The sequence below is a fragment of the Acipenser ruthenus genome, chromosome 1 (genome assembly GCF_902713425.1).
Source record: "Acipenser ruthenus chromosome 1, fAciRut3.2 maternal haplotype, whole genome shotgun sequence".
NCBI classification, from domain to species: Eukaryota; Metazoa; Chordata; class Actinopteri; order Acipenseriformes; family Acipenseridae; genus Acipenser; species Acipenser ruthenus.
This window is the reverse complement of record NC_081189.1, coordinates 24544597-24663823: the sequence shown is the minus strand read 5'-3', so window position 1 is coordinate 24663823 and position 119227 is coordinate 24544597. Positions and strand designations below refer to the sequence as shown.

The window sequence follows — 119227 nt, the reverse complement described above, 5'->3', positions numbered from 1 at the left end:
GCTTTTTTGGACATTACGGCAAATAAATTCAACATACAGATTTATGTACAATCTGTTCTTTGTACAAATAATTATGTTTGTGAGAGAATTATGAGTTGCTATTCAAAACTATTAAATGGTTCTGACATTAATAGTATGGTCCCTTTTCTTATTTATTATAGTTCTCTTTAGTTTAGCCATTAATGTTACACAATCCATCAGTTTTAATGGGCATGCTTTCAATACCACATGCATTTTTGTTTAATTAATCTGAATTAGAAATAAATGGATTATGTTTGTTTGTTTAGTCAGTAAATGTTTTTGGTTGAGTAAAGCATATTTATCTACCACGACTTGTTTACATGTTTTAAATCTGTGCTTAAAACCTGTGATTATCTTTGTTCCATTTTCATAACTCTAAACTTCATCTGCACCCAGCTGACAAAATCTAAACTGAGTGAAATTATCATAGGGGATGTTAGTGATATTAAAACTAAAGGGAGGATTATATTAAAACTCAGATAAACATGTATAGTGGATACTTAGCATTTTGTTTTTGTGAGGTTTATATCGGTAAGTGTTTATCCCCTTGTATTTTCATTTCCTTGCTCTTGTAACAAGGTGGATGCTGGATGCAACCTAGCGCACTGAAAGCAAGTGCCTTAACCACAATGCAAAAGAGCCGGGCTTGTCTGTATTCATGGCATTAGAGCAACATAACACTGCCCATTACACGCTTTGAAAATGACTCCTTAAATTCTTCTGTTATTAAGAACATAAGAACATAAGAAAGTTTACAAACGAGAGGAGGCCATTCAGCCCATCTTGCTTGTTTGGTTGTTAGTAGCTTATTGATCCCAGAATCTCATCAAGCAGCTTCTTGAAGGATCCCAGGGTGTCAGCTTCAATAATATTACTGGGGAGTTGGTTCCAGACCCTCACAATTCTCTGTGTAAAAAAGGGCCTCCTATTTTCTGTTTTGAATGCCCCTTTATCTAATCTCCATTTGTGTCCCCTGGTCCTTGTTTCTTTTTTCAAGTCAAAGAAGTCCCCTGGGACGACATTGTCTATACCTTTTAGGATTTTGAATGCTTGAATCAGATCGCCGCGTAGTCTTCTTTGTTCAAGACTGAATAGATTCAATTCTTTTAGCCTGTCTGCATACAACATGCCTTTTAAAACCGGGATAATCCTGGTTGCTCTTCTCTGCACTCTTTCTAGAGCAGCAATATCCTTTTTGTAACAAGGTGACCAGAACTGAACGCAGTATTCTAGGTGAGGTCTTACTAATGCATTGTAAAGTTTTAACATTACTTCCCTTGAACAAATTCAACACTTCTCACAATATATCCGAGCATCTTGTTGGCCTTTTTTTATAGCTTCCCCACATTGTCTAGATGAAGACATTTCTGAGTCTGGACCTCATTGTTTCTGAGTTCTCGTCTGGATTTTGAATTTATTATTTCTTCTTCATTGTAGCAAGAGTGATAATGGTGGCGGTTTGTTTTTAAATGAAACTGATGAACAGAAAGCGTTATGATCTTTTGCATGTACCTACATATGTACAGTACGTGATGATTGAAAGGATATATTTTTTCTATGAATATAGTTATGAATTCAGCTAGTTATATATCATGTATATAGTATTCAGTTATGTATATATATAGGGCTTGATTCTGATGAAACGAGTGCAATTGCAGACGTAGTGTTTAAAGTCAAACGTGTCTGCCCCGTAGGGTGTGGCTTCTCCAAAAGTGTGATTCTGATCAAACTAAAAACCCAGCGCAAGTGCGTTTAGTAGTACACTGACTGCACCCAGCCAATCAATGCTGAGTAGGCTGGGAATCTGCTATCCAATCAGGGCCAAGCAACAATCTCTTTAAGAGACAGAATGTGCTCGCGTCACCGCAAGGGTGAGTTTTGAGTGTTGCCAGGTCCGCGGTTTTCCCCGAGGAGTCGCGGGTGGATAATGTAATTAGATTGGTAATTAGATTGGTGGTATAACTTTAAACGATTGAACAGTTTTCATGTTAGCAATATTGTTTGGGATACAATACCAGAATTAATATTTCAATAAAGGAATCATGTTGTTATCCGGTTGCTGGCCTGGTATGAATGTTGATTTGTCCCTTCAGAGCTTCCATACGAATTTGTTGATAGTGATGTGTGGATGAGCTTTACTGGGGCTTGTAGTTTTTATCAAATTTATACTAGGTATAATTTCTTATGAAAGCTTTTGATTGTTTTTTGATGTACAGGCCTATGTGTTAATAATAATAAGCTTGTTTTCAGTTAAAAAAAAATAATTAGGTTATTTTTGAAGTGACTTTGGGCTATAAACCCAGTAGAAATCGGGCAACCCTGGTTTTGAATGGAGAACTAAGTCTTAAGTGGGGTTCATGTCGAGCGGCATTAGCACAGACAGAGCATGAAAAACAGTGCAACTCAGAACAGCAAGTAGTAGGTCACTCGCCGAGAGAATAGTAAACCATGCTTCACGACACAGGAGATTGCTATATTAATAGAAGAGGTAGAGGCACATAGGGCAATCATTTATGATTTATAATAATTATACAAGGTACATTATGTCATGGCATTGACATCACTACATGTAAAGTGTAAAATACTTACTTACCTTTCCTGACCTGTCTACCTGTAGCAGAACCTCACTAATTTTCTAGCGGAATATGAAGTGCCGCATCACGTTCCCTCTGCGCTTGTAGGCCTAATTTTTTTTTTTTAATATAACCAGGGTTTTAATTCTCATGGAATATTTCCCGGAGCTTTTAAAAATGACACAAAAAAGGTCCGGCATTCACACAACTTCAACATGTCACCTAATTTTAAGCTATGGCTTATTTTTGGTTTGTTTGTTTGCTTTTATGATAAATAACGTTTTATTCACTAAATTGTTCTGTGGCACAATCTGTGACAAGAAGAATGTCTTTACATATGCATAAAGAGATTCACCAAACAAACAAAAACCTTATCGAGGTGCTACTACACTATACACTGTGAAAAACAGTCAGCAACACGTTTGTATTCTATGTGACACATCCCAGCATTACCAAGCTCAGAGTTTGATTATGAGCCATATCTGTTCACCGGACTGTTTTAAAAGGAAAAACTAAATACAGTTGCGTCTTGCCATGGCACACGACCTTGTTCTCTGTAATAAGGTCATTAAGTCAGAGACGGCTCAAACACTCACCCATGATCTGATGCGTCCGTTTTCAATAGCGTTTACGAGAAAGTAGAAAAATAGATTTGCAGAACGGCATCGGTAGTAATACAATAAGTTGTATATAAATGTATAACAATAAAATAATTTTGTTGAAAATATCAGTTCAACTATACTCCTATTGTACCAGGCTTCAAATCAGACTACTACTGGAACTGGTACCACGAAGAAAAAAATAATAATACTTCTACTACAACTGTACAATTACTATTAATATATGATAACAATAAAACTGTGGGATATATAGGGTTGTTCAATAACTGTGATCTATAGATTTTACAAGTCCAACCATTACTTTACAACAGAGTTGCTGGAGGTCAGGGTGGTAACCTTTTATCAAAACAAGACCTGTTTTGTAATGAGACAGCCCATCTCTAGTATGTCCAATAGGAATGCATGGGCAGGGTCATGTATTTACTTCCAGTCTTTTGGATGGTTTCCAAATCGCGTCTGGTGTGGAATGACATTCGGCGACTTTGCTCGCTCATGTCCAGTGTGGATGCAGCTTTAATCCTGATCGTGCTGTTTGTTCAGTAACTTGTTCACAGAGTGTATTCATAAAGTCAAAGCCTCCTCCGCTTGGCTTTAGAAGAGATGCGACGTGCCTGTGTTGTTACTGTGATATGCTTTGATTTCAACACGTCAATCAAAACGGAGTTGCGATAGTATTGTACAAATCTCAGTTAACGCAGGCAGGCGCATCACACAGAGCGAGGCAATCCACACACAGCCTAAGGGCAGGCGCGAACCCGGGACTTGTCACACTAAAGCATAGTGCCGATACCGCTGTACAAAAGAGCCGGCTCCTTTGCAAGGAGCGTATGTCTTCGTGTGTGATTACGTCACCTACCAGCCCTGCTGCTGCCCTCCCCTGTGCACGCTACGCTCTCCCCTGCCAGCCTCAAGTCCGCCCCGGACTTGCTTACCAGGCTACAGTCTGACGAGTGCGTGCCGGGTTACCTGCGTCCACTTCTGACACCAATGTAGTGATCTCGGTTAACGCAGGCAGATGCATCACACAGGGCGGAGAGGCAATCCACACACAGGCGGAAGGCGGGCGCAAACCCTGGACCTCTCACACTAAAGCATAATGCTGATACCGCTGTACAAAAGAGCCGGCCCGACCTCTGCATGTGTGTGGATTGCCTCGCCCTGTGTGATGCGCCTCCCTGCTTTAACCAAGATCACTGCAATACTGTTCTAATAATAGTGTATTTGTGTGAAGAAACCGTTGCAGAACAAGTACAACAAACCACAGCATTACCTGCAATAGCAAAACAATATATTTGGTACAGTACTGTTGCACCATTCTGCAGTATTAATGTCCAGTATCAGTTATAATATTATAATATTATTTTAATTTCACTGTAAGAAAGACCAGCATGTGCAAAATGTACCAGGGCTTGGAAAGAATATGCTTTGGGACAACTGCACTAAACAGAATTTACTGTATTGACTAATACATCAGCAGATTACTGGATGTTGTAAGCTATTATTATTATTTACAGATCTATCTTCTTGAACACACTTCTCGTATTTCTTAGCAGATGCCCTTATCCTGGGTGACTTACAATTGTTACAAGATATCACATTATTTTTACATACAATTACATTATTTTTTACATACAATTACTCATTTATACAGTTTTTACTGGAGCAATCTAGGTAAAGTACCTTGTTCAAGGGTACAGCAGCAGTGTCCCCCACCTGGGATTGAACCCACAACCCTCCGGTCAAGAGTCCAGAGCCCTAACCACTATCCAATATTTTGCCTGGAGCTTGTCCATACACTTCCATTATAAAATACAAATGTCTCTTACTTGATGATAGTCCAATTAGCTAAGTAGATTCCATTTACCAGCCTATTATATAGTGATTGTGTTTTGCTTTACTGTTATTACCTCTTCTTTGGAGTGGTGCATAATGTCTACCATATTCTGTGCAACCTTTAGATGCACAGTTTTCATAGGCTCGTATTCTATTCATTTGATTGAGGAAACCACTGTTTTTGCACAACTTGTCTGCTTTAAGTGTCTTTTCCTCAAAACTATTACAAACTTTACCTTGAACTTTAGAAAATTGTCCTGTCCCTTTTTTTGTTGCCATGAACAAGTGCTCACTATGTAATCATAATCTCATACCAATGAAATTGCCAGCCTTTGAGTGATTTAAAGAAATTATTCTCAAGGGAATTAAACAAATTTGTAAAACAAATATAGTTAAAATGTAAGACATCAATCTCATGTTGCTATACCATGGGAACAAGAGACCTGTGAAACATAATTTTACCCTGAGGCTTAACAAATGATCACATTCAAATATGTTTTTATCTTTACATGTGAATGTGGCCCAGAGGTTGAAAACTGTGTTATTTTGCTTTTCATGGAATTTCCTGTTCAGGAAAATATTAAACTGAAAAGGACACGCTTTCAAAAACAATTAGAGAGAGAGAAACATTTTTTTTTACTTCTTTGTAAAGGAGTAATTGAAAACATACAATGCAGAAAAAGTCTCAGAGAAGTATAAATATTTCTTTAACCTTGCTGAATCAAGTTTCATTAAATTTATCAATAATGAAACACTTATATCTGCTTTACACGGATAAGAAACTTTGAATGAAACATGCACAACTACACCCTAAAAAAAAACCAGAAACAAGCTAATGAAGTCATTGATTGATTCTGTAGATTAACGCAGATCCTTTATTTGTTAATTGCAAGTCTATTAATGCTAAAAACATACATTAACATTTGGAAGACAACTATAAAGGTATAGCCTTTCCTTATCATGCACAGTGTCAATGTTGCATAAGAACCAATAGTCTGTCTCATGAGAAATTAGAATGAGTTGATCTTTTGCCATCATATACAGTATATTCTAAAAAAAAAAAACTACATTTATATACCATTCAGTGCCTTGACCTATCTGTATAAATAGGGCAACAAATGTGAAATATTGCATAAGTGACAAAGGTAGCAAATATATACCCACTTCAGTCACTGCATGCATAATTGTGCCACATTAAGTTTCCTATCTAAGGATCTTTTTTTTGTTTTGTTTTAAAATTTCTAAAAATTAAAAAAAAAAAAAAGTGACCTAAGGGGATATGTACATTTTGACTAAAATATATATGATCTTGTCATTAGTCTTACTTACTGAATGTTACTGCAGTTACCACATTAAAAATTACACACAGAAACAGATAGCCTGTACTAATTATCAGGATGAAAATATGCTCCCACCCTTTTAAAATGCTGGATGCTGCTACTGTGTTGCTGTAGTGCACTACATTTCCCATAAATCACAGAGAAGCAATCGATATTGCCTGTAGGTTTACATAAGACTGGAACACAAGCAGAAACGTTTTCTTCCAAGTGATGAATGGCGGGAGTCATTTGCTTTGGAATGGAGTTGGCATCCATTTGTGTATACAAAAAGATTTTGGAGCATTTGGAACAGTGTGCCCCGGACTGGATGGTTTGACAGTTCATTCCAGGGTCAGTCAGAAGTCGGCCATCCAGGAAGAGGGCGGAGTCACAATACAAGAAGTCATCGCCTTAATGCAGTAAGCGATGTGTCAGTCATGGATTGGAGGATACGTAATTGCACTCACTACCGAAGGGGGCGGGACTGAAGGTATATCAGGGGATGTGGCCAAGCAATCTGTTACTTTGTTATGGTTACGGAAAGACCGCTGAAGGAAAATAAAAGTACAGTGAGTGCTTTGTATTGTTTTGTCAGTCTAGTAATTGTATTGTTTGTCACTGTTAGACGGCTAAACTATCCGGGAGCTGGACTACACTTCACCACTGTACACAAGTAATTGTATTTCAACAGTAACACTAAGAGCACTCACTGTGGACTTGTGATCGTGTTTGTGTTAAGTGTATTCGTGTTTATTATTTCGGGACTGAATCCCGTGTTTTTTAACTGAGCAATACACATTGTTGTGTAGAGCCAGTCACTATTATTTATAGTTGCCACCAGCAACGCAGCTGAATAAATAGCTGTTTGGATCGTGAACTGTGTTGTGTGAATCATTGCTGTGCACTGCACCACCTCTACACCTGTGCACTGCAAACCACTTTGCCAGACACATGCTAAATAATGTTAATATCAAGTTGTAGGACTTGGATAAGTAGTTTTCCAGACATATGGAGAAATCTGTGAAGTGTGCCATAAGTACGCAAATACTTAGGTACGAATGGACTATTGTCTCCACTATATATGTATAGTTTTTTTTTTCCTGATATATTCTGCAGACATTTCAATAATGCATTAAACATTTCTGTGAAGAAACCAAAAAAACAGTCTAGAACAGTTTCACGAAATCAAGTTGCATTAAATTGATCAAAACACTCTTTAAATGGCTTCCAGTCAGTTTAATACAGTGCCTTTTTATTGAAACAGATATTTAGATGATTATTATTTTCACTGAAAACTGATTAATCCCATGCCTATTGGAACTTTTATCTCTTCATATATATACTGTATATATATATATATATATATATATATATATATATATATATATGTATATACATACATACTATATATATAGTATATATATACACTATATATATATATATATATATATATATATATATATATATATACAGCTGCAAATATATAGTAGCATTTTCACACCGCTGTAAGATTTCACACCAAACTAAATTGCTAAGTTGTAAAAACTAAAATATGTATCATAATTGCTTTTTAGTTATCATTGTTCAATACATTTATTTCTTCCATTTAACAGCAGTTTTTAGACTAAATGTATTTCTGTGATAACTGTGCATTGTTCCGTTAAAATTGATCCTAAATAAAATGCCACAAAAAATGATTACAAAATCATTAAAGCTGACGCTGGATGGTTTGGAAACACACTTCTGCCACATTGATTGCATTTTACACACTGCTATGAATTCCATCAGTTACGACATGAAGTGTATTAGGAACAGCCACACAATTGTGAAAATCAAGCTTTTCTTTCACGTATTGAAAACAGGTATATGGATTTATTTTCTTGATCATTATATCCAGGGATTGTTTTAACTTAATTGACGTAGAAGGGCTGGATGAAATTAATGGTGGATGCTGCATATGACTGATAAAGTCCATTGGGACACTAACTATTTATTTAGACTTATGGGGCCATATTTTGAAGTACAAATGCAATAGAACTTCCTGCAACCTCACTAGTTTTATATCATGCATTTCTTTTTTCTCAAAACATGTGATTTGCTTCAAAATACCCACAGTGTGTTTTCACAGTAATGTTTCAGTTTTACCATGATTATGATATGCATTTACCACAGTTTGCCATAGTTTACCGTACTTCTCACTTCTTTATCATGCTTTCGCTAGGCTTTATTACACTTTGTTATACTTTTGTTATGGTAAACTTTTATAAGAGAGACCCCATAGTCTCTTATTAATTTGGTCACATATTTTTAAGGGTCACTTTTTCATCTTATTAACTGTTAACAACTAGCTTACTATCATGTTAACAAAATAATTTATAGTTAGTAAATATATTAACTTGTTTATGTTAATATAACTAATAAAAAGGTATAATAAAAATAAAACCAGATTTTCTTAACATTACTACTGTAATATCTTTAAAGGTGCCTTTGAACAAAGTTACCCCCATTTTGTGATGTTATCAATCTAGAGTTAATAACCCCAAAGTTGCGATATGGTACTTTCTTGCAGGAAATACATCTTTGCTCTTATCTAAATGTGTTAAGCTTTACTGTTGATCAATTGAAATGGTATACTGAGTGTTTTATTGTAAACAGCAATATCCAATTCTCAGTAATTTTTTAAAACATGTTTTCTTGTTCAAATCAACTTCTGGTATGACCCATTTACAGCTCCAGAAAATATACATTTAACACAAGCGCAATGTGTTATCTGCCTCGATTACAAAACATGTTATCCGCATAAAGTGTCTCTAGTGCTGGAGGTTGGCTCTACTTATCAAATCACTGAAACTCATAAATCAAACCTTTCGGGCAAAGCATGTGTGGGACTCTAGATGTTAGGATAACGTTTGTATATATCAGCTGCATAAGCTGTCTGTGACGGGCTGTTCTCTTAAGTGCTAAGGATTCAGCCGCGTAGCTTTGTACTGTCTAAACAAGCACTATGTCTCTTTCTTGTTGCTTGTTCAGATTTCAAGGATACCACAGCTAATATAAAACCAGTTTTCATGACTGGATTTTTTTTTGTTTTTGACAACACTTATTCATACTCTATCTTGATATTTAAAGCATCCCTGTAAGTGTTTTCACCGTCGGCAACACCACAGCTGCTAATACAGTATTATATGCGTAAACCATTTCAGCTTGAAGCTTCATTTTTTCAGTGTTGTGGAAGCTCATCTAGCTCATCTTGGACCTAAGATGGCTGCCATTTTTGGAGCAGGGGTAGAGTTATAAAAACATTTCATGCAAAAGGCATTGATGACATTTAGCCTAAACCTAATCCTAACCTTAAAGAATAAGTAGCGGGGTTCCGAAAATGTGTTTTATGTTTTAATGTACTCGTAATTTTTTTTTTCATTGTTAACATCCTGACAACTTTTTATACTTAGAACTTTAAAGTCTGTTTCAAAGCTATTTTCAAAATGGCTGCTTAGTGCACTGGGGTTTGAGATCCGTCCTCAGGAACAAACAAAAAAAAAAAAAACATGTGCTCTGGCTTTTCTTTTCCATACCACATCATTAATAGTTATTGCTGTGTTACCTGTTTGACAATGTGGGCAACCTTATACTATCAGTGCACTAGAGCAGCCACTTTGAAAAGAGCTTAGAAACATGCTTTAAATGTATAAGTGTAAATAGTTGTCAGGATATTAACAATGAAAAGAAAAATTACACGTACATTAATTTTACATAGTTGCAGCAACACCTGGGAACGTGTAACGTTATATTTTTCAGAACCCCGCTACTTATTACTCTTTAAAGTCACAATCAAACTGAAAAATTGCTATTCAGCACCAAAGCAGGACAAATAAAATAGTATTTTCTATACAATATAGCATATTCAATGTAGATATTCCTGGAGTATTTAGTACTGGGCAATTCGCCAACCTGCAGTTTGAACAGGGAGGGAATCCTTTTTCTACCACCTAGCCATATCAACTGGAAATCCTGCAGGAATACTAGCTGTGATTTTGCCTAAATTATTTCACAGCCAGGTGTTATATAGCCTTTAAATTGCATTGCGGTTTCACCACTATTCTTTGAATGGGTAAAAACAGCCCTGATTGGCAGGTGTCCTTTGGATATATACAGCACTGTGCAATACTTCTGTAAAGGATGGAAACTTAAAGTCTCATGCTTTCTATTTTATGTTTTTCTTTACTTAAAGCAACTCAATCTCAGAAAAAAAATAAACTTAGAGCTGTATCGGAAGAAGAAAGCAGGTACAAAGAATGTTTAAAATGGATGTTGACAAGTGGTAACCAGCCTCTGGATTCTTTTCACCCTGTTCTGGTCTTTCCAAATTATTTATTTGTCTTGTTCCATATAAGGTTCTTTCCAGGGCCCTATATCTCAATTGCTGTGAAATATGAACAATATCAGTGCCACGTATGCAACTATTTGCTAATGTTTGCTTTAGAGTTTGTGGGAATTAGATGGTAGATTGTGTACCTCTGTTATTTTCCACAATGGTACCAAATTACATGATTTCTGGCAATACTGTGTTTTTTACAGAATAACTAAAAAGAAACTTAGTTATACATTATAACAAATGTTTGATGAGTGCCTAGCCAAAAACGCTTGTCTACTTGACTTTGTTTTTATAGTTTTTACCTTACAATATGGGATTGAGTGATTTGAAGTTATGGATGAAGTCAATTAGATAAACGTTGTCTGATCTCTGTTAATGTCTTGTTACAATTTTTTTTTTTTTTTTTACTAAGCATATAAACTGACTGAAAGCCTCTGCTGAGTTCTTCCCACACCGGGATTCTGGCTTTGGGCTAAAAAGACATATGTCAGCAGTTACACGCCCAGGTGTTTTGACTGCACGTCCTGTGTTACATCGTATCTGGTACTCCTCATGGATTTGAATCTGAGTTCCAGTGGGACTCTACTGTACTGTAAGCAAAATGAGCTATCTCACAGAGGCTATCCTTACTAAACAATCTGATTACAGAGCACATTACAAAGACATCTGTTAGAAAGGGTATTGAGTTCTAGTGGTTTGCATATCACTCTAATTTGGAATGCAATTAAGAAACAAAGGCAGTGCCTCTCTCTTAGGGCTCAGTTCAATTAACTAGAAAAAATATATATATAATTTAATACAACAAATGGAGAGAATGCCAAGCAACATTGTGTTAATTGAGTTACAATAAACATTCACACTTGCTTTGTTTATTCCATGAATTTAAAATGTCCTAGTTTGAACGTTAATTGAAATGGGTTCTTAGTGCAATGTTGTGCAGAGACGTGGTGATGTATGATTCTGTAACTTTCTTTTCTCCCTCGGCAATATTTATAGTGATGTTAGTTTTAATTCCAAGGCAAGCCACCATGCTCTTGACTGTTTACTGTATGTTAATCCTTGGTTCTTTGCAATACAATATATCTTGTTTGTTTTAAAGCCCTCTTGGGAAAGAAGACAAGCAGCACAAATAGAGCTTGATAGTCGTTGAAGCTGAAAGATTTGAGTTTTCAGTTTAAAGGAGCTAACTCGGGGGAGGTAGGTACCAGCTCCAAAGGCATACAGGCAGTGACATTCCTCCTAATAGCAGAATGATGGGTTTATCATTGAACTTTTCACCAGATTTGAGAAAAGTATTGTAACTCATGTCTAGACCTTGCTAATACAGTATAAACATTTATGTTTCTTTTTGCACAAATATGATGACATCATCCATTACTGTTACCATTCTAAGAGCATCTCTGATACAGTTTATCTTGGGTGTTAGACGCAAAGGATGGTCAAAGGACAATTTAATCAAAACTCTAAACTAAAACATCTGTGCTGCAGTATAGTGGACACTGTAGTAGAATGACACAGTCCTTTTTCATGGTGGTGTCAATATAACTGTTTAGATGCTTACTATCTAGTATCTTACCTGTTGTCATGCAAAATAATAATAATAATAATAATAATAAAAAACTATCAATAAAAGACTATAAATGTTAATCAACAATTCTGGTACTTTTTCTGGCATTTGTAATTTGCAAACAATTCTGTAATAACATGTTCCCTTCTTTAAAGTTCAGGTTTTTAATTTGGGACTGTCAGTCAATGTTATTGACTTCTGCTAACAGATGCAGTGCATTACAGCACAAGTGCCCAAGAACAGTCTGCTTAGCTTTGCTTTCAGTTATTTAAATGCAATAACTGGTCAACTACGAGCATTTTCATGTGCAGTAATAGAAAGTGAATGCATTAAGTTGTGTTTTATTGTGACAGGATGACTTTCTCCCTGACACATACATATGTGTGAGGGCTGTGTAAATAAATGTGTAAATAACTGCTTTTTTATTTTTGTACTGGTACCTTTTTTTACATTCACACTCAATTCCTACAGTCTAAATGTGATAATTGTTCCAACTACATCAAATAACAGTATATATTTTTTTATTTTTCTTATTCAATGTGTGTGTGTGTAATATTTATGTATAAATGTACTTGTGAATATTCCACTTTAAATGTAAGTTTGGCATGTGTGCACGATGAGTTATTTTTGTTTCTGATTTATATATTATACACTTCTATGTGGTGCACTTTTATGGGGCAGCAGTGTGGAGTAGTGGTTAGGGCTCTGGACTCTTGACCGGACGGTCGTGGGTTCAATCCCAGATGGCAGACGCTGCAGTTGTACCCTTGAGCAAGGTACTTTACTTAGATTGCTCCAGTAAAAATTGTACATAAAAATAATGTGTAATATATATATATATATATATATATATATAATTGTATGTAAAAAATAATTTGATATCTTGTAACAATTGTAAGTTGCCCTGGATAAGGGTGTCTGCTAAGAAATACATAAAAAGGAAAAGCATGGTCTCCACAAACAGGGGAAAAAAACCCACTTTGTTTTAAATCCTAGGAGGCTGTGTATAACAAACAGAAGTAGCAGCAAACTCTATTACTACTGGTATTGTTATTTAGATTGCTGTTTTTTTTCCTTTGAGTTAAAAGGTGTTTTCTTTTAAGCTCATCTACGTGCAAGCAGTGAAGCAGTGGGACCAGTTACAACAAAAACTTAATAAAGCCTATTTAAAAAAATAAATAAAAGAAAGAATACATGTATCAATCCTTACATTTATATAAATGCATTTAGTTGTCTGTTCAGTTCTGCCTTTCTGTTGACTGCGCCTCACTATGGTCTCTGGTTTCTTTCAAGCAATGCCCTGATGTGGTTAAATTGTTTACAAAGTAGCAGTGAAAGACACATAAAGCCTATTTTGTTTATTACACAGCAGAGCTAAATACAGAGTTTATGAATACCTTTGGAGACAGTTGCAGTTGCAACGTCAGTGTAAGAAGTTGCAAAAACAAAGGGTATATCAGGAAGTGTGTTGAGAGTTTAATAGATGTTTAAGTGTAATTCCACAAATGAACTGTAAACAAAAAATAATTAAAAGCAACCTGATGGCATAAAAGTTTGATATGAATGTGAATTATTGTATTCAAATATGTTGTTGGCGAGTCATTTGTAAGTCTTCTTGTCATTTTTAGCTTTTCCTCATTTTCATGTTTACTTAACACCAGCAATGTGAAAGATGACTTCTAGAGCAAATGTCTTTGGAAATCAGTTCCTGAACTGCAAAAAAACTTACTGGGTTCCTATATGTCCAAGAATTGTTAAGCAAATGAATTTGTAACTCAGACAATGGCCATTTCTTTCCACTTTTAAAATCAGGGTGCCTTTGCTTTAACTTATGTTCTCAATGAGCATGTTTCATTACTTGAACATTCAATCCATCTGCCTTTCAAATACAATTATATTAAAATAACTGTAAAACGCAAATACACATCTGTTAAAATTAACAGGAAATGCACTGTATTACACTAGTAATTATGGAGCATTTACAGTATTTATGCACAAACTCACAAAAGTAATTCTAAGCATATATATAAAATAACAACTCTTCCCCCACCCCCCCACCACAAGTACTTATTGCCTTTGTTGACTTTGATCTGATAAATCAATGAGCCATGCACTAGGAAGGCAAACCACTCTGAGTTGATTCAATTCATTTACTGGAAAGTTGCCTGCAACCTGCACATAATTTTGTAGCACTATGTTTGTAATATAGTGTGAAAGTCTGATAGCATGATTGCACTGAAAACATTATTGTTGATAATGCCATTTGTGCTTCTTTGTGATAAGCTGCATTGTATCCTGAAAGAAATTTAAAATCTTGTGAAATTTAAAATTAGTGAGGATTCTTAGAATGTTAAAATTAGGAAATCCTATCCAACCGATTCTTTGTGTGTAAAAATGCATATTTTTTTATGTCTGTTAATGGGATTTCTGTTGTAGAGTTTTATATGTGGTTATGAAGTATGAAGTCGATTCTATAGCTCACAGGATATCGCAGGCTAATGACCAATCTACTTTCCATTTTTCCATCTGCATTTTATATACCTTTCCCACAAATCACATCACACTCATAACTCAGACAACTTTGCTGCATTTTTTAAATTAATGGAATGTGTTTTTTGTTTATTCTTATACTGTATATACACCAGCAGTCTGTGCTGGGAATTAAGAACAGCATGTAAAATGTTTCATAACTTGCCTTGCAGTGGAACCACAATTTCTCAACATTGGGGCCACTGTGCAGAGACTATTGTCCAATAATGAAATACCAAGTCTATATATTTTTATTTCTGTAAAACAAATCTTAAGAACAATAAACAGTAACTTTTTTTTTTTTTTAACTTTGTAAGCCAAACCCCTCACAGCTTCTGCACTGACCAGGCTTCATGTCTGCTTAGCAAACATCTGTCTAAATATTTCTAAAGAAAACATTTTATATATAGCTAACAAAAAGGGTAATAAATGATGTGTTATAATAATTTTTAAAAAAGCTAGTTAGCATCAAAGAATTACAATTTAATTTATGTGAAGAGAACACTAGGTTTACAATTGAAAACGTGTTCAGGCAGAAGCGTTCCAAAAGGCAGGATTATTTATTTTGTATAACTATAAAACAGACTGAAATAAACACAATAGAGAGATATTATACTGTAATATCAAGCTTAATTTCAGAAAAACTGCCCTCCAAATGTTTATTTCCTAAAGTACTTTGAGCATGATTCTCCAGAGAAAATAATAACAAATCTAAATCTTCTGGCATTAGTTTTATGATTTTTTTTTTTTTTTTTTTTTTTAAACGTTTTTTGGAAGCTCAAACTTCATTGTGCCAATTTAAACCTCACACATATATATTCTCCTTGGAATAAAATTCAGTATTAAAAGAAATGCGATTAAATTGACCTGCTGGATTGTGGTTAATTGCAAACCCCTCCACCCCCAAAAAACACACCTTGAATAGCACTGTACCTTTAGTGCTTGATTAATATAAATGTTTATTAGTCCAACTAGAAAAAAACAATTAAATACACTGTGTAAGGGCACCTGTTTTTCTACACTGTCAAATATGTTGTTACTTAAAGCACCTAACAGTCCTAAACAGGTACATTTACAAAATACAGACTTAAAACAACAGACACTCAAATCTTATTTAATACAGTTTCAGAATACTATACAGCACAACACATAAATACATTAATCCAGAAAAGTATGTTATTCTGTAAAAGCCTTTTTTATTTTTTACATTAGGGCCCCCCCTTCTGTTCACAAACAGAATAAAGACACTAAATCACCACCTGGAATTCCTGTTAAAAAAAAAAAAAGCCACTTTTGTACACACAGTATATAGTGTATTGAAAAATGACAAAGTCACAGGTCTACAAACAAGCAACTGTTACAGGGTTTATTTTTAAAAGACAACACAATTTCCATTGTAATACTTTGCAGTCTGCCAATTCAATTTGTGGAGTATTTTAAAATATACATTTTTTTCCATTTTCTAAAATATAAATGCTTTTTGAAAATACTTTCAGAATTAAAAATAACATTATTAAATGTAGTAAAAATGTACACTATTTAAATATACACAATTGTTAGGGTGGGAGACTATTGGCCCTCATGTATTTACAATGTATAATACATATATTTCCTGCTGCAGGATGATTACAGAGATTCAAACAGCATTTAGTTTATTTATTTGCTGCTTCGGTTTGCAATAGCTTCTCGTATTTGCTTATCCAGCTCACTGATAATACGGTCTTCGTGAGTATACACCCCTGTCCTTAGAAGTGTGTCCCTTTCCTCTATTAGCCTGCTTAGATAGTCATCCAGGCTTTCGTTCAGAAGCTGGATGTGGTGTCCATCTGTTCTCCCTGTTGCAGTATCTCTCTCGTCCCGTGACTGTTTTTTGTCTTCCTGCTGCTTTAACCTGACAAACAAAAGAGCAACAATTTACCACCCAGAAGCTTGGCCAACATGAGCTTGATGCATTCTTTGCTAGGAATAAGCTTTTATTATGGTATGGTCATCTGTGTGATGAACAAATACTTAAAATGTAATGTTTTATTACTGCCTCTTGTTTGTTAAGTATAATATTAGTGCATGACTGATTGTAGATTATTCATTATTAACTGTTCTTTCACCAGTCCAGCACCATGGCTGCAAATTTTGGATACCATTAGTCGTAAGCTGTGTGCATTGCACTAAGAATGAATTGAAGGCAATTCTGTTGAAACACATTTACCTACATTTTCTCTCTCTCTTTTAAAAAAAAATATTATTGGACTGTATGATTGATGTTATGGAATACAAAGTTATTATTCTTGGTATAGTAGATGACATAGTACAGCACGCTTCTGAATGATAAACACATAAATACGATGGCTGGTACCAGTCTATGACGTATGGTGTTAAACTAAACTTGTTGCTTTGCATGTTGCAAGTTACAGGCTCAGACAGGCTCAAAAAGTCATGGTGTCTAAATCACCAGTACGTGCTGCCTTAATTTATTTTTAAAAAGCCTTATTACTGTAGGGAAGATTTTAATGCTTTTCACTTTGACGTCATTTATATATATATATATATATATATATATATATATATATATATATATATAGACACACACACACTGAACAGCTGACGTGACGCTGCCAGCAATGGGAGCGCACAGACACATACAACACAATGTATGAAATATTTGGTAGGATCTACAATCTCTGAACTAATCTTCTCTATTCAATAATAAACTAACGTAGCTGAAAAGATTGATCGTGGCGGATAAGCGGTTAGGGCGGATATGCGACGGATTACTGTACATAAGAACTTTTTTACCGATTGCCTTTCATTGATTGTACCTGTTCAGTTCATTTCTGATCTCCTCCAGTTCCTGCCTCTCTGTTTTAACAACATCCTTCTCCTCAGCTGCCAGGTACCGAAGTCTCATGTGCTCAAGCTCCTGCTGCTGCTTCTTCAGACGAGCCATGGCATTTTCCTGCTCTCTCTGGGACACAAAAAGAAGTCAAAGACCAACTATGAAAATTACATTAAAAAAAGCTTAGTGGGCCTACCACAGATTTGGCATCATTCTGGAAATGTTAACTGCAGACTATTGTTATATCAGTTACATCTATTACTGCAAATTGCCGTTGTTGAAATATAATTACTGTATGATGTGAGCAAGAATTATAGAGTCCATTAAATTGTCAGGCAAAATTTGGCAGACATTATTTCAGAAAAAAATGAAAACAGGAGGAATTTAGCATTTGTATTTAGCAGTGTGTTTAGAAACTTTCACAGTGCTTAATAATATGTTATACATTCGAGGGAATGTCTGTGTTTATAAAGTATTTGAAAAAATATATTTGAGATATATATTTTTTAAACCTTTCTTCAAAATGCCCATGTACTGTACTTGTACACTGGTGCTGCAGTTTATATTTCTCTTTTGCATTAGAACTGCTACGATTAAATCGGAAATCAATTTTTCGATCGATTCAAGTCCGCATTATATACATCGATACAAATACTGGATAATCAATTCAATAATCACATTATTTACGTATATCAACGAAAGTGCACTGAAAGCCCTGCCTTGCTATTTACAGTATTTCTGCCAGACAAGCAGTGGGCACGCTCTTATTTACCTGCTTGTGTTAACTAGCATCTGATTTGCTGGTCCCATCCTACCAGCGAATCAGTTTTGAAACTGTTTTCTAAGTAAGCCCCTCTTTGTACTCGATGTAAAAAAAAAAAAAAAAAAAAAAAAAAGCGTGCCGTCTTGAATCCATAAAAGGGCGACAGGCTTGTATTCCTAGGAAACAACCTGTAAATGAATTTTGCACATTGAAGAAAAATGACTGTATACAGTTTGCGCTTCTTTGGCATTTCAAAATGAACTGTTATATAATGAATTTTTAACAATATTCAGTAACAATCAGCTTGACCTATAGCAGGTATGCATGTTGTGGTAAGTAAATCCATTATTATTATTATTATTATTACTATTATTATTATTAGGCAAGGATTTCCACATTGTGTGTTTCACAGATAGTGAAGGTTAGGTGGTACAGTATTAACAAGATGTAATGTGTGATGCTGCAGCTGTCACTCAATAACAAAAAGACGCATGTCATAAACGCATGTCTGGTCTATACAGATAACATTCCAAAGTACTGTAATCTGTTTGGAATAAATATTTTAGTAACACCGCTGTAGTTTGTTAAACTTGCTTTAGGCTTGCTGCGAATGTTGTTGTGTGTGTTTTTTTTTTTTGTCCTGACGCTACCAAGGTGTAATTACCCCTCGCATTCAATTGTTGTGCACAAGCTTTTACTTAACTGCAACGATATTAAAATCATCACGTCAAGGGGGGAATTGAGCGAAATGTATATGGGGGTACAATTATCGATACTACTGCTATTTTGAGGCTTAACTGACAGCCCTATTTTGCATTAACTGAGAAATAGTCTTCCTTGTATAATGCAGTAAAACAGAGCATTAACCCCATAGGTGAAACAACTAAGATAGCACTCTGTTAAGTGAATAAGTGTCTGTTAGTGACTGCAGTCTATAAATTTAGAGGAGAGCTGTAAACATGCACACATTAAACTAAACAGAGGCTAAACATGAACCACAAACACACTCTCCCACTCTCACTGAACTGTGGGAAGAACTGGAGACTGAACTCAAATACAGTTTTCTGAAAAGAACTGAAGACCGACAGGTCAGCAGGAGGGTCTGGAAGATTTCAAGACACACTTTTCACCCAGGAGAAAAAAAAAAAAAAACACACACATTCTTGTAGAAGGCCAAATTAGCTGCAAATGAATCAGTTTAATTATGTCTAGTGGTTTACAACAGGCCTGACAAGACAGCACGACTGTTAGCCAGGAACATCTGCATTGTTTAGAATGTAGTGAAACAACCTCTGTAGTCTTCATTGGAATGGTACTGTACAAAGTTATGGTTTATGTACCGATATCATGTACTGTATCCCCTCCTGCACTTGCCACATGCCATAAAAGTTGTGTACCGCTTTAACCAGAAAATGTATGTTAGTAATATACATACCCCACAAAGAACATAAATAATGAATGAGCAAGCCTGGACTATTTTCTGAAGTATCATCTGCATATATAAATCACATATTGTCCATGAAATGTTTTATTAAACTCAAATAACCTTAAATCAAAAGCCAAAAACCATGCAGAAGTAGGTCAGTCACCAATTTTTAAAACTTCAATAATTTGCGGTAAAGAATCTGGATGTAAAGTACTATCACAAAACAGAACTTGTGAATAAGTATGCCATCTAGAATTGCAGTAGATTCAAGTACTTGTATGTCCATACTGTAACAAGACTTGCATATAAAAATTACTGGACCTTGACATCTCTATCAAACATACAGCGCAAAAGTGATTTTAAATGTTGCAGAACTCAGACATCCTTTAAGTTTTTTTTACAGAAACTCAGGAAGGACCAATCCATCCTGGGCGATTCTTGAGATACCACAGATCAGGATACCCTTTACTTAGGTATGTTTAAGCCAAGGGGTTGTATTTTTGTAAGTTACTGACTTAATAATCCTATTTTGCATAATTCAACAATAAAATAGAAGAGGCATTTTGCTATTGTTATGTGGTGGGTGGGTGGGTGGGGGGTTCTTCTAGGTAATACTGTAACAATAAAAGACAGACAATTAACTCTCAAGAAAAAAAAACACTAAATTTTGGATTATCCTGTATGAAACCAAGAATGATTTGCATTAAATCAAACTATTGCATCTGTCCTTCACCTTTGACTTTGAGACGAATGTGAATTTATTAGTAGAGACTGACTATGTATCTTGGGGTATGGATTTATTCTTGTTAGAATGAGAACATTGATCTATTAGTACAGAAGGTCAATTGTAGGTTACAAGTGCTTTTTAAAACTAGGGCTTGTCAACACGTCTTCCGTCAGGATTGTGTAGATACATACTCTACAGCTTATTAAGCATAAATAAAAACATAATTAACGAAGCACACTAGGGGAAGTAAGACTTAATGCCACCCTAGACCCCCAGATTGTCATACTTATCAATTATGTGTGCTACTGTATATCCTTAGTATGCTTCATCACATTTGAATAAGTAGAATAAGAGCGTGACATATGTACGTACAGTGATCCCCCTTTATACTGTGGAACAGGTTATAAGTGGTATGGGCATGGCTCCCATTTGCCACATGCCATGAAACTAGTATTCTTGTTATAAGGCAGAACACACACAGCACGGTCTCTTAACTATGGCTCCCAACTACATTGTTATAAAGGGGGAGCACTGTACATGCAGACATTGTAAATGAGGTCCCATTGTCTATCAGACAGCATTTGTAAACATTACAACTCTCGACCATGCTGGACTATATGGCACCCATTTGTACCAATACTTGCATCAGCTTGTACTTGCACTGAACTGCTCCATACCTTGCTGCATTCAACTACTACAAATAACTACTTACCATATCTTGTATTTGATTTTACTGTAAGTATCTGTACTCACATTTTCTGTAATTGCTCTTATTTGAAATCATTCTCATCCATTTATCATACTTACTACGTGTTCTTACTGGACTTTACTCATATAAGCAAATAGTTACTATAAGGTTTAACTGCTCTTAGTCAAATTCGCTGTTACTTATAAGTTACTGTATGCTTTATTTTGCTCTTACTTGAATTGATTTTATTGTACTTTCATATCTGCTCTTATCTGTATTATGATATTCTGTAATGTGATATTTTATAATGCGATACTTTGTACTGTGATAACTTGTAACAATTGTAAGTTGCCCTGGATAAGGACGTCTGCTAAGAAATATAAAATAATAATAATAATAATAATAATAATAATAATAATAATAATAATAATAATAATAATAATAATAATTAGATTAGCAATGTAACTACTACTATTCCTGAAATTCATTACTGTTACCATTCAATTGATCTGAACCAGACACAAAGAGTGCCAGTGGAATGTACAATGCAGGCAATAAAAGTGCATCAACGGGTCACATGCTTTGGTGCAGAAAGTATTTTCCACAAGAAAAAGCTCCTATATAGTAAAAACCCATTCTGAAGCTGAACTGAAAACACTTATGTTCATGTCTACTCCTGGAGATGTGTTGTATAAATATGTTACAGATTTATAACCCTACTTCACCTTTAGTTATGGACACCTCTGTTTAACAAATAAAAATACTTTGGCACATATGCTAAAACATTAAGTTCTTAGGCTTTCCAGCTGGATTTTGTCATTAACAGTTATTAACAAACTTTGATGAAGCTTTCAGTGTTTAATCCTCAAATGTTGCCAGTCCTCCAGTAGGATTTAAAAGTGACAAATTGCTAGAAGAGATTACAGACCTACAGCTATTAAACACAAACAGCTCATACCCACACCCTGTTAATCAAGGAATATGCATCAAAATGTACTTTACAGAAAAATACATTGTTATGCTGGTGTGGAACCTAAAACAGATGACTATTTACAAAGAAGCTTATCCTAAGAATGTTCTAAAATGTTTTTTTAAACAGTTCAGTACTTTAAAATCATCAGGTATGTGTGTGTGTGTATGTGTGTGTGCGTACGAGAGTATGTATACCAACTCCAAAGTTGGTAGAAAAAAGAAAGAGAATCAATTTATCTAAACTAAATAAAATGTTGTGCTACAATATTTGAACTAGAATTTTTTTATAAATTATAATACAAGTAGAAATATGTCAACTTTTAAGTTAGTTTTTTGCTTTGTGTCAAAATAATATCCACATTGTAGTTTACAATACCTGTTTTAGTCTTGCAAGTTCCTTCAAAGCTCGTCCCCACTGTTGCTTATAATGTAGCTTAGACTTTGTTGAAGATTCCAACTTTCTTTCCAGTTCCACCTTAAAAAGCAAATACATCAAATAAATGAAAAGTAGTAATAGCATCTCAGTGCTCACAGTTATTGAAAGATGATATATACAAAAAGTCTGGCTCAGACAAAGTTTATCTGTTCTAAAGCACAATATGGTTTCAAGCTGTTATGTCACTCCATGTAAATATTATGGCAGATGAACATTTTCTTTCTTAAAATATGACCTTATTTTGTATTACCTAGATGTCTACCCACAGACAAGTCTTAAACTTTGGACATCCAAAATAAATTAATTTTCCTCCAAAAATCTTCATTCTTTCAAACTAATTTGTCAGTGACAATACAGTAAATGCTTTTTAAAGTCTGTTTAAATATAAATTAGTCTTAATAAAAGCCAGCCTCGGCTATTTTAAGAACGAAGGGTGATAGCAACAATGAAACAGTTTTTGTTCACTGGTTGGGATTCTGCAACTTGCTTTCTGGTTTTTTGTTTTTGTACACCACCTCCATCAGGGAGGATTGATAACTCTAACTTCAAGCACTTGGTACACTATACTTTATATGAGATTTGAACCATTAAAAGTAAATAAGGGACTGGGATCAAAATGAACTGTAGCCTGAAGACCACATGGGTGGCTGGGGGGTTGCTCTCTCCAGTGAGTCGGAATGGTGTTCTCCGTGAAGAGTAACTGACAATAACAGTATTGACCATGGAGCCAGCTGTTAGAGCAGCCATCCAACAGCAACACAAACCTGACATAGGAGGAAATGATGGTGACGGGAAATCTATAAGTCCAAGTGGTTTACAGGGTTAAACAAAATCCTGAAGCCTTATCACTGCACAAAACCCAATTCTCATTGATAATATGATCTACATATGGGACTGATATCTCTCTCTCTACTAAGTAGGTGTTTTGTGAAACACAAAATAAAAAAAATAAAAAATAAAAAGTTAGCACCTAACCTAAATATAAAAAACAGTATCAACTCTTTAAATCAATTATGATGCTTGTTGAACTATTTTAATAAAATCACTAATAGCTGATTGGCCTGGTCTGTTTGGAAATGTCTTGCATTTAGTCTGGGAAAGTGGAAACATGTCCTGGTATGATTGCTTTTAAATTAATCACTAATGGAAATTTAGCATACCTTTAAAATGACAGAAAAATATTAGGTAGATGTAGACCAGCCAAATTCTGCACTAATGCAAGGCAAGGGAAGAATGAGCACAATAATTATTTAAACTTAAAAATCTGCAACAATAAGCCAAGAACTGCAATTTCCTTCCTTTAGTAAAGCTCAGATATTGTACACAAAAGTTGCATTTACACTTCCCATTCATAAATGTACCAGTACAACTACTGACTATTTATAATGGGAAGTCAATGGAGTCTGACTGAACTGAAGCTTGGAAAAAAGCTTAAAATAAAGTTTTATTTAAATTCTATTTACTTTACTTTATATATATATATAGTTTTATTTAAATTCTATAACTTTCTCAACCCTGCAGACCTGGATACAACCCTACAGTAATGAAAGGCTTGGTATATTGCTTGGTATGGGCTGCAAGTTGGAAGAACATTTATTTTTATTTTTTGTGAAAAGATTAATTTCTCTTTGACAACAACAACGACAACAACGACGACAACAACAACTCAAAGAAAACTGTCTCCTACTTTTTCCAGATTGAGCAGATTAATTTCAGATTGAAGTCGGATTTCTGGTTTGGTGCTCTGCTGGTCCCTGAACTGAAGGAAGTCCTTCTCCAACAGCCTGTACTTGTGTTCTGCATCTTGAAGCTAGATGACAAAAAAAAGAGAATACAAATTATACAACGATGAAAAACAAATAACATGCAAATGCATTTTAAAATAACCATCAAGTTATAAAAATCTAATTCCCAGTGTCTTGTGGTAGGTTACTAGAGTATCATATGTTCAGCAAGTGGTGTATTTAAATAAATACATAAATACAATAAAATAAAATAAGGGGATTAACTAGATCAGTAAAAAGACAACAACCATACTACCTGCCCTTAATTAAATTAATTTCACCGACTTAAATACAGTAAACAGGGCTACCAGTATACCAATGAATATATGTTCTGTTCACTAGAGAAATAAGTGCGACAGTCAAATTTCTAAGCAGCATTACATATCTTGGCTATTTTTTTTGGCAACCCCTATAGATAAACAATGCTGTAAATCTCCCTTGACAGAGTGACAGAAAGATAAATACAATAGATAGGTACAGAAACTCAAATTATACATTTTTTATAGGAAATGGCTTAATGTGGCCACTGCTGTACACTGGCATGTCCTTTAGAAAGGTTTTTCAGGCTATTATCTGACATTAAGCAGATGCTGTAAAAATCCTGCAAACAAGAAATGGGAATCTAGGGCACGGAGGGAGTGCACAGAGTACATCATTGAGAGTACAGAGAGATTGGGCTCTGCTTAGCAAATGGAAGAAAAATGTCTCTGTTTACATGTTCCTGACACGAGGAGTAACGATATAAAGCAGTATAGCATCTTGTCTCTAGTTTTCCTCAGCGCAGTCCATTATTTAACCTTCTCAAGACTTGTCCAAATACGACAAGAGCGATTTATACTGCGCACTAATTCAGATTAAAAAAAAAAAAAGGTTTAACATGATATCCATTAAGGATATATTAGTAAGTGTATTGTAAACATGTGGCCTTTCTTCTGTATTGTCTAGTCAAGGAAATGGATAATGATTTGTTATTTTACGTAAAATGCATTAATGATTTAAAAGGGTTAATTCCTGCAAGTAAGTTAATTAATGCTAGTAACATTTGAACTGAATTATACAATATGGATATTGCAGAAAAAAAAGAAGACAGGAACATTAAACATCTACAATACAGCAGCATAGTAAACACATATTAACATAGAACTTACTCTTAGTGTCCAAAAAAAAGCAGCATAAGAACTATGTTACACATTCCTAAAGAAAAAAAAACCTTACTAATGCATTCTCTCAGTACGAATTTTATACTGTGGGCTGTGGCAATTCTGAAATTCCCACACTACGGCCAGAGAATCATTCACTGATGAACCAGAGAACAAACACCAAACAACCTTGGATATGAATCTTGTGTAAATTTGTGTTTGTTGCATTTACTTTCGCAGACGATTCTAAGGCTGGAATGTAATTGGAAAAGCAAATTTAACATCTAACAGTACAGTCACTTCAGATTAAGGATTTGTTCGGGACACTGTTAAAAAAAATATATATATCAGTCCCATACTAAAAATGCCTTCTCTACATTAATAGTCTGAAGGTTTTTAGATATCAAGATCTGGAAAAACAAAAGCTCTAAAACTTCTTTCAATTTAGATCATGGTTTGTCTGTCAAACCCATTTAGTCAAACAGCACACATCCAAGTCACTGTTTTACAACAAGTTCAATGCGTATAGTAAACCAGGTGTTAACATAAGCTTCCATATCTTCTTATTACATTATACTCTGAAGCATGTTTTAGTAGAACTGTCAGCTGATCAATGAAAAGTTAACGCATGCAAATGATGAAAGCAGAAGGGTATAATTAAATATTGATGTGAAGAGAATCATCTGATCCCTGGCAATGGATAAATAAAAAAGGTGTGTGTGTTTTTTGGGGGGGTAAATACAGATTATTTTACTAGTGTTCATATAAATGAAGAAGATATTTGAACTATTTTAAAACAGCAATACAGTGGTATATTTGTTTGAATGGCGTATGTATTTATCATAATGACTTTGTCATACGCTTTTCTTTCCCATTCTATGTGTGTTTTTTTAAATGGACAGTTTCACATAAATTACTTTAACCTTACATTGAAGATTCCTAATTGAAGGCTACTTTTCAATAAAATGGCCATTTGAGTTCAATACTATTAACTTTGTCAAACAAAGCCTTTGACTGATCAATTGCCATATTAAAACAAAAAAGTACTGAAATCGCTGATAATTAACCCACTGAAAACAATCAAAGTCATGCCCCACCCCCTCACAAATGAATCTGATGCTGTCCTAACCCCAGAGACAATAGTTCACCTCATGGACTTTCACATATTGACCCAGTGTGAAGGCAATGCAGTGCCATCATCACCTACCTGCTGTTGTAGGCGATGCCTGTCCTCTTCCAGCTGTTTGACCTTTAACCTCTCAAGCTCCACTTGGTGGACACAGTCTTCTCGGACACGGCGGCTGTTGTCCTGCAGCTCTCGCAGGCTACGCTCATGGTCAGCCTGCATCTCCTTTCTCAGTCTCTGTAGCTTCAGTCACAAACAAGGGGTTTTCAATGGTCACTCTACTGCATAAACCACACACACTGCACAGTATGCCACACCAGTTCCAGCACAGATTTACACTACAGTTATTTAACCAGCTTCTATTTTTCTTCCCACTAAAAACACAAAACTTAAATATAAATTTTAAACAATGATTGCCATCAACCAATTCCATTTTGAGCAAATTATTATGGTCAGCAAAAGCATTTATCACAGAGATAAGACCTCATTTACTCCCTCTATTACAAAAGGAGTTGCAATAGTATACTACATATTTCAGTGGTGGTGTTTTAGTTTGAACAATTTGAACTTAAATTTTCCAAGTACCAAAGTAGGAATCCTGGTGGTCCCATTAAAATAAAGAAACCTATATAATCCGGTAAAATATTTCAAATATATTTAGGTAGTATAAGTATTTGACTTTCTTTTGTTTCTAAAAAGCTTTTTAAAAAGGACAAACACGTTTCGATGGGTACACATTGCAATGCACGTTAAGCATGGTAAAAGGAAACTGTTAGTTTCTCTCTACTTAAAATCGCTCCACCTAACCCTTTGAAAAAATATATTTAAAAATACTAAAAACAGACCAACAATGTTGTTATATATAAAATCACAACAATCCCTGATTTGACACTGAATAATTCATTCTTGTTTATTTCAGAATAATCTAAATATTAAGAAATGCATTCAGCCTTTTCAGCCCTGTAAACAATGAGGCCCCCATATTCAGAAGGTCAGATCTGCAACACATGATGACGTATTACTGCAGGCAGAGCAAGTTGCCTGGATAGGAAAGGAGAGTCATTCCTTTTTAAAAAACACAAATGAAATCAAACTCACTTCCATCTCAGAAAAGGCCAGTTGCTTTTCTCTCTTTTCGAGATCTGCCAGGGTTTTTTGAAGCTGCTCCTCCAGTATAGAATACTCAGATACCTGCCACAAACAATTGTGTTTAAAACTCACCTTTACAGATCAGTACAGTTAGATCAGCAAAAAGAGTCTATGATAATACACATGTTAAAAAACAGTAACACAGCAGCAAATTGCTACATTTGTTTTCTCAACTTAATACAAAAGAATATATTAAAGTTATTCACAACACATACTTACTTGTACCGTGGTGAAAATTACAATTATATTAGATTCAGAACACAGAACTGGAGCTTACACTTTACAAACATTTTTAAGATACTAGTAATTGAAAATCTTTTTATAAGATTTAAATCTTTTTTTCACCAAAAGACTTTGCTGGGTTTGACCGGGGATAAATAAAAATATACTTCTCACCAGTCTTCGCCAATACTTACTTTTTTCTTCACAAGAGCTTCCCTTTCCTTATCCCTTTTCTTCCACTCCTCTGCCAGGGCTTGCATGTGTGCGAGTTCCTTCTGTTTTAACTGTTAAAGAATGCAACCACTTATACTTAGCTGTGCCATAAAGGTCTTGACAGATCATGTACTGCAAGACCATATTACAGGTCCACTAATATGAATCAGAATACCTGTACCCTAATAAGCCACAAATATATATTGTACAAAAAATACATATTGTTCATCTTACTATATGATAAACTAAACGTATTGTAATGGTCCCCTAATCATTTTTTATTTTTTTACTTAATATGATAACTATAATCTTGTCAGTTTAGGAATGTGCCTACGAAACAACAACAATGTAACATGAAATAAATACCGCAAATTACCAGTATAAAGTTACTTTATATATACCGCTTTAGAATGGACGGTATAAACTCCCACACAATAACCTGACATTCAGAATGTCCCCCAATCACCAGTACAGTAATGAAAACAAACAAGAATGTATGCAGTTAAAAATCTTTATTAAAAGGACACTCATTACACTAATAAAAAAGATGTATTAAAACCAGGGGTGGGAGCAGAGTAAAGTAGCCAAGACGGAAAACGTATGGTGCGGAGTGAAGCAAGGCGAACATTTTTAGCAGTTTATATTTTAACAGTAGTTGCACGTAGCCTATACACTACAAATACAAAGCAAATATGTGTATACAACCTACAGAAACAAACACACTGTGCAGCATTTCACAAACTGTTTCATTTTACAAAATAAGGTGCAAACAGAAACCAAAAAAAACCTAACAAAAAAAGCTGTATTGCTTGTTTCTTAGCTTATTGTAATAACTTGTTACCTCTAAGGTCGCTGTGCATTAGGGCGTCTGTCAAGCAAATACAAAAAACCCCAAAAAAACACATGCTATGCTCCTGCTGCCTTTAAACCAAAACTATAAGCTTATTACTGTGCTGAGAATACCTCATTTCCAGCTAAATATGGCTGCTTGTTTTCACTGCATTCTCAGGTACAGCTAACCAAAGACATTCTATTTATTTCTGTTCTATTAAATACAGTATATTTGAGCTAACCTTGGAAGTATTTGCGCTACGTCAAAGGTCAAACGGCATTGAAACATTGAAACAATCTTTATAAATGTATCAAGGTTCTATAAATGTGTTGGCTGCAAAAAAACGTAACAAAGCAGACAAATTGATTTTTTTTTTTAAACAGTCTTGAGTGACAAATTCAGCGACATTTTCAAGTTTTGCAAACTAGTTTTAAAATGACGTTAACATACTATTGACAAGGAATGTGCAATTTCCATATTCTGCTGCCTTTAAATCAATAAATTGTATACACGGCAAACCTTAAATGACAGTTTTTGTATTTTTCTTTACATTTCTAATACTACGTAGAAATAATCATGAATTTTTAAAACCACAGATGCCTTCAAATTATTAGTAAATTGTAACATCATATATGCCACTGACTCGCTAGGTCAATGTACTAACTTGTAGAAGTATAACTCGAACACCAAATCATAGTAACCAAATGCAAGGTTCTGATAAAAGTATGACTTTACAGTGTAATACTGTAAGGAAAATAAAATGCACATTTTTCACAGTAAACTGCAAGAAGCTGAATACAACTTTTCGTTTTTGCTTACAAAATCAGCTCTTGGCTCACCAACGCCCGTCATTGCTACAGTACACATTCCAAACACACACTCATTTTTCACAGTTCCCAAAATATTTAAGACGGAAAATTGTCTATAGACGGAACACTCCCACCCCTGTAAAACCTATGAACGTAATAAAAAGTACAGTTATCCGTCACGTATCCGACTGCGATGGGACCAGAGTACGGGCGGATATGTAAACACCATTATACACAGCTGTAACAATTACTCTACAATATTACTATTGTTTTGAGATTCAGCTTTTATTAGTGCACTCCCCTAAATCCCTTGTTAGAATGATAGAGGGTATTAACGTTTGTGACGGAGTAGCTGTCTGTCGTGTGTATGCGTGCATGCATTCGCTGCTGAGTGACAGGCAGGAGATCCAGACGCAGGTTGAAGTTGATATGCCCCGCATGCGAACAGGATTTATTTACATATTGTAGCGCTGAGCTGCAGGGTTTCCAGGATATAATGAGACAGACAACAGTTGTGGTTCAAAGCAGTAGGAAACCGCTGTAATTATTTTTTTTAGCTTTTAGTGAACACTGGCTCTCATTCTTAACTAAACCTCTCCACTCTCTCTCTCTCAATTCTCCCGCCGCCAGATCCCGCTTCTCTTTTAAACTGTCATCTCCTCTCCACACACACACCCAAGTCCCTCCCCCTTCCTCACTCATTGGTACAACACTCCCTATCACTGGTTGTGTCAGACCTGCTCCCCACCCCCCTCAGTGACGCACTCACACACAGGCAGTCTTTCAGCTCTAGTCACACAAGCACCAAAACAGAGAACGCTAACAGATATGAACAATAACACAGTTTACAAACACACATTATTTACAGAGTACTTCCATCCCCTTCCCCAGTCCATAATCAGGTTCATTCCCACATTGTCTTGCAAATCAGCTGTCCACACGTTACAATATCAACACACTGAACAGCTCACATGACACTACTAGCTCTGGTGTTGTCAATTTCAGTTTTGGTTGTATTTTCATCAGCATTCTCCTCCTCAACTACAGAAACCCCAGCTTTTTGAAGCAATGTTGCATTGTTTGCTGACTGACAAGAGTTCCAAGCATGCTTTAGCAAGCGCACAGCATCTAACAGAGACATTTTATTTACAGAGCCAAGGTACAGTACAGGGGTAATCGCTCAGTAATGAGGTGCAAACAGCTGATTGACTGATCTGTCAAGCTTTTACTACAGTAAAGTGCTGCCTTTTGTAATGAAATCTATGTGAATGGCAAGGTAACGAGGTGAAAAAAACTAATTGGTGGATTAGAAAGAGCCATTACTACAGTAGACGGAGAGCGTCTGTTATTTAAATCTATGTGAATGCCACATAATGAGATCCAAACAGCTGAGTTTGCCCAAAATATACAACGTGTTTAACACGGTATAAACAATGCCTTTGTTATTGAAATAAATGGGAATGGCAAACGGCAATCTATTTGCCCCACATAATCGGCTGCCTGAAATAACCCTGTACGGTGTATACTATATATACTGTATATAGACGGAACGTTGGGCAGCTGGATCTTTGAGCTAATTATATATATATATATTATATATATATATATATATATATATATATATATATATATATATATATATATATATATATATAAAATAAATACTAAAAAAATTGGTCTTAATATGTAGATATGGTCAAACCTGGTTCTCAAACAAGTCTTCTTGCATTTCCTTCCACATTTCCAGCTCCAGGGCTGCCTTATACTCCAGGGTCTCCCTTGGCTCAGGCTCCTGTTGTGGTACATGGTCCTGGGGTGGCTGAGATTGTGGCACTGGTTTTGGGTGCCCAGCACTGGCACTCTACATTTGGGAAACAATCATAAATTATAGGTTTCTATAAATAACTTGGCACACATGTGAAAGTGCTCAGGAAGTCTGAGCTTGCCCAGCAAGTCTGTCCATTTCAAATTAGTTAGATGGCATAGAACTTTATTGATTTGTTTTTAACATTACATTTCTCACTTCACTGGTGCCGGTAGACATACCAAATACTGTCAATTACTTTAAATCCAAAATGCTGAAATCCTTATTTTCTAAGATGTTGTTCTTTAATGGATGCAACAAAAAAGAAAATATTACCTGAGAAGAGTCAGATATGAAGATCTCCTGGGTTTTCACCAGACCAAAGTTCTCCAGGGTCATGAAATAGCACAGCTCAAAGACTTTGTTACTTGGTCTGTAGAGGGAGACAGATATAACAAGATGTTTTTTTAGAAATTCTGCTCAGTACATTTTGTTTGAATAACACATGGTCATTGTCTGCAGTATATGTATATATTATACAAAATGTGTACTGAATAAACGTACCTGATAACTTGTAAGTACTGTAGTATATTTGTAGTTGATTTAAAAATAAATCAAAACAAAAATTGCTTCTGATTTGTTGAAATGTGGATTCAAATGGTATATCAGATTAGCTCCACAACGGATATGAATGTGAAATCTAACACTGTTTTCTATTGATATTTTGTGAGGAATAATGCATTATTTGATGTTTTAATAACTTTAGTATTTACTACAATATTAATATAATCTCAGGCTATTGGTGAAATGTTTATTGTGCCGATGAAAAAAACAAAACAAAAAAAACCAACAAAAAACAGCCTATTGGAAAATAACAGCTCTACACTACTGCCATCTAGTGGACATTCCCCAACAAGGTTATTTTGGCAGTTGTCTAGAACAGAAGTTCCCAAAGCGGTCCTGGGGACCCCCTGTGTCTGCTGGTTTTCACTCCAACTGAGCTCTCAATTACTTAACTAGACCCTTAATTGAATTTGCTGAATTAGACCTTTTTAAATTGCTTTCAGCTCTTAAAAGCCGCACATTTCAAGTTAGCTATACGGTACCATTTTATAAGTAACTTGAACTCTGCAGCTGTTTAAGAGCCAAAATAAATTTAAAAAGGTCTAATTAAGTAAATTATCAGTTAAATTGAGGGTCTAGTTAAGTAATTGAGAGCTTAGTTGGAATGAAAACCAGCAGACACGCTACGTCAAGGGTCAAACGTAGGTCCCCAGGACTGGGGTTGGGAACTACTGGTCTAGAACAAATTGTAATTATCAATGCAGAATACTACTGGTCACACCTCACTCCAGCTGGAGTCAAGAGGTCTAGTGGTCAGCATGGCGATTGTTCTCATGGCAGGTTTATTCAACATCAATAGAGAACATACAGGTAACGCCACAACCCAAGTGGCTCATTTTAGAGCATATCCACCGTTTAGTCAAAAACACAAAAGCTCCTGTACAGGCAACTAAGATAACCACACTCAAATACATGAGGATTCATGAATGCTACTCGTTAGCAATGACTGCTACTTACCCTTTGGCTGCTGTAACTGTGACTCTCTCACTGTAGGTCTGCCTCCAGCACTGCTCGCCTGAATGGCCTAAAAACCTTGTTTTCTCAGACGTCAGGACGTTTGACAGCTGCAGTCTCGCTACTCCCAAGAGAATGTCTTTGGCTGTTTTATCTCTGTGCCATACCTCCACTAACAGAGGTAACCTGAAATAAGGCGAATTAAAGACTGTTCAGACTAGAAGTTAATTGCAAAATAATACACGTTATGCTACAGATGGAAACAAGACAGCAAGCAGCTATAATTCCTGCATTTATAATTTTAGAAAAAGCACGTCAGCATATAGAAGATCTTCTCTATGATTTCTTAAATTTTTGGTAATGCAAATAAAAATCTTCTCAGCAGACAAGTATCAGTCAAATACAGATTAGAAACATTTGATATCTAGCATGCTTTGAAAAGGGTATGGTTTGGGCATTAGACTTATTGGCATGCAATTTTATTACAGTTTATACTATCTTTGACATCTTTCAAACCTCAAGGGAAAGGTATCAGCGAGGATCACTCGCCTAGGATGTTCATCTTGGAGGATGTAGGAAATTAAGCACAATTTTAGACATGACAGAAATAGAAGACTGAGAACCTAAAGAAAGTGTCCTGTAGCTGATGAGGCACGGCAGCAAAATCAAATGCGCAGTATGACTGAGGCAGGAAAACTTCCATATTCTTTCGAATTTCCACAGGAGGGTTGGTCATGATGGGTGCTGCACTGCCGAAGAATGGGTATGAATACCTAGAAAAGTATAAAAAAAAAGAAATGATCTATCTATCTATATATACACATACATACATACATACATACATAGAGTTTAGGAGAATGCTAGTCTGTTGTTCAGTAGACAACAAATACCACCCACCCTTATCTGATACCTAAGATCAGAAGTTAAAAACTTGCTAGAGGAATAACCTTCACATACAACAAAAGCATGGCCTACAGATAAACTATGCTGCAAGAACTGTTTTCACATTTAAAGAGGTTATACAACTTTGCTTTGTGTGAATACAAGATACCAGATCTTGCACTTTATCACAATAGTGTGGGAAATCATTATTTGAAATACACCAATATAGGGATGATGCCATTCAGCTATATATACGTTTATTACCTTAGCATGCAATTTACAGGAAAGCCTACATCCATGTCTTTAATGCTTCTTAAATCCAGTGCAAAACAGAAATGGTGTGCCGACGCTGGGATAGCAATCTTTGGTGCAGAGGTAGAAATTGAGGCACTTGAGACCGCTTCAGACTGGTGCCTTGGCTCGGTAGCAATGGAGGGTCCTGAGCATGCAAAAGAAAGACATTGTCTGAACTAAATACCCAGAAGCAACCATAAACATACAACTGTTAATATCTGGCAACATTTCTTTTCTGGCAACATTTCTTTTCTGTTTGTTGGCAACTGGTAAATGTAAATAAATAGGTAATTGTAGATATCTCTGGCAAGTGGGAAAGAGTTGGAAAAACAAAAACAAACAAAAAAAATGTACTGCAAACAGACTCTGTATATTTTTCTGTGTGAACTGGAAAAAAAACAAAAAACAAAAAACAGCAATATTCCTCTGTAGCATATTGCTACAAACACAAAGGTTAAATTCATTTGAGAGGACTGAGTCACTACTTTTGTTCCTTCTCCCACAACCACTCTACATTATCAAAAGGCAGTAATATATGTGTGATCTAACTTCTGCTTGCCTGATCTGCTTAAAAAGTCATTGAATGCAGATAATATGAATGCAGATCAGGTAGAAAACATTTTTTAAAGTGTTGATATACATGTCCTGTGATGTACAAACACAAGCTGCCAAGACCTCAAAAGTCTCTTCTTCAGGTGTAGTGAAAGTTTAAAGAAAAATGAAGAGCCTTTTGAATTCTTGAAAGTGTTTGTAGATCATAATAAACAGTATCAAGTCTTTTTTTCTAATTTCATTATTACCTGTTGATTAACCAGCAAACACTGTAACAATGTAGATTCAAAAGAGCCACATAAAATCAGTATAGTTTGTATATGTAATGTTCTTCCAGAACAAAACAAAAAAAATGGTCATAACAGCTATGCTATAGAAAATGGACACACAAACTATGCATCACCACTACTACAGCACTACCAAACAGAGAATCAAAATGTTTACGTTGCTCTGAAGGATTTGAAAGCAGAGGAGACTTTGGACTGCTGTGAGATTCTGAAGCAATTTGTTCGGGGTGTTTACTAACCCCATCGGATGCTGCTAAACCAGAAAGACAATAACCAATTACACTACATAGTATTGCACCCTGTGCGCCAACTGTTTAAAATACTAAGAATGGCCTCTTTCAACCAGGAAGACCATGGTATTAAAGGAATTACTGCCAGTATACAGTATAGACTAAAATAAATACACAGTATACTCAAATCAAAAGTAAAACAAGTTAGGGATGAGACTATTGCAATCCTCTCAGATCTGTTATTGCTATAGCCCTTCCAACAATTTCAGCCCAAAGTAAATTCTGATGTACTGTATTACTGGCCCCACTTAAATTGTCCACAACCGGCGCATAACTTGTTCCACACAAAGTTGACTACTGCATTTTATGTATGGGGTGTTATCGAGTGAGCTTTGCTGTCAATGTCATCTTACTGCATTATTAAATATAATAGCATTCCCCGTAAATTACATTTGCAATCTAATAACGGTTGATAAACGGATACATTGTTACTGCGTTTGTAGTTTGCTACAATTGTCAAAATTCAGAGAGTGCTGGTTTAATTGCTGTCAGAAGACAGACGCAAAGTCTTGACTCTCGAAAGTGAAAGTGACTCGAACAAGAATCTATTGAATGCTCTGTGGATGCTTCTTTACCTCAAACCAGTGTGGCAACACATTAATAAAACTTGTCTCCGAGCCTTTTTTTAAAAATGAACCTGTCTGCTCAAGACTGCCGACTTCAAGCTGATTCTGAGCTACGGCACAATGGACAATTTAACTTGGGATGATGATAATGTGTTACATTCATTGCAATAGTCCTCTCCCCACTCCATGCATTAAAAACAAACAAAAAACACACATAAAAAAACCTATTATTACGCTGAATAGAAGGCTGTGAAAGCAGAGGGGACTTTGCTCTGCTTTGTGATTTTGATACAGGCGGTTCTTCAGGTGGTTCACTAGCCTTCCCATTAGACTCTGCCAAACCAGAAAACAAGACATTTAAACTAATGTATACTTTTTCAATAAAAATATAGAGTTGAATATGTATTTATCGCAGATACAGACAATTAAGGTGACTTGTTCATTTTGTAACAATTCCAGTGGAATCCTAAAGTTTTAGAAATTACTTTCTTTGTATGCTGCTGATTAAGTTTGAACCAGACATATTTTTATTGAGTTTGTATGTTGCGATTATTATTATTTAGTATTGTTTTCCAGCCCCCTCTGTAAATGAGGCCTCAGTCTCAAAGGGTAGATACATACATACATACATACATACATACATACATAAATAAATAAATAAATAAATAAATCTTTTAGTTTGACATTAAGAGATTAAATTCAAGGGGCACCTGCTGAACAATTACAGACTATAGAATTACACCATGTACTGCATTTTAATTAAAGGAACTTCTGCTCAATGCCTACATGTTAGAACTATAGACTAAGCAGCATGAAAGTGACATTTTAATCTGGTAACTGTACATCATTTTGGAATCATTTTTGGCCTTCTCTGGTTTTGTTTATTCAGGTATTTAAGAAAAAAAAAAACCCAAAAAACACAGGAGTTTGTTCAATTAAGTTAGGGTTCACAGGGTTACTTAAGTCTTCTTCCTGGCCATCCCTCAATAGGTGAAGCTTTTCCACTTACCATGTGGGAACTGCCTGGCCTGCCTGTGGTCCTCCTGCAGGCTATCCACTTCACTCTCAGTCGCTGGGTCATTGTTGAGAGGGGATGGGGGGCTCTCAGGGGAGGGGCTGTTGGGAGAGGGGGCCGTACTGGCTCTCTGAACTGGAGCTGGGGACTTGGGGAAAGTAGGAGACACAACTCTCTTCTTCACAGGCGTCTGAGCTACAGCTTGGCCTTTGTCAGGGCTGGAAGGCTAAGCAAAAGGAAGTACACAGAAACCTTACTTAGAATCCATATCTCTAGTAATATACAGGATGTCAAGATAAACCCCACCTCAATAATATTAATACATAGAAATGCAGTGGATATGTCAATGTTTAAATTTTGTGTTTATTCTAAAGTGTTAACAGTACCTGTGAATTAACTCCCTCTTTCCTTAATGTCACCGACACCCCGACAGTTGGCTGCAGCTCAAGAGGAACAGATGGCAGCTTTTGTTTAGCTCTGTTTGGTGGTATCAGGGTGAAAGCCCCTTCTACTGCAACAGGCTGCTTTTCAATATCAACGCTGGATTTCTTCAACAGACCTGCTATTGAAATATCTGTACTGCCAAGGGATTGGTCTCCACAGCAAAGGTGTATCTGTAAAAATAAAACAAAAGCAAGCATGAAAATCTAAAATGGTTAGACAGTTTGATGGTATGCAGGTAAAATTCGGAGTACAATATGCAATGTAAACATCGCTTTCCTTGTATATTGCTATGACCAAATATTATTGGGTTTCTGTATTAAATGAAACAACAACTAGCTCTTCATTCCTTTCACATCAGACTTAGGTAGGAGGCTGTGTGGTCCGGTGGTTAAAGAAAAGGGCTCGTAACCATGAGGTCCCCGGTTCAAATCCCGGCTCAGCCACTGACTCACTGTGTGACCCTGAGCAAGTCACTTAACCTCCTTGTCTTTCGGGTGAGACGTTGTTGTAAGTGACTCTGCAGCTGATAGATAGTTCACACACCCTAGTCTCTGTAAGCCGCCTTGGATAAAATGATAAAATGCTAAATGAACAAATAATACTACAAATTTGTCTCGGGTCTCAAGTGGACACAAAACCACAACACAATTTGTCACAATCGTCAAAGTTTTTCCAGGATTAAAGGGCAGAGATTGCTCAATTGCTGACTGAAGTGCAATCACAGTTCTAAAATGGGAACTTTCACGGCACCAGATTATACTGTGTCTTACAATATACTCATACTGGGCACTGTTGAAAAATCTGACATGTGCTTCAAACATGATCTGACACACACACAGACATAGCTTGTATTTACAAATGTATACTGGCCTGCAAGGCTTCCGCATAAACTCATGTACACATTTGAACCTGTGAATGGGAGCTATCATACAATTAAGGTAATGCATTATATATTTTCATACTTGTAAGTTTGGCTGTGCAGCGAGGAACACTCGGAGGACGTCAATACTACTGCGGATTTTCACAGATGCTCTTTCTGGTTCAAAGTTGGGGTTGATCAGGTCAGTGAAAGGCTCATTGGTCACATCATTTCCCAGTAATGTATAGTAGAAGAAAAACTCTGGCCTTTCCTCTGGAAGCTTCATTGTACAAGGAATCAACTGCAAATGATCAAATAATAAACAGTGTTTATGTGGATCAGTGGATTAATAACACAAAAAAGCTACCAATTTTGTTAGCCACTGCATTAAACAAGGTGCATTGTTAGGGCAGAAGCAAAGCTGCTGTTTGGTAACTTCACAGCAACACACCTTGTTTTATCATGATTATAAACGCCTGCTCCAGAAGAAAAACAGTATTGTAAGAAAACAAAAGCTCTTTCAATCTGATTCTTTGTTAAATGAAAGATTCAAAACACCCATTCTGTCTGAGGGGCGCACTACTAAAGGGCCAGAGTGCAGCAAAAAAAGGGTCTGGTTGTAGTCCTATTTTAACCTTCATAAAAACCTTTGGAAAATAAAAGTTGTGATCACCTGGGTAGTAAGGACAAGACTTACTGGCACTACACATCTTATACCTGCACTGCGGATTCAAAACAGGATTTTAGTCTCCAGTAAAATTACACTTTTGTTATTTATTTATTTTTGCAATAATAATAATAATAATAATAATAATAATAATAATAATAATAATAATCTATTTACCAAGTTTAAATAGCGTGTTCAGGGATTTCTACTGCACAGCAGTTTCACACTCCAGGTGTTACTATGAGCTTGATTAGCCACAGTGTATAGGTAACAAGCTCATGTGTGCCTTATTAAACTCAAATCCAGGAATGAATGAAACTGCTGTGCAATGGGAGCATTATTTCCATCTGTGGTGTTGAAGATTAACATCTCTCATAACTCTTTAAAGATCACGGTATATCCTTACGTGGGATTACATTTTTGGTAAGTGCATTTGCAACCCTTTCCACCTTCCGAGGGTTACAAAATATATACATTTCATACATGCCACAAGCACAGCTCCTGCTTATTAGCAGAATAGATTGTTGTGTTGTGGGAGAGCGGAGGGAGATGTAGCAATGGTGTCTCATTGCTAAAATTATTGATTTATCTCCAACTATATTTGTTTAGCCAATAATCATTTACATGAACCTATGCATCTATGTGTGTACACTACATCTTATTCCAGCACTGTATTTGATAACTGAATTATTTACAGTATGCTGCTTATTACCCGATATGAACAAATATGATTTTATTTTTTCCGATTTTTTTTTCCGTGCAAAAAAGGCATGTCTTCCATATATTTTATAGGCTACCATGTGCTGCTCCTGTTTACTTGCAGGATAGAGTGCTGAGAGTTGCAGGGGAGCTGGGATAGATGTAGAAAATAATAATATACAATTATTGATTTAGCCCTGCAGATGAATTTGTTTTAGTAGTATGTACTCAATTTTCTACATTAGAATAAGCGTCTATGTGTGTATAATTAGGGCTTCTGATTTTTAGTTTTAACTGATAAAAACCAATAAATACACCCTCCGATACAAACAAAATATCTAATAAACACCAAAAAACACTGCAAATGGTTACTCAATTGACGCTGGCTTGATCCCTTTCCTCATGAAAAAATAGAGCAATGTCCCGCCTTCCTGACTTGTATTTCGCATTGATTCGTTTTGAATATTTTAAACCCACCTGAGTGGCAGCAAATTCCTATATTTCTATTGGAGGATTGTAACACGCTTGCAAAATTTAAAACAAGATGTTCTTGCTCGAGAGACTTAAAGCTGTATTACAGTATGCTAGGGAGTATTTACACTCTCTTGGAATTTAAAACAGAATTACAAATTGTGGTGAAATGTAAAAAAAAGAAAAAACACACAAAAACCCTGAAGAATATGCCACTGATCATAAGGATTTCACTGTAGAAGACAGCAGAGGAAAGAAGGTATAACTGAAGTGTGCATGTACTGTGGAATTGCTATACATAGGAACTTTGATAATGGTTCTATGGACTGGCATTCTTTTTTTATGCATGCAAGTTCTTTGTGCATGTTTTTTTTTTTTTAATAAAAAAAGACTTAAGTTGCTTTATGCACAAATGTGACTTTATTTAAGCACAGGTATGTGTTGACAAATTGTTTATTTACTAGATTTTGTACATGTTAACTATGCAACATAACATTTATTTTTGTATTTATTAATGTTTGTCAATTTAAAAAACATGTACTGTTAACAGCACTGTTTTATTTTTGAAATAGTAAATTAAATATTTAAAAAATGCTTAGCACTTCAAAATAATGTTAATTCTACACAGAATTGTTAAAATAATAATATAAAACAGTTTTAGGTAATTATTTTGCTTTAAATAATAAGTTAACCGTGTATGTAAGTGGGGTGCATTTGCACCCCTTTACGCCTTCCGTGTAGAGCTCAATTATTGCTGCTTACAAAAGGGTTGAATATGGATTAAGAACCAAATATATCTGAAAGGGCACCCCCTTTTGAAGATCATGTCAAACAAGTATTGATTGATCATTACAGAAATTACAGTAAAATATTTCAGATTGTTGCTGCATACACGTAAGGTAGCACAATGTGAAAGAAATACAAAAATGTACCTGCTCCAACTGACTTGCAAAAGCTACTGTAACAGACAAGACAAAAAGCTCATTGCAGTATTCCGGTGGTCCAATTTGATGATATCCTTCCTCTTCATTCAGGACTGCAGTAATGTTTTTAGGATCCAGATTAGAGAACGCAGGAGTAACTTCAAAAAGATAAACACTTGGTTAACCAAACAGGACACCTGATACCGCCCTTTTCTTGCAGAACAATTGCAGGAAGAAACTATTAACTATGTTACTCTAACCTCAGTTACTCCTCAAACAAAATTACTTAATTTAAAAGGCAATACGTACATCTAGAGAGGGAAATGTTCACATTGTCTTGGTATTATTGTGTGTGTAGTACAGTAGTCTCTGTGTATAGGAGCACCTCCTAAGAGAACGCTTTGGCTAAGAGAATATCCTTGTGGCGAAACACTTTTCCCATTGTAAATGCTCCGGCTACAGGAACAGGAACTTTGCCTAGAAGAACACCTTTTTTTGCACCGTTAGCGATTCGTTCACAACTGATACGGTACTGTTTTGGAACCTGATAACTCATCAGCATCAAACAAATTCAAATGGTGACTTGTCATGGCGTGAGGCACACTAATTGGTTTATTAAATCTTTCCAGAACCGGCGTCATATCATTGCCTCGTTTTGTATTCTGATTTCCTCATCGCTACAAAATGACAGGTAAACAAATATCAAAATGTGCCGCTGTTTCTCTTGCTACATAAAGTTGGAACTTGTTGGATCTCCTGAAAGTCACAGAGCAAGTTGGTGTTTCCGTGCTGGTGAGTTGCTTCACCATTCTATTAAATAATTTTGTGCAGGTCTTGAATATTGCTCCTGTACAGGCATTCATAATTAATCTAGAACTGCATTTTTTATTGTGTGTAGGGGTGCTGTGTTAATTTAGTTTGACAGTTATGTTATTAATGTTAGTTTGTCTATTATTTTATTATTATTATAGTTTATTAACATACAATTGTCTATTGCTTTTTTCTTACTTATTCTATTCATATCATATGTTGATGCACATGCGTCAAGACAAGTAATAAATATTTATTTATTTATTGATGCATATTGGGTCTGATGTTCAATGTCTTAAAAGAACACCTTAGGTAAGAGAACCCTTCGTTTGCTTTCCAAGGGGTGTTCTCATAGCCGGAGACTACTGTAGTACGTAATTTAAGATCAATATGTGGTGTTAGCATAAACAGATCGGCAGACAACTGAAGAGCAAGCTGAGAAATACTCACCTAAATCTGAAAGCCATTTAGGTTGCTTTTTTTTGGTGTTGGTAAAATATTTACTTTTAGCTTTTTTGACAGAAAAATCAGAAGGAACATACAGAGAAAAGAGTAAGAGTGAAATTAAACAAAAGAAACCCCATCACCAGCTGAAATTGACCACTTCCAAAGTGTTACCCCAGCACAAAACAAATCAAACAAACAGAATGTTAAGCTTATTATGACAAATATTCAAAACGCATCTAGTATACAAGGAGATAACTGTCTTGAGATGAAGTTCAGGTTTTAATACTGGTGAGTGAGACAGTTGTCTCCAATTACACTTGTCGCATCTTCTAGTTATGTCATGTGCTGCTTCAGCCATGTCTGGCTGTCACGTGTGGCTTCAGCCAAACCAGTCACTCATCATGCGACAGGCTGCTGTCAATATGAGACCCTTTGAAACATTTGTTTATCCAAAAAGTACCGTGTTGTGTTAAATTGTCAGAAAACAGATTCTGGAATCCCATTGTAAGTGCATCGCAGAGAGATTCCACTCTAAACCTCAATTTCTACAAAACCCATCTAAAACAGAATTGCACAGGATCAAAGTGGGTATCCAGCTTTCATTTAACCTTACCTTCCCTCGGTGGTGCTTCTTTAGCTTTAAATCCATCAGTTAAAGGTTTGGCATCACTTTCAAGTGCCATACCAATCAGAATCTCAGGCTTCACTTTCGTGTACTTGCTGCTTAACAACGGATACCATTTAGGAGTCTATAAAAAGAAAGAAAGTTTGAATTTGCAATAAAATCTAAATTCAAAAGGTGTAGATTTTGAAAGTCATCTTGTCTTCCTAACAACATGGTGGCATGTATCCAGTATCTCTTTGCATCCCTTTGTGTCCTGTAGTAATCCAGAAATATTTAACTTTGTTTTTTAGACCTTGCTAAGTTTGTCATAACCCTCCCCCTAAAAAAAACTATAAAACAATAGTTTTAAGATTTTGGCAATACAGGTGCACTCCACTTATAATGGACTCCAAGGGACAATGGAAATCCGTACTTTATAAACTAAGTACTTAAAACACAATTCGAAATGCTGTATGTAACTGTGAACATAAATGCCTTCAATATAAACAATACAAGAAAGCTTAACTGCCAAAGAACGGGAGTTTATTATTTGTACAAAACACAATGCGAGCCGTACAATGTAATAAGTAGTACCATTTTACAAATTTATATTTTCGATAAATGTAATTAAAACTGTATACGTTTAAACTGTACAATGGCTGTGCCAACAAAAACATAGAACAATAAAAGTAAACAGCAATTTTTTCCTGCCCGACGTCACAAACGCTGCTGTGACTCACTGTGCCGGAGGTGCAAAATATCTACCTGTGGAACAGAAAAACTACATATTAATTGGAATTGTATGTATTAAACTGTACATATTACCAGTAAATTCAAAAGACCTGTTTGTGGAACAGGAAAACCGTACGTATTAAACAGTATATACGGTATAAATGAGTCATTTTTAACCAGAGTAATTCCCTATTAAAACCCATGTTGTTTGGCAGGGACATGCCTCCTCAATACATTGTAAATGGAACTCTGTTCTAACAGGATCCATTATAAGTGGAGTGCACCTGTATAACAACTTATATCATATATTTCATAAACATACTCCATTATTCTAGGTGGTCAGATTAATAGATGTAGGTAAAAAGAAGCTCATATAAGAATTATTGTTTTTTGTTTACTATTCTTTGAAAATACAAGGTTACAGTATCAAAATGCTAAAATAGATTAGGCAAGGTAAGACTCACCTGTTTCTTTTCTTGAACAGGTCTTAGGTCAAGAATAATATAGCCCACCGATTCCTTTGCAGATGATAACACATCTACTGCAAAACACTGTAGCTTAATGGGTGTCCTCTGTAATCTGAAAAAAAACAAAAACATTTGTTTGTTTTTTTCATTTCATAAGCCATATAATCTGCCAACAGGACCACGTGCCATTTTCAGGAAAATCCTGTCAAATTGTAAGTTTTGACCAAAAACAAGCAAATCAAGGATGCAATACAGGTATGAACAGTAAAATCAATGGCTTGATGCATTTAGGTGGTTATTTTTTTAACTGCAGATTTTGTCAAGCGCCACACTGCAACAAAGGGCAGTTTATACTTTTTGCATTAAGTTGCACAAGTAAGTATAGGGTTTTATTCTTTAAATATAAATCTCTTAAGCTTACAGCCCCTTTGAGTTGCAAGTTAAAGAATTTCAATTCTCTACAAGACTGGTTTGACGTGCACAGTAAATGCTGGTCTTTCTGCCTACCTGTGCTGATGGAGGGCCTTCCGGTCCAGCTCCCAGGCCAGCTCTGTAGAGAACTGTGGTTGGTCCTTGTGGTCTACGGGGTCTGTTGCTAACTGTTCTCCATCAAACTTGGTTTCCACCACAAGTAGGTGTCGAGGGCGTCTGGGGAAGCGCCGGCCTGAAAAGGGATAAACCGTACAAACATAATTAAGTAATTAAGTAAGTAAGTATACATTGGATGTACACAAAAGGTTTTTTTTTTTTTTAATGACAAAAGCACTTCTTCACTTTGTAGAAAGAAAATATATGCATTTTTTTGTTTTTTTATTATGATGCTAAAATTAGGTATACAGCTGACTTGCTCTGCGTTATTTATTATTGAATTCATCTGTTGCTAGAAACAGGTAGCACAGCAGTTTGAAATTGAGTAGACACCAGATGACAGTTTCAGGGCCGCGCTGACGACTACCAGGCACCTACTGAACAAATCAGCATAATGGATTTCTGTTGTAAAATGAGAAGGGAAAAAAAAAAACTTTTCACTAAGAAAATATTACAATGGATTCTGATTGAAGTGCAAACTCGTTAAAACAACACTCTACACATACGGTATCGTCATCCCTCAATATTTTGTTTATTAATAATACCTGATGTACAATATTTACCAAAAGAAAGAAGAGCAACAGTTAGATTCACTTTCTATCTAAAAAACAACAGCAAATTGAAGAGACTAATATGACACTCGAAACACAAGCCTGACTAGTAAGTCGTATGTACAGTAGTTGTACAGTGCCGATAGAACAAATTCACATGAATGCTGTGTCCGATTATAACGTTTGCACAAAACCAGAGCCATAAAATATATTACAGATTTACATTTGTACAGTACCTTCTAGAATGGAGACAACAATCAGCAACTGATCTGATTTGGATCCCATTTTCCTTCCACGGTGATTTTTTTTTTTTTAAATACTGTCCAATTTACGCTTCACTACCAGCTTCTCTTTTCTGTCACGCCCCTCTGAACCAGGCTGCCTGTTCCACTACCTCGGTAATTCAGTTAACAAACACATAATTAACCGTTTTCTACCCGCTCCACAATACACATTTACCGCCTCCCTTTTAAACAACATCAACTTCCGCCTGGTTACCTGAGAGAAAAAAGAAAACAATTGGGGATTTAAGGGTGAAAGGTCACACAACATCAACAACAATGGTAAAGAATGCTTATAGCGTCCTAAAAACGTAGAGCAGATATGTACAGCTCCATCTACCGACAAGGAGGAATAACTTAAAAAAACAGATTTCTATGAAAAATATCTTAATATGCATCCACGTGCATTTTTACTTTTAGGATTGTATCTATGTTTACTTATTTAAATAATAATAATAATAATAATAATAATAATAATAATAATAATAATAATAATAATGTATGGAAGCCTAGTCTACATAAAAACTGAAGACAAGTATAACCTGCATCTTTGATTTTCCATCTTCTAAGACTGCCATCTCCTTATGCAGGGAAAAACCTAATAATATAGACCTAATAATAGGTTAAATAATGGATTTCAAAATCGTAGTTAGCATTTCTTTAACTGGTTTCAACATTATACAGTACATGTAGTTGGTTAGTTGCTTATTTATGTAATATTGTACTGCTTTGTTAAATAACAATATATCAATAATTTATTTTGATAATTATTTATTTTTGTGTTATGAAGCCTCCACATGCAGTGAGCCACTGACTAGGAGAGAAAATGAGATGTTTTAAAAAAAATGACTGGACTTAACTAAGCCTGGCCTCATCTGAATAATACACCCACATACACCATTGTCAGTGCTGCTAGATGAGATACCTGTAATAACCCTTTATATTCTCATTACCCATGGATTTCAACTGTGAGCTTCATGGTGTTTGTACTTACTACCTGTACATTTTCACTTTAAATATTGATGTGGTTAATGTCAATGGTAATGTTTCATCATTCAGAGTGCCTATAGTGATTACTTGTTATTTCAAAATAAAGCTAACAATAGGCATCTGCTTTCACTTTTCAAAAGCATACAGTACCTTCTCTTTGTGAAATTTTATATTTGCGCACTTTAACAAGCTTTGAAAGCTTGTTCACGTGTAGTTTTCCATTTGTTTTCCATGTTGTTTGTGCTCATTACTGCATGTAAACAAACCCAATCATGATTTACCATACAACATGTAACTGTATTTTACCATGTGTTTTCAAATTGTGTTTAAAATGCTGATAGCCAGTTAAATTAATGTTACAATGTCACAAGCAAAGTATACACATTAATTACACCAGGATAAATCATTATTTACAAATACACTGTATTAGGTTATCGTAATCTATATATAAACGTTACTGTATACTTGATGGATTCTGGGGTGTAAAAGACACAATATTGCCAAAAGAAAATGGACAACTGGGGGAAAGGTTACATTGACAACGGTGATGGACGTGCTCTGGCAAAACAAGGTACCCATTGATTCAGGCATCCAGCTGAAATCAGTCCATAAAAACATTTTCTAATAATGGCAAGACATTGAAGAGATAAAAACTTTTTGGAAAAAAAAAACAAAAAACCCACCTGGGCTCGAAGTCTGGCTGACAAATTATGAACAAAAGCCTTAATGTACTTTTATTGCAAAACCATCCAAACAACCAATTTACCCCTTATCAAATATCTACTATAAGTGCTTTTTGGCTCTAATAGCTTTTCTTTGGGCAATCAGACTAGACCCTTTCCTAGACTGTACGAGCCAAGATGTGCAGACTCTCTTAACTATGTAAGTACTTCAGTATCTAACTATTGATGTGCAGAGATAACAGCACTTCAAATCACTGCAGTAGAAAAGAGGGTCATTCCGTGCCAAATCAATTAACTAAACTCTAACTCAGATATTTATTTTTTTTCCTGATGGTGCATTAAAGGGATGGTAGCAAATAAAATAATAAATTGTTCACGTTATGCAAATCCATTCACTATATATTCCTAAAATGTGTAGTTTTGAAAGAAGCCTTGCATTCAGATAGTCTTGCTCTTTCCTAGTCATTTCACCTGGAGTGACATTCTCCCCACCCATTCAGGGTCTTCTTCTCTGTCAGACTCCAACAAGCTGCTTCCCCTAATAAATGACTTGTTTTGCAGCCAGTAACATGCTCAGACCCAAAAGACACTGCTGAGGTCAAATGACCTAGGAAGGAAAGTCACATATTTCTGGAAGCAAGGCAAGCAAACAGAGAAATAATTGATCTGTGTAATACCAGATGTCATGTTTTTAAAAATGCATGTGATTCTTAAAAGAATTGCAGATTGCACACTTGAGACCTAAATAGTGAATAGAAATACTCGACAGGTGAGATTTAAGAAATAATTTTAATGAAAGTAATGTAAGAATACACATTTTAGAGGGATGGACTTCTTTTAGAGAGACGACATCAATTATTTTTGTCACTTGTGATTGATGTGAAACCCATGGGTTAAAGTATCAAAGTATTCAGTCTGAAGAAGGCACTAGCTGAAACACATGTTTCTTCTATGTTTTACTTTAGTCTTACTGACAACCATGATTATTTTACATAGTTTAGGAACTAGTCACAAATATTGAGAAAAGGTATCCAAGTGTTCTGAATCACATTGAGATTAAAACCTCTTTTGCAAGTGAGACCTAGCCAAGAAAGGTAGCAGCAGTACAATAAAACATATTGCAATATAAAAATTCAAATACAAAAATAAAATACAAGTCATACTCACTACAATAAACAATCAGTTAGTGACAATCAGTTTGTGACAGGTGTAATCAACTACTCAAAACAAGCACAACTCTCGATTGGATAATCATGCAGCTTACTCTTGAATTGTACTAAAGTTATTTGGGACTGCAACTTAAGTTTAGACTGTAATTCATTCCAAGACCATGGAGCAAAATAAGCAAATGATCTTTTATCAATCTCATTACACACTTTAGGAACCATAAAATACAAAAATGAGTGCGATCTAAGACTGTAGTTACTACAAACGACTGTAAAGTATTCATTTACAGACGTGCTCAAATTTGTTGGTACCCCTCCACAAAAAACGAAGAATGCACAATTTTCTCTGAAATAACTTGAAACTGACAAAAGTAATTGGCATCCACCATTGTTTATTCCATATTTAATAGAAATCAGGCTTTGCTTTTGATTTTTTATTCAACATAATATTGTAAATAATAAAACAAATGAAAATGGCATGGACAAAAATGATGGGACCGCTAACCTAATATTTTGTTGCACAACCTTTAGAGGCAATCACTGCAATTAAACATTTTCTGTAGCTCTCAATGAGACTTCTGCACCTGTTAACAGGTAGTTTGGCCCACTCTTCCTGAGCATACTGCTCCAGCTGTCTCAGGTTTGATGGGTGCCTTCTCCAGACTGCAAGTTTCATCTCTTTCCATAGATGTTCGATAGGATTCAGATCAGGACTCATAGAAGGCCACTTCAGAATAGTCCAATGTTTTGTTCTTATCCATTCTTGGGTGCTTTTAGCTGTGTGTTTTGGGTCATTATCCTGTTGGAGGACCCATAACCTGCGACTGAGACAGAGCTTTCTGACACTAGGCAGTACGTTTCGCTCCAGAATGCCTTGATAGTCTTGAGATTTCATTGTGCCCTGCACCGATTCAAGGCACCCTGTGCCAGGCGCAGCAAAGCAGCCCCAAAACATAACCGAGCCTCCTCCATGTTTCACTGTAGGTATAGTGTTCTTTTCTTTGGAAGCTTCATTTTTTCATCTGTGAACATAGAGCTGATGTGACTTGCCAAAAAGCTCCAGTTTTGACTCATCTGTCCAAAGGACATTCTCCCAGAAGGCTTGTGGCTTGTCAATATGCATTTTAGCAAATTCCAGTCTGGCTTTTTTATGTTTTTCTTTCAAAAGTGGAGTCCTCCTGGGTCTTCTTCCATGGAGCCCACTTTCGCTCAAAAAGCGACGGATGATGCGATCAGAAACTGACGTACCTTCACCTTGGAGTTCAGCTTGTATCTCTTTGGCAGTTATCCTTGGTTCTTTTTCTACCATTCGCACTATCCTTCTGTTCAATCTGGGGTCGATTTTCCTCTTGCGGCCGCGCCCAGGGAGGTTGGCTACAGTTCCATGGACCTTAAACTTCTTAATAATATTTGCAACTGTTGTCACAGGAACATCAAGCTGCTTGGAGGTGGTCTTGTAGCCTTTACCTTTACCATGCGTGTCTATTATGTTCTTTCTGATCTCCTCAGACAACTCTCTCCTTTGCTTTCTCTGGTCCATGTTCAGTGTGGTGCACACAATGATACCAAACAGCACAGTGACTACTTTTCTCCATTTAAATAGGCTGAATGACTGATTACAAGATTGGAGACATGTGTGATACTAATTAAAGAAACTCATTAGTTTGAAATATCACTATAATCCAATTATTTATTATCTATTCTAAGGGGTACCAACAAATGTGTCCAGGCCATTTTAGAATATCTTTGTAGAATAAGCAATAATTCATCTCTTTTCACAGCTTCTTTGCTTTATTCTATGACATACCAAAGGCATGCAAGTATACATGATAAAATAGCTTTTAATTTCATCACTTTTCAGGAGGAATGAAGCATTATTTCAATGAGCTGTAAGGGTACCAACAAATTTGAGCACGTCTGTATGTATGGAGGAAACTTGAGTCCAAAATGGAATCAGGATAATAGAAGTTACTAAAGCAATGTTATTATTTTTATGCCTTGCAGTGGGTAGAATTCCCAGTGGCTAGGATACAGTGGAGGTGGTCATACCTACATCTCTACTCTTTACATTGTTCCCTATATCTGGAAAACCACTTATCCAGTTATGATGAAACCCTGGTACATGATTATTAGATTCTGGGGTCTATTGGTGGGCCTGTTTGTCCATACGTTTGACCAATCAAATACTGTATACGTATATATATGAAACCTCTGAAGTATACTTTACAAAAACACTGAAACTCAGCAGCTATACCAAACAGTGTCTGAAATGAGTCCTGTTTGCTTCCATAGGCAACAGGCCGAGATCAAACCAGTTTAAATTCAGACTCTGTTTGGCCGAAATGATAGATGAAATAGGCCACAGGCCTACAAGTCTGCAAGGGTTCATGTCACTAAGGCAGTCATGTGCTCCCAGGCAAGCCAGTAAGTGTTCTCACACACAATCCCTATAACTGTTGAGGTAATTCTGCTTGTATAGCCTTACTTATCTATTTCATCTGCTTCAGTCCCCTTTTGTTTGGTCTTTGATTGTACTGTAGGTTAAATGACAAATACCAATTTGGTACCAATCTACATCCAATCAGAAGTTCAATTAGTTTTATTTCTGTAATACAAAATGTGACAGCTGTATAAGGTGTGATGTTATCCTGGCACATTAATACAGACAATAACCAAACCTGGAATTCACCACAGTTAATATAATAATAATTATATCTTTATTTTTATATAGTGTCTTTCATAGTGGACCAGCATCACAAAGAACTGTGCATTATATGCAGAGTCACTTACAATAGGACACTGATTTAACATCTCATCCACAGGACGGAGCACAAGGAGGTTAAGTGACTTGCTCAGGGTCACACAATTACAAGCCCTTGACTTTAACCACTGGACCACACTGCCTCCTCATGTTGGTAGTTTCTATGTATAATTGGCATGCTGAATCCTTCAGTGTTAACTGTGAATGTGTATCCTTGTATTGATTGAGTTTTACCAATCCCTTCTGAATATACTGATAGATTGTTTCATTTTTTTTTCATAATATAATTGGAAATCTCTGGTTTACAAAGGTTGAAAGCATTATGAAGTTAGCTGCTTCAAGACTTAAGAGGTTTTTTTAAATGTAAGCTATTTGTAAAATGTAATCCCTATCTTCAATTACAGAATGGCCAAAAATGGTACTGAATATATTGTTGAATCATGTCTGATTGAAAATAACTACTTTTCTTTTTAACAGTCACAGTATTATATATTAGGGGTTTATAAAAATGTACAATTATGAAGATTTATTCAGTAAAAACAAGTGGAAACAAAAGAATACCAATCTCTTAACTTATTTGTTGCCAATGAGTGTCATATGGGCAAAGTATAACTAATAGGGTATTCTTCCACGGCCCGGAAGGTGCCAGAGTTATAGATTGCAGGGATCAGAGTAGTGGGCATAGAAAGAAGCACTCAAGATCAAACACATTGGTCTGGGGAAGGCTACTCACTTTGAGTCAATTATAATGAACAAGCAACATAAGTCTTGTATCCCTGTGGGACAAAAGGGAGAAAGGATGGAACACATTGGATCAACAGTTGGATAGATGTATTTTAAAAACAACTGAAATATCACCATATTCCTCAAATGTGGAATCCATCTCTTATGGGAGTGATCGATCTCAAACTGAAATAGATTTAAGGGCAACCATTTCATGTATACCTCACTCTTTTATATAATCATTTAACCTTTCTGCAAATTGTAGTAACTGCTATTTGCTGCTGATATGTTTCATGTATTTACGTTGCGTTTCTATATTGCTTTATGTTGTAACATGCTGTCCCTCTTCCCTGGCTCTCCATCACTTGCATTCATTGGGTACATTGCCAAAAAATAAAACACGTAATTGTCTTAGCTTGGGCTTCTGGTTTGACAGTGGTATGACAACATTTAGGAATGCTAAGAAAATACAAAATATTGCAGTGTTCAAAATGTCACCTAATGAACCAACAGTAAGATGGTGTTACCTAGATTAAAACCATGTCATACACAATAATTAAAGCAAGTCCTATTATCATTTAATGAAAGCCTTTTTGTGTTTGTTTTAACCCCCTTACAGTACTACTGATAACATGATTGTATCATTTTGATTCCTGGATATGTATGTCAGTTTCAAGGTTTCAGTAAATGTTATTATATTTGCAGCCATTAGTCATTGTGCAGATTTGTCAGAACCAGACAAGTTAGAATAAAGGGATCAGCATCTATTTCAGTGTGATGAAAATGTTTTGGTACTTGGCTTATTCCAAAACTGGACACTTATATATGGAGACCTATATATAACGACTGAAAGTGCACAACAGGTAATGATAAGATACAGACCATCGGGAGCCAACAGCACAGACTGGAACCTACTACAGTGACTGAGGGCCTGTCGCCAATGAAGGCCTGTCGCCAATGAGGGGGAAGCGGGCCATAGAGATCCAGGTCGTGGGGATGATCATGAGCCATGAAGTCGGGTTGCAGCCATCCAGGATCCCTGCATATTGGGTCAAGAAAGGGGTCTTCCAGTTCCATGGGGGCCCGGGTCTGGCTCTGACTTTCCCAGGACAACCAGTCAACCCCCCTGGGGGGCTCAACCCAGCCTCCCAGCGTGCTACTGCCAGCTACCAACAGAACAACCAGCAACTCCCCGGGGCGACCCCACAGAGGCTTGTGAGCTCTACCGCCAGCCATCCTTGGCCCACGGTCAGGCCGACCTGTGCTAACAACTTGCCAGCTTACCAGCCACGACATCACTCCAGCGGCAGTAAATGCAGTTTGGTGCTGCAGCTGTGAGGGGCTTTGCAAGAACAGCAGAGCCATCTGCGGGAGCTGATGCTAGAGTTCCAGCATTGCATCACGACCCGGCCGGAGGGAGTGGGCCAGACCCACCTGGTGCAAAAGGTGCAACATCGAGACAGGGGACGAAGCGGAGAGGGTTCTGGGGGAAATGCGGGTGGCAAACCTGACTGAGCCATCTGACAGTCCATGGGCTGCGCCTGTTGTCATGGTCCTAAGGAACGACAGCTGAACAAAGTCACCTGCAAAGACTCCAACCCCTTGCCCTGCATTGACGAGTCCCTGGACATGGTAGCTGGCTTGTCATGGTTCAGCTCGCTGGATATGAAAAGCTGGTATTGGCAGGTGGAACTAGCACCTGCCAGTACCCATCAAATTATGGTATGTTCAATAAAGAGAATTGCCTAGGTATGACATTTGATTGTCAAAATGGCAGCCATACACTTTTGGCACATGCATACACAGAACTGACAAGTATGAACATTTGACAGTTGTTCTGCACCCATCACATTTCGGTACATTCAACAAATAATTGCCAAGGTATGACATTTTGACAATTCACAAGTAGCCATCAAATTTTGATGCCTTCATACATAGAACTGTTTGCACCTTTACTAAACGAAATATTTTTTTCTGTGAAGAAATATGGGTTTAGTATATAGTAAATTACATAAATACGTGTTCTGTTTTTTTTTCAAAAGAAAAATGTATTTGGTATTTAATGGGTTTAACATTCCTTGCTGAAGTTTCAGGGCAAAAAGAAGGAACAACAACGTTCCCACAGGGCGAATAGTGCAAGTCATACAGCTATGACCAAAAGTTTTGCATCACACTATTCTATAGAATTAACAAACGTTGCTTTATAAAGTCGAATGAAACCTGCTGAATAATGTTACGTTAACATATTGAATTACATACCGCGTTGTAGTTTTCCAAGAACGAAAAATAAATAAATAAATTGAAATCTAACATGAAATACTATTATGGCTTCTAGACTTATCATTCTTTGATTCCATGATGTTAAACAAAAGATTATGTTCAGATAGTTATTCCTAAAATTCTAGGTGATGCCAAACTTTTGGCCATAGCTGTAGATTTAACAAAATGTTGTAATGCCACACCCTACCATTGTGAACAACCGGAACACTAGTATTAAGTTTACAGCAGCAGTGAGCAGCAATTATCCTATTATATCTTACTGTCATTTATTAACGTTAGAGGCAACATTTTGCTCTCTATAAACATGTGAGTAAATGTAACCTTTTCATAATTATGAGATTTTTTTTTTTAAAAAACGACATCTTTAATTATGAAGATATATATTTGTGATTGTTATTGGCAATATTTTCCCTTTGGTCTTCTCTTTGACCTCTCCCAATAGACTAGCATTCTTCCCAAACCTACTAATGCTTTATGTCTGTTTTTTTATTGTCAAATGAGTCCCCCCTTGAAGCAAATCTATACACTGTATCCGTCCATGACTTCCTGGATGTGGAGGCAGGACGAGGTGGCGAGATGTTTTGTAGTTGCTGACATCATATCACTTCCTGGAGATCAGAGCCACAAGGGAGAGGAGGTCTCTGGAAGAAGCATTTTTAAATGTTTTATTCATTTAATCTCACAAAAACGGAGTAGAACAGTAACAAGGTCGCATGGTTCAACATCTTCAAACGCGAATTGCAAAGCATTTGAAGAAAAATCCCAGGACGTAAACGGTAAGACTAAAGACACCGCATATTTCTACTTGTGAAAGCGTGTTTGCTTTTTTTGTTCAGTCTAATCGAGTGTGGGAAAGTGGTTCCCTTGCGCAGATGTTATCCAATGCAAGGCGATTAACCGGATATGTACGTGCTGTAATGTACTAAATATGCAGCATTCTGTACTGTATGTGTATTGTATGTGCTAATGGTGAGTTTTCAGAGGTGTGATCACAGTATCACATTCACAGTAAGTTACAGTATGTAGAATATGTAGATGTTAATTACCTGATGTGATCATTACCTTATTCAAGTGTTTGACAGGTATCCCGGATTTGTGCTATATCATTAGAGACGATCAGTCTAATCTAAGACATTATGACATAACCTGGGGGCTGTGTTGTATCCGTGCAAAGAGACGTGGACAGATGGTAGACTGCTGTATTATATGTGACTTGCGAATCAAGGGTGTTATCCCAGCTGAATGTTTAATAATAAAGCTGCGAAACGAGTTATCGTTACATTGTCATTGGTGCAGCAGTGACGTCTTTGATAGGACGGTTGAGGGATGGGATGTTGCTCGTAAGAATATCCCACCCCAGAAAGAAGAATCTTTCTCTTACTTTCGGTTACACTGTAGCGACTGTGCCTACTGTAGCTAGGCTAGCACCGGAACCAGCTGTAACAAACAAGTTATGTATGTTCATGGTATTTACTTGCATCGTGTATCGTATTACCGTTATCATTATTTAATTATCTACCTAAGGAAATATAAAAGGATGATAGACTAGGGCAGAAAACCTTACTCAGAACAGGGCAGATAGAGCACAGTGGTGCTTTGGGCACCGTTTCAGCTTGCTGTATTCGGGCTGTGGTTTCCTTTAACGTCAGCTGAAGCAAGCTGGGTTTTTTTATACTTCACTTCCTAAAGAAGTCATTATAAACCCGTTAGACTGGAAATCACCTGTGCAACACTAACATTGTCATGTGCTTAGAACACAGTTTGCAATTTGTTTATTCCTTATTCTTTAACTGGGTTTGCTTTAGTTTAAGTACGTCTAGTCTATGTAATGTATATGTTTGCTGTTTTCTTTTAAGAGCCTCATTGGTGAAGTGATCTCAGTCGGCCATGCCCTGGATTAAAAAAAAAAAAGAATATTAAATAACAAATAAGATACGTTGTTGAAAATTGCATTTCGTTTTCAAAGACCATGGCTTTAGTGCTTTAAAAGTCAGTAAAGCACAAAATCCTTAACCTAAGAAAGACCTTCCAACTAGTAGCACAACAGAACTATGATGACACAAAATGCCTTACATTATCACCCTCGTTAATAACACAATTCAGTGGCTAATTGGTTGCTCAAAACATTTTTTAAATGATAAAATCTTTTGTAAAGTGGTATTTAATTGGCAAACTTGTACTTTGAATATTCTACCATCTTGTTTTCCTTTTAGGGTTTTTAGTGTTTTGCTGCCCATACAGTAATTCTACTGTAGTAATAAGTGAGCTTTGAGAAGGATTAGTTTAACAGAAATTGCACCCTTTTGTCAATAAATTGTCAGGGAAAAACAAAATCCAGGCTTTCTATAGAAAACTGCTGAAGGAACTGTGCTTTTCATAGGTAATGTGGGTAAACGTTCGTAGGCTATTTGTCAATACATCAAAAGGTTACATAAACAAAGCTCCTATGGAGTTCAGACAGGCCTTTCCAGTGGATTAGTGTGTATGTGTTGCTCCTCAGGGGTGGTCCTTGATTTCTCCTACAGATTTGGTAGAGGTTTCCCACTGCCGGCCAGAGACAGCCTATATTGTTCTCCGAGTTTAAAAACAATTGGGTGGAGGAGACACCCAATACAGTAAGTGGCATGGAAATAGCGCAGCATACAGTACACAAGGGAGCAAAACAAAGGAGTAACTTCATCATAAGCATTGTTATGTTTCGGCTCTAACTCACTCAGAGCAGCAGTATTACAAAGGCGGTCCTGTCTAAAGCATTTTCTTTTTCCTTCAAATTCTGACATTATTTTTTCATATAGTACAGTGGTGTACAATGGCCCATCATAATAAATTAATAGAATCCTATTTAAAGGGCATTATAGAAGCTGAGCGGATTGTGAAGTTGAGTCCAAGCTGCAGGTGATGTCAGTTGCCATGGTAATGCCTGATAATCAGGGTTGTATTGCCGTTAGACCCAGTAAATAGTTACTTTATTGTTATTGTAAACATCCTAAATATTGAATGTATAGATATTTTGTTTGTTTTTTCTCACCTTGTTTTTTTTTTTTGTTTGTTTTAAAGATAATATTCTGTGGTAATCTGTGGTGTAGTTGTGCTTTGCAATTGAAATTCCTTATCAGTGGATGACAGTTCTGTGAATTTCTAATGTATCGTTATACAGTCTGCATCACAGTGCTACAGTACCTCCTATCATTTTATGAGTAGTCTTGTTCCTCCTTTGTATGTTTGGCCTGCAACGCTGAAGGTCCTACGGCGAACTGGTCATCCTCCTAAATTCAAGATACTAACTCTAAATGGTGATGAGTTGTTGTTTGTTTTTGAATGACTGCATTTGATCTCTGTTGCTTAGTGTTGATTGCCTTTGTTAGCAAGAAACCACACACTCTTGACACAGCTATACTCCTGCCCACACACCAGCTTGCTTAACTTTCCTTTCCAGTGGTCAGTTTTTATTAGCTTGCTGTGCAGTATGTCCGCTGAAGATGTTCATCTTTGCTTTCTTCATTTAACCTTCCATAGACTATGGTGTAAACAAACACAACATGGTTTGACCTGTACAGTACACTGGTCTCTTTGCTTTCTTCTGGGGCACTGGAATACTAATTAGTGTGCTGGTATTATGTTTTGTGTATACAGTAGAACCCCCCCCCCCCACCCCAATTTGAAACAATATAGATCTAACACTTATAGTTATTGACTTTATACTCAGCACACCACTGTATTCTGTAATTATCACGGTCAAGTTTGATTATAAGACAAAATTAACTCACTTGTACTATTTTTGCCAGAGCAGACAGCAAAACAGTATGCTGCTTTTTATATGAAAAATGAGAAAAAGCGTGTTGCGTAGAGGATTTACAGTGGTTTCCAGAAGTATTCACCCCCGTGCAAAGTTTTCACATTTTGTTGAATTACAAATAATGTATGCACAGTTTTTCAAACACATTTTTTTTTATTCAAAGCTATAGTGGTTAAACCGAACACTGTTATATGAGGAGGAGGTTAAATGTCAGCAAAACTTGCAAAGAAAATGTACAAAATGAAATTTACTGGTTGCATAAGTATTCGGCCCCTTAAGTCAGTACTTGGTAGAAGCACCTTTTGCAGCAATTACTGCTATGAGTCTTTTTGGATAGGTCTCTACTAGCTTTGCACAGTAGGATGGTGAATTTTTTGCCAATTTTTCACGGGGAAATTGCTCCAGTTCTGATAAGTTTGTTGGGGATCGTCAATGGACTGCCATCTTCAACTCTCGCCACAAATTTTGTATTAGATTCAAGTCAGGACTGACTGGGCCACTCAAGAACACTAATTCTCTTCTTGTTTAACCACTCCAGTGTGGCCTTGGCTTTGTGCTTCGGGTCATTGTCCTGCTGAAATGTGAATTTCCTCTCCAGTTTCAGAGTCTTGGCTGACTCAAACAGGTTTTCCTCAAGCATTCGCCTGTACTTTGCACCATCCATTCTCCCCTCTATCCTGACAAGCTTCCCAGTCCCTGCTAAAGAGAAGCATCCCCATAACATGATGCTGTCACCACCATGCTTGACAGTTGGGATGGTGTTGACTGGGTGATGTGCAGTGTTGGGCTTGCGCCAGACGTAACGCTTGGAATTTAGACCGAAAAACAATTTTCCACATGTCTGTAGTATCATCTACATGCTTTTTCGCATACGTGCTTTAAGATGAGTCTTTTTGAGTAATAGCTTCTTTCTTGCCACCCGTCCATACAGGCTAGCTTTGTGTAGGGACCGGCTTATTGTTGATGTGTGAACACTGACTCCCATCTCAGACACAGAACTTTGCAGACCTCTCAAGGTCATTGTTGGCTTCAGAGTGAAATCCTGTACCAGTTTCCTGCGTGTCTGAGTTTGGGAGGGCAACGTGATCTGGGTAGTGTCTGGGTGGTATGATGCATCTTCCACTTCTTAATGATTGACTTCACTGTGCTGAGAGGGATAATCAGCGTCTTTGAAATTTTCTTGTACCCTTCTCCTGCTCTCTGCCTCTCTACCACTTTATCCCTGACTTGTTTCGAAAGCCCCTTGGTCTTTGTTGGATCACTATGTGAGTTGCAGCTTGAAAGTCTTTATATACCTGAGGGAAATTATCTACAAGTTAAACCACTTTGAGTACATACAGGCTGAAACCATTTTCAAACAAATCATTTGAACCTGAGCTGATTTAGGGCTGTAGTAGCAAGGGGTTGAATACTTATGCAATGTTTTTCTCTGTAAATCTTACTTATTTATATTCTATATGCATTTTTTAACTGTATCAATGTGGAGTAGTTTGTGCAGATTCTACATGTAAAGTCTAATTTGAAAAAGCGTCATGGAGTACGCTTAGGTGCCAGCAAAATGTGAAAACTTTGCAGGGGGGTGAATACTTCTGCAAACCACTGTATATTGGACCCTGATGCACCCGATAAAACGAAGGAGTGGTTGTACAGTATTTGTTATTAGCCTATTTGTTTTTCTATGGGTCTCTCGCTATATCGCAGCCCTCGATATATAGCAGGTTTGTATTGGACCCCAACACCCGCGATATATCGAGTGGGTGGTGTGTATATATATATATATATATATATATATATATATATTTTTTTTTTTTTACCTCATTTGTTTTACAAACAATTAAATCTATATCGATATTAAGCCCCCAGGGATGCTATGCTGTTTACCACTACCCTTTCTATAGTGGTTTTTATGTATTTTGAATTGGTGCATACTGTATCAGGATAGCCTTAGTGAGGTTTGCTTTCCTTTGTAAATGTTGGAAGTATTTTCTGTTTTATTTGTGGAGCAAACTTGACACAGTCCAGAACAAAAGCTTAGTAAATCTGACCCAATGTCACAAAACAAGCCTAAGCAAGTAATGAGCAAATACTATATTTACTTACTCCCTTATTCTATTAAATGTCAGCTTCCAGGGTTTGTATCATTGTAGCATTGGCCCTTGGGGCAGAAATGGTTGCAAGCGCTGCAGTAAGTACTGTATAAATGTTGTTCAGGGCTTGAGTAATTAATGGGTGTGGATCAGGTTTCTGCAGTGTTGAGTGTGTGTGTGTTTATAATTTATATTTGTGTCACGTTTTTCCTGTATAAGGAAGAAGCTGGTCTGGAGTGCTTCTTAAGTAAGTCCATTGTTTGGGGAATGTCTTTCCCATTTAAAACTGCTTCTTGTAGGCCTTCATTATCGTCCTTATGCAGGGGTATATAGGCCTACAACATGTATGCTGTAACTAACATCATTATCTAAGTTTCATTATGTTTTTTGTATATTTTTATACTGCCTTCGTTTTAAATTGTGCAATGGCGTGTTTTAAACAGTCATTCCTGTTTTAATATGAAAACGAATAGGCAGGTGCACTGACCCCTTGCTGCTGGAGGCCTGATTTTGGTTTTGATTTGATCCCCTTCTCCAGAGCAAGTCATTTACTGTACATGATGTAAGCACACCACTATCACACTAATAGTTGAATTCATGCAATATTCTGCCAAGGCTACAGGTCTCCCTAGGCACTTGGTAGGCTTAGACACCATGAAGGCAGTGCTGACACCCCTCAAGCAATCTCCCTTAGGTTTGATGTTTATTCAGGAAAAAATTACTTTCATAAATATTAAGAAAGCAAACAAACCAAGAGCTGATTACTTCCCAAAAGTTTGATTTGAGGTTCAGAAAAAATCCAGTATGTGTCTTCAATCATCTCTGTTTCTGTGAAAAAAATGTGCATTACAGTACTGGAGCCTGCTTCTGTAGTGACAGCACAAATGTGGGTTGTTTAGCCCACCGTAAATGATGCCTGGCATGACACCTTAATCCTATTGGAATGTGTCACTGCTCACACTTGTGGTATTGTTGAGGAGTGCATAAGCATGTCAAGGAGAAATGTCACGGGTGACGTGCATGAGGTGTCATTCTGTGGTTTTGGCGGTGGTAAAGAGACTGCCCATTGATTTTTTCAGTGATAAGCCTGAGCGTGCAATTTCCGTAATATAGAGGAAAATTCTTAAAGATTTCTATAGCTTCCTGAATTCTAATAATAATGGATGAGATAGAAAACAATGTTACGTCATTATGTTGCAACCCTTTTTTTATAGTGCAGGGTTATGTTCTCCATCTTCCCCATACTTCCTGGCAAATTCCATTCTCATTCTTTTATAAGGCCCACTGTACTGTATGTGTGTCCACTTTTATTTCAATTACAACTATTTTAACTGTATTAAATGTAGTAGTAATGCGTTTGTGGTATGAAATGAAGCTTTGCATTTGCAAACCTTATTAGGAAGCTTGAAAGAGAAGAATGTGTGATGCAAATGCTTTAAACAGATATATTTAATATCCTTGTTTATTGTTTAACCTGGTAAAGCAGAAATATAAAACGACATCAACACTAACAGGACTGTTTCTAGAGCTGAACAGGAATGTTTCTAGAGCTGAAGTGAATAGTTACATCAGATCGGTAGCTTGATTTGTGAGGGTTGCCATTGTTGCACAAAGTAAAAAAAAAAAAGGAACACTCCCTTCCAGTAATGTTGGCAGAAGATACAAGCAGTAACCACTGCTTAGTGCCCGATTCAAGACTTTGACCATTTAAAGCGGAGGATTCACAGCTCACTGGAATGCTTTTTTTTTTTTTTTTTTTTTACTGAAACCACATATTTATAATGTCTTTCATCTCTAACACAGGTCAGATAATTGCACAACTTCCTGCTCTGTACAGTATGTTTACTAAACGGATAGTCTGGCCCTTTTTACATATTTTTTTATGCAACTGAGCTACAGTATGGTATTCAGATTAATTAGATCAGGAGTGTGGTTTTAATGTCCCCTGCCTGGGGTGAAATCCACTGCAAAGGGGATATGCAGTAGTGAAGGTGGTCATCCCAATCTGTACTTCACACTTTTCCACTTATCTTGAGAACAGCTTATCCAATTGTCATGAAACTTGGCAGTAACATTATACTATAGTATACTGTATACTATTCTGTACATACTGTTGATGACCATGATATATGTCATGGTCATTTAACTTTTCCATCATACCGTCACAAACGCAAGTAAAACATGTGCATACATTTTAATTTATCTAGGCCTTACCATTCAGTAATATAGACAGACTTCACACATACGTTTACACATATCCATTTGTGATTCCATTATCAGTAGATGCAGACCATGGTGATTTGCTTTTTCAGGATACTGATAGCTCTTATTTTATGTTGTGAAGCTTGTTCAGTATTTCAGTTACTTACTGTATAACGTTGGGACTTTTATGTTATTTTATGATTTAATGAGATTCTGTGAAACACATCAGAGGGTTTTATCTCAAACATGAAAACCTTGCTTATTGAATTTAAGCATCAAATACGTTTCTGCCTTGCTCTATACTGTAACTGCTTTCAAGCAGCCCATACCTCTATTTGGACAAGCTCTCTTTAAGACCCCTTTCCTTAATGGTGGTATTTCACTGTACATTACATATCTGGAGTTGATTCTTCATTGTAATCTTTGTTCAAAAGCTTCTTTGTAAGCGTGTGCAACTGTGGAAGAATGTGGAAAACACTGCGAGAAAGTCAGTTTAAAAGTGAATGTAGTTGTGGGTGGGGCAGTCCAGCTCTGAAAATAGAGTGAATGTTTTGTGCAGTCATTAATAAAACAGGGCATGAAATTAAGGTCATGAAGGGCAAGGCAATGTTGCCTTCATTGGGCGTGAAGATTCAGGGGCACCAAGGCAGTTCTGTGGGGCAAAAAGGTAAAACATAAATCCAACCCAACAAACAAAATAAATCCAACAAACCAAACAGCAGCAAATGTGAAAGCATGTAAATCTGGCTGCTTCCATGGGTTTTACACAGCAGGCTATGGTACTTTGTTGATTTAACTTGTTTGTTGGCAGCTATGACCTGAAGAGGTTGGTCTGCTTTTTAGTTTTTTGGGGGAGGGAGGTTGTCTTGTTTCAACCTGATATCCTATCAAACTGGAAAGCCAATGCATTCATTGGCATCAAAACAGCAAGTCAAATCTCTGTGTCTGATTTAAAAAAAAAAAAGATTTATCGGTACATCACCGTCGAAGGTAATCGAAGATAATCCGAATGAGATCATCATGCTGATTTTACAATAGTATGACAGTTCTGGTTAGTAAACATTCAAAATATAATATATATATATATATATATATATATATATATATATATATCATCTTATTTTTTATATAGCGCCTTTCATAGTGGACTACCACAAAGCGCTTTACAGAGGTTGGCTGTGAACTGTGCATTATATGCAGAGTCACTTACAATAGGACATTGATTTAACATCTCTTCCACATGGTGGAGCACAAGGGGGTGAAGTGACTTGCTCAGGGTCAGTGGCAGAGGTGGGATTTGAACCAGTGACCTTCTGGTTACAAGCCCTGGACTTTAACCACTGGACCACACTGCCTCCTTAGTGTGGTCCAGTGGTTAAAATGGATGAGTCGTCTTCTGCTTGCATTTGGAGTAGTGGTTGGTGGTTGGCAGCAGTGTGGAGTAGTGGTTAGTGCTCTGGACTCTTGACCAGAGGGTCATGGGTTCAATCCCCAGTGAGGGACACTGCTGCTGTACCCTTGAGCAAGGTACTTTACCTAGATTGCTCCAGTAAAAACCCAACTGTATAAATGGGTAATTGTATGTAAAAATAATGTGATATCTGTATAATGTATAATGTGATCTCATGTAACAATTGTAAGTCGCCCTGGATAAGGGCGTCTGCTAAGAAATAAATAATAATAATAATAATAATTTGAGCAAGCCTCCAATTTCCTGTACTCCATTTGGCAGTACATTCCAGAGCTAAGGAGCTGAGAGGCAGAATGTATGGATTCATTTTCATAGTGTTTCCAGACACTTCAAGGCACAGATCAATTTGTTCCCCTCACTCAAGGGAAATGATGTATCACACACACAAATCACTTTACAAATAATGAGACCTATAGGTCACTTCATTAAAAGGGGTTACCAGTGTATGGTTGGTAAACTTGTATAGTAAAAACAAAATGCAACAGGACTGCACTTATAATTGTAAATCAATAAGGGGTGTTTGTATAGATACATAAGATAATGTGAGAGTCAGAGGATGTCAGATGAATAAACATCTTGTCTCTGTCAAAAAAAGCACTGTTAAGAGGGGAAATGTGACAAAAAATACTAAAATTCCTAACATATATAGTCCATACAAAAATAAAATTAAAAAAAACCCTATCTACTTACATTGTTATAGTGTTATTTTTTTCTTCTTTCAACAATCAACCATCAACTTTTTTTTTCTTCATATATAGACCTTTTATAAAGAAATCACAATTGCTGCGTCACGTCAAACTTCCTGGTGTTAGGACTGCTACTAAGGGCAGTGAAGCAAATAAGTTTAAATTAGAGGTCGTCACAGGTAGAAAATGTGGAACCGGGTACCCGCTGTGAAAAATACCCAGATACCTGGATCTTTTTCAGGTAATGATTAATAAAAAAAAAAAAACAACACACACATATATTAATGTTTTAAGTGCATGATACATATTTAAATACTATATAGTAAACATTTAGTCCCTTAAGATCTGTAGACTTGTGTAACCTTTTTTCCATAATAATAATAATAATAATAATAATAATTATTGAAGTCATTAATGTTAAATGCGCATCACGCTGCTGGATTCTTTGCGACATGTATTGGCCATGTTCCGCTGTTGTTGTTGTTGTTGTTGTTGTTAACATGGCTGTTCTGTTCAGTTTTTAAACTAATGCAGTCGTACAGCACCGCTATTACGTTATGGACTGTCGCAATAGCTACCGTAAATTGAGGCAGCTGGGTTTTGACGGCAGTCGCGTGAGACATGTGCATCTGTTTGGTTAACAATGAAGTGCCCCTCCTGATCATCACTAAATTCTGTCTTGTGAATACATAACAATGGCACCCAAGCAAAGGACTGGGTGGAATTTATTTACCAAGCAGGAGAAAACGGAATGTGCAAACTCTGCCTAGGAAATATTTCATTCAAAGGAGGAAGCACACACTTAATGTGCTCCACATTATTTTATTTATTTGCTTATTTATTTATAAATAAAGGCTAATTTTTTTGGTAAGAAACTATATCTGCGCAATATCTTCAGATAAAGCATTCTGTAGTGGAAGCCACATGGTTATTATTAATGGATCACAGAGTTATCACTGACATAAACCCACAGGGTGTTGTTATGTTTTGTTTCTGATTTAGTTCCTGAGAATAGTCGCCACAGTTATTATTATTAAGGTGCACTTGCCGCTCGCTGTGTGTTATTGTTTTCTGTAAAACATTGATATCCTGTCAGTTAAGAAAAGGCTTAATTCAAAAGCTTGTTTTAACGTTGTCTTTATTACGCCGGCCAGAGACTCGCGCTTACAACTGTATTGTCATATTTTCTACATTTTCATTAAATTCTCTAATTAATAAATCGAAACCCGGGTAGTAAAAAGAGACCTGGGTACAGTCAGGTAATTTAAAACCTGACGGGTACCAGGGTTTTCAGGTATCCGTGTTGACCTCAAGTTTAAATCAGTACTCTTGTGTATTAGTTAAAAAACTGCAAATTCCAAATTCCAAATTGAAGTAAAAATAAAACAAGAAAAAACCTAAACTATCAGCAGATTAGCACAGTGATAAGAGGCAGTGATAATGCTGATAATACTCATTTTAAAGCATTGTTTTATCTTTATTACAAATGGTAGAATAATAAATATTACCCTTTTATCTCAATGGATTTATCAGATCATTATAGAAACTGTCGCCTGATTACAACAAAGCCAATTACTATGGGATAAAGCTGTGGTATAATTTTTGTCCCAGGCTGTTTTTTATTTTTATTTAATGAATCAGCATTTTGTAACTGAAAATCTTACGGTTATTACCTGACTGCAGTGGATCTGAAGCTTCGATGAGCTGTCTCTAAGTATGGTACATCACCTTTTAGAAATCATACGGGCAGTCGCTATGTCAGTCCCTGGGTGTCCTGTGCTAGTGGGAGAGAGGATGTGCTCCAATACATTAGGAAATCTGTCAACCTATGGTGGCCAGCTGTGTGAGAAACGATTCGCTGGCGAGTCATTCACTGCTGATGTTTCTGATAGCTTTTGCATACTGTAAGGGGATACTGCCTCTTTTAAACACTACTACAGTAGCATTAAAACATATATCAGAGGTAAACAACAACAACAAAAAAAGCTGTGGTCCACATTTGCCAGGTTGACCTCTGCGTGACCTAAAGAAGCGTCTTTCTCCATGGACCTGATCCAGACTATTGCAGAGACATGGACAGACATGTTGAAATAGCATTTCATAATAAAAGCATTCCTTCTGTTAATACATTAATACATTTACAATTATACATCTGAATTGGAAACTCATTTCAAGTTTTTTTTATTTTTTTTATTAACTATATATATATATATATATACACACAGTCAGCACGCGGATATCTGTTACCCAGATACACGTCAGTCGCCATTTACTGCCCTTGTATTAAAAATAAAATCAATACCCATTATATATACATATATATATAACAAATTAATGCACTTACCCATCACACGTGATTTCCGACTCAGATTTCAGATTTCTGATTCAAAGCCCATCTCAATGGTATAATTTATCTGAATATCCATCACAGCCTGCGTTTTTTTTTTTTTTTTGCCAAATCAGTCTGTGTAGTTATACAGCACTTCCTCCAGTTTCACCTGACGAAAATGCAGCCAAAACAAAGCGAAGACAACCTACAGTAATGTAACAGTTAATCATTAAACTGTTTTAGATCCTGTCGTGTGTTTTTTTTTTTTTAAATTTGTTCTCTTTAGTTGTTTTTGTGCATTTTCATTTGCAAGTGAACTGTGACATTAGGGCCTTATCAAGCACTATATTCTGCAAATTTGAAAACTGACTTTGGATACTGTTTTAATTCTGGAAACTTTTTTTTTAAAATCTTTTGTTAAATTGTATTACCTTTTACGTTGTACGCAGTTCTCAGTGGGGAACATTTTGATTTCATTTTGCTGTTGGGTTGTTAATGGGGAATTTTACATACTGCTACAATACGTACCAGATTTAAAAGTATGTATGTATGCATGTGTCGTCTCTTTTAAAGAGACGACACATATATCATATCATATCGTTATGAATTAAATACTACTTCTGTTGAAAATATAGTACTGTACCAACAAAACCAATACAGTACAGTTGTATATGTGTGTATATATATATACACATACAGGCTAACTTCACTATAACGAACCTTTCTTATAACAAACACCCGTTTTTAATGATCCCAACAGCAAGAACCGATTTTTTTCAATGCAAATTAGCCCTATTAGAACGATCACGTACAGGATTGACCCGGATACAATGATCTCAGTACTGACTGACACTGAACTTTCTCCAGTGTCAAGTGTGTTATTCTCTCAGTGAAAACAAAGACCATGGTTGACTAATTCAAAGATAACGCTAATTGAAAGATTACCTATTGTAGTACGAATCATGCATGACGAATGCAATCGTTGCCTGTCCTTCATCTTCACAAAACTGCAACCAGGCAACGGGTGTGAGGAGCAATCTACGCTGGATAGTTTTTCAAGAAAAAGGACATGAACTGTATTCAGTATGTAAGTGTACATTCTTTCCTTTGTCATTTCTTTACTGTTTTCTTTTAAACATACCTGTAGCAGGGCGATTACCCTGCACAGGGGAAATTAGTGTTGGTGTAATTTATATGTGGAAAACAGGTTTGTTTTGTGTGCTTTTTGGAGTTATGTTTGATCAAATGATTGTTTACAGACAGGTGCTCAGTTGAGACTTGCTGTCTGCCTGTCTTATGTGTTCTCTGTGCGTTACCATTGTTGGTAGCGTCACCTGAACCATTTGTTTACTTTCTGTATTGTGTTCAATAAATCCTGCTGCGCGCCTGTGCCAGCGTTTCAACTCCAAGTCCCATGTCTCCCTGTCTTTCAATGTGGTTACCCACACATGTGACACGAGTACCTTGTCACAATACGGTTTAAATGTTGATCAATGTGAAGGAATCTTCATAAAAGTAATTATATATATATATATATATATATGAAGTGAAGTTAGCTATATATTGTTTTTAACAGTAATAGACTACTATACGTTTGTTTTTTATAACCATGCTGTACATTGCTAATGGATGTGAATCCTGCCCAAACATGACTTTTCCCAAGAGCAGATAATGTTTCAGAATGTGATTAATGTTGCAGACAGAGGTTTAGTTTACCCACTAGGGAGAATCTGCCCATTAACAGACAAACTAAAAGGTTGATCTATATCTTCAGCGTATCAGCTGAGATGTGGTAAATTTAAGATATATATTAAGTAAATTAATTAATTAATTGTATAATAAATTAAATTCACACATTAATATATTTAGATATTACAAAAATATATTCCATTTCTAATTTGAGTACTGTGCATTAAGTACCAGAATTACAAAACACTTGGAAAGCATTTTTAAATATTTGGAAATCATTAGAAACCCGAGCATTAGATAATCAGCAGGAAGTTAGAAAAAACTTGCAGAGGGAAAATGACAAATATGTACAGTTTTGAAGTGAATGAAAGCTTCAAGTGAATTAATTCATACAGAGAATGAATGTTAAGATCAAGAAACATAAACCTCATTATTGACTTTGCTTTTATTCATCTGCAGTTATAAATCTATACGCTATCTTAAACGAACCCTGCCCAAATCACTGATACAGGATTTTTGGATATAAATTAAATGTTTTGTGTATTTTATTTTGCTCTGAGACCAGGTTGACAACCTCAAGCATTTATGTATTGATGGAAAATGATTACATGTTTTTAGTGCATTGGATCTCAATTTAATTGCTACTGCTTCTCGACTGGTTAATACAAAGGAGTAAAAAAGAGGTGGGGGGGAGGGTTCTACCGCCCTGGCCTTTCCCAGTCGTTTTCAATTGGTCTCGCATTCTGCCTGTCAATCCGTTGCCATGCATATTTTCTGGCCCAACAAAGCGTTTCTGTTCTGTCCACGCCTCTTAACTGTGTTGTCATTCCTTCAAACCCCAGTCATTTGGCGTGGTTTTACGCTTTCTTAGTGCTTATTGGATACTTATCCAGTCAGTCTCCCCGGTCTAACCTACCCCCTCCCTCCTGCTGCTGGATTATTTCCGCTCAGCTCTTTCTTGACTCGGAACGTTTTCTTTTCAAACCTCCCCAGATTGGCCATCTTTTTAAACTCACTTATCACTACAAAATAAGAAAAGAGAAGCTTGTTATTTACTTTGTTATTGTCACCGCCCAATAAGGACAATGACAACCTTCTGGCTGCTTTCTTCAAATCCATAACGGTAAACATTATTCATCTTTGCAATTTCTGTAGCAATCAGTAATGACATAAAAACAAAACACTGCATCGTTGTATAACAAGTACAATCAATATTAGGTTTGTTTTAATTATGTTTTAATTATTTTTAATTATGATCGTGCACTTGAATGGTATACTGTGTTTTCAAACTTGTCTGGTTCTCGAGGGTCGCATTTTATTCGTTGTTTTTGTGAGATCCAATCGCTTATGCATACCGGTAGCGGTTAGTAATGTCCTCAGACAGTTAATTGGCTTGCTGGGATATTCGCTGCACTGCTGGTGTGATGCAGGCTGTACCTGGCATCAAATCTCAGACATTGTCATGTGTTCATCTCACAGGTAGTAGCGAATAGCGTTTTGTTTTTTATGGTTGGGGAGGGGAACTCTTCAGTATTTCTATTACAGTATCAACAGGTGGTTGAGTTGGGTGTATGTACATCTAAAAGGCATGAATAGGTACAGGTGCATTTAATTGTGACGCAGATGATGCCGCATTGGAAAGATCACCTACATGATAGTTCTGTGCAGAGTTGTTGTTTTCTGTTATTATTGTTATTGGAAATATGAGCTCAGCCTAACTCTACTGTTGTAACGATGGGAATCTGTTTGGTATACACACACACATTTATATATATATATATATATATATGTATATATGTATATATGTATATATATATATATGTGTATATATATATATATATATATATATATGTATGTATGTATGTATGTATGTATGTATGTATGTATGTATGTGTATATATATATATATATATATATATATATATATATATATATATGTATATATGTGTGTGTGCTTTGATGGAATAAGAAAGTAATAAGACAGCTTTTGGTGCCATTAAGGGGTCATAGAAACTTAATTTAGTTTGCAACAGTATAATAGTTGTATGATAGTATGGTAAATAGCCTTTTTGTTTCTTGTATCCAACATTTTTTGTTACTGTAATTTTAATCTTATTCAACAGTTTTAAACGTATTAACACTTCTAGCCACAGTGGTCTGTTTCTACTGGCTTGCATATGGGTATGCATTTAAAAATAAATGGTGTTAAAACATTTGGATTTCCAAAAGCAGAGAATAGTTTCTTTTTAATTTGAACTGAACTGGTGTGACAGTTTGTGTCAGCATTTTAGCTGGAAAATGAAAATTGATTATAATTTGCTTGTGCGATGAATGATAACCTGGCTATAGGTGTGTGTGGGTCTCCTTTTTCGTGTTGAGCAGATTGCTTTTGTAACAAATGAACTGCTTCTTTTCTCTTGAGAAAGTGTGTGGTGGTGGTGGTGGTGGTGGTGATGTGTGCATTCTGTAATTGGTGCTATCACAAAAGTTGTGGGGGTTTGTGGTTGTAAAAGGTTTTGTACAAAGCCTAAATGTTATGATGGGCTTATCCCAGAATGATGTAGCCCTATGTTAATCTTATCTTTCTGGGGCCAAAACATCATTTAAAAATTTCAGACTTTGATGGTTTGGCTTTAGACTCCAAAAAAAAGTTGCCTGAAGAAATGGGAGGTTTCCTGCAATCATTGAGGATCATACTGTACCAAACGCAGGAGTGCTTTTAAGCCACGTGACTGCCTGACAGTCATACAGTAGGAGAAGGCCACATTGGCCATAATTGCTATCAGAAAGTGGGGATCTTGAAATGCATGTTGTTTTGTGAAGTGAGATTAACAGGATGTTCTTTTCCCCACCTCAACTGTAGGTATTTGCTTATTTTTTTAGAGGCATTCATACTGCTCTAATTCAGTATTGTAATTTGCTGAGCAGATGGGTCTGGTTGCTGACTTTCTGTAGGTGTGACTTCATATTACAGGATCTGTGGAATGTCATGCTGCTTAAAATAGAAACTGAAAAGGAGGCATGAATGGGGTGGGTGGGAGGTGAATACTACTAGGGCTGTGTACAACTATTCGAAGGTTAGAAGGTTCCTTCGCTAGTCTGTTGTCTAGCACTATTAAACCTTCGGCAAACACAGTCTGACAAAGTGAGTGTTGTAAACCACAAATTAAATGCCCAAATTATGACTGGGATGTAACAATGATTAACATCCAACTTGCATGCTCTCAGCATCTGCCCACTCTGTTAAAATGCTGATTGAAGCTGTAACTGGGGGGGGGGTTCCTGTGTCCACACAAAATAACCTTGGTGGCTGCAGTTACACACTGAGAACATGTTTGTAAAACGCAGCAGAATCTCGGTGATCCACACCCTGTTATTTGTTCTGACCTAGAATTCAAAACAAGCCATAATACATTGTCTGTATTTGTACAAATCTGAACAGGGTCTGGTCCAACTGGTTTGGATTGGGGAGAGTCTACTGTATTTGATACAAATAGTACAGTAAAACAAAATACTAAAATAACAATCGGTAGACAATTATGTTAACTGTCAGCGTCAGGGAAAATCTGACCTTTGATGTAAGATAGCTGACACATTGTGGTCATGTGACTTTAATTTGTTGATAATTTAAAAAAAAAAAAAGTTTAGATATTGATTGATAGGTATATGATTGTTAGGTCAAGTTTGATTGTAGGTATTGTACAAGAAAATGTAGGGCTAATCCCGTTTGTGGATCATCAGAAGTGCCATTCCTCTTTCATTATACCCCCAGGGATGTGTTTTTTTATTTGTTCACAAAACCCTCGTTTTGTAGTTTTGTTTTAACTCACATCTTTTTCTTGTTTTACAGGTCTTTCACAGCACAGAACCATTTGCTGGCAGGATTAACGTGTGCTGTATCGCGGTAGTCCCAGGATCTTCCATTCATCTGCATAGGAAGATTAAAGCAGCCAACTTTCTGCGAATGGGATGAATATGCTGCTCTGGGCTGTCCATCGACTGCACTTTAGTGATTGAACCACTCGGGCAGCTGCGGTTCCCAGTCATGCTCCCAATGCCAGAGTTTACAGTCTGAGCTGCTTTTTTTTTTTCTGGGGGGGGGGCGGGGTGGGAGGGTGGCCCGACGGATTAGAACATTTTCTTCAAAGTGGAGTACCGTAAACTTGATATGGACAGTAAAAAGAAAGACAAGGACAAACCTGAAGACAGGATGGCGAGGCCGAGTGGACGGTCGGGTGGTCACAACTCGCGGGGCAGCAGCTCCTCCAACTCGGGAGTCCTCATGGTAGGACCCAACTTTCGTGTGGGCAAAAAAATAGGATGTGGCAATTTTGGAGAACTTAGATTAGGTAAGTTAAGGGGTAACCGTTTTTAAAACATTTTTCTTTACATACATGAAGTAAAGGAAGACCTTTGGTCCACCAAAGATCCTTGCCTTGCTAGGTTTGATAATGTGGTAAGCTTCAGTGAGCTAGAAAAAGTTACATTTAACTTTAACTTTTTTTTTTTTTTAACCCAGAATTTATCAAAATATTTACGTACAGCGTATGAAATTTGTACACTGTACGTCACAGTAGCACAATAGAGCTACGCACAGCTTCAGGCAGGAAACTCTAAATACACCTGCAAATATGATAATTTGTTTGACACAAAAATCCTTGCAACCATCAAGTCAAGCAGACATTCGACAAAGGAAATAACTCCCACATGCATGTCGACCTTCAGTGACAGCTACCAGCTGTCTTCATGCCAGATACATTTAAACCTCTCTCTTAGTCTGGGCCGTGATTTTGAGTTACCTCCTCCTCCCTCACCATTTTTTAGCCTCACCAGGGGAGATGGTAGTCGAACTGCCACCCTGCTTATCTCTCAACGGTGGCTCAATCAAATTATTTTTAAAAGTGAGGTCAAGTGACAAAACCAACCAAGCTGTCCTGACAAACACTGGTGCCACCCCCGCCTCTCTTGCATGCATATTTAAAGCAGTTTACATTTTAGGAATTTGCCTGGTTTTGACCACTTACAACTGAGCTGCAGTAGCAGTTTTGCACTGCAGTACCAGATGGCATAAGTAATCTCAGCATTTAGGTTTTTCAGAATTGCTCAGGTTAGTGTGAGGTATAAAATTACTGTACAGTCCTTCTGATGTACTGTAGAATAAGGGACTCCAAGTTGAATCACCCTCTTATTACCATTGTGGATTGCAGTCCAAGCAAACCAGTGCTTAAAGTAGTATTTTCAGACTTGCTCACGCACTAATCTTTTAGCTACAATATTTGGACACATCGAGCAGTTGGTGTATTTGTGTCATTAGAATGGCCCTGCCTTTCTCAAGCAGAGATGCTGTGCAGTACACACTCTGGATGGAATCTGGGAGCTTTACTAAAAAAGATGACCTTGTTAACAGAGGGTAATTTGATTTAGAAAATGCTTTCAAAGCCTGCTTCTTCACAGCTGTCTGCCTCATGTCTAGAGAGAGAGGGAATCAAGGCTTGTTTGACTGCAAGGTGACTTTGAAACAAGTCTGTGACTTGACCAGCTTGCATCTCCCATTTTAAGAGTTTTTTTTTGTGGTCATTCTTGCTTTTAACTAAAAGGTTGTTCATTGTCTGTATCTTTTATACAACAAGTATGCTATAACCTTTCCTGTAAATTGGGCTAAGTATATCAAACAATTTAGTGTCTGTCCAGCTAGCACAGCTGTATGCTAGACTGGATAATTCACTTTCAATGAGATAACAAAGTTAACCAGTTGAAAACAACACAAGAGAGGCGGGTTTCAACACTGTCCTCGACTACATTTCCTATGACTGCCTTTTTTTTGTTCCTGATCAATTCAGTGGCTTTATTTTTCTTTTTTTTCCTCATCCTTTCTAGCCTAATCCTTCATAAAGTCTTGGAGATTCTGGACACACAGTACAAGGGGGTGTAATGACCAAGGTGACATCCCAATTCTGCAACATGTGTCCTTTTTAACTGCTGCATGTCAATATTGAAAATAAATAATTGCTTAAGATATGGCAGCACACTTAAACTACAACTCAGAGCTGTATATAGACACACACACACACGGCAAACTAATGCCACTGTTTAATAAAACAAACCCAGCGTATTGTGGTTTATTTTTTCTTTAAACCGTGGTTGATATCCCTTATTCTGTTATTACTACTTAGTTAATTTCTTCAAAATTGTACAGCATTTAAAAATGCAGTGAAAAGGCAGGGTGCAAGTTAGTATAACCTGTTGCATGAATCAATTAAATGTAGCGATACCATGCTGGAATTAGCTTTCATTTTCAAAACAGTTTGGTTGTGGTTGTAATAATTTATAAGGCCATACAATGCAGGATTCAATGATATTGTGGCGCATGTTACTTTTTTTTTTTTTTTCTTTATAGATGTGTGTGATTTGTTAGTTACCAAAATCTCAGTCAACAACTGAAGACATAAGAGGGTAATTTTGTATCACTTAATTTTGCACTGATGAATCATAACCTGGTTAACCATACTGATGACATATCAAATGCTTAGATTACAGATATGGTTGCATTCTTGTAGAACTTAAGGAAAAAGCAAAATACATTTCTACAAGGAATTGCATTAGTTCCATTACTTAGTTGAGCACAAGGTGGTTTCAATAAATACTTTCTGATTTAAGTATAGGCCTACTATGTGATAGTTTGGAATATTTAATCTATTTAAAACAGTAGGTAGGTGTTTATTTTTAAAATTATTTTTTATATATCATTATTAGTTGAATAAACACCGCTACTGAATAAGACCATTTTGCCTACCTTCTTTCCAGGCAGGTCGCAAATCCTCACTACTGCCTTAAAAAGTTAACCTCTAGCCCTGATATTGTACATTTTTTGTTGAGACTTGTTTTAAAATAAAGGCACACACACACGGGCCACGGCCACGCCCCCTGCCCCTGCTGCTATTCTGTCTCTCCCTGCATTCAGAGCAATATTATGGTTTTTATTACTTTTTGAAAAACGAACAAATATTTAAATTATGAGCAAATATCTGAACAGGAAAATCCTGTGTTCATTCCAGCACTAGTTTTACATGTACTATCCTATTAGCACTAGTATCTGAAGAAAAATCCTAACAGTAATCATTCTAATCATGTTTCTGCTAGTTTATGACTAATTTGAGTACACCAACACTGATCTACATTTCAGAGCAATCTCGACCATATGAAGCAGCCTAATCATTTCAAAGAACTCTCTTCATTTTATGCAGTGATAATTATCGTAATACCCTGTGGACTGAAAATTAATCCAGTACTTAGGACAAAATGTTCATGACTGTACAGCATTTTGTAGGCCTTTATTTTTAGTGTATAGCAGATTAGCATGCCATTAATTTCTGATAAAAAAAAAGGGAGTCAATGACATGAACAGGAGATTAGGTACAAGCAGCCTTGAAAGTAACAAATCCTAAAAAAATATGTATTGTATTTTAGTGCTGGGACAAATGCAGGATTTTCGTGTTCGGATATTCGCTCATAATTTAAGTATTTGTTTGGATACTCGTTTGTTTTCAAAAAGTAATATATGCCATTATATTGCTCAGAACACAGGCAGAGACAGCATAGCGGTAGGGGGTCGTGGCCCCTGTGTGTGTGCCTTTATTTTACATCAAGACGTTACAATATGTAACATGTTAAAGTAGAAAAATATGCCAGGAGTAAAGAATATGTTTTGTAGGCCTTACTTTACCCTAGTGAATAAATTATAAAACAAAGGATGCCAAATAGCAGTTCAAGCTAAACGCTGTTTTGTTTATTCCCGAAATAGATAGTACATAAAGTTGACAACACATTTTATTTATTTTTAATTTTTTTTTTTTTTTCATTCCTTGCCATTGCCGTTTCTTCACGGTAAACAGTGGCCATAGACACGTTTTCATAAAGAACAAGCAAACGAAAACTGAAATGTAACTAAACACTTCAAATAAAATAAATGTGGAAATGGCATTGTAAAACGAAGGGGGAAAACTCACTGTTTTGGTTCTCGTTTATTACATTCCACATAACAAAGTTGCAACAAAAAATATGTATCTTTATAAAAATCACTACACAACATTTACAGCAAGTTAGGCACTGTTTAGGCGAGACATTTCTGAATGACGTGCGTGCCTTTTTTTCTGTCCCATGAGATTCTGACTCTAAAGCAGCACAATGCTTATTTGACCAAGATGGCTTTCCATAGAAATCATTATGCATGCACACTCATAATCTGGTTTGTTTACTTTTTGCTGTCTAGCACTTAAATCGAGGCTCGAGCTGCTGTGTTAATCCTCTGTTTTATCACACAGAGCTCTTTTTCATTTGCGCAATGTCTGGTGAGGTGGTACATAAGTGCAAGGTTTTTTTGTCATTTCTAGCGAATACGAGCATCTGATTTTTGTAGCCGAATACATGTCAATAAATATTCGTTCGAATATTCGGGTATTTGTCCCAGCTCTGTTGTATTTGCAGGAGGAAGTTGGTTTCCAAGAACTAGCATTTTAAAAAGAGGTGACAGCTGACCTGTTGCCAAAACCCACAATGTGTAGCTCCCATCACTTTGTTTGAGTGAAAACAGGTGTGTCTTGTCCAGTGTTAAAGGTAAATGCCACCACTGTTAAGGGATGAGCCAGTTGCACATGCACCTTCACAATAATGGCCATTGTGAACTAAGTCACTAAGATCCTTCTGCTTTATTACAACTGTCTCACACATCTTATATAGATCTAGTGGATGACATGACACTGAACATAGGGGGGGTGATTTTGTCCAGGTTGTCTTGGGGTTAGTGTGGAATTCTAGTACAGTACTGTGAGTCTAGTTGTTTCCGTCAGTAATACAATACTTTAATCTTAACCTATCATAGGTAAAGGGGGCATTCAGTATTACAACACACAAAGAAAAGGCTGTGATAACAGGCGTGACTTTCCCGTTGAAAGCCGCGGAGCAGATTGTAGAGAAACACAAAATGGTAATAAATATACATTTCATGGAACTGACTTGCCAGTGTTGCAGTTTGTGATTGCTAAAGAGTAATCTGCTCAAGCCAGACAAATCTTTAGAAAGTCAACCGTTGCTAATTGCTTGTAAGCTTCACTTGTCAGATATATTACTAGGCCTGCCAGTAGCATCTCAGATATAGGAGTCGAGAGTTTGGTTTTAAATGTCTGTTTCAGAGGAGCATGGAATTCTTACTTTATTATTATTATTATTATTATTATTATTATTTATTTCTTAGCAGACGCCCTTATCCAGGGCGACTTACAATTGTTACAAGATATCACATTATACATTATTTCACATTATACAGATATCACATTATTTCTACATACAATTACCCATTTATACAGTTGGGTTTTTACTGGAGCAATCTAGGTAAAGTACCTTGCTCAAGGGTACAACAGCAGTGTCCCCCACTGGGGATTGAACCCACAACCCTCCGATCAAGAGTCCAGAGCCCTAACCACTACTCCACACTGCTGCCCCGGTACAGGTATTCTGCAATTGAGGAATTTTCTTCGAGACGTGCTAGGTCTATTGAAACCCAGTGACAAGAACGTCACAGTAGACAATAGTAATGATGATAATTATGCTAAAAAATAGTTTTAAAAAAATTGGTAGTGACATGAGTAACATAAAGATGAAATCAAACAATTTTTCTTGATGATTTTCACACTTTAATTCCCTGACAGATTTCAATTTTCCTGATAAACTATATCTGGCATTTGTGCTGTGGCAGTAATGGAAGATTAATAAGGAAGGACTATAAATAGAAAGCATATTATCAAAATCACCTTTGGTCTGTTCCCTACTGTCTTGCTTGCAGCGCCTTGCTGCGGATTAGGATTGGGAGACAGCAGAAAAAGAAATAAAAACATTAAAAAAGAAATAAATAACTACCATATATAGTGGAAGAAGGCATGACGATATTCTGTTCTATATTAACAAGTGTTCAGTATTCATGGAAGATAGCCTTTAGCATAAAAAACAACATAAAATGGGCTTCCTTGAAGGATCTATCAACCAGGAAAACTTGCCTGCATCAATTATGGCCCTATCTGTTTGTTTGGCGAACTGTCAATAAAAAAAAATACAGCATATGCATTATTTTCTTGATACAGTATATGGTTTCATTCGATCAAACTTTCTGGAGCCACAGTATACAACATGTTAAATTTAAAGGCTTATAGAATTTCAGTACAAGTTGATTTTATTTTAATGTTTTAGACTCTCTTGCTGCTATCCTGTAGTACTGTATTAGAGGTGTGTGGAAGTGCCCTAGATTGTATTCCAAACAACAGTGTTGAAATGGTTGTAAACTACTGTATGTGAATTTGGATCGACTGATGCTCAACAACATCCATGTATTTCTAACAATACTGCATTACTTGATTGTAGGATATTTTCTGTATCTATGATTTGATCTTCTTGCCAGCCTGGATGGTATAGGCCTACTTCTCATAACCATGCATTTAATAAGGCAGTGAAGTCTTCATACACAATGAATTGTACACTGTTATTTTGAATAAAGTATTTTTCCGTCTGTTGATCAGCCCCACAGAATGAACAGTAAATGTTGTTTGTTTGTTTGTTTGTTTTTTTACACAGTTGCTTCAGGTGCCTTTCTGTGTTCACTGTTGTAGTTGGTCACTTAGAATTACACAATAAATACTGTTTGTTACAATATATAAAAAAAACTCGTTCTTTGTCTTGTTTAGTCAATAAGATCATCTTGCCAAGTTTAAAAGCACCATAGAGTTATCCAGAGTATAACCTCTCATTAATGTTTGATGTGGACATTGCTTTTTGTCAATTTCCTTGTGCATTTAAAATTCAGCAGTGGAAACTGATCATTCTTTTTTTCTATTTCAGGTAAAAATTTGTACACAAATGAATATGTTGCAATTAAGCTGGTAAGTAAACATTGTCTTTATTTTATTACTTTTTTTTTCTTTTTTTTCTATTTAATATGTAAAGAAGCATGACTTAAACATGACACTTATCTTTTGTTTTCATCTAGGAACCAATGAAGTCCAGGGCCCCACAATTACACTTGGAATACAGATTCTACAAGCAGTTAGGATCAGGAGGTAAGGATTATTAATAATGTATGGATTGGGGATGCTTTGGGGTCTCCATCTGCATTTTGTTAATGGCAAAGCTTTCTATTACCATAGATTTGGTTAAATTTAAGAGACCTCCCCAACACTTCTATTTAACCTAACTCCTTGGATGCTCCCGTTCTTTAACTATGTTGGCTTGTAACCAACACCTATTCTATTTTTGTACATACAACAGTCTGCCTAAAATGTATCAAATTAGAAAACTGCAGAAATGTACTCTTTTTTTTTTTTTTTTTTTTATTAATTTAGTTGTTGCCAATTAGTTTTTATTATTTTCTCCCCAATTTGAAATGCCCAATTATTTTTAGGCTCAGCTCACCGCTACCACCCCTGCGCTGACTCGGGAGGGGCAAAGATGAATACACGCTGTCCTCCGAAGCGTGTGCCGTCAGCCGCCCGCTTCTTTACACGCTGCAGACTCACCGTGCAGCCGCCTCAGAGCTACAGCGTCGGAGGACAACGCAGCTCTGGGCAGCTTACAGGCAGGCCCGCAGGCGCCCGGCCAGACTACAGGGGTCGCTGGTGCGCGGTGAGCCGAGGACACCCTGGCTGACCTAACCCTCCCTCCCCCCGGACGATGCTCAGCCAATTGAGCGCCGCTCCCTGGGAGCTCCCGTCCACGGTCGGCTGTGGAATAGCCTGGACTCGAACCGGCGACGTCCAGGCTATAGAGCGCATCCTGCACTCTAGCGAGTGCTTTTACTGGATGCGCCACTCAGGAGCCCGCTAGAAATGTACTCTTAAGCAACGAAGGCTGTTTCCTATTATTGAAACTGAATTTCAATTTAATAAAAAAAACAATGATGTCTTCTGCTGTTTTTAAGACTTTTAGCAACTTGCTGCATCATGGCTTTTCATATTTGTTTTCTTGCTAAAAAAAACAATAGAGAAGTTTGTAAATGATTTAAATATTTTTTTCTACAGTCCCATCTCCTTTTGAAAAGCTTACAGTGTAACCAATTCTTTAATGTCAATTTTACTTTGTGGAAAGCCCGCCATTGCACTATAATTTCACTTTCAAGTATTAGTGCCCCAGCTAAAGGCCTCATGTTTTTGCCAGTTTAACTATGATAGCAGCAAATACCATTAAAATTACTTTGGCATTACTGTTGTTGTCCCTTGTAAGGTGTTTTACCTTAAATTGGAGTTTTAATTAAAAAAAAAAAAAAAAAAAAATTTTAATTTTGTCTCGTCAAAATTGTTACTCTCACAGGTTATATAGACAGAGAGGACCGTGGCTACTGGATGTCAAAATAGGAATTGTAGTATCATTTCTGCTTTCGTATTTTTGTGCATTTGTGTTTGGACAGTTCTATTGTATACCAAGTAAGTACATTTAGAGATTAAACAAGAAACAGAAACATCAAATGAAATAACTTCATCAGAAAAACTAAAACAAATAGTATATATCTATTAGGCCACGATAATTGTTTCCAAGTGTAGTGTGTCGTTGTTATTCTAAACAGAGATCAAATGAACTGTGTTTTCTATGTGGGACGATGCTGATTGCAGAGTGACTGCTTGTTTTCAGAAATTCAAAACATAAAACTCTTCACTGAGCTGGAGCTCGGGTAATAGTGGGATACCTGATACTGGAATTGGTGAAGCAGAATAACTAGTGTACCTAAATATTTGCATGAGGGTTCTCAAACACAATATTTTTTTAAACAAATCACCCAGCTGTACAGTATGTAAAACTGTGACTTTTGCATGTCACGGTCTCTCTTGTAGCACATTTTCAGTTTTTTTTTTTTCTTGTCCTCAGCATGTCAAGATACTGTATATAAATGTGCCTTTCTAATAGTTTATAGCTGACGAGTTGTGTATGTGCACTGATTTGATAATTAGGTTTTATGTTTATTTATTTATTTTTGCTCCCTTATGTCAAATAACTGGTGTTGGCTCTCAAGAACAAGGGCTGTTGTCTAATAAAAGGCTGTCTGTGGAAGGTTACTACAGTGCTGCTATTGTACACTCCTGGTTGTGCTCTATATAGCAAGTAGCAGCAGAATCAACCAACAAGAGTTTTTAATTTAGTTTTAGTTCTCAAGAGACAGATCCCAGATTGCTGTTTTTTATAACTGACCACAAGAAAATAAAACATCCAGCTCTTGCCCAGCACATCTTTGAACAGCAGGGATTGAGGTTCAATTTTTGAAAGGTTAAATGCTTCATATATTAATCTCATATATTGACGATTAACATGTACCTTATTGCCATTTACTGTAGCATTGTTAATATTGTGATTTTGTTTCTGAATTTTGACTATTGTATTTGGTCGGTTACTGTATACAGAGGTGGAATCTTTAATTACTGTACATATTCCATACCCAAAACAGTATCTCTGTAAGATCCATTTATGGCAATAGTGCATTAAAAGGATTGTGTTTCAGCATATTGAAACAAATTAAGCATAAAGTGCCCCTCAAGATATTTGGTGGCTTATTTTTTGTCTAGTCTGACTTTTTTGTCAAGTCTAAATTTACAAAAAAAATAGGAAACCGTTTTAACGCCTTTCATATAAGCCCTTTTATATCCACCCAGTAACTAACCTGCCTTATTGATGAACAGTCACGTACATGGCACAGCTAGCTCCACTGGGAAAAAGTTGAACAAAACATTTGGAGTGGTGGTATTATTGAATGACCAATTATACCGACCAGTTTTATGACTTACTGCTAGGTTCAACAAATACATAAAAGGGACAGAATGCATTCCGAAATGTCATGAAAAATATCGTAATAGCAAAAAACCTTTTGCTCTTCTGAAGACTTTGTGAGTATATTAATACAAGTGGCTGGAGTTGAATCAAATAATTGTTGAGCAAGGTTTATTAAAATTCAGGTCTTCATTTCTAGATGAACAGCCTGGGTGTAAATGTAAGGTGTTCTGACCTAATTATTTTCTTGATGCAATAGCAACCAATTTTCTGAAGAGAATGGTGATTGTTCTACATTAAACCCTGGTTAACCCCAGACCTGCCTTGTATTATTATTACTCATTGTAATGTGTATAAAACAGTACAGTATAGTTCTGGTTCTGGTACTGTGTTTATGATTATGTTTATCATGAGTGAGATTATCTTGTGTTGCTGTAACCGATTATTTTGCCCTTTGATCTTCCCAAGTCCCTGGTAAATTTCACATTACAATTGAATTTGGTTTAAAACAAACCATTTACGGATGAGTGGGTTTAATCTCTTTTTTTAAAAAAAATTATTTTATAATGCCTGAAAGTGCATGTAATTATCATACACCAATGGCACAGACTAACGCTTTTCAACCGGCACACATTAATTATTACAGAATTAACCACTGATATTGATAAGCTGTTCAGTGAGGGCATTGCGCTCATGTCAAGTTGGGGTAATACAGAACATTATTTTTACCTTATCATAAATAAATAAATACCCTTTAAACAATTGTGATTTGAAATCATAATCAAAACCTCAACATGTGTCTTGCAGACTCATGTTGCGCTGCATTCTTGTCTCTCTGCTCTTGAACAGATGCATGACTAGCCATGTTGTACAGTACGAAGCATGCTCTGTTTGTTTAATTCTAAGCTAGTCTCAGTACCTTCCTGACTAGGTTCAATATTAATCGGTAGGTTTCTGAGAAGGACCAGGCTGTGCAGTGATGTAGTGAAGTTGAAAGACTACACTAGAGGATTTTAATGTAGGAGTTCAGCTCTATAACCCAAACAGAATCGCAAACTCTAGCTAATACTCATTCCATATTTTTTTTTTTTTTTTTTTTTAATGTGTCTGATGCTCTTGTGAAGCTTGTATGACCTTGTCCTGGTGCCTCAAAAATGCTAATGCAGTACAGCCTGTCTGTAAGGGATTCTATTCTGGGATACAACTATTATTAAAGCATAATCCGAACATGAATGTTTAATAAAACATGAGTCCCTTTCTCTAAATCCTTCCTATCTTGAGAAAAATGTAATATTAATTTGATACTGGGAATTATAAAGATGTAAACCAACATATCTGAAGGTCATTTATTACTAAGAGATAATGTACTGTACTTGCACCTGTTAATTTAGTTAATCCAGGCATAATAATAATAATAATAATAATAATAATAATAATAATAATAATAATAATAATAATAATAATAATAATAATAATAATATATTTATTTGTATGTAGCACCTTTCATAGTGGACCACCATCACAAAGCGCTTTACAGAGGTAGGCTGTGAACTGTGCATTATATACAGAGTCACTTAGAACAGGACATTGATTTAACATCTCATCTGCAGGATGGAGCACAAGGAGGTTAAGTGACTTGCTCAGGGTCACACAGTGAGTCAATCAGTGGCAGAGGTGGGATTTGAACCGATGACTGTCAGTGGCAGAGGTGGGATTTGAACCAGTGGCCTTCTGGTTACAAGCCCTGGACTTTAACCACTGGACCACACTGCCTCCTGTAATAGATTATTGTAATGCTGATATAGATCAACTTGACACTCATTTTCTTTATGACTGCAAATCCGCTGATGTGTTGTCTAATGCTGTCAGTACATCACTGCTTTGAATAATTCACCCTTTTCCCCACCTGCCTAAAGATTTGTTATTTTATTACATTGTACACCTATGTCCTAAAGTTTTGCATCACTATATAGAATTCACTAATTTTGCTTCATAAATGAAACCTGCTGAATAATGTTACGTCAACATATTGAATTACATACCGCTTTGTAGTTTTCCATACTTAACGTAAAAACTGTAATTGTAAAATGTGACATTTCAAAATCTGACATGAAATACTGTACTACAGTTATGGCTTCTGTTTTTTTTTTTTTTTTTTTTTTTGGGGGGGGGGGGGGGGGGGGAGGGGGACACGCCCCAATTCTAAAATTCTAGGTGATGCAAAACTTTTGGCCATAGCTGTATTTATGTAACTAGATCCCAAGTTTCTACAGGCTTGTTTTACTGTAATATGCTTACAGTACAAGCACAAAAATTAATCTAAACTGCATTTCACTGGATTTGTGCAGCCACAGTATATTGCACGCAGCACCCACTCAGAGATGAGATTTTTCTTTTTTTTTTCAGAACAGGTCATAAGAGTCCAGGCAGTCACATGTTTGTGCTGCATGAGTGGACAGTTTCCTGTCCATTGTAAGCAGAAATGTGCTTTTCTCACTTGCACATAGGGTGGGTTTATCCCTGGAGCTTTGTAATTACTGTACTGTACTTGCAAGCTGTTGATCATGTAGTTTTGTCCTCTCATCCTCTTTCTTTCTGATCAAGCCATCCTCTGACGTAGATCTATTGTACTCAAACCAGCTGTTGCTCGGGAGGTTGCCTTGAGCACCACTACATGTCAGAGAGAATTTGTTAAAGGGAGAATGAAGGAAGCCTTAAAATAGTAATTTACTAAGTCTGAACTACTTTACTTGATTTCTTTAAAAGGAGTACACACTTCCTTGTGTTTAGATAAAATTGATTATTGTCAACATAAATTACTGTCGAAAAAGGCTTGGAAAGCTTGCATTTATTAAAATTGAAATTAGGGGTGAGCCCGAGTAATCGAGTACTCTAAATACTTTGATCAAGTTTTGAATACTTGTCCATTTCTAAAACAAATGGAAAAATGTGGAAATTTGGCACGGTATTTTTGAGAGAGGAGGTTAAAAGTGATCAGCCACTACAATTGTCACCTCACTGATAATTGACAGGGAGGCGGGCGCCCTTTAGTACCTAGCCCTGCTATTGGCTAAGGGAGTACATGAGCAATGAAAATGGCATCTTAAAGCAAAACGTGGAAGTAGTTTGAAAAAAGTTAAACAAGACCACTGTGCAATGTAATCTGTGCAGCACAAGTATTTCGTATTGTAAATCAATGAGTTAAATGCTCAATCATCTAAACTGCATCTGATATGAGCATGTGAAAGGCGATCCTTTCCCTCATATTATGTTTTTTTTTTTTTAGTACTTCTTAACTGTATGACGGTATAGCTTTGATATTCAGTCTTTATTCATTCATCTCACAATTGTAGTAGCAGTAAGTGTCATCTAAGATGGTCTGTCTGCCTGAAGAAAGTGATTGGAGCTGAGAGATTGTGTTCTAATTCTCCAGATTGAGCTTCTTGCTTCCCAATAATGCATTATAAATCTGTTAGCTATGGTGCTAGATTAAAGCTCATTTTAATCCTTTTCATTTTGTTTCATTCAGTTGTCTTAAAAGGGCTTCAGTCTACAGTAGAGTGTAGCCTAAATTTATTTATTTTCTTTTTATGAAATAATGTGCAAATAAAACATTGTGGCTTTTGTGTAATAATAAATAAGATGCCTTTGTGCATTGTTTATTGGTTGCAATGGTGCAGCTGATGTATAAAAAGCAGAGAGATATAATTACACCAAGCGGTACAGATAAGCTGCGTATCTGCCGTTTTTACTCATTAAAAATTAGAAATACACACTAAATTTAAATTTAATGTGTAAAAATATGCATAGCAATTTTGTTGCACAGCTTGTCTGCCTCCCCTCCCACCTCCCCTTATACTTCCACTAACAACTACATCTCCTAGAATACAATGTCTTCAGTTACTAGGAAACTTTACACAAGAAAAACCAACCCAACAAACATTATCCAATCTCTTGCTAGTCCTGTTGTCTTTGCAGCCAATCACAGTACGAATAAGAAAAATCCGAACCTACAGATTGAAGCGTAAACACCCCAGTCCAGCTACAAATCCAACTGGAACCATCATTAGAAGCAACCACTAAAAAAAAAAAAAAGGTGCCTGTAATATTAAACTAACTGTTTTATAACGTATTAGTGCATTTCCTTATTTTATTTATCTGCATGGCTTTATATTGAAGTTTTAACATGTTCACTGAGTTTAAGAATTTAATGTTAAAATAAGTAACGTAATTAATTTGTAGTCCGTGTGATACCTCAAAGAAAATGCACTGAGCCGATAAAGAGCCTTGTGAAACACACGCCTGGTTGTACAGTAGTACAAAGTAACATTGCAGTTAAAACGGAAGGCTCTTTTTTTAATGCCTACCCCATTACCATTAAAGATTGTACAGTATTTATTGAGATTACTCGACTTCAAGGTAATGTTGCATTTTACCCACTGAAAACACATTTTACTCTCTCAGTGCTAAAATTAGAGGGTAAGTTACTCCCAGACCCAAAATCTTATCTGGAGCGCTGATTACACCTAATTGAAAAATACACTTGTGGCAGGATGGGCCGTGTGGTGTGTGACAAGACCAGGAAGCAGTACACAGAACTCTGAAATGCAGGACTGAAACTGCAGCAGCAGTATGTTTATTAAATAAAAACAAAAGACTCTTGAAAACACAAAACAAAAGGGCACCCGGGCCGAAACAAAGGGTTCACAAAACAAAATACAGCAATTCTAACCAAATGAGTACCTTTGTAAAAACTTCACAAAACTAGTAGCAATGGTCTGTTTGGAGCTCTGTCTCTGTGCGTCTCTCTCCTTCTCCATCCACCCCCTTAATGAGCCCAAAGTGGGTCCTTTTATACTGTGGCTGGAGCCTTAACTACCCATCAGTCAAGCAATGACCTCATTAAGGCTCCAGTCACATTCTTCACAAGGTTTTTATGGATGGGGAATTAACCCCATCCTTGCCACAATACACAATTCAAAATGATAAACGATTGCAATACATTAGAACCAGGTACCATTTAGAAAAATGAAACACAGTAATATTTATTTAATGGAAACAATAATAATGCAAATAATAATCAAAATAGTGCACCTTTATATACCTATTCCTAAGGGTGCGGAGCACCCCGCCACAACACTGCATACAGTACATCATTTTTTATGTTGCTGCATTATATCGAGAAGACCCACATTTAAGTAATGTCATATTTACCCAGTGACAATACTGTATACGGGTAGGCTGTCACCATAACATATTATGTATAACTGCTAGTTTTCTTTCATTCAGAGCAGTTTACATTGTTGTCAAATGCAGAAATGTTTATTATTATTATTATTATTATTATTATTATTTACAGCTGTCAATTCAATGAATGATGCTGATAGCTTTTAGTATGTCAGTAAATACACCATAGTCCTGTGTATTTTCTAGTGCACTTAATGTGCATAGAGACCTAGTGTTTTAAATAAAATAAAGTAGCCCTACACAAGTTGACACGAACAAGACAGATTTCCCTCTCAGTCTCCCAATGCTGAAGCATATACTGTACAGTAGCAGCACTGATAATAACAGTGCAGAATTTCCCATTTTCCTCTTTCCAATGAGTGAACAAGAGAAACAGCTGCTTTAAAATGCATATAATCTGATGTTGTGTTCTATAATTTTCTTGGAATGGAAATCCACTGAGCTCAGATCTGCTTAAAAAAATAACATACTTGCATTAAAACTGTAGGGCTTGGTCCTTATTTGGCTGATTGTAAAAGATCCAGGGGGGTGGGGGAAGGATTTGCTGAGTTGGCAGCCAGGGTTATTGTAAGCACTAAAACTAGCTCTACACTGGGCTGCATTGACACCCAGTCCATACTGTATGTGAAAGAGATCTTTTAATACTAAGGAGATGGTACAGAACTTCATTATTTGCCTTTGGGTTACCAGCCCTTTCCATTTTCCTGCAGCGTCCTTTTTATAGCAGTGGATGTATTCTGTAATGGTACTGTATTAAAATATTTGAATCTTTGATAACATTTTTCTTTATTGATTCAATTTTTACCAACATTTTTGCCATTTTCCATAAAGTAGGAGAGAGAGATCTGGAACCAAAAACACGAGGTTCGCATTTCAAAATACATGGAGATCTACTTTAGAAACACCTTGTACTTAAATGCTACACATCTCTACACACTTCTGCAAAACAACACATGACCTCTTCACATACATATTTCCTAAAAAACGCTTTCCTTGTTCAGTGTATTCTTGCAGGGAATGATTTCCATTACATGAGAGTAGATGTTAAAACTTCATGCTGATTTGAACTCGGCTCTCATCAAGATAAACAATAGTTTCAATTCCTGTTATAGATGTTTAATAACTGGGTAACTTGATTTTCCAACCACCCCACCCCCATCCCTGTTTCTAGATCTACTGTACAATCAATAGCATCTGTGATTTCACCCAGGAAGTAGTAGTTTCCTAGGTCGGAGCTGGAATTGTATTGCTGCAATGCTGGGGTAGTGGAGGTAACATTCATACGAAGCCAATTACAGGGCAACATTTAGCATGTGAGACTGACCAACTCCATGATGTAGCATGTTATGGAGATTCTAATTTCGTTCTTCACGAACAATGGTAAAATATGGCTAATCCAATGTCTCATATCCTCAGAATACTGTTGTACAGATGGTGAGCATATTAACAAGTTATTTTATTTTCCCCAAAATGGAACAGATGTTAAATTGCCTCTATTTCAAGTTTATTCATTCCTACTTGTGGTTGTAGCCATGTTGATCCAGAAACTTGGGACATAATTTGCAAAACCTGGGTGCATTGATAGTTTTCTGCATTGCCACGTTATTTTTGCAGCGATTAGGGTATGCTCTAAATTGAAACTGATTTTACATTTTTTGCATTTTTTAAGCAGTTTAAAATGTGTTTTTAATTGTTCTATGCTTCAAAAGGTAAAGGTGTAATTGTGGTCATACATTTACATTTAAAGTAACTATTGATTTTCTACATTTGGCAAAAAAGAAATCTGCAGATCCATCCGATTGTGTGTGTTTGTAGCATAATGTTACACGCTCAACCTCAAGTGCAGTATGCCGTTAAACAAACTTTTTGCCATTATCTCTGCTGTGATGAGAATGTCGAGCTGCTTGATGCTGTAGTTGCGGTTCACAGATGACTGTGCTGTTGCCTAAATGCTGCTGGCTTTTGGTGAACACAGATCAAATTACCTCGCGCAGCGCTGTAGAGTTCGCTTGCATTGTAAACCCAACAGGATGGGGTTGTGGGTGAGAATGACCTATTGTTTGTAAAGGAAATGTCAAGGTCGTTTTTATAGAACCTTTTTTTCCCTTTAAAAGAAGATGTATTCTTGCTGTACAGTGTGTTTTGATGGAGTAAGAATTCATCGGAGCATTTGGAGTACTCTACATTAATTCTGCGTTTTAAACCAGCAACTTTATATCGCAGGGTAACAACAGTGAGACTTCATCTGAAGGAATGGGCTGTACTCTTGAACGTGTTCATATTGAGCTTTTGAAAAGACTTCCAGTATTAAAGAGTAAGTAGCGAGGTTTGGGAAAATATAGCGTTGCACGTCCCCACGTGTTGCTACAACTGTTTAAATAACATACCTGTAATCTTTCTTTTCATTGTTAACATCATGACAACTTATTACATATAACTTTAAAGTCTGTTTCAAAGCTCTTTTCACTGTAGTGCACTCTAGTGCATTGCTAGTGTCAGGATTATTGCCCACCTAGTGAAACAGGGAACACAGCAATAACGATCCATGGTACAGAACAGAAAAGCCAGTGTGTTTGTTATGTTTTAAAACTCAGTGCCATTTTGAAAAGAGCTTTGAAACAGACTTTAAAGTTACAAGTGTAAAAAGTTGGAGTACTCTACATTAATTCTGCGTTTTAAACCAGCAACCCTAACCCTAACCCTAACAATGGAAAAAAAAAAATACAGGTACATTATTTAAACAGTTCGGAGTCCCGCTACTTACTCTTTTAGGCCCTCATTCCAGTAAGCTACTTATTTTATGAACTGAGTGTACAGTAAAGTGTTTTTATCTAATTCAAGTTCTAGCAGATTTTAAATACTGTATTCCAAATCTCTAAAAAAGGGAATTACTTTTTTGGTGTCAGAATAATGTATTGTTTTAATGGCCAGAACCTTTTCTTTTTTTTCAAGATAATAAATACCAAACACTTCTGAGATATTGTCTCAACATTTGTAAACATTGTTAACCTGTTTCCTTCCAGGAAGTGCCATTCCTCTTACACTATACCTCAGGGGTCTCCAATCCTGGTCCTGGAGAGCTACAGGGTCTTCTGGTTTTCATTTCAGCAGAGCTCTCAGTTACTTAATTGCACTAATTATTGGCTAATTAGTCAAGATCAATAGGTTTTGCAGATCTTCAGCCATTGATGATGTAGATACCTAGGAAACCTGCAGGATAGGGGCTCTTCAGAACCAGTGTTGGAGATCCCTTATGAGATGATTTGATTTGATTTCATTAAATATCTAATCTCTAGTATTTAACACATTTACAATCTTAAGATCAATAAGGAATATAGTGACGCACTCTTATTTATTACCTTACAGCAGTTGGTCCCTCAATAGCAAGTGCAGTATGGTCTTTTGAACCTATGGTAATAACCAAAAAGGTTAAAAATGTACTACACCCACAAAATCCGTGATGGTAACCTTTGTCAGGTTTGTCTCACACATCTTCCTTTTCGTTCACATTTACCTCAGCTTTTTCAACATACAGTACAGTAGTTTTTATAGTTTCATTTTTGCAGTGTAGTTTATTACTAATCTAGTAAAACAGGAATAGTCATTATGTAGCTTGGCAACAACACTTTCATGATGTAGGCTTCTTCAGTACAGTAGCTGGGTCAGATTAGGGGCAGTTGGACTGAAGGTGTGGCTGAAACACAGCCTTCAATAGTGCTTTGCCCCTGATTCAAAGCCATTCATTTACTTTGTTCTTCAGTGCAGCACGAAAAAGTACAGTACCCACAAAGTACACACCAATGATAGGAAATGGTACTGGAATACACCCAGTATTCTTGTCTGCTCTGTATACACATACTTCTGAGCAAAGGAAATGCTGGGAAGTAGAAGAAATGGACAATACAGTGGAATTACTACACATTCTGTATGTTTTGAAAGATTAGTAATTAGGCTAAATGTAAAGTAGAGTTTCTACATACTAATTATGTCTATTTACAGGTATACTTTTTAAAGTGTTCTTCTTTGGCCCCAGGCTGTGTCATGATAAGTCTGTGCTTATACTCCTGTTTCATTTGATCCTCTTGAATACAGTTTCTTCCCGAGTGGTTGACCCTGTAACAGGAAATGGTGTCATTGTCTAGACTCTGTTGCAGATTACGTTTTCTTCCTGTTTTCTCTAGTTTATGTTTTTGTGCCGTTGACCAATAAAAGTGATTATTATTATTACTATTACATTTTTAAAACTAACTGTAGAGTACAGTAAGCCTGTCTACTACATTTGGATTTGTGATATTTATAAATCTAATGAAAAACTAATGAAAATCCATTTATATCAGGTGTTTTGTTTTTTTTAGCAATCATAAAATTACGGTTGCTAAAGTTTTTGAATATATTGACATCTGGGACAGAACTGAGCTTGGTCAGAGGCTTTTCATTTCATATCCTGTTTGGCCTTTGCAAGAGAGAGTCAGAGAGAAGAGAGGAAGCTATACTGTTGCTTTTTTTTCTTAGTTGGTATGCAGAGATATAGACCAAGCTTAGTCACATTGGCCCTTCCTTTTTGAATGAATCATTTTGATTTGACCTGCCATTGTGTTTTTGTCCTGTATTGTAATATTATACAAGCTTAAATAAACAAATACATTATTAAATATTTAATTAAATGTATTTTGTGAACTTTCACACACGTTGGAAATGTCTGTCTGTACTTTTATTTTGTACCTTTTAGAAGGCTTGAACTAGTTTCTGAAGAAAGGAATACCCAATCCGATCGTTAATATTTGTGTGGTCTCCTTACTGAATGTACATACTGTAATATCTAAAGCAGTGACCAGTGTATTAATCTGTGGTAATACACTATAGTTGCATTGGCAACTTTGAAAATAATGCAAGCAATTATTTTCTTTCTTAAATTAATAGTATGATACAGTATGTTCATGAAACCATGCACTGTAATTTATTTATAAAAACAAACAAAAAGCATTTAAATAAATAAATAAAGCATTGTGAATAGGGCCCAAAATGCAAGATGGTTTATTTGACAAACTCACCATGTGCTGAGTCCATTATTGTTAACAGGTATCATTGTGTTACATGGAAGGGTGCATTGTCTGCTGTACCTGTAAATCTTCAGCCAAAGCCCCAACTCCGTGTCAGCAGTCACAAGTAATATGAATCAAACCAGTTAACTGCCTTGAAAACTTTCATTTCACAGTAGAATGTGCACTTCTCAGTTGTGTTGTACAGCTTACAGCTGGGAGAGCTGGTTAATAAAAAAACCCTGAAGAAAAATCCCAAGATTAGCTGACAGTCGATTTTTAAACTGTCCATTTTGTCCGAATGCTAACTATTTCACCACCAGATGAGGAGATTTAGTACAGTAGCAGGCTGGTAGAGGCTTGTATACTGTGTTTGTCTCCAGTTGTGGCTAATCTACTGTAGGTGCTGTGAGCTCTTGGAATCCTAAGTGTGTTTGGGCAGAGATCACTTTGTAGTGTTCAGTCTCTCAAACCTTATTAAGATTCAGCACTACTGCCATGGGAAGGTGTGTGATAACTAGAACAGTATACACAGGTTCTGAAAGGTAGACTGCTTTTCATTTTCAATGACTGGTCTGCCGTGTTTTAAAGAATGCAGATGAACACATGTTGTATGATACAGTGCAAAGAGTTTGTACACATTTTCTTATAAGCTTAATTTTGCCCTGTTAAGGCTCACATTTAATTTTGACCTATATCACCCATCGCAGTGGCAGTTATGATATCCAACAATATTTGTATTTCTATTTTTTTGTGAAGCCAATAAAAAAATTTTAACCTCAATTTTAATTTAAGTATGTTGTGTGTGTTCCACTGTTACATTATACATCTGTAACATCTCCCCTTTCTTCCACAGATGGGGTACCTCAGGTTTATTATTTCGGGCCATGTGGAAAATACAATGCAATGGTGCTTGAACTACTGGGACCTAGTTTGGAAGACCTGTTTGATCTCTGTGACAGGACGTTTTCACTTAAAACAGTTCTTATGATAGTGATACAACTGGTAAGTACTGTGTATTCATAATATTTCAAACAAACTACAAACAAAGGGTTTATAATTAATTTATGACAAAGTCTCATTTTAGTTACTGCATTGTGTATTCCTAATGGTCTCTTTCTAATTTTGAACAAGTTGCAGATTTTTCTCCTTTGCATGAATACAACTGATAACTCTTTTTAATAATACGTTATTCATTTTGGGCAACCCAATTCTTTCTCATTATTATTTTCAACACAAACTGTAGCTAGCTGTTTAGAATACATGTAATTTCTTCATACACGTACTGTGCTCAATGTAACAAATTTTAATAGATTAACTATGATGCAGAACCTAGTAAGATAGTAACTAATGTGTTTTATACAGCAGTAGTTGTGAAAAATGTATTTATTTTGATATTTATTTCCTCCAAACAGATTACCCGAATGGAGTATGTCCACTCAAAAAACTTGATATACAGAGATGTTAAACCAGAGAACTTCTTAATAGGAAGACCGGGTAGCAAAAACCAGCAAATTATTCACATTATAGATTTTGGTCTTGCAAAGGAATACATTGATCCAGAGACAAAGAAGCACATCCCTTACAGAGAACACAAGAGCCTTACTGGAACAGCCAGATACATGAGCATAAACACACATTTAGGAAAAGGTAGGCTGTAATGAGTGTATTTACTTTTTTTAATTGGTGAAACATTTGGGAGAAGCACCGTCTGTTCTTGATTATTGTACTGTAGCAGGTTCTGAATGAAAGTGTAGATTTACAAGTAGTTCCAGAATAGCAATCCACTTTCACGCATGCATTTTTATTTATGGTACAATTAATGTGTCAGGAGGTGAATTGTCTTTTATCTGATTATGGCTGTGGTTCAAATGCCGGGATCAATTACCTGAGTTGATGGAGTAGTGTGTCGTACGTATGTACAGCATTATGTACTGTAATTGGAGGAATGTTTTCATTTTTGTAATATAAAATGGATTCCAGCATTATCTTGTCACTTGTGTGTGACAGTAGTATTATTGGAATACCAAATACATTATATATAAAACCAGGGGGATCCTCTTCCGAAAGAGTGCTGTGAAAATCATATCTTATTACACGTAGCTGCCTGAATATTTTTCATAATGGAAGAAACATGTTTTTAGGGTTTTGTCTTCTAGGGAAATTAAGGCCATGGGAGCTCAGTGAATAACAATTTGCTCACTGACTTTTTCCATGATGCTCTATCCATAGGTCTATGACTGAGAAAGGTTTTGCAGAAAACACTGGTATGAGTATCAGTAGAGATACCGTAGCAGATTGTAAATGATGAGCCCGATCCACCCCTGATAATAACGGTTTCATGCTGACATCATTAGAGCAAGCTCTGGGATAGTGCCTGTTTAGTAGAATTAGAAATGACTGTTTGTATCTACAGCATGAAGTATTTCACGGTGACTAATTTGTATGGTGATATTCTCTAATGGTAATAGTTCCCTGAAATGTGAAGCATGCCACATTGAATGACATAATCTCCTGGCAGTGTTCCTGTATGACTGAAATAGTAGAAGAGGGCCTGTTGAATATGATTTACGTCATGGAAAAAAAGTATGAGCTCTTGGAGAAGAGATAATTTCATTCATCTATTATATTCCAGGATCGATGTGTTTAGGCACCTGAAAGGGTACATAAGGACAGTTATTTTATTGTGTTACATGATCCCATGTGTTGCTACAACTGTAGGAGGATGATGGGAAATGTAGTTCTGAGAGGTCCATGCAGGTACATGGGAAGCCATCTTGAGGTAGGGAATGCAATTTAAAAGTTTAAAAAAGTGGTCAAAATGTAAAAAAAATAATAATAATTAAAACAATACACACACCTTACGTAAACAGTTGTAGCAACACATGGGGACATGTAACACAGTAAAATAAAAAGGTCCTTATGTACCCTGTAAATTAATACTATTCCTGTTGGTTTTACAAAAGAGCTGTTTATAAAAGGTTTTCGTTTTTAAGTGTTTAATTCTCATACAGTGTTTTCTGCCTTTCTTCTGTTATGTTGTCTTTTGTTACAGAACAAAGTAGGAGAGATGATCTGGAAGCGCTAGGTCACATGTTTATGTATTTTCTCAGAGGCAGCCTTCCCTGGCAAGGTCTAAAGGTAATTTATTTTAAAATGTTTTCTAACGGTTTCTCTAAGATTTAAGAGGAATGTCATAGTTGATCATTTTGACCATCTCTCTTTGGAAACTAATTGACAGTGTGTTTTATCATTTTGTCACCTAGGCAGACACTTTAAAAGAAAGGTATCAGAAAATAGGGGACACAAAGAGGTCGACGCCAATAGAAGTATTATGTGAGAATTTTCCAGGTATGCATACTTCTTTGTTTTCCTATTTCACAGTTGATTATGAGCATTTCCACTCTTTCACACTGCAGTTGATACTGAAAAAGTTATTGTGAACTGAAGTAAATCTGAAAATCCCAAGTGATCTATTGGAAAATTGTCAGGGAAGAAAACTGATGCTGTCTGATTTTAAGAAAAAAAAATATATATATTATTCTGATTTAAAAAATGTCATTTGTTTTTGTTTGACCCACGTGAGACTAATAATCATCAGCTGATATTGTATTTTATTCATTTTTCTTCTAATTTCAGAGGAGATGTCTACCTACCTACGCTATGTTAGAAGGTTGGACTTCTTTGAAAAACCAGACTATGACTATTTGCGGAAGCTCTTTACAGACTTGCTTGATCGAAGGGGTTTTATGTTCGATTACGAGTACGACTGGGTTGGCAAACAACTTGTAAGTATCCAATATTTATTGTATATCTTTTAATAATGAGCAAAATCGCTGAGCTTGAGAATGAACTGTTCGCTTTGCTATTTACTTGTTTAACCCTTTCTGGTCAAAAAGATGTCAAGAACAGGTCTGTAGTCATTTTTTCTCAGGAAAAAGCCGAGGAAACCTTTTAACCCTTTGCAGTCCATTTATTAATCGCGCGTCAGGCACGTCAGGTCTAATTAATTTTCACACGCGCAGTTAATTTTAGACGCGCTGTTTAAAAGTATTTTTTTCCACAGTCAAACGGGTTTAAATGGCCCTGCATATCAACAAAGCACTCACTAGGCATCTCCAGCCCCGCCCCACCCTTTCGTTCGCTATCGCTTTCACCTATGTATGAAATAAATAATAATAAAACACAACACAAACTCCTCAATAATGCAATCAAAGTCATTATTTTATTACTATAACATCTGAAAAAAGCTCTGCAAATGTCCGTGATAGTCTTTGTGCGCTGACGCACTCAGCCAGCTTGTTTACTATGCCGCCCCGTTATCTGATACCAGGGCCATATGTATGACTAATCATGAGATACGGCTTTTTTGTTTTTTGACTTGTCTTGGCTCCTGTCGCTCCCACTCGGCAATTGAATGGTTTTTTCGGCTTTTTCCGGAGAAAAAACAACTAGAAACACGTTTTTTGCGTTGCTATAATGATGTCGGACCCAGTCCGACAAAGGACCTGAGAGGAATAATTGCAATGTCGGACCCAGTCCGACAATGGACCGCAAAGGGTTAATGGCCGAGTGAGACCAATAGAAGCCGGGGGGGGGGGAAGGAGGCGGATCTGAGCAATACACATAGTCCCTTCACCACAGACATAACCTGGACATAAACAAACAAGATAGCTGCTTCCACATCCAGTGCTGAAAGAATATGACACATTTGCCAAGCTTTTTAAGATGTTATAGTAATAAAATAATGACTTGGATAGCATTATTGAGGAGTTTGGTGATAAAACGAGTGATCAGGAGATGATTTATCAGTATGCACTACTATGAAGAGGTATGTGATAAATACAGTGAACAAGGGGTGGGGCGGGGCTGGAGATGCAGTACTGAGTGCCCTGTTGATATGCAGTTCCTTTTAAACCTGTTTTACTATGAATAAAATTACTTTTAAACAGCACGTGTAAAATCAACAGCACGTGTGAAAATAAATTGGACCTGACGCTCCTGACAGGCCATGAATAAATGGACCGCAAAAGGTTAAAGCACAAAACAGATTTATTCCATGTATTTAACAGAGTGTCTTCTAAACATTTGTTTTCCAGTTACCTAGAGCTGGAGATTGGTAAAATCGGTAATGCTTGTGGCCTGTTCATAGAACAATTGCTTTGTGGCATTGCATAGCAGTGTGTCTTAAAGGGTTAGTGTGTGACACTGACGGTGGGAGGGGCTGCTATTGGAGGTATATAGATATGTTTTAAGGTCACTTTTCATCTGTAAGTTATTCTAAATAAAGCATACATTTCAGATTATAATTTAAAGATATCAAAACACTTTAATAAAAGTCACTGTTCAAAATAGCTAAGTAGCTGATTTTTTTATGATCAAAGATATATATTTTGCCAAAATCCAATGAGCACTTGAGACGACTGACATACAGTAGCTATTTCAGCTATTCAGAAGTTTTTGTTTGTAAATGTATTTTGTTCTATTTATTTATTTATTTATTTATTTATTTTACTTACTCATATTATTCAATTTTAGCCGACTCCAGTGGGGCCAGTTCAAACAGATGCTGCACTGTCTTCTTCAAACAGAGATGCACAACAGCACAGGGATAAAACGCAGCAAGCCAAAACTCAGGCAAGTGGCAGGAGGTGGTATCATTGATTATGGAAATATTCATTCTGATTAAGCACTCATCTGTGTGTTGTTCTACTGCTTTTATTTTTTATCTAACACCATAAGAAATGTGCATAACTTTCAAAAGAACTGGTTTTGTTCAGGTAGTTTGAACACAATAATACACATTTTACTGGAGGCAATACAATGATTGAAACACATTGCATTGATCTGACCCTCCACACCCCACCACACTTGTACATGCTGATAGAAGACTCCATTCTTCTTTTCATTGGATTTCTTTGAATGTAATAATATGATTGTGATTATTTTATTAGAAGCCTTTTTTTCTTATTAGTATCTTAGTCCACTTTAAGATATTTTGTTGTTGAGCGACAAGGCATGAACTGTAGTAGATTGTATTGGTAAGTAACTCTGCAAACAGTGTACCAGTACAGGTTGACTTAATAGTCTAAATAAATACGTCGTAAAGTAATCAATTTAAGGTTACTAAAATAAACTTCTGAATTACACACCATTAGGTGTGTAATAATTATGTATGGAAAGTAATAAAACAACAGGAAACGGGTATAGTAGCGATGTTGCTGTGCTGCGCATCTCACTACTACTGTATCTTTTCTTGGGAGGTCTTAAGTTACATCCCTACTTCATTATACATACATCTCGGCTGAATCAACTCCATACAGAGGTGTACTTCATTCTGCTAGAATTTTTATTTTGATAGTTCTGTTCTATTGCAATCTAACTTTAATTATAGAGTATTATAAATTATAGAGTGAGTGTGCTAAAAACTAGTCACGGTGGGTAGAGAATTTCAGAATGCTCACAATGAAATGAAAATTGCATGACTGTGGATTGATACAGTTTCTTCATTCGAGTGGATTTATTGGGAGAAATTAGGTAGATCATTTTTATCTTTGGGATGATTACAGACATTATTATTAAAACTCCAGACTATCTAGATTTAAGGGGGTTCAGAGCTGTAGGATTGTGTTTCTCGACAACTGAGAAAAGAAGAGGTTGGTGGACTATATCTATAATGTATATAGACTTTAATATCTAAGGATTGTCTTCCTTTGTTGATGCTACTGTTTACTGCTGGTTACAAAATATATATATATACTGGAGCGGTTCTGTGGGCTTTAGAACAAAGTGTGTGACTTCTTGCGAAGAAGCAATCACAACAAAATGCATCTCGGCATGCTTGAAAACAAAGAGTTTGTTGCAAAGGTGGCATTCCTAACCAACATCTTTTGCCACCTCAATGCTCTCAATCTACAACTACAAGAACGAGACAGACCCATCATCAACACGGTCGAAAAACAGGATGCTTCTGATAAGGCTGCTGCATTTTAACTGGCTACGCAAGCATCCAGAGGAAGCTGCTGCTAATCATGTCGTCACTGGCCTTATGACAGACTTTATTGTACAACTGAAAGACAATTTCAGTGCTCGCTTTGACAACTTCAGCATTCCCAGGGACCCAATTGTTTTTGTCTGTGATCTGTTTTCAATTAACTCCGATGGTGATTTCTTGTCCCATGCGAAGCAAGTGCTTCCCGCAGTTGAGAAGCAGCTCTGCAACTAGAACTAGTAGATTTGCAGGCATCGTCATTGCTGAAAACAGAATTCATTAACACAGCAAATCTGGAATCATTCTGGTCTGTCTATATATGTCCAGAGAACTACGCTACCATGAAGAAGCTGGCTGTGTTTGTGCTCTCCATGTTTGGCTTTACTTACATATGCAATAAAAACAGATGCACAAAACAGGCTTTGTGATGCAACAAACACTTCACTGACACAGTTTCTTGAGTACAAACCCAGACGCTCTCTCCGGCGTGGGGATTTTATTGATTCACAACAAAATAATAATTCCACACACACAAAAAAAAAACTCCATGCCGCACACGGTGTAGTAAAGTTGGTATTGGAATTAGTCCAAGCCCCGTGTTGTGTCCGCTCAGTGTGGATGCTGCAATACCAGTCTGTTCAGTAGCGTCCTGTTTAAAAACACAAGCGGTTAGTCCCAAACACACACGCACAGACTGAATCTTGTCAGAGCAGAGAGAGCTGAATGAATGCCCTGCCTCCTCTAAAAGCACCCAGCCACGCCCTCGCAATCAAGACGTCCGCACGTCCCCTCTAATCGGTGCACGTAACACAGCTGATTGCTGTCCCGGATACATTACCAACCTGTCACAGGCTGACACAAGAATCTTTCGAGGACTGTCTACATATCGCCGTCACGTCTATTACACCTGATGTTCTAAAGCTGATCGCAGAAGGAAATGCCATTTTTTTCATTGAATTTGTCATAAAGCACTGAAGCATTTAAAATAAAAATGTATGCTACTTTTCAATTTTGTTTTATTTTATTCTGCGTCCCTGTCTATGTATGAGGATTCCAGTACCATAGCGAGGCATAAATGTATCATCACAATCAGCAAGTACTTTGGAATCGATATTGCAAAACACTTTCTGGTTACTCGCAAGAAATATATGAAGGTCATACGTGGAATCCCCCCATGACAGCCCCCTTGCGGTAATGTTGAAAAGAAGTTCCACTCTCGCTCAGCCCTTGATACAGCCCTGCCAAGGAGGCTTCCGAGGGCCAGACGACACACGTCCGCGGGCCGCCATTTGCCGACCACTGCAATAGACTGTAGGTCATATGCATTAAGAGTACATACGCTAAGTGAGTGGAACGAAAGAACAGCCCCTGTAGATACTGGCAGTCGTTATATAGTGTTCAGGCATTTTGAAGTTAGTTTAATTTTAATGAGATCTGCATATTTCATGTTAATGTTCCAAATTAAACTTTAATGAAACAAAAAAATACAAAGATGTGTGTCTGCTCTGTTCATTCAGCATTGCTGCTCCCAGTTGGCTATAGCTGGAAACAAAATCCAGCCTCTTTTGACATCACTAAATACGACGCATTGCTTCAGATTTATCTGGATATTAACAGACATAGGGTGTAGGAATAAATCCATTAGGCTATCTTCATGATCATTCATTGCTTTGATCATGGCCTGCATGCATTGCTGCAGTGTATGCTTAAAATGAGGGGTTTATTTTATTGTAGATTTATTTTGTGCCATCGTTCTTTTTTTTTTTCAATTCATGTGCTTGGCTCTTAGTTTGTGTGTGTGTTATTTCTCACTTGTTTCAAGTGTGAGCATGAGTGTTTAATGCTCTTCTGGGTTTTCTCTTCCTCCTTTCTCATGCATGCTATATGCATATTAAAATGGGCAGTCGACAGAACACAGGGCAGCTTGGGAGCCCCAGCAGACCAATTCCCACCAATTGAGAGCTGACCTAGCAGCTGACAGACATGGTGGCTCGGTACAGGTATTTTCTGCTTCTTCGCATGACCGAACTTACACACTGGCATCCGCAATCCACAGTCTCCCCGACCTCCTAGCATGCCCCTGTGTGCAAAACAGAGTTTGTTTGTATTTTAACACTTCACTTACACTTCCCTTGTATGTTTGTCTCCCTAGATTGCCTTTTGTTCAAGCTTCCTTCGTAATTGCTCTATCCGAGACCAAAAGAAAGAAAATATTTAAGGTGAAAATAGTCATTGTAAAGCAGTGTCTAAAGTATGACATTGAGGTAGCTGTCAATACAGGTTTTAACCACTGACCTACTGTACTAAACAACATGTGATATATCTGAAACAAATTTGGAAGTACAGGTGCAGCTACTTAAAGCAGGGTTTTGTAAAGACAGGGCAGGGGAGCGTCGAGGTTAGATTGGGTCTTGGTGGTTAAGCGGAATATCTGTGGTAATGTGTAACCTCAGTTACTTTTCTCGGTGAGAGGGGGGAGTAGCTGAATATAAAGGTTTTCAAGATCTAGTTGTTTTTCTAATGAGTATTTACACTGCATGCAGATGATAGGTCCATGTTCATTGTGGTGTGGTTATTAACCTTTTCTGGAAAGCACATGGTGAAATGACATTCTCTTTTGATAATGTTCATTTTTATTTGAAAAAGGTTTGCTGGAATTATCAAGTTAAATAGGTATATAACCATTCTCCGGTTCCTGCTGAGTATAAATGTCGCCGGCTGCAAGGTTGTGAGCATGCCTCTCATTATTAATGCCTGTGTCTATTTAATTGAGAGCAAGAACAATACTGCTGATATGAGGTTTATCCAGACAGCATGATTCAACAGCAGAACCTTGATGTGACCCCCTATTATCTGTCTATTTTACATTTACACTGTAAAACCCCAAAAGTTAATTTCTAGCATCAGAAAGTTTCCAGGTAATGTAATTACCCCCATGTAAATTAAAAAAATAAAATACAGTCCTGTCTAAATATACTGTGCTGTTCACTCTCCTACTCGCACAGGTCTGAGGGGTTATTTTAGGCTGGGAAGTCTTTCCTAATATCACTTGTTTTATACTGGAACATGTATAAAACAAGTGTTATAAGTCAGTTACAGTATTTGGCCACTAGGGGTAGTGTGTGCTTATCAATCCAAATAGAACTGAATGTATATAAAAATGAGGAATACTGTGGCAAAGTTGTCAGAACATGCCTCAGAATTGTGTAGAGAACTATTTTGTTTCACAAGCGCATTGTTGAATTACATATGGTGCTCCTCTATGCACGACAACGGGATACATGAAGGAGAAAAGTGTTGTATCTATCCATCTATCCGCCAGGCTTTTCCTAAAAGCAAATTAGTGAAAACTGAAATCCAAAACCTGCATCTGCATTGCAACTTCTTTGCTTGCTTTGAGGGTTGTGTGTTTTTTTTTGTTTTTTTTTGTGGTTTTTTTCCATCGGCAGGAAAGGTTCAGTGCAGCCCATAGCAACGGCAAGCCTAGTATTTTGTTGCACATTTCATTTTGTGATCATGAATCTCCATCTGCTTGTTTTCAATCCGTTATCACAACATACAGTTCAGTCATGCTAGTTTTAAAATCTTGGTTTCGAAGATTGTTTTGGACATCCATCCAGAAGTTTGGAGTGGCGTATAATAAATTTCTGGTAGTCAATCATTGATTTCCTGATTTCTTCTTTTTAGGTGGTTAGCTCAACAAACGGGGAGCTGAACACAGACGACCCAACCGCAGGACACTCGAATGCACCCATCACAGCACCTGCAGAAGTGGAAGTAACTGATGAGACAAAGTATGTATCTTTTCTCTGCACGGCAAGGCTAGCCGTCGTTATTCGAGGTTGGCTTTGTTTTTGTATACAAGGGTTTGCCTTGATGTGAAGGAACTGGGTTACATTCTTAGTTTTATCAGAGCAGTAAAATAAATCTTCAACATTATTGCAAATGCTTTTAGATTTTTATTGTAATGCCGTGGGTCCTTTTATCAACAGACACTCAACACTCAACTTGCATAAGTCTGGAAGAGATTGGGTCAAACTGGAGAACCCTTATGCTGTGACATTTGGTTTTACCATCTTGACATAAGGGGGGACTTTCATTTTAATACATAACATGGATATGAGTCATTGCAAAAAACTATGTTAAGATAACAGTAAGTTTGTGACACAAACCCACAGAACTAGGAAAATTGGGGTTACATTTTTGCACTACAGCCATCTTAATTGAGACATGCTCCACGTAGGCATTGTAACATAGACAGGGAAAGTGTGGAGTCTCCCAGGTACTCGCACGTGTAATAGCTGGTCTGCACTATTGAATAACTTAATAAAATAAATAAAACTAAATGGCAAAATATAGCCGATGTATATGATGTTAGCACAGTACTGTGAACATATTTTTCTGCTTTCACATTGTTGTATGTCTTGACAATGTAAATATATTTCTTGATACACCTGTACTGTAATTCACTTTGGAATATAAGCAGTGCTTTCTCTCCGACAGGGTGCTCCCCTTGCTGTTTTCTAAGCTCACCATACTAAGCAGTGCTAATCAGACTCGCACTAGCGAAAGTGCACACTTTCAGGTGCTTCCAGTCTGGTATAGAAAACAGCAAGTGGAGCACTCGCCTGTCTGACAGAGAGCAGGGAAAGCACTGGTAAGTCATACTTTTAAATAATACACTTTAATCTTTCTTGTCGGGTGCTGTACATATATCTTTATTTTACAAAGTTTAGTAATTACATTCAGGGGGTCTTGATATAGATATCTCAAAACACTACCATCTTGCTGTTCCAAATCTGCAAACATACATTATAGTGTAAAAACTTAACCCAAGTTTCCCTGGTTTTGTGGGTTTGTGTTGCAAACTTAACATTATCTTAGCACTAGTTTTTTGTAGCCGCAGTTCACTTGCAGGTTGAGTCTAACTATAATGAAGGCCCTGTTGTCTTTTATTATTTTTCTTACTGTTTTAACTACACTGCCTTATTGGCTTGTGCTGCATATTTTGCTTTGTACTTCTACTAATAGTACCTGTTGAGATGCACCTTTTTACACTTCAGAGATGTTTCACTACAGAACTGTTAACTAATTGTGATGAATCTTGGTTAGGACATTCTTTAAATTATTGAAGACAATCAGAATATGGGGATACAAGGTGCCTGTCAGTCTTACAGTTTTTTTTTATTATTATAATTCATGAAAGGTGAGATATTAAATCACATAGCGCACTGTGCTCTTGCTGTAGTTTATACTTTTATAATTTAGTTCTGCATAAAGACTTGCAAATAGTATACAAATATAATAACAAGAACACACACACACATATATAGCAGTGTGGTTGGTCAAGTAAGGTTCCAGCTGTCCGTATATTGGATGAATACGGACAGTTGGAGCCTTGTCACATATTCTAAATCGTTGCGCTGTCTAACAGAATTTAAAGTATCGGACGGTAGCCATCTTGCTTTTACAGTTTCAGATGTATAGCTGTAACTATGAATCTGAGTGACCAATTACCTGCAAAAAATCCCAAAGTAGTAAGTAGACATGCCGATTTGGATGAACAAGAATTAAATAAACTGTAAGATATATATATATATATATATATATATATATATATATATATATATATATATATATATATATATATATATAAAAATCGATGTCTTTTATACTCAGTCACCCTGACTTTGTCACTTACAATAATGTATTTTTAGCGGTTTGTAAACACTACAGAAAAACACAAAAAGACACTTCTGCACATTATCCACCCCTCTCAGACACAAATATTGAAGAATTACTGAAATCCGAGACACGGTTGTATTTATTTTTATTCCGCCCATCTGTTCTGCTCAAACAGTGTGTGTCTGCACTGTCAGTGCCGCCTCAACCACACCCCCGGTGTATCTTTTTCAATGGCAGTCTCCACAATATCAAAAATACAGATGTACTTTCTTTTGCATGTTCCAATAAAATTAATTTACCCTGCTTAACTTAATGTGTAGTTCAAAGTTATAAATGGCACTACTTTATTGGTGTAAGGATATATACATTTAAAAAAAAAAATAATAATAATAATTTTTTGCCCTTTTTTTCTTGAAATCCACAGTTTGACCTGGATTATAAATGCAATAATGCCCTTCAGGGCATCCGTATACTTTTGAATATACAGACTTCTCGGGGGTTGGAGGGACTCGACTTCGTCTCGTGTCTCACAATGTTGAGAAACAAAGCAGTTACCTGAGTTCAAGATATGTGGGAGAAAGGATAACTTGCTGTTTTTTAAGAGCAGCAATGATATTTTATGACAGTGTTAATATTAACAATTGAAAAGGTCTCCAACACAAGTTCACGCTGAGTTGAACTTAGTAGTGTATATTTCCATCTGGTAAAGAGTTCCACACTCTTGGTTTGATCAGATTTTTGATTGTAAGAAACTCAGCATAAATGATGGGCTCAAGCTGGTATTACTGGACTTTTAAATGAGCCATGTGTATATCCAACTTCCAACATGTCGGTATGTCAGTTACCCATTAAAGATTTTTATTGTGCTAAAGTACCCCCTTCCATTTTTGGCTGCACTAAAATTATACTTTTTTGCCAAAATGATTTTAGCTTGCGAATAATGTGTTTTTTTAGAAGATTTTTCTTGCCTGTGCTGTGGATACTGCTTTTTGCGCCTATTTAAATTAATTTTTACTTGCAAAAAGTATAACATTGAATTCAATTATTTTTTTTCTTCTGGGCTATGTTTCTGATTCTTTTTTCCTTTTGTTTTCCCTTTTGTATAGCTGCCAGAAAGTGTTGAACATGTGGTGAGTTGCTTTAGCCTATATAAAAGTAGAATTAGCTTATCAACAAGGGGGTCTCTTGGTCTTTTTATTTCTGTGGAATTACACACACACACACACACACACACACACACACACACACACACACACACACACTGACATGAAATATTTTATTACAAAATCGATGCATCAAATTAGAACCCACTTTGAAGTCTGCTGTTGCCGGTTTGCATTAAAACCTTGAGTGCACTTCTTTAAGTGCCATTACGGTAGATAAACAACTTCTGCGCGTTGCTAGGGTACGCACTTTAGGCCTCTAGATTCGCATTGGATATACCCCGTGTAAAATGAGTTGAGTTTCTTCAAAAAGATACAAGAACATAGCCTATACCTTTTATGTTATGTGTAATCATTTCAAAAGAATGGCAAATATTAAATCTACCGATGATTTTTACCTTCTTTTGTTTCAAAGTATGTTGTGTTTGGATTATATGGCAATATTATATAAAAAGAAGCTGAATTTAGTACGTTAGTTAAATTAGTCAGGATTTGTGAGATTAATTAAAATGGTTTGCTTTGGACATAAAATGTTAAGAGTAATGAACAACCATAGTTCAGATAAAAATTAATTCTGTTAAAATATATATATATAGTTTTATTATTATTACAATGTTAAAAGGACATCTCGTGCGGACGCACACATTTTCAGTTGTTAAAAACGCAAGTATTTCTTTTTTTTATAATCGGAAGTGTTCTAATTTGAATGTAAGTTGTGCCTTTTTGTTTAACTATTATGCACAACAGTGTTTTTAGTTATTGGATCTTCTGTTAAAAAAAAAAAATAAATAAATAAATAAAGTTTGTTTATTTTGAAAATTCGATAATCGAATAAGAAGTTAGGGTGCCGATTGCATCACTAATAAATACATAAATATATATTCACCAATATATACAGTGGTTTGCAGAAGTATTCACCCCCTACCAATAATGTCACATCTTGTTGAATTACAATAATGTGTGCACAGTTTTTCAAACTAACTTTTTTTATTCAAAGCTGTAGTGGTTAAACTGAACACTGTTATATGAGGAGGAGGTTAAATGTCAGCAAAGAAAATGTACAAAATGAAATGTACTGGTTGCATAAGTATTCAGCCCCTTAAGTCAGTACTTGGTAGAAGCACCTTTTGCAGCAATTACTGCTATGAGTCTTTTTGGATAGGTCTCAACTAGCTTTGCACAGTAGGATGGTGAAATTGTTGCACATTTTTAACGGGAAAATTGCTCCAGTTCTGATAAGTTTGTTGGGGATCGTCGAAGGACTGCAATCTTCAAGTTTCGCCATAAATTTTAAATTGGATTCAAGTCAGGACTTTGACAGGGCCACTCAGGAACATTAATTCTCTTCTTGTTCAACCACTGACTCTCATCTCAGACACAGATTTCTCAAGGTCATTGTTGGCTTCAGAGTGACATCCTGAACCAGTTTCCTGCTTGCCCGGCTGCTCAGTTTGGGAGGGCGACCTGATCTGGGTAGTGTCTGGGTGGTATGATGCATCTTCCATTTCATAATGATGGACTTCACTGTGCTGAGAGGGATAATCAGCGCCTTTTGAAATGTTCTTGTACCCTTCTCCTGCTCTGTGCCTCTCTACCACGTTATCCCGGACTTGTTTTGAAAGCTCCTTGGTCTTCATGGTTGCTTTGTTGGATCACTATGGGAGTTGCAGCTTGAAAGTCTTTATATACCTGAGCGAAGTTATCTACAAATGAAACCACTTTGAGTACACACAGGCTGAAACCATTTCACAAATTTTGTGACCTTTCAAACAAATAATTTGCACCTGAGCTGATGTAGGGCTGCAGTAGCTAAGAGGTTGAATACTTATGCAACTGAGATTAATCTGTTTTTCTCTGTAAATCTTACTTATTTATATTCTATATGCATTTTTAACGTTATCAATGTGGAGTAGTTTGTGTAGATTCTACATGTAAAGTAATTTGAAAGCTTCATCGAGTACGCTTAGGTGCCAATAAAATGTGAATACTTCTGCAAACCACTGTATATAAAATAAATAATTTAAGGGATGGGCTGGGGTAGCAGTTCAAGACCCATACACCACCTTGTTGAGGAACCTTTTTGCCTGCTTATACTTTCAGTTTTATTTGTTCGGTTGCTAATTTTGAGGTCATGGGATATTATGCACAGTGCTTTTAAGCTTTATATAAAACACATTTTGGTTCAGGTGTTCAGATAGCAGAGGATGAACAACCTGATGAAGACCAACAGGCCCCATCAAGATTAATTCAATTGGTTCTAACCAAAGCGATGCTGAGATGTTGTTCTCTTCATATATTTGGAGAATACTTAGATTTTTAGGAGAATGAAATTCATGCAATGAGTTCCTGTTGTAGTTCACATGGGCCCCCTTTGGTACATGTTACATGTGAGATTAAGGTGTGGTGTGCATTTGCTTGTCCTCATGGGTCATGTAAACCATATTTGTTTTCCTCCAGGGGTGTAGATAGTTTTTCTGGTAAACTAAAAAGAAAAGTGGTTCTGATTTGAGGATCATGGCTGAGCATAATTTGAGGGATATAGGGTATGTGTATTCGATGCATGTACATACATATGTATTTACAAGTGTCTAACTTTTACATTGTAACCTTATTTACAGGTGCTGTTGCTTTTTCAAGCGAAGAAAAAGGAAAACAATTCAGCGTCACAAATGACTGTGGAAGCGCGCAGACCATGGGGAATTACTTACATGTTCATCTGCTGTCTCGTGATAATAAAAACCATCTCTGCAGTGACAACAAAAAAACATTCTCGAAGGATTCCTCCTTAAATTTGTTGCGCCAGTTTGTTAGGTTTAGTTGTCTTCAGTTGTTTGTTTTTTTTTTGTTTGTTTTTTTTTTAATATAAATTCATCCCAGTCATCTGGAAGCTTTAAAGATTCATTGAGATATAACTATTTATTTTGGAATTTAAATTGTAATACCAAGGTGCGCGCTGTGTCCCTGGCATTTGGCAACATTATTTGATAAGCGTATAAGGGGATATATATTTATATATTTCCAAGTCATATATGTAGGGAAAACATTGCAGTGAATTTTACAATGATAAAACCCATGGATATATTGCTAACTGATTGTAAGAACAATCGGAGGGAGGGCGGGGGAGGGGGAGGAGCAGAAGGATATAAATATATATTTTTTCCATCTTCATTGCCAATTTATTTAGTTTTTTGTTACTGCACTGATTTTATTTTATTTTTCAGTAGTGATGGTACTGTACATTTTGTGTTTTGGTGAAGCATTACATTCTTTATTCTTTCTGCAATGCAATTGGTACAGTCACTGTCCAGAGGTACCTAGGAACAAGTGAACAGAGATGCAGATTTTTTTTCGACAGGTGGTGGACCTGAGTGCGTCTTCTGCAGTACACACAGCATGGGATGGCCCTGGACTCAAATCGTACTTCAGTTGTACCTCGAATGGAAGTACAGTGTAGTAGAAACAGCAGCATGTGCTTGTACAATTTTACAAACTGTTTGTATTGTGACTTGTGCTTCCTGAAGAATTTAGTTTGAGATGGAACGATACAATACGTTAGCAGAGAGGCGTGTGCTTAAAACTTAAAGAAATAAATCAATCAATCAATCAATTACACGTTTTAGGGAATGAAGTTCAGATCTGGAGCAAAAAGGGACGTTGGGATTCATTGATGAATGTATACCTGGACAATGTTGGCGTAGCGTTAGACCAAAATGTCTCTTAAAACTGGAGCTTATGCCTGTTGCTGGACAACACTGATCACCCTCCGTTAGATGACAACCTGGATGTGCCATGAAATGGTGTTTAACTCTGCCTGTACAATAATTTGCGCTTTGGTGCATGGTATACCAAGAACACAATGAAAGTGGGTCAGATAATACTGCCTTCTGCATACATTCGGTGTGGTACCGAAGCTCTGCTCTAAACCTCTGATACTGCCAGGTAGTATTGACCGTCAGAGACAAAGGATGGGCCTGGTACCCCTCCCCCCTCCCCCCTCCCCCCCACAGTCCCTTGAAGTGCCTGCATTATGAACAAACCAGCTCTTCGATAAAAGGCGATTCATTCCACTTTCCATTCTGTGCTTTGACTTGGACAATAATGGAAAAATGTGTGCAAAGAGGTTATAGACCTTTCTTTTTTTTCTTGAGAAAACAAGAGTGTAATAGCTGAGTAGTGGGAGAAGAAAACCACAAGTGACTGCTGTCAATTTAGTGAAATTAAAATTGAAATGGTCCAGAAACAACTAGACCACAAATTAATATTTGTACAATATTTACAAGTTTTACCCAATCGGGACACAGAATAGTTAACACTTGTATTGTGCCATTCGAAGTTGAGTGCAGAAAGTGATGAGCTGAAGCCTCTATGCACGCACACCTTTGAATTCATTATTGTATTTAGATTACAGGGATCCTTGTTTTCTGCTTTGTAAATTTTTATTTCCCCTTTAATAGCCAGCCATGCAGTAGATTGGCTTGAGAGTGGTCTTATGATTTGTGTATTAACCTGTAATCTAATAGTCCTCCATCTCTGTGGCATTCACTCCACAGTATTTGCTCTTTCAGGAAATCTTGCATTGCTTTGTTTTGAGTCTGTATGGAGTGTTTTCTTGTATCATTTAATCAGAAATGTCAGAACTAGCTCATTTTAATGTTTAATAATGTCTTGCATTGAAAAGCCATTTTGCTGTAAATTCCTGTTTTTGGGCTACAAATAATAAAAAATATAGTTGGGAGGGTGGGGGGGCTCTTAGTAGACCACACTGAAACCACCTCAGTCTCTGCAGTATTTGACCAAATCTTTCTTTTACCCTCTAATTGTGTGTAAATGTGTGTAGTATGATTTCTGTATTCATAAGGTCATACTTTACTTTTTTAGTTTATTTTTTTTTGTAGGTCCCCTTTTTGCCTGTACAGTGTTTATACAATCTGGACTTGTCACAGGTAGCAAGGTGTGTGTCTGTGTGTGTGTAGAATTAATCTAATTATGGACTATAAGCTTAACAAAATACATCTTTTCATTTTGCTGCAATTGAGACCAGTGCATATACACCTGCTTGTTAGCAATATTTCAAGTAATGTGTTTGTATGCCCAGGAAGTTTTTCTGGCATTGCATATTGGTCATGATTGGGTAACGCAGCTGTGTTTCGTTTAGGCCGACAATATTGTGCATTCATTGCTTTCCTGTTCATACTAATGAAGTCAAATTTGCCTGACTGTCTAAGTAATGTACTACATCCCTGTTTAAGAATATGTAACTGAGGAAACAATTAATAAAAGTAGTTTTTTTAAACACAGACTGTTTTATTTAATTTAAAAAATGAGATGTTGCTTACCATCTCATATCCTAAAGCAAGGGAAAATAGCTGTGGTTGCCACTTGGTTTAAATAAATGGTTCTTATTTCTAATTGCCTTTTTATTTCAGAGTTTAGGCTAGAAATGACTTATGACTGTTTTACAAAAGGATATATCCCCTAAACAAATGTTGTTTTTAGATGTATCTTTAACACCAGTGTGTCACGCAACACCTGTTAAACCTATATTTAAGTTGTTTTCAATCAAACTACTGTATTGTACTTTTATTTTCTTCACCAGTGTTTGAATAGAGCTGAACTTTTTAAAGTTCTGATTTCAGATTTTATTATCCCTCATGAGAGCTTTTAATTGCACAAACAATATGTTCTGTTAGAATTATGAGGCGAGGTGAGGCGGGCGGTTTCTCTTCACAGCTTAAAAAAAGGGTCCCTTTCCTTTTAAAGACAATTACTGTCTAACGTTTCAATTTGTATATTAACTTCTTCCTCAGTGCAGTTACAAGTGCATTACATTCACAGAGTAACCGAATATAGTAGCTATGATGATATCTGCCTTAGCCTTGTGGAGAGCTGATGGCATCCATGTTACAAATTAGATCCCTGGGGAAAGCAGAAAAGGCAGGAAGCTTGTCTCCTCAGCTACAGTATGATCTACTGTGGGGAAAAATAGCCATTCATAATGGATGAACTGGCTACAAAAGTGCATTAACTGTATTTAGTGTTGAAAAACAAATTAATACACAACCAATATACAACACTAGCTCGTATTTTGCTGTTTGAATATTATTTGTTCCTATGTTATAATACTACTATTCTTCGGAGCATTATAATGCAGCAAATTGAAAAGAACAGAACCTTTTAAATTCTTCCAAACCTAAAACACAAGAGATTGCAGAATAAAAATAAACCTTTCAGGTTTATCAGGCAGTTACCATGCCATTGATACAATCAACTGGAGGAAAGAGCATTGCAGTTGGGTGTGTTCTAAATTACTATGATAACAGCTTTTGATATTATTGTTGTATGTTTTCCACAATCCTTCAGTATGCATCCCTCGTGTGGTTTTGTAAATACCAGAGTTCATGAACATTAAGGTGCTCTGCCACCCTTGTGCAAAAGGGAGGGAGACTCAAGGGTGTTGAATATTTAAAATATTAAAGACCTCTTTTGTCAGTGCCGAATTAACTTTTGTGTGCAAACTTTGGGGTCCCACAGTCCTGTTTAATTTTACGCTAATATATAATTCACAGCATCTGTTAAAGACCGCTCTATCGCTCAGCCTTGTGTGCACACAATTCATCAGAAAGAAAGCAGGTTCTGTAGTAGTTTGTTCTCAATGGTAGACATTTCTGTTCCCCATAAATCTTTCCACAACGTTGATGTTAGTCAAACAGACAAGGTCCTGCTAATGTCATCGGCAGTGCTATAGATAAGATTTCAATATAACTTCTTCAAGCTCTGTTATAGTATATTTTTTATACAGGTCAATTGTTACAGAGAACACCTATAAAGCGGATACTTTCAAAATAGCCTTAAGATCTTAACTACAGTATGAGTTAGTACTATAGGTGTTTACTGTACTTTGAAAGTAAGCTTTATCATAGTCTGCATTTCAACATACTTTTTTCATATGCACAGTTGCAGTTACTCTACATGCACTTTATTACAGTACTGTGGTTTGTGGTTTGATGAAGCATGCAGCTTGCCAAACAGTAAAAAATACAAACAAACAAACAAAAAAACTTCAATACTAAAATCTCACATTTCGATTTTAATTTGACTTTTGGAAGATGTGGCAACCAGTAGTGTTTCAACCAACATAGTGGGGTTGAAGCCCTGTTGAGTGAAATTTGATTTTATCATTCAGGGTTTTATCAGAGCCGTTCCTCATCAATCTGTAACACTTGTATGATGTGACTGTCATTTAGATCCCAGGCAGCTTCGGATTATTTTGTTCATATTTGAGGGACTGCTTCCCAGTTGATATAAGGGGTGTTGTATATCTTTCCTGACTGCATTCATGCAAATTAAAGCAGACTGAAAAGTGGGCAGTACATTTTTTACAATATGTGTCTGTTTATTGTATGCTGGTAAACAGGAATTATTTAAATGGCCATATTCAGATTCCATTTAAAGTGTGTGAATGTAAATGATCAAAGGCACCTCTATGTCACTTTGACAGCAGCATAACTGTAATTTTAAGCTTTTAGGTTTTTAGAGTCCGTTGATTGGCATATTTGATACATTTTGAAGACAATTCTCAGGCAGACAGGATTGTCCAGCATAAATTGAGGCATTTTGTTGTCATGCTGGTTAACTCATAAAAAGCATACTGAGAGTCTTGGGAGAGGTAGTATAACAGTTAATATCAAATGAGAAGTTACGTGTACAAATGCTATTATTTGGGAGTTTCGGTCTTTGATCTGTACCAATCTCACACAGACTTGTGTCCTCTCCAGTTAAAACATGAGGGGGGAGAAGTAAACCGCATGCCTGGTAGTAAACCAGTTTGACTCAATTGAATTGTCAATGAGTAAGAACAGCAACGAAGACATGATGACATTATACAGTAGTGCTCCTATTGTGAAAGACTTCAGTGGTATTATGTGCCTGGATCTTTTGATAAATATAAAAAGGACTGGCAGGACAATAAGAGCACTTATAATTGACTCTAACTAACTTTGTGCACGTGTTACGATAGTTTCTAGATGGCCTAGCAACGTTTTCCACTGTTGCATAGCAACTGCTATTGTTGTAAAGAGCAATCGTAACTCGTAACTCAATTTGTATACGGCACAGTGGAACAATGAACAAGGTCTCTCTTCTGTTTGAAAAAAAAAACAAAAAAAACCTGAACTCTCAATAGAGGGGGAGCTTCAGATTTCAAATAGTGAGCTAGTGCAGCTGATCTTCACATGAGCTTTCTGGGATCTCACTTCTTTACTGGCTTTAAACGGTAGGGATGTTGAACCCAGCATCAGGAAATATAATGTGAAGCAGATCATGGAACTGACAATACAATTGCTTCAGATGTCATTTTAATTGCATTTTTACAGTTTGTTTTTACAAATGTTACTGTGACTTTTCAACTCTGCTAGCCCCACCTACTGATTAACTCAAAGTACGAGCAACCAAACCCAGAACCACTTAGAATGATTGTAGACACCATCAAATAGTAAGAGAAATATGAAAAAAGCAGCTTGGTTTTCATTTGATGCGCTTACTCTCTCATTCTTATTGTATCTATTTATTTATTGATGTTGGTGTAAAGAGTGCAAGTCTTCCAGCTCTGCATGGCTGTGTTCTACTTTCCGATACATTACAGTATCATACTCTAGGGTAATGGCTGTAGCACACAGTGTATTTTTAGGACGTTTAAAATGTGTCACCATCACCCACAGGGCACTGACATACCAAAACTCTTCTAATAAGAAGATGCACTTTAATTATAAGATATTAAATTAGCAATAATGGATGTCATCTAGGGAGATGTTAATACAGGATTCTGTGTTGGAACATCATTACTTACTAAAATCAAAACTCCAGTGTTGGAATCTCTGCCTGTGTTCAGAATTTCTGCAGTTCATACTGTGTTTATGATACCAGCTTAAAATCAGTACATTACACACATAAAAGAGATTTAGTTGTGCATATAGGAGTGGGGTACTGTATATCAAGATATCCAGCAGGATGAAGTTCCCACTGGATTTGTCAAATGAATCACTTCTGACTTGAGTTGTGTAACTCCTCCACAAAGATGTATGATTGATCCTTTAGTGCGCCCATGTGTGACTTGGTGGAATAATGCATTCATTTCTCAACAACAGCATTCTGAATAGTTGGTACTATAGGTACCGATTCACTGAAATTGTAAAATTATATATTATATTTAAGGTTTCTGGTTTTCAGTGTTTTACCTTGACTTTTCTACTCTCCTTCAAATATTCAATTTATACCGGTTAAGTCATTTGTGTATCTTAATCACACCTGAGAAACGTGTTAATAGTAAATTAAATGAATTTTACTATTAACATGTTTACTGTTAACATTGTTTCTCAGTTGTGATTGAGATACACCAATGGCTTATAACTTATAAGGTATCAAATTAATTAATTAATTAATTAATTAATTAATTAAGGGTAAAACACTGAAAAAGAAACCCTAGTTATAATAAATTCAATTCACTTTTACACTGTATGATACAGTATATATAAAAAGATAATTCTGAACTTTTGACATAATTATATTTAGTGTTTGTATCTGAAACTTAGCCAGCAGGTGGTGCTGTGAGCCCATTTTTTTGTTTTTGCTCAAATTTGTTATATATATATATAAAATTGCTGAACCTATGGCAAGGAGCAGAGCACAACAGCCAAACCAAAAAGGAAAGTCTACAATTCCCCTTTACTCCCCAGACTGAAAGCAGCAACCTACCTCCAGACTATCCAGAGATGATTACCTGCCAGTCCAGTATTGATGTGCCACAGCTGTACCTGTTAACAATTTTACCAATTGTTTATATACTTGCTCTGCCTGGGCTCCAGTGTATATAGTTGTAAAATATTTAAAGAGACATTGCACTTGTAAACATGCAGTGTTTAACCTGCCTTCGTTTGCCTCTGCCTGCTATTTCACAGCCATTAAAGGCTGCACCACAACACTGCCGATTCACAATATACGACTGTAGTTAAAATGATATATAATATTGCATGCTACAGAAATGTATCAATGGACTTTTGCTTCCTCATTCCGGGCTTTTACATAGTGTATATTTTTTAAGACCTCAGTTCTGCATGTTTTTAACCTGTGTGGATACATTACTGCCAACAGACAAATGGCTCATATTTGTGTAAAAATGGAAATAAATAATTATCTTTAATATTTTACCTCATTCTATGCAGAAATACTCTAATCTGGTACAGGAACTATAATTAGTCATGTGTTGGCTTGTTCCATTTGTCAGAATCATGAAATGACCTTTCTTTTTACAGTATGTAACAAATTATCTACATTTAGATGCTTGTTGCTCAGTGGGAACCTGGTGATGGGGAAATAGGCTAATTAACTGGCTTTCATCTCACTGTCCTCTTGTGGCTTTTAAAATCAAGCCAAATGGAAGTGGTTCATTCTGGTGTACAAAATTCAGCTTACTTCCTATTTAATGAATATTAACACACTGCTATAGAATTGCACCCACTTGCGTAACACTGGTAGCCACTTTTCCCTACCCCCACACCCTTTCAAAATTCTTATCTCAGTGAGACTCTCCAGGATTTAACATTTTACTTTAATTTATATAGAATTTCATTTCTTTGTATTCTGAGCCTTACAGCATTGACTAAAGTACAGTACGATCAGCTCTGAACCACTGTCATCCCTCACTGAAAATGCTCTGGTCTCCTCAGAGCTAAAAGTGGAAATAGCCCTTTAAGTAATATGAGTCAAGTGGCTTTTAGTGATGATTATGAGAATGCACTTTCAGCACCTTAATAATACATAATCAGCTCTCAGAACTGCTTTGTTATGGAGAGGCCTGAAGCAGTACAGGTGCACTGCTGCCATCTGCAACCACTAAGGTTAGAAAAGTATTTTCTTTTTTTTAATTTAAATATTACTCAGCAGTCTTTCCAGGGATAAACCTTACGGTGTCCACAACACTGCTTGCATTGAGATAAATCTTTTTTATGTATCTACATATATATTTATAGGGAGTTGGTTTTGTTTTATTGTTTTGATGTGTTTGTGTTAAATTGATTAACTGTGATACAAGATTATTATTATTATTATTTATTTCTTAGCAGACGCCCTTATCCAGGGCGACTTACAATTGTTACAACATATCACATTATACATTATTTCACATTATTTAGATATCACATTATTTTTACATACAACTACCCATTTATACAGTTGGGTTTTTACTGGAGCAATCTAGGTAAAGTACCTTGCTCAAGGGTACAACAGCAGTGTCCCCCACTGGGGATTGAACCCACAACCCTCCGGTCAAGAGTCCAGAGCCCTAACCACTACTCCACACTGCTGCTCATGAGTCAAATTTAAACAGATTTAACACAATGTCCAAATTATTTTTCCACATGCATAATGTGTAGAATGATATGAAATTCTTGCTATAAAGTATGTTTTCCATGTTTGGTTAATAATGTTTTTCCAATTACATTCAACACAGAAGTAGTTCCTGCATCACTTAACCACCTGAGGGCAGCATTGGCTACTGTATTATTAAGGGATGACGTCATTTTGTCTCAGCGTGCTTTAACTTAGCTGCAATGGTACTGTAATTGTAAAAGATTGATTGTATCTAACAAACGTATTATTGCTGCTGAACACATTCTACCTAAGGTTATTTTATATTGTTACAAAGCACATCCAGAAGACAAAAGAAAAAACAATCATACAGAAGCTATATTTAAAAAGACATTTCATTGGAAAAAGAAGAAAGATGTGTACGATAACGTCAGTATTTTTTTTTAAATTCAATATTTACATTTGTCTTGCTAAAAATGCAAGCAATTATCAATTTACAGCTGGAATATTGATCACTTGTTCCTTAAGGATAAACTGTTTGAAAGGCAATGGATAAAACTCCCAAATTTATAAATTCTCCACCATGAGTTTGTATGGCAGTGACAAGTGTAATGATCCTGTCTGGGTTGTATTATAAAATAATTTTAATGAGAGCATCCATTTAACATTGGATCTTCTTTTACTTTATTTTTATGATATTTGTAGTTAAATGCCAAATACTGCAGACAACTGCAAAATGTAATGTCCTAGCTGTGATTTCAAAGGGGATCGGCTTTTAAATATTAGTCTTCATGTGAATGTGACCTTCTTCTTTCAGCTCGCTCAGGACGACGGCTGACCTTTCTCCATTCTAGCGTGAAAACAGCTAACTGCAGGGCAGGCAAAGAAAAATGTACCCTTCTGGCTGATGCGTATTGAAAATCTCTCCCTGAAACAGGCATATATATATATATATATATATATATATATATAGAGAGAGAGAGAGAGAGAGAGAGAGAGAGAGAGAGAGTTAACATTGCCCTGTTCCTTCAGTGATGCATTGCTGTATAGTTATTATAGCTATGCCATTCTGCTATTACTTCATTTGTTCTATATTCAAACTCAAGCACCTCCCATTTTGTAGCGGTTTTCATTTTTGTAATGTAATTTGGTCATCCTACAGATGGTGCATTAAAAACATAATTACCTTGTCAGTCAATCTGCATGCTTAACAAAATGAATTGTTCCTGAACTAAAAAAAAAAAAAACCGAAGGAGACCTCAAAATACCTGTTAATAAAATTAACCACCAGGAACCATTAATTGAATCTATTAATAC

The 119227-nt window shown here is 36.5% G+C and overlaps 2 protein-coding genes across 5 annotated transcripts; one reads left to right on the top strand and one right to left on the bottom strand.

Annotated features, from left to right (window-relative positions):
• Window positions 1–15767: 15767 nt before the first annotated feature.
• On the bottom strand, window positions 15768–46042 carry LOC117409536 (centrosomal protein of 120 kDa). 2 transcript variants are annotated; one of them, XM_059022457.1, is made up of 21 exons: window positions 45723–46042; window positions 44855–45011; window positions 44345–44459; window positions 43158–43293; window positions 41297–41445; window positions 38631–38828; window positions 37611–37838; window positions 37219–37450; window positions 36444–36542; window positions 34485–34659; window positions 33962–34111; window positions 33342–33524; window positions 32097–32193; window positions 31659–31817; window positions 28297–28386; window positions 27830–27922; window positions 26813–26974; window positions 24370–24492; window positions 22623–22721; window positions 17654–17799; window positions 15768–16728 (listed from the first exon to the last, which is right to left on the bottom strand). In XM_059022457.1, exons 1-21 carry the CDS (start codon window positions 45769–45771, stop codon window positions 16494–16496), a joined length of 3075 nt encoding a protein of 1024 aa, XP_058878440.1. In that variant the 5' UTR covers window positions 45772–46042; the 3' UTR covers window positions 15768–16493. The 2 variants fall into 2 exon arrangements, with proteins under 2 accessions (XP_058878440.1, XP_058878442.1); XM_059022459.1 differs by lacking the exon at window positions 36444–36542.
• Window positions 46043–54988: 8946 nt separating this feature from the next.
• On the top strand, window positions 54989–111842 carry LOC117409205 (casein kinase I). Of its 3 annotated transcripts, none has more exons than XM_059022442.1 (14): window positions 54989–55146; window positions 72481–72979; window positions 79515–79555; window positions 79663–79732; window positions 93567–93715; window positions 94126–94360; window positions 95766–95851; window positions 95977–96061; window positions 96350–96498; window positions 98249–98347; window positions 101606–101701; window positions 103389–103495; window positions 106493–106516; window positions 109168–111842. In XM_059022442.1, exons 2-14 carry the CDS (start codon window positions 72799–72801, stop codon window positions 109220–109222), a joined length of 1377 nt encoding a protein of 458 aa, XP_058878425.1. In that variant the 5' UTR covers window positions 54989–55146; window positions 72481–72798; the 3' UTR covers window positions 109223–111842. The 3 variants fall into 3 exon arrangements, with proteins under 3 accessions (XP_058878425.1, XP_058878437.1, XP_058878432.1); XM_059022449.1 differs by lacking the exon at window positions 54989–55146 and adding an exon at window positions 69544–69753; XM_059022454.1 differs by lacking the exon at window positions 101606–101701 and having other exon boundaries at window positions 54991–55146.
• Window positions 111843–119227: the final 7385 nt, after the last annotated feature.

Excerpts from the sequence above, each read along its gene's own strand:
- LOC117409205 (XM_059022442.1), top strand. The coding sequence starts at position 72,799 with ATGGACAGTAAAAAGAAAGACAAGGACAAACCTGAAGACAGGATGGCG. Across the intron at positions 96,499-98,248 it reads ACTGGGTTGGCAAACAACTT|CCGACTCCAGTGGGGCCAGT; the intron begins GTAAGTATCCAA and ends ATTCAATTTTAG. Across the intron at positions 106,517-109,167 it reads CAGAAAGTGTTGAACATGTG|GTGCTGTTGCTTTTTCAAGC; the intron begins GTGAGTTGCTTT and ends CCTTATTTACAG.
- LOC117409536 (XM_059022457.1), bottom strand. The coding sequence starts at position 45,771 with ATGGGATCCAAATCAGATCAGTTGCTGATTGTTGTCTCCATTCTAGAA. Across the intron at positions 44,460-44,854 it reads AAGGCCCTCCATCAGCACAG|ATTACAGAGGACACCCATTA; the intron begins GTAGGCAGAAAG and ends GTTTTTTTTCAG. Across the intron at positions 26,975-27,829 it reads TGGCCTTTTCTGAGATGGAA|CTACAGAGACTGAGAAAGGA; the intron begins GTGAGTTTGATT and ends TTGTGACTGAAG.